Source organism: Onychomys torridus, chromosome 16, assembly GCF_903995425.1.
Source record: "Onychomys torridus chromosome 16, mOncTor1.1, whole genome shotgun sequence".
NCBI classification, from domain to species: domain Eukaryota; kingdom Metazoa; phylum Chordata; class Mammalia; order Rodentia; family Cricetidae; genus Onychomys; species Onychomys torridus.
In genome coordinates this window covers 65,143,681-65,264,759 of record NC_050458.1, presented here as the reverse complement: position 1 = coordinate 65,264,759, position 121,079 = coordinate 65,143,681, and the positions used below count along the sequence as shown (strand labels likewise).

At 47.7% G+C, this 121,079-nt stretch overlaps 4 protein-coding genes across 6 annotated transcripts; 1 reads left to right on the top strand and 3 right to left on the bottom strand.

Annotated features, from left to right (window-relative positions):
• Positions 1-12,003: 12,003 nt before the first annotated feature.
• Slc11a2 (solute carrier family 11 member 2) lies at positions 12,004-45,712 on the top strand. Of its 3 annotated transcripts, XR_004946772.1 has the most exons (18): positions 12,052-12,109; positions 21,534-21,605; positions 23,440-23,588; positions 24,083-24,208; positions 25,818-25,937; positions 28,293-28,399; positions 28,776-28,846; positions 28,950-29,017; positions 30,487-30,642; positions 31,162-31,320; positions 32,862-32,948; positions 33,723-33,842; positions 33,975-34,124; positions 35,285-35,358; positions 36,884-37,037; positions 38,229-38,282; positions 43,721-43,952; positions 45,146-45,207. XR_004946772.1 is itself a non-coding variant. In XM_036208158.1 (17 exons), exons 2-17 carry the CDS (start codon positions 21,572-21,574, stop codon positions 45,221-45,223), a joined length of 1,707 nt encoding a protein of 568 aa, XP_036064051.1. In that variant the 5' UTR covers positions 12,004-12,109; positions 21,534-21,571; the 3' UTR covers positions 45,224-45,712. The 3 variants fall into 3 exon arrangements, 2 of the variants coding, with proteins under 2 accessions (XP_036064051.1, XP_036064050.1); XM_036208158.1 differs by lacking the exon at positions 43,721-43,952 and having other exon boundaries at positions 12,004-12,109; positions 45,146-45,712; XM_036208157.1 differs by lacking the exons at positions 12,052-12,109; positions 43,721-43,952 and adding an exon at positions 12,138-12,584 and having other exon boundaries at positions 45,146-45,712.
• Positions 45,713-52,109: 6,397 nt separating this feature from the next.
• Positions 52,110-65,731, bottom strand: Higd1c (HIG1 hypoxia inducible domain family member 1C). The gene is made up of 4 exons (XM_036209108.1): positions 65,693-65,731; positions 64,966-65,064; positions 60,290-60,424; positions 52,110-52,197 (listed from the first exon to the last, which is right to left on the bottom strand). Exons 2-4 carry the CDS (start codon positions 65,054-65,056, stop codon positions 52,133-52,135), a joined length of 291 nt encoding a protein of 96 aa, XP_036065001.1. The 5' UTR covers positions 65,057-65,064; positions 65,693-65,731; the 3' UTR covers positions 52,110-52,132.
• Positions 65,732-82,866: 17,135 nt separating this feature from the next.
• Positions 82,867-88,914, bottom strand: Mettl7a (methyltransferase like 7A). Its single transcript, XM_036209107.1, has 2 exons — positions 88,321-88,914; positions 82,867-83,907 (listed from the first exon to the last, which is right to left on the bottom strand). Exons 1-2 carry the CDS (start codon positions 88,816-88,818, stop codon positions 83,671-83,673), a joined length of 735 nt encoding a protein of 244 aa, XP_036065000.1. The 5' UTR covers positions 88,819-88,914; the 3' UTR covers positions 82,867-83,670.
• A 10,210-nt stretch (positions 88,915-99,124) lies between these two features.
• Positions 99,125-116,614, bottom strand: Tmprss12 (transmembrane serine protease 12). Its single transcript, XM_036207632.1, has 5 exons — positions 116,593-116,614; positions 116,337-116,532; positions 112,355-112,623; positions 101,863-102,005; positions 99,125-99,616 (listed from the first exon to the last, which is right to left on the bottom strand). The coding sequence occupies exons 1-5, from the start codon at positions 116,612-116,614 to the stop codon at positions 99,365-99,367; spliced, it is 882 nt and encodes a 293-aa protein (XP_036063525.1). The 3' UTR covers positions 99,125-99,364.
• Positions 116,615-121,079: the final 4,465 nt, after the last annotated feature.

The window sequence follows — 121,079 nt, the reverse complement described above, 5'->3', positions numbered from 1 at the left end:
GCGTGCGGCGCCACCTCCCGGCAACGTCTTTCTAAACTAACCCTTTTCAGCATTAGGTACCTCCTCACTCAGAATCTCTGCCCATCCTTCTTGAGAAGACTCTGGAAGACCTCTGTTTCAGTCTGGATGACTCCTCCTCTACCTCCAGAGGTCAGCTTGTGTCCCAGGTACCCCTAGCAACTGGTTTTGGTTTGGGATTTGACTTCTGATCCAAGGGAGGCGGCAGACAGTCCTCTCAGGACTTGGACTGGAGCTGTGAAGTACTCCTTACCGTCTGTCCTGAAGAGGCGGCCTATGGCTGGCGGCCTCTGTCTCCTCCATCTAGGGAAGCTGCCTAAGAATGAAACCCTACTGGTCCCAAGCAGAGAGGAAGGCTACCAGTCAGGCAGGTGGAGAGTGGCTTAGGGACCTGTCAGAGCCCCAGATAAACCCTGCTCTGAGCTCACTGTGCTCTCCAGTTTCCCAATCTGGTAAGTGACTCAGTCCCTTCCCAGCACAACCAGTACAAACTGGGTTTCTACTGAGGACAGCCAAATCATAGATAAGCAGGAAGGAGATGGAGGCAGGAGAAGCCAGCCAGCTCCATAGGGAGAGCCTTGTAGCAGGGTTTTTTGGTCACCAGCCCCCAAATCATGACACTGAGACTTACTATAAATTATGAATGCTTAGCCTTAGCTTAGGCTTCTTTCTGGCTGCCTTTTTTAACTTAAATGAACCCATTTCTATTAATCTATGTGCTGCCCCGAGGCTCGTTTACGTCATCTACGTATCTACGTTCGTCTATCCTTGCTTTCCTGCTTCTTCTGTGTCTAGCAGGCTGCCCCCAGCTGGCTGCCTCCCCTTTTCTCTCTGACTAGCTATTGGCCGTTCAGCTTTTTATTAGACCAATCAGGTGCCTTAGGCAGGCAAGGTGAAACAGCAGCACATCTTTACAGATGTTCTACTCCACAACAGAATCCACCTTTAAAACCCAGACTCAGGCCTTACATGTTCTGTCGTGTGACTTACAGACACTGGTCCTTCCTTGTTTACTTGACATCTACAGCGTCTCGCAATCTTGTCTACATGGAACTTAATTTTAACAAGGTTATGGATGACAGGGCATAGGTCCTGGGGTTTTTACTTGTTTGTTTTCAGGCAGATTCTCTTATAGCCCATGGCTCAAACTCACCCTGTAGCTGAGGATGACCTTGAACTCCAGGTATTCCTGCTTCTACCTCCTAAGTGCTGGGATGGAGCCAGTTTTGTCGTTGTTGTTTTGGTTTGGTTTTTTGAGACAGGGTTTCTCTGTGTAGTTTTGCACCTTTCCTGGAACTCACTCTGTAGCCCAGGCTGGCCTTGAACTCACAGAGATCCGCCTGCCTCTGCCTCCCAAGTGCTGAGATTAAAGGCGTGTGCTACCACCGCACGACTTTGTTGTTTTTTGTTTGTTTGTTTGTTTTTTGAGAGAGCGAGAGAGCGAGAGTGAGAGTCTAGAACTCATTCTGCAGCCCAGGTTAACTTAGAATCCTTCTGCTCCACTCTCCCAGGTCTTGGAATTTCGAGTGTGCAGAATCACACCTAGCTCATGTATTTTTTATTCATTAAACTAAAGTTTATAGAAGTCAAGCCCTTTAAGGCGGGCGGTGATGGTATACACCTTCAAGAGGATCTCTGTGAGTTCAAGACCAGCCTGGTCTACAGAACAAGTTCCAAGACAGCCAGAGCTGTTACATAGAGAAACCCTGTCTCAGAAAACAAAAACAAAACAACAACAAGAGAAATTAAGCACTTTATTCAACATCATACTGCTAATAAATGACAAAGCAAGAACTCTAATGTGCTTCTCTTGATTCTGAGTCTGAGGCCTGAGGCCAGGGGTGAGTGCATATGCTCCAAAGGCTGAGGCAGGAGGATCCAGAGTTCAAGACCAACCTGTGCTGAACAGTGAGACTACGCCTCAAAAATCAGCACTGCAGCACACAGCACTGCACTGCACAGCACAGCACTGTGCCACACTGCACCATACAACACTGTACTGCACTGCACCAAGCACAGCACCACACAGCACTGCACCACTCCACACTGCACAGCACTGCACTACACCACACTGCACCATATAGCACCGCACTGCACAATGCCACACTGAACCATATAGCACTGTGCTGTACCACTGAACACAGCACCATACAGCACTGCACTGCACTGAACCACACAACACTGCACTACACTGAACCAAGCACAGTACCACACAGCACTGCACTGCACAGCAAAGCACTACACTGAACCACACAACACTGCATGAACTAAGCACAGTACCATACAGCACTGCACTACCCCATACAGCACTACACTGTCCCATACAGCACTGCACTGCCCCATACAGCACTACACTGCCCCATATAGCACTGCCCCATACAGCACTGCACTGCCCCATACAGCACTACACTGCCCCATACAGCACTGCACTGCACCATACAGCACTGCACTGCCCCATATAGCACTACACTGCACCATACAGCACTGCACCATACGGCACTGTACAGCATCACCAAGCACAGCACTGCACTGCACCACACTGCACCACACAGCACTGCACAGCATCACCAAGCACAGCACAGCCTTAATTGTCGGGGTTTGTCAGGTGTTTATTTTCCTTCTTAGTAGAAGAGTACGTCACGGCAGGCAGGACCTTGCTGTGCTGTGCTTAGGGCAGCTTCCCGGAGGTGGGTAGAAAACAGGCGGCGCCTTCAGACTGTTTTCAGATCTGCTTTCCCTCAGCAAGGAGCACGTGATTTGCTGAGAGAACAATGCCTCACATACTGCATGTGTGTTACTGTGATGTTCCCACCGTTCTGACGGATCCTCACAATAAGAAAGGTATTTTTAATCTACCCAGTTTATATACACCTGTAATGAACATAAGGCTCTACAGAACAAACCTTCCTGAGTGCTTGAGGCATTTTCTGATGTTGTCTTTCTATGAATGTATGTATTTAGTTAGTTAGTTTCGGGGTCAGACTGTTCTCCAAGTTGTCACCCTCTTGCCTCACTTTCCAAAGTATTATGGTTACATTGTATTTTCTACTTTACTCTGTTTTTCTTTTGTTTGTTTTGGTTTTTGGTAGTTGCAGAAAACCTTCTCAGAGCTTTGTGAATGCTAGGCAAGCTGCCTGTCAGTGAGCTATACCCCTAGGACTCCTACAATTGATATCACAACAAAATAATGCATTAGTGCATTCCTAGGCCATTGAGGTGGCTCAGCAGGTCAGAGTGCCTGCTATACAAGTCTCAGGACCTCGTTTGATCCCTGGATCCTGTGGTGGAAGGAGAGAACTGGCTCCCAGGAGTTCTCCTGTGACCTACACACTGTGGCATACACACATGTGCTGTGATGTGGCAATATGCACCTACATTCACATACACATAATAAATGCATAAATTTTTAAAGAGCAAAATAATTAATAAAATAATTTTTTAATTTTAGTCCAAGCTAAAATTTGATGTCATAACTATTGAGTACAATTGATATGCTAAGCATATTATAAGGTACAATGGATAGCATGTAATGTACAATAATTTTTTTTATTTTATTGTTTTTTGAGACAGGGTTTCTCTGTGTAGCACTGGCTGTCCTGGAACTCACTATCTAACTAAACTAGGCTGGCTTTGAACTCACAGAGATCCACCTGCTTCTGCTGGCCAAGTTCTGTAAAATAATAATCTTCATGATACTCACAATATAGTAGGAAAAAAAAACAACAAAAACCAGAGACAACAGCAGGGCCTCAGCCTGAGGAGAGCCAGATGTGTTCAGAAAACAGGAAGTGTGGAACTCAACTTGAATGAAGATTTGCATGATGGGCATGGGAGAGAAGGTTGATGCTATGCAGTGGGGAATCTGGAGATGATGTGGTAGTGCATGCCCATAATTCCAGCACTTAGGAGTCTGAGGCAGGAGGATTACAGATTTGAAGACAGCCTGAGCTAAACAGTGAGACCCTGTCCAAAAAAAAAAAAAAAAAAAAAAAGTGTAACCCTCCCCCCTCGCCAGTGCACACACATTTTCAGGAAATGTGAGCTCACATCTCTTCCTTCTCTCAGTAAGCTATTCGGGAACCACTAAGTCTTTCCAAATGGGTAAGGGGGAAAAGCTGATCAAAGGGACTTTCAGTCATTAAGAGCAGTGTCCTGGTTCGCTTTTGTCAGCTTGACACAAGTTAGAGTTATCTGGGGAGAGAGATCTCGGTTGACCAAACGCCTCCATCGGATGGCCTGTAGGCAAGTCTGTAAGGCATTTTCTTGATTAATGATTGATGGGGAAGGGCCATTGAACAAGCCGCGAGGAACAAGCCAGTAAATAGCACTTCTCCATGGCCTCTGCATCAGCTCCTGCTTCAAGTTCCTGCCCTGACTTCCCTTGGTGCTCGAGTGTGACCTGAGAGTTATAAATAAACCCTTTATGAAATAAACCCTTTCCCCTCCAAGTTTGTTTGGGCGTGGTGTTCATCACAGCAATTGAAACTCTAAGGCAAGCAGTGAAGGCTTAGCAAGAAGGGAACGATGGGAATGGAAAAGGAAACTGGTCTCGTTAGGACAGAGTATTAGTGGCTGGCATTATTTGATATGAAGGAGGAAGAGGACCTGGTGAGAACTTACAGGCTTGAGACTCAGAGGCAGGAGAACTGGGGAAATGCTAAGAACCGGCCGGTGTGTGCACAGTGGATCATCTGGGACGTGTCAGTGTGGATGGCAGCTGGAGGTCTGGGGAGAAAAGGATTGCAAACGGGCTATTGCATCTCCTGGAAAGAAGCCGCAGCAGCGTGGCGTTCTGGAGCCATCACCACAGATGTGAAGGGGAGCTGTGGTTAGGAAGGGAGCCTCAGCATCTTCCCCAAGGATGCAGCAGTACGCAGAGCAGAGGGCTGGTGTGGAGAGAGGTGTGCTGATATTTGCAGAATTGGTCCATGGCCAGTGTTGGGGGGCAGGCAGGACACAGTACTCGGTTCTAGGACAGTTTTCTGCAGGTGCTGGGGTCATGGAAGGATGCTCTGCAGTAGGAGTGTCTAAGAGACATGAGACCCTAAGAGTAAGGACTTATCCCAGTGAACCGTGGCCAGAACAAGAATGTTCCAGCATAGAAACCACACTGGAGTATCTGAAAACTAAAAATATCCCCATGAGGTATCCACTCCCTACAGATGGAGAAATGAAACAAACTAGCCATGGTGGCATAAGCATGCCACTCTAGCACTTGGAAGGTGAAGGTTGGAGGATCACCAGTTCAAGGCCAGCCTCAGCTATGTCAGGCATTCAAGACCAACCTTGGCTACATGAGAACCTATCTCATAGAAAGCAAAGAAGCACATGTAAGAAACAGAGTGACTTGGAATTCAGCTCAGTCTTATCTTAAGATGTTGTTCTTTCTACAGCTTCAACCTTTACCTGGAAGGTCTCTAGGGCTGGTGTAGATACTGTGGAAATCAGAAGAGGGCTATGAGTCAAGCCTAAAGAATGCCTCCATGTGAGGAGCAGATGAGAAGTAGCAAAGAAGTAGGGAGAGGGGGGCAGACAGTGGCACAGGATGGTGGCAGCCAGGGGGGCAGACAGTGGCACAGGATGGTGGCAGCTGGGGGGGCAGACAGTGGCACAGGATGGTGGCAGCTGGGGGGGAGACAGCCAGAGGCACAGGATGGTGGCAGCCAGGGGGGCAGCCAGAGAGCACAGGATGGTGGCAGCTGGGGGGGGGCATCCAGAGAGCACAGGATGGTGGCAGCTGGGGGGGAGGGGACAGACAGAGAGCACAGGATGGTGGCAGCTGGGGGGGCAGCCAGAGAGCACAGGATGGTGGCAGCTGGGGGAGGGGGCAGCCAGAGAGCACAGGATGGTGGCAGCCAGGGGGGCAGCCAGAGAGCACAGGATGGTGGCAGCTGGGGGGGCAGCCAGAGAGCACAGGATGGTGGCAGCTGGGGGGGCAGCCAGAGAGCACAGGATGGTGGCAGCTGGGGGAGGGGACAGCCAGAGAGCACAGGATGGTGGCAGCTGGGGGCGGGGACAGCCAGAGAGCACAGGATGGTGGCAGCTGGGGGAGGGGGCAGCCAGAGAGCACAGGATGGTGGCAGCTGGGGGAGGGGGCAGCCAGAGAGCACAGGATGGTGGCAGCTGGGGGGGGGGGAGACAGCCAGAGAGCACAGGATGGTGGCAGCTGGGGGAGGCAGCCAGAGAGCACAGGATGGTGGCAGCCGGGGGAGGCAGGCAGAGGGGCAGGATGGTGGCAGCTGGGGGAACAGGAAGAAGAGGAATACTTCACCATCTTGGATGCACACATGGCAGAAGTCGGAGTTCTGCTGTAGATGGACTCAACGATCTCATTTCAGAGAGTGACTTCCCGAGTGTCACAAAGAGTGGAACAGCAGATGAAGAGTGAGTGTAGGTCACTGTTCCAGCTAATGCTGACCTTGAGTCACTGGAAGAAGTCATAGACCATGCCCGCAGGAAGCTTATTGGGAAGAAAACTCGGGATTGGTAATGAGGGAAGGGAAGGAAGTAAGACTGGGCAGGAGCAGCTGAACTGCGTAGGACCATTCCCACTGGACACAGGCTGTGAGGAATGGGGTGGGACCAGACACCCGGAGGCCACCTGCCAGCAGCACTGGAACCACCGTGAGCTAGAATAGTAAGTCCATCATGGCTGTGTGTGCTGGCACACAGCTTCAATCCCAGCACTCAGAAGGCAGAAGGTCAGCAGGTGGATCTCCATGAGCTGGAGGCTAGCCTGGTCTATAAAGTGAGTTTCTACACAATGATTTCCACACCCTATCTGGAAAAAAAACAACAACAACAAAGTCCTATAGCCAGGATTGTGGCTTATGCCCTTAATCCAGCACACAGTAGGCTGAGGAAGGAGGGTCGGTCACAAGGCCAACTTGGACCACATGGCAAGTTCAGGGTCAGCCTGGGCTACAGGAGAACTTGTTTCATCTCTTTCCTAAAATGTTCTTCGTTCTCAAAGGGAGTCAGAGCTCTGGTGTTGGCATTTTTCATAGGAATAGCTAGCAGCATCTGGGGAAGAATGTTTTTGGCATAGATAAAAACCTAACTTTCGAAGTAAGTACATAAATAGTCATATACTATCATTCCTTATTGCCTAACAGTTATAACATGCTTTACATGTTAGAAAACATCTATCTATCTATCTATCTATCTATCTATCTATCTATCATCTATCTATCTATCTATCTATCTATCTATAAAACACTCAAAGGACACCCCCTGTATACCTGGTCTTTGCTAGCTCGAGCCATACAAAGATAAGACACCCCCTTCCCCTCTGCCAGAGTCTCATTACGTAGCCCTGGCTAGCCAGGAACTCCCCGAGATCTGCCTGCCTCTGCCTCCCAAGGACTGAGATCAAGGTGTGTGACACCTCATGTAGCTCAATCTTCTCTATTGAAAGCTCACTTTATTGGGAGAAAAAGCACAAAACCAATAATCAATGGTGGCCTGAGCTTCTGTTGTCACTAATGTGTGTGTAGCTTTCCTCCTGTGCTGGGAGCATAGTAGGTTCTCAGGAAATGTATATAACATGAGTTAAGTTGTTAAGCAGAATGAGAAGTGCTTAGAAGTCCTGCATGGCTTGGTCCTGGAAACCTGACAGGTGCCACAAGGGAACAAAGAACAGACACAGACACAGCTGGATTGAGTGGGAAATCTGACAGAGACCACCAGCTGTGCAGCAGTCCAGAACCTCAGCTTGCTTATTACCTAAGCAGGGGAGGGAAGGCGAGGTTAGCTGGCTAGGTGGGAGGTTTCCGCAGGGGAACAGTCTCTGGCTGTAAGCCTCAAGAGTTTTCTGTACATTCAGTCAACAGTCCCACAGGGACCAGAGGGAGCTTTGCCAGTTCCCGTGGGTTTGAGGCATTGGGGTCCTTGTCAATAGTACACATTCCCTCTCACTGTACACTCACCCTGGGCTCCTCTGCTCCCCTTGCTCAGGCAGTAAATGGAATGTAAGAGTAATTAATGTTGCCAGCCCAGCGGCTGCCTAGAGAAGTCAGAGGACAAGCACAGAGCTGCTTTTGTTTGTTTGTTCTGTTTCAAGACAGGCTTTCTCTGTGTAGCCCTGGCTGTCCTGGATCTCACTCTGTAGACCAGGTTGGTCTCTAACTCATCGAGTTCCACCTGCCTCTGCCTCTCTAGCACTGGGATTAAAGGCGTGCACCACCACTGCCCCAGCTTAGAGTTGATTTTGTGTGTGTGTGGTGGGGGGAGGGTGTTTGTATAGTTTTAGCGCCTTTCCTGGATCTCGCTCTGTAGACCAGGTTGACCTCGAACTCACAGAGATCCGCTTTGCTTTGCCTCTGAGTGCTGGGATTAAAGGCATGCGCCGCCGCTGCCACCACCCAGTTTAGGGTTGCTTTTTTAATGTGTATATGACTATTGTATTTGGGTGTATAGTGTGCATGTGTGGAGGTCAGAGACAATACTGGGGAGTTTGTTCTCTGCTTCTGCCTTTATATGAGTTCCTAGGCTCAAACTCAGGTCATCCAGCTTTCACTGCAGACACTTCCTGCTGAGCTGTTATCTCTTTGGCCCCATGGGTATTTTGAGGAACCCTGAAGAATAATTTTCCAGGTAAAGATGGTCAATGGCTGTAGTAGCTAATTTTAGGAAGTCGTAGAGAAAACAAAAGCATGAAAAAACAAAACAAAACAACACTTGGAGTGTGTGGATGGAAAACTTAGAAAGGACCCCTTAAATAAAAGGTACATGCAATAAGTTTCACACTGGGCTGGAGAGACTGCTCTTCCAGAGGACCCAGGCTCAGTTTCCAGTGCACACACACAGTGAGCAATTCCAGGGAGTCAGGAGTCCTCTGCAGGCACTGTACCCAGACTTAGACACACGTGTATACACCTAATAAACAGAAATGTTTAGGGATTTTTACACATTATACACATGATTAAAAATAAAGCCTTTTTTAAAAAAAAATCCATATTAAGAGTAGTGGCGGGTGGTGTAGTGGTGGTGGCCGTTTTGGTGACAGCACACGCCTTTAATCCCAGCACTCAAGAGGCAGAGGCAGGCGGATCTCTATGATCTCAAGACCAGCCTGGTCTACAGAGCAGGTTCCAGGACAGCCAGGGCTACACAGAAACCCTGACTCTTGGGGGATGGGGGAGCCGTATTAACAAATGCTCCCCATAGCTACTGCCATCTGTGCAGAAAGTGTTACTCTGTTGTCATGTGACCTACTTGGTGATGTCTTTGAGCTAGACTTTAATGGAAGAGTGTGTGTACTCAGCATACAAGACAGAGCGTGTGTACTCAGCATACAAGACAGAGCCGGCACTGAGTGAGGGCTGCCAGATCTAAAGGAGTGATGTTTGAAATCTCGCTTTGCTGGCTAACTATGTGTCTTTTAGGCAAATTACTTAACCCTCGTAAATTACTGATTAATCTTCCAACTGAAGATAATAGTTCCTGCCTCATGATTTTGTGAGGATTGATGGATGCTTGTCAAGTGTGAAACACAGTGTATATAGAAAAGAATTCAGGTAGTGTGTTGGAAGAAAAGCCTGAAGATGGTTCCATAAAACCCATTACTGCTTTCATGACTTTTCTGTTTTGGTTTGGTTTGGTTGTTTTTTCCAAGACAGGGTTTTTCTGTGTAGCCCTGGCTGTGCTCTGTAGACCAGGCTAGCTCAAATTCAGAGATCCATCCGTCTCTACCTCTTCTGGGATTAAAGGCACGCACCACCATGACCTGCACAATTTTTATTTTAGTGCATGTGTGGATGTGGATGTGGTGAATGTGCATGCGTGTGTGTGTGTGTGTGTGTGTTTGTTTGTGTGTGTGTAAATCGATGGGACCCAGAGCCCCACACATGGTGGGGAGCACTCTACCATTCAGCCATGTCCTGAGCCACATTTCTCCTTTCAAAAACCATAAATTCAGATCTTTTCCCTGCCAGATTTGAGTTAATGGATGGGTACTTCCATTTATGAGGAGGACAGCTTGTCCCCGGCTTAATCTTCGGAGGCAACTTTGCCTTGGGGAACTGTCTGATAGCAAGTAGGATTGGGAGCAGATCGCATGGTAAGATCGGTTGAGTGAGCCCAGCACCGGGGGCCGGTGCTGCTCAGAAAATCCCTGGTTCCCAGCATTGCCATGCTTCACCGTGCAGCCTTGCTTGGTAATTTGAGCCAACGGCGTTTCTTTCCATTTATTCTCCCCCTCATTCCTCAAGCCCCCTCCTTCACACGGAGAACTTCTTGCCTTAGATTTCTGTTTTGCTGCCTCAGGCCTTTTTTCTTTTTCCATCAGGTACTAAGTTCTGCCTCCTGATCACTGATTGACCAGCTCATGCCCTCGGCTCCTTCAGATCCAGAGAAATAGACCAGGCGGCATTTCCACCTATACTTTGAGACGCCTCATAATTGCATCAGTATCGCACGTACTATGTGGAAAATACATGCGGACTGTCAGGCTTTGGGTTAATTGGTTTTACCTCCCGTCCCAGAGGGGCAGAGTCCCAGTCCCCGAACCAGCTTGACTCCCAGGGGAGGGAGTGGTGGCCAGAGGAAAGCAGTTCCCTCCACCCACCCATTTCAGCCACCAGCACCCAGTGCCTCCAGGTCCCGCCCTTCGGAATGGCACAGAAAAGAAATCTCAGAAGAAAACTTGAACTCAATTAATATTATTAATAACTAGGAGTGGCAGAAATACAACGCTTCCCTTTCATGGCCGGTCAAAGATGAAATTTGATTATGCTTTGGAGGGTGCGGTTTGAAGTTTTTCCTCAGTCTTGACCTACCTCAAGTCTCGTTTCTAACCAAGGGAGGCGCACTAGTCCGCATATATAGAGGCTGCGCGGCTCCGGGCTTAGTCAAACCAGTTCGGCACCATGGGGAAGAGGCAGCCGAGCGCAGCAGCCGCTGCTCCCAACTGTGAGCTAAGTAAGTGGGCAGAGTGGCAGGGACGCACCCCTGGAAGCTGGCACAAACAGCCCCGACCCTTTTCTTTTTCTAGAGGCAACGGAGGGTCCCAGAGGAAAGGTGCTGGGCTAGAGGGCACTGGTCCGGAACTCACGTGTGCGTTTTCTCTTCTTTCAGGAGACCACTCTGTACGGAAGGAGCAGCCCTTGCCAGGGTGTGGAAGTCTGGCTTTTTCCTTTTGTCCCGAGTTTGCTTTTTGTTGTTATCATATTTTTTAAATCTCCTCTGTGTGTGTGTGTGTGTGCGTGTGTGTGTGTGTGTGTGTGTGTGCTTTCTTCCTATCTCCGTTCTTACATTTCTCCCCGCAGTTTCTACATGAAGAACACAGCGCTGTCGTCTCTACTGCTGTAGCCAGTCGGGGAAATCGGGGGTGGGGGGTGCGGTTTGGTAGCTCTTAAGAACTTCGTGGGGAGTGGGGGGACTTGTCAGGCCATTTATTCTCCCCTCTTCGTCGTCTACAGAGAAGGACGCTGAGGTGTGAGGCTGGGGATGGAGCGGGACTGCTCTGGGGCAGGCAGGACAGAGTGTGGGGAGAAGACACAGCTAGGTGGGATGGAGAAAAACTCGCTGAGAGGCTGGGAAGGAGGGCGACTGATGCGGCCGAACTGGCTCCGCTGGTCCAAGTTTCGCGGTTCCTCCCAGACGTGGGGTGTTCCTGGCCCGAGAAGCCAGAAGAAAAGGGACTGCCGTGGTGCCTTATTATCGGTGGTAGCTGTATCTCGAGGTCATCATCTCTTAGGAGGAAACAGGCTTGTCGTTACCTAAAAAAGAGATGGCGGGAACTATGACAAAAATTTATAGGTCTCTAACATTCCCGGGCTAGGAGTCGCCAACCTCAGGAACGCGGTAGGTTTGAAGTGCACGGCTGGAACCGGGCCACGCCTCCGGCTCGACCCCGCCCCCGCCAGGCCCCGCCCCATCAGACCCCGCCCCCGCGCCCAGCATGGGTGGGCGGAGCCTCCGCTCCCAGTCCGCCCGCCACGCAGTCCGGCAGCTGCAGGAGTCCAGCCAATCAGGAAGTGGGGCTCCCGCCCTGCCAGCCAATCGCGGGAGGGCAGGAGGTTGACCCGCTGGGTGCTGGCTTCTGGGATATGGAGGCACCGGCGCGGCGTGTCAGGTGGTGGGCGAGCCGGTAAGCCGAGGTGCTGGCGGGGTCAGGGGTTACAGCGTTCTGCATTGTGCGAGCGGGCGGGCTAGCGGGCGGGAGCCCGGGATCCCGAGGAGACGCGGAGGGCTCCGGCGTCGGCACAGGCGCTGGCGGTCAGGGGCCTCGGCCTTGCCCGGCGACCTGGGACGTCAGACCACCGCCCCTCCCCGGGCCGGCCGGCCCGGACGCGTCCCGAGTCAGGGGTGCGCAGACCGGGCGCGATGCGGAGGGGCAGGCCCGTGACGCAGTCTCCTCCGGCAGCCCCGGGGTCCGCCTGCCCGGCGCGGCCTCCCGCAGCTCAGCACCCTCTCAGCCCAGCGGCCGCCCGGGCTGCGCTGTCGGCCCGAAGGCCTCAGGCGGCGGGGTTGAGTGCAGCCGGGGTCCTCGCGCCTTCCAGGCCTCTTGCAGGGACACCTTGCACGCGATGGATGCGCCCCTTCTCCGCGGCTTCCTAGGCCCGGTACTTTCAAAAGTCACTTTATGTGTCTGCTTTGGATTCTTTGTCCGCGTCGGTTCTCTGGTGCAGCACTTCGTGGGTACAGCAGACTGTTTGGAAGGGCATCCTCAGGACAGAAGCTGACTTTCCTCTGTGTACTATGGAGACACTCCGTTGTCCTTTGCTTTACAACGATGCGATTTAAGGCATCAAAAGCAAACATATGGAGGGAGAGCTGGCCAGGGCCGATGGGCTTCTAGGAGCTTCTGTGTGACCCGTGGAGAAGCCACGGGAGGCTGTCCGCCATGGCATCTCCATCACTTCTTGTCTGTGTTAATGTTTTGTTCAGGCTGCTTAGGCGTTCTTGTGTTCCACACACTTAGGGTGGGGTTGATGGCGGGATCTTCCAGGTTGTTGGTGTTAGATAAATGAAAAGCGCTTAGGCCAGTCCCCTGCCACCAGGTGTTTTTCTTACTGCCTGCTGGCTCCTGCTGTTACCCAAGGCTTTGACCTTCTCAGGAGTCTTTGCTCGGAATCCTTTGGGCTGTTGCCAGATTCCCCAGGCCAGTGTTTTCCAGCCATATTATTAGTCTGAAAGTGCAGTAATTACAGGCGAAGACAGGCGCTGTGCAGAGGGTTTCTTCTTAATCCTCGTCTTTTCTCTCCGAAACTAGATCTTGCTATATATGCTAACTGCTCTGGAACTTGATATGTAGACCAGGTCGGATCCTTCTGCCTCTGTGCAGAGATCTGTCACAAGCATTTACCACTCAGGCTTGGCTTCTGCTTAGTTTATTAAATGAGGTTGGAAAATAACGTTTTAGGCTAGTTTCTGCAGTAGCTGTGTTAGTAAATGTAACCTTGAGATTTCACTGGTGTTTTTTGCTACAACCTTCGTTCTAAGTCTTGCTTGGATTAAGAGTCTATTTTGGACACGCACCTAAAAGGCGGTGACTGCAGCACACTTTGTTTCTCGTGTTTCCGGAAGGCCCGTGGGGCTCAGAAGGGGAATTCCCGAGCATCCTGGCAGTACCTGTTGTGAAGGAATAGGGAAGCTGGATGTGACTCCGAGATTCCGCTCTGAGGAAAGCTGTGGTTCCTCGGGTTCCTCGGCAGAGCTGGTGGGCAGCTCTGGTTCAGTAGTGACTCAGTGAAAATTGTATTCACAAAGTAGGATCTTCTTTTTTTTTTTTTTCTGTTTGACTTGGTGCCATCTTGTCAGTCAGAGGCCATCGTTTTCTGCTGTGCCAGTACATCTGTGTATGAGCCTTCAATCCCTCTTAATTCCTGTTGGTGTGGTTGGGAGACCCCAGGAGTTCAAAAAAAGTCTTTCTCAGTGGCTTAGCAACATTGTTTGGAGCCCATCACTAAATGAGAAACTGTTTATGGAAAAGCACAGTTTAGCCCGGCAATGGTGGCGCTTGCCTTTAATCCCAGCACTCGGGAGGCAGAGCCAGGTGGATCTCTGTGAGTTCGAGGCCAGCCTGGTCTGTAGCTCGAGATCCAGGACAGGCACCAAAACTACACAGAGAAACCCTGTCTGGGAAAAAAACTAAACAAAAAAGAAACAACCCGGTTGGAGGCAGTGCAGGTGACGTAAGTTTCCTTGCTACTTGCTCATCTGTATTGAAACAGTTCCAACACTTCTTTAGGTTGTCATGTGTTCAAATTCATATGTAATGAGAGGAGAAGGCTACAAGTTAATTATTAAAATATTATCAGGTTCCAAAGTGCAGAAGGAAGCATCCAAGGCTGAGGAATCTTTTACATGTTTGTCTGACTTGACACATGATTTTTCTTCTAAGAACAGGTCAGTCAGAGTTGAAGGTAATGCCTGTTAGGGTAAATGGGCTAGATGTGCTCTAACACATTTTCTGGAGGAAAACTATATAAGTAAGTGGAGAAAAAAAAAAAAAAGACTTGGGCAAAGTGTTTTTGGGTGATGGGAGGTAGGTGATATGCTTTTGATAGATTTCTTCCTTTTTCTTCCCTAAGAGAGGGCCTTTGAAGTTGTTCACAGGATGGAGGTGTCAGGCCAGGTGACCAGATTGTACAGCAGAAACACTGCTGTAAAGCTGTGGTTAGAAGGAAGTTTACAGGAAGCTTACCCAGTCAGAGTTGGAAGAACAAAGGCCATAGAGGAGGGCAGAGTAAACCGTGTGTGGTCTAGTCAGCAATCAGGAGGGTGAACTCTGCGAGCAGAGGAAAGGAAGTCATGGGTGTGTACCCGGCCTGCCCCCCCCCATGAGTGTGTACCCAGCCTGCCCCCCCCATGAGTGTGTGCCCGGCCTGCCCCCCCCATGAGTGTGTGCCCGGCCTGCCCCCCCCCATGAGTGTGTACCCAGCCTGCCCCCCCACCCATGAGTGTGTGCCCGGCCTGCCCTCCCCCCCATGAGTGTGTGCCCGGCCTGCCCTCCCACTGTCCTTTCTTTTTTTTCTTTAAAGATTTGTTTTGTTATTTTTAATTATTTGTGTGTCTGTGCATCCCGCCATGTGATTATGCCTGTGTCTGGGGGGGGGGGGGGTATGTGCACATGAGAGGTGTCAGATCTCCAGGAGTTGGAGTTACAGTGTGAGCCATCTGACGCAGTTGCTAGGAACTGAACTTAGTTTTTCTGGAAGAGCAATGGGTGCTCTTAACCCCTAAGCCATCTCTTCAGCCTCAGGCCCTTGTTTCTTAGTCAGGGTTGACAAATAATGCTTTTGTCTAACAGATCAGTGCTTGACAGCTGGGCCCCATCTTCCTTTTCTTCTTATCTTTGCTGACACCCAAGCAGGCAGTTCCATTATCGGCTGTGTTCCACTCCCAGGTCTCTCTCCTCTCCTCTCCTCCCTCCTCTCCATCCCTCCCTTGTGTGTGTGTGTGTGTGTGTGTGTGTGTGTGTGTGTGTGTCCAGACAGGATCTGGCTGTCTTAGGCAGCTTGGAACTCTTAGCTTCTTGCTTCAGCGTTTTGAAAGCTGGACTTACAGGCAGGCGTCAGTCACTTGCTAGGGTTTCTTGCCTTTGTTGGTTGGAGGCAGAGTCTTTCTGTGTAGTCCTGTAGGTTTCTCTGTAAGTCTCAAAGAGAACTGAAAAGTCAAACTCAGGTGAGAGGCGGCATGCTGGTGTTAAGTTGAGATTGTAGTTCTTGGGTAAGACAAGGAGGAGAGATGATTACTGTGGCATTCAAAGTTGGCAAAGTACTGTCTCAGCTAGCGTCTCAATGGCCATTGTGTCAAAGAGAGCTGGCCCTGATTCAGGTATAGTGACTTTGTGTAATAGGAGCACTGGTTATACTTTATGAGTGGGGTGTGTTGTGTGGAATTAAAGGCATTATGTAGAACCCAGGTCCATAGGATGGATTATAGTTTTAAGGTCATTTTTTGTTTGTTTATTTGTTTTTTTTTCAAGACAGGGCTTCTTTGTGTAGCCCTGGCTGGCCTTGAACTCACAGAGATCCGCCTGCTTCTGCCTCCCGAATGCTGAGACTAAAGGTGTGCGCCACCACCACCCAGCAAGATTTGGAATCGTTATGTTCTCATTTGTTGGTCCTACTCACCTTTCTGAGATAGACTCTTACTAAGCAGCTTAAGGTTGACCTTGAACTTGTGACTCACTTGCCTCAGCCACCAAACGCTGTGGTTACTGGCCGTTATTCTCTTCTGAGTGTTTGAAAGCCAGGGAGGCATCTTGATCAGTGCCAGGCTGTTTGATCTTCAGAGCCCTCAAGGTAGAAATAGAACTGTCCTCCACAGGTGCACACGTGCACACTCCCATCACACACACACAAATAAATAAATGTACAAGGGGGTTTTTAAACACTTGCATGCCATTTCTGGATTTTTATTACTTCATATTTTGTACGTTGTGACTGGGGAGGTGGGGACATTTAGACTGTATACAGACAACCCTCCCTTCTCTCCCCAGTATAGGGATAGATGATAAAACTTTCTTCTCTGTACTTTAAAATTAATGAGATGGCTAGGAATGCCTTTACTTCCTTTTAGGGACAAATACAAGAAACCACTGTTTTAAACTCAAGCCATTTTTCAACATAAGGAAAAAATGGTTTGTTAGAGTTGTACATGTATTTAGTATTTCATACTTTATTTTGTTTATTTTTTAATGATCCATCTCCCCCCCCCCCCCCCCCCCAGGGTTTCTCTGTAGCTTTGGAGCCTGTCCTGGACTAGCTCTGTAGCCCAGGTTGGCCTTGAACTCACAGAGATTCGCCTGCCTCTGCCTCCCTCCTGAGTACTGGGATTACAGGCGTGCGCCACCACCGCTGGCTAATGATTTATTTTTAAGTGAATTGGTGTTCTTCCTCCATGTATGTCATGTCTGTGTGACGGTGTTGGATCCCCTGGACTTGGAGTTACAGACAGTTGTGAGCTGCTATCTGGGTTCTGGGAATTGAACGTGGGTTCTCTGGAAGAGCAGCAGTGTTGAGCTATCTCTCCAGCCCTTTTATTTTAAGCCTGGGACATTACTATGTGGCCCTAGCTGACCTGGAACTTGCTGGGTCAATCAGGTGGCCTTAAACCTGTTGTCCTCCTGCCTCTGCCTCCTGAATGCTCCTGACTGTGATTTTTTTTTTTTTTTTTTTTTTTTTTTAAAGATGGTTTCTCTGTGTAGCTTTGTGTCTTTCCTAGAACTCACTTGGTAGCCCAGGCTGGCCTTGAATTCACGGAGATCCGCCCGCCTCTGCCTCCCGAGTGCTGGGATTAAAGGCGTGTGCCACCACTGCCCGGCAAGTGTGTGATTTTTAAGGTAATTGAATTTTCTTCTTAAAGAAGCAGAAGAATTGTAAGGAGAACACCAGGGAGTAGAAGTTCTCACCTCCTCAGAAGACAAACCAGTGCTAAGCAGTGGGTGCTGAGGGGTACTCGCTAGAATTAGGAAATGGCTCTCTGGAAAGGGCCTTCTGTTCCTTGTATTTGAGGGGGAATCAGCGTTTCACCGTTTGAACCACTGTGTGGACACGAAGACAAAGGAGGAGTAAGTTGAGCTTTAGGCTGTCTGTCGTGCCTGCCCTGTAGACAGCGCAGAGCCGATTATCCACTCAGACTTCTGTTGGATTGTTTGGCAGAATGTCCTCAGTGAGCAGAACTGAAAGGCTCTGATAGACCATGGAAGCTTTACATTTGAGAAAATTAAGTAGGGCCTGGCGTTGTATGTCGCTGGAGCACCTGGGTTTGAGCCTCACTACAGTAATACAACAATAATACAGTACCTGGTGAAGCGGTTTTATTTCCAAAAAAGTTGTAAGTGAGCTCAGTACTCACTTCCATCTGACCTTCTTGCTTTCCTACTGCCTGCCTCTCCCTCCCTCTGCTCTTTCTGGCCTGGCATTTGCTATGTAGCTGAGGCTGGTTTTGAACTCATGATGTTCCTGCTTCCACTTTCCAAGTACTAGACTATAGGTGTGAACCACCAAACCTGGCCCCCAACTGCCTTTTCTTTCTTTCCCTAAATTCTCTTCTTAAACATATTTATTTACTTACTTACTTACTTACTTACTTATTTATTTATTGTGCGTGTGCGTGTGCGTGTGTGTGTGTGTGTGCGTGCGTGCGTGTGTGTGTGTGTGTGTGTGTGTGTGTGTGTGTGTGAGAGAGAGAGAGAGAGAGAGAGAGAGAGAGAGGAGAATATGGAAACTTGTAGGAGTCAGTTTTTCCACTGCCGTGTAGCTCCTAAGGATGGAATGCAGAATGCAGGTAGCCTTGGTGGCAGGCAAGCACCTTCATCATCTGAGCCACCTCAGCAGCCCTCAACCAGCTACCTTTTCTTTTCTTTTTTTCTTTTTGAGACAAAATTTCTCTGTGTAGCACTGGCTATCCTGGCTGTCCTGGAACTCGCTCTGTAGACCAGGCTGGCCTTGAACTCAGCGACCAACCTGCCTCTGTGCTGGGATTAAAGGCGTGTGCCACCACCGCCTGGTTAACATATTAGTTCTTTATGTGCATTTTTTTGTTTGTTTGTTTGTTTGTTTTGCCTGTATGTATGAGGATGTTGGATCCCCTGGAACTGGAGTTACAGAGAGTTAGGAGTTACCATGTGGGAGCTGGGAATTGAACCCAGGTCCTTTGGAAGAACAGCTGGTCTATTAACCACTGAGCCATCTCTCCAGCCCCTGCCTGTGTCCTAAGGCTGCATCTTCCCCTTGATGCAGTGAGATGACTGACCAGGGAGTGAAATGGTCCCGGAGGGCAAGGTTCATCTCCGGGGGCACCAAGTGCCTCTCCCTCTCCACCCTCTGCTCTAGCGCATCCTGCAGGCCTCGTGATGGGACGACGGCACTGTCTAGTGTGCCTAAGACAGGAAAGACCAGGGCCTGTGTTTTGTCGGCTTTCTGTCTTAGAATGCTGCTAATAACTTCTGAACTCTAACCCTGCTGGGTTGGGGAGCTGAGGTGCAATCAGTGTCTCAAGTTCCAGGTCAGCACAGCCTCAGTGTAAAACCCTGCGTGTGTGTGTGTGGTTGGCACATTGAGTGTGGGGGGGTCAGAAGACAGCTTGTAGGGGTGGAGAGTTGATCTTTCACCATGTGGATTCTGGGGGATTGAACTCGGGTCATCAGGCTTGGCAGCAAGCACCTTTACCCACTGAGCCATCTCGATGGCCTACTTTCCTTTTTTTTGGGGGGGGGCGGCGGTTTCAAGACACGGTTTCTCTGTGTGGTTTTGGTGCCTGTCCTGGAACGCACTCTGTAGCCCAGGCTGGCCTCAAACTCACAGAGATCTGCCTGTCTCTGCCTCCCGAGTGCTGAGATAAAGGTGGTGTGCCACCACCACCTGGCTTACTTTCCTTTTTAAATATAACGTTTTTTTTTTTGTTTTTTTTTTTGTTTTTTTTTTCCTGAGGACTAAACCCAGGGCCTTGTGCTTGCTAGGCAAGCACTCTATCACTGAGCTAAATCCCCAGCCCCTAAATATAACTTTTTAAAACCTGTTTTGGGTATTAAAAATCTCTTTCAAGTATATTCCATGCAGTGAATATTCTTAAACAGGATATCAGCCCTCATTACGGAAGCAATCTGATTTAGTCAGCATGGGTGACAGTTCTCAGAACTGATTAGAGAATACGGAAGGACTCCTCATAACCCATGACCCAAAGCTCACTAAGGCACTATGTGAAGTTTGCTGGTTCCTCGTGGTCCAAGTTCCTTTTCTTGTGAGAGCTCAGTGCTTGATGTGGTTTGTAGTTTCTTCTTGTGGGTAGGATGACTGGGTGTCTTGCCTTATTCACATAGACGAAGTTAAAAGGCCACCAAGCCACACTGTGATTGGAGCCCAGGGGAGTGGTCAGATGCATGACTGCCCTGGGGTGGAAGAGGCTGGATTGATGAGCGCCAATGGGTCTATGGGCCGGCCAGAGGGATGGCGCTAGATGTCTGCTGCAGGAAAGTGCTTGACCCTGCTGACTGTTGAGGGAAAGATGGTGCTTCTTAAATTAACCAGTGATGGTGTGTTTTATACCCAGAAGACGGGTGAAACCCAGAGCCCCCTTTTGGGTCTAGATGATGGGATTCATTCAATAAGGTAGAATGTGTTGGTTCATAAAGAATACCCAAAAAATAAGGTGGAGGGCTGTTGGGATAGGAGTGGTTACTGGATAAGAGGGAGAGGTTGCTTCAGCAGGGACGGAGGCTCCAGCCCTTTTCAGCAGGGTGAGCACTTTGGGGGCTTATGGGAGGAGGTGTCAGTGGTAACTTTCTCTCTCGCTGTATATTTGGAATCAACTGAGATAACAATTACGAGAAAGAAGGTCCAAAATGGAAAAGTTCAGCCTTTTTAGGGCTGTGAGTTGGCTCTTGGAAAGTAAAGGCACCTGTTGTCAAGCCTAAAGACCCGAGTTCGATCCAGGGTCCCACAGAGTGGAAGAAGGGAGCCAACTCTTGCAAGTTGTGTGGCACCCATGCCCAACCCCGGAAAAAATAAAATAAATGTTTAAAAAAGTTCTTTGTAGTGAGGCCAAGTCGCCAGTGTGCTGTGGATAGACTACCCTGTCAGCTCGATAATGCTCCCCCAGTCTCCAGCTGCACCTCGATATGGCGCTGGTACCCAGAGAAGCACTGCTTCCCAGGTGGGGCCAATCCTGCTGGTGCCTCAGTGTCCCGCAGTCCCCAGGGCAGGCCTTCCCCCCCCCCCCCCCCCAATTTTCAGAGCAAGACTGGAACTGCCTTTAGTTTTCCTTCTGGGGAATAGTGGCCCTCCACTTGAAAGCACCTTCCATGCCCTCCCAGAAAACTGAGTCGTGAGTTTAATTTGTTGGCTAGGCCAGAGAGTTCTAGATTCCTTTCCTTTATTTTCTGTTCATTTTTGTGGTTATATAGATGATGATCTTGATTTCCCTATCCTTCCTCCATCTTCCAAATTTTGTTACTATAAACCCTTTTGTTCCTTAAAAAATTGTGAATTTTGAAGGAGATTATTCTGGTGTTAGATATTTGGCTTAATATTGAGGTATTTTGGGCTAATATTGGGTTGATATTGAGGCAAAGATTTGTTGATTGGCAGCTTGTTAGTGCAGATTTGATGGGAGCTGGGTGTGGTGGTGCATATCTTTAATCTCAGCAGAGGCAGGCAGATCTCTGTGAGTTCGAGGCCAGCTTGTCTACAAAGCAAATTCCAAGACAGCCAGGACTACGCAGGGAAACCCTGTCTCAAAAATTCAAAACAACAACCAAAACCAAACGGATTTGTTGTCTGGTTCATCTGCTATGCATACACAGGGACCAACATGAGTTTGGAGCCAAGTGTGGTTCTGGTGTTCTCTGGAGCCCAGCACTGAGGTGTGTGCACACACGCAGGCTCCCTGAGGCTGCCTAGCTCCCAGTCTCGCCCTCTTCCTCAGCTTTTATTGTTTTTGTTAATGCCTCTTAATCCTGTTCTGAAAGCTGTAATTGTTCCTTTCCTACCAGGGTTCAGCCATACAGTTGTGAAGTGTTAGTTCTGTTCTTGCTAATTCTTCACCTTTCTTTTCTCTTACAGAATCCTATTCTAAGAACACAGACACTCAGGTATCTACCATGGTGTTGGATCCTGAAGAAAAGACGCTAGATGGTAACTTACAGCTCATGTCTTTGTCTACACGGGCTTGAGCTTTAGTCAGTGGCAGGCTGTCGCTCTTGTCTGTCCTAAGAAGTACAGCCAGCAGTCTCATCTGGGGGTAGGCTGTGAATGAAATAACTAGCTAGTTTGGTTTCTAGAGCAGTGATGCTTGCAAGGACAGCGTCATTCCCAGGCTGGGCAGTGACCCAGTGTGCTCACTGCATCTGCCAGTGTTTCAGATGTGTATGCAGCAGACAACACGGCTTGTCTGAATCTGAGCTCCCGCGCTAGATTGCCCACACCTTTCTGCGTAGTGAAGATGGTGGGGACCAGCTTCCTAGAAAGAAAAATCAGAGCTCTGATCTGTGTAGTTGGTTGTAGGGATTTAAGGGAAAGAGAAGAACGTTTTTGTGGTTCACCCTAGCCGTGTGATGTCTGCAGCTCAGGACTTTGTATGCTTCAGGTGGACTAGTTCTCTTCTGCCAGGCCCCCCTGCATTCAAGATGAACTCTAAAATGCAGACTTCGTGGAAGCATGCTCTCAGGCTGCTGTGCGCTGTGCTGTCACAAGGGTGCCGGCACTGTGACCACCGGCCTCCAGTCCTGCGGGAGACCTTAGGACTCCTGCTTCCTGCTTATGTCCTAGTGCCATCTGCTCTGTGGGGCTGATAGAGCTATGGGATGATGGGATGGGGGTGTCTGAGTTGATGACGAACTCACGTTCTTTTAGATTAGGATCCTGAGTTACTTTAGTGGGGCTAGCTAGTTCATCAAGGTTGAGTCGTAGGTATGAATTGTTTGTTTGTTTGAAGGCAAAGTCTTGTTAAATTGTAGCCCAGGCTTACCTCAGACTTGTGATCCTTTTGATTTAGCCTTTAAAGCATGTCAGTGTTCATAAGAAAAAATGAAGTAATTCTAAAAATTATCAAGTTGGGGGGGGTGCTAGAGAGATGGCTCAGAGGTTAAGAGCTCTGGTTGCTCTACCAGAGGACCCGGGTTCAGTTTCCAGCACCCACATGGCAGCTCACACCTCCACAGTTCCAGGGGATGTGACACCCTCACGCCAAAGCACATGAAGTAAATCAAGTGGGTGTAGAGATGTAGGATGAGGTAACTACGATATCAGTGTCGAAGCTGGTCCAGGGAGCACACGGGATTGGGAGGAGGCAGGGCATGGGTCTGAGGAGTGAAGGGGATAAGTAGGGGCCAGGGATGAGTATAAAATATTAGGTTAAACTGATCCAAGATGGAGAGAGTGATTGGAGGCTTTTGAGTTGCTTTTTCTGTCCTTTGAGATAGGGTCTGGCTGTGTAGCCCAGGCTGACCTGGAAATCTCAATCTTCCCTCCTTAGTTTCCAAGAGTTAGGGTTGTACCACTGTCAGCTTGTGCATTTATTACCCTGTAAAACTATTTAATTTATTGGGCTATGGATGTAACTCAGTTATAGAGAGCTTGCCTAGCGTGCATGGAGCCCTGGGTCCAGTCCTCAGCACTACATAAAACCAGGTATGGTGGTGTGTGACTGTATCCCAGCACTGGGGAAGTGGATGCAGAAGGATCAAGTTCAGAGTCATCCTTGGCACAAACCAGCCCAGGCTACATGAGACCTGCCTCTAAATAAGTATTTATGTGTACACATATGTACATTTATTTTTAAAATGTAGATTAAATAAACTGTTTAGGATAAAGCCAGGCTGGTCTCTTGTGCGTGCAGGTGTAAGATAAATTAATTTTGGGTCTAAAGCTGTTGCTCAGCCATGAAGGAGCATGTACTGGGCAAGGGCTAGTTCTCCACCAAGGGGAGAGCTTTGATTGCTCATTAGTGGACTTTGTTATGTTAACACAGATGGTGCTTCTGGAGACCATGGAGACTCTGCCAGTCTTAGTACCATCAACCCTGCCTACAGTAACTCCTCCCTCCCACAGTCCACTGGGGACTCAGAGGAGCCGTTCACCACCTACTTTGATGAGAAGATCCCCATTCCTGAGGAGGAGGTTAGTGATGGTTCCTTGTAGGGGGATCCTGTGTCCTGGGGAGAGCCTTTGAGGGAAAGATCTCCAGCCACCACCTCTCGCTCAACAATCTCAAGTCTCATGTTGGCAGCCAGTCTCTGCCATCATCAGGATGAATAAGCCTCTGTGGAAAGGTGCTAAGTGGTGCCAGTGAGCATTTTTTAACTTTTGGAAGTATGGGTTTTGTGTGTTGTCCTTTTTCAAATGTGGTTCCAGTGTGGGTAGTGGGTGAGCACAAAGGTGCTGTGTTAACTTTAGTTTAGAACGAGTTGTGATGGAGAGCAGGTAAAGGAAGGGCTGTCACTGAGAGAAGTGGCCACCTTGTTGGTAATGTAGATGAGCTGGATGTGGACTGTGGGCATGTGCACTGCCCCTGATCCTGTGCAGCTGGTGGTACTCCTTGACACGTGACAAAACAGCGGGGACATTCATTCGAACGGGTGATACTCAGGCTGCTCTTCCTCTCTCTTCTACAGTACTCTTGTTTTAGCTTTCGGAAACTCTGGGCATTCACGGGACCTGGCTTTCTTATGAGCATTGCCTACCTGGATCCAGGAAACATCGAATCTGATTTGCAGTCTGGAGCAGTGGCTGGATTTAAGGTGAGCATCCAGTTTGACCCCACCTGAGTAACCAGTTTTCATTATTGTTGTCGTCACTGTCATTGTTGTGGCTGAGGATAGACTTTTGAGCACGCATTACACTCTGACAGCTTCTTCCTGCTCTCGGAGAGTAGACTCAGGCTGTACCAGAAGGCAGACGCTTGAACAGCACGGTTTGAACAGCGCATGTCTGCTTACGTGTAGGTCCTTATATACTAGCAGCAAGTTGTGAGAACCACAGAAAAGGGCATGGCTTAGAGTGCTGAAAATTCCAAAGTTAGGCATGTCATAAATAACAAAATATACACAGATAATAATCTATTGCTGTCCGGGAACTTACTATGTAGACTAGGCTGTCCTCTGCCTTCCAAGTGCTAGAATTAAAGGTGTACACCACCATGCCCGACTGAGATAATAATCTGTTTTATAATTTACTATCCCAGGATATATGAAGATCTACCGCATAAAGGTTAAAATGTACCCCATCCTCTGCACGCACACAGTTCACGGTGGAGCTGTTCTCAATTGAGAGAAATAAAAGCAAATGTAAGATGTGATGTTAACTCCTAATCATATACAGTTAGCTGTTGTGTGTGCTGTACTTCTGTGTTAGCAACCGGTGCTCTTGTGAGCTCATGTTGTGATTGCTTACAGTGCTGTGTGGCTGGTCACTTCTGGTTGGGCAGTTTTTCTCGAAGTGATGGACTTCAGTAAATCATGGCTCTTGGTTATCATGTAGTTTCCACCACGTGTATTATTATTCATCCAGTCGCTTCTTGGCCTTTCAGCTAAGAGCGAGTGTAAAGTAGGTATCACTTAGCTATGTTATTGGTGTGGCTTCTGATAAGCAGGCCGCTGAAGTGTTCTGTGGAAACTTTTGATTGCATGGCTGAGGAGTCTGGGGGCTGGTGCCTCTACCCTCCTGTCTTGTTACTTTTCTAACGCTGTGACAGAACACTGTGTCAAGACTACTTACGACTTTTCACCGGGCTTATAGTTTTAGAGGGTTTAAAAATCTATGATGGTAGAGCAAAGGGGTGGGCAGCAGGAGCAGTGAGAACACATCTCGATCCCCAGACAGGAAACAGAGAGGACACTGGGAATGGCAGGAGGTCCTTGACACACCTCTACCACGTAGGAGCCCAGGATCATTCTCATTCAGACTGCCACGCCTCCCTCACCATCCCAGCATGCAGTCTCCATCGGCAGTGACACTTGCATGGGAAGTCCTTGTGTGGTCTCCTCTTCTGGTTCCTTTTGTTTTTCAAGACAGGGTTTCTCTGTGTAGCCCTGGCTGTCCTGAAACTCACTCTGTAGACCAGGCTGGCCTTGAACTCACAGAGATTCACCTTCCTCTGCCTCCTGAGTGCTGGGACTAAAGGTGTGTGACACCTCTGATCTTGTTTTAGCCACGTTCATTTCCTCAGAAGAAACAATAGATGAGAAACAGGATCAGAAAGATACCAGTTGCCTAGTGGGGCTTATGTAGAAGCTGATGCAGAGCATGGAACTGTATCCCTGACCTGGCTTTGTCCTGGCTGAACTGTTTCCCAAACAACCAGGCAAAAGGCCCTTGAGCTGCCTAATGTTGGGGTGTTGTCCTCTGTAGTTGCTCTGGGTGCTTCTGCTGGCTACCATCGTGGGGCTGCTGCTCCAGCGCCTGGCAGCTCGACTCGGCGTGGTCACCGGCTTGCATCTTGCTGAAGTGTGTCACCGTCAGTATCCCAAGGTGAGTAGCGTGCTGTCGTCCTGCTTGTCTGTTACCTGCAGGAATCTGTGGGTCTGGTATTAGGTGCTAGCTCCAGTCTGGATTGAGCCAGTGGAGAGGTGGGGTCAGTGTCCCTAAAACTAGAGGTACCAGGGGGATTGATGGTACTGCCTCTTCTGCTGTCAGCCCCGTCCTCCTTCAGAGTCTAACACGGGTCCTGTCAGCCATGTCCAGAGTCTAACACGGGTCCTGTCAGCCCCATCCTCCTTCAGAGTCTAACACGGGTCCTGTCAGCCCCGTCCTCCTTCAGAGTCTAACACGGTCCTGTCAGCCCCGTCCTCCTTCAGAGTCTAACACGGGTCCTGTCAGCCATGTCCAGAGTCTAACACGGGTCCTGTCAGCCTCGTCCTCCTTCAGAGTCTAACACGGTCCTGTCAGCCACGTCCAGAGTCTAACACGGGTCTCACTTTTTTGTTGCTATTTTGACATACCCTCATGTAGCCCAGGCTAACGTTGAACTCTGTATTTGGCCAGAGGTGGCCTTGAGTGCTAGCCATGGTGTTTCTAGCTCTCAGGTCCGAGAATGACAGGCAGACACGGGTTTCCTTAGAGGGTCTGCATGAGTCAGCACTTACCAGTCACCTTATTTTGTTTGATGTCACCGTCACTCTGAAGATGGTTTTACAAAGTCTATGTGGTCGGACCTTTGGATTTGCTGATCGTCTTTAGCTCACTGTGTCCCTAGAGCTTCCGTCTAAGTATCTTACCTTAATCTTCTAAGTATTCTTACTGGCCCCTGATGTGGGAATGACCTTTGTTGGAAGACTTTCTGCAGGGGGTGCTGAGGACAAAACTCAGGCCTTCACATGTGCTTGACAGGTACCTTAGAGAGTGAACCACTTCTGTCTTGGCTAAAAACCATTTTTAAGTAGTTTCATTTGTAGTTGTGAAGCAGGCCTCCCTTGGGTGTGCCCCAAATGTTTAGTCTCATTTCTGACTGTGAACATAGAGGTTTTGTGTTGTTTTTCTTTTCTCTTCTCATAGGCTGGTTGGTCAGTGCTCCCCCTCTCCCTCCCCCCTCCCCTCCCCCTCTCCTCTTCTCCCTCCCCTTCCCCTCCCCCCCTCTCCACTTCCCTCTCCCCCTCTCCCTCTCCCCCTCTCTCCCCTTTCTCTTCCCCCCCCTCCTAGGATGGTCTTGAACTCTTGGTCATCCTGCTGGAGTTCCTGAGTACAGGTGTTGTAGGCGTGTGCCACCACGTGTGGTAGATAGAAATGATTTTCCGACTTCTGAGAAAGTGTTGTTGCTTTATAACTTCCTTAGTGTCTTCCTCTTGTGCACACTAGTGCCTGTGTGTGACACAAGCTTTTTGGATAGTGCGTGTCTGGAGGCAGTAAGCCAGCATGAACTACATTTGTTTTCTACTCCTCTGTTGGTCTAGATTTAGTTTCCCGGTTTACTCTATTTCATCTGTGCTCAGCTAGTTTACCATGAACACTTTTAAAAAAGAGAGGTTTATTTTTAGCTTTTAGAATCATGTGTATGTGTTTGGACATGTGCATGTGAATGCTTTGGGCCCCCGGAACTGGACTTGCAGGAGCTGTGAGCTGCCTGACATGGTGCTGGGAGTTGAGATCCAGTCTTGTGTCTTCTGCAAGAGCGATGTGTACTTTTAGCCCTGAGCCATCTTTCTAGCCCCTTACCCCAAATACTTTTGCATATATCTTTTTTCTTTGCATATTATTATCCGCTGTCCTGGAACTCACTCTGTAGACCAGGTTGGCCTCGAACTCACAGAGATCTGCCTGCCTCTGCCTCCCGAGTGCTGGGATTAAAGGAGTGTGCCACCACCTCCTGGCTGATAGAGGTTTTCTTTTTTTTTTCTTTTAAAGATTTGTTTATTTATTATGTATACAGAAGAGGGAGCCAGATCTCACCACAGATGGTTGTGAGCCACCATGTGGGTGCTGGGAATTGAACTCAGGACCTCTGGAAGAGCAGCCAGTGCTCTTAACCTCTGAGCCGTCTCTCCAGGCCGAGGTTTTCTTAATTGCTCATTTCTTATTCTCTTTTACTCCCATTTTGACCATATCTATATATTTATTTTCCCCTGAAACGTTTTGGTTGTTTCAGGTAAGAGTGTAAGTGGGAAGTAACGACCAGGAATCCCATCCTTCTCAAGGATCGAGGAGGACAAAGAGAGCCGGGTTGCCACCTCACCTTGGTTCACAGTCTCCCACAGGAAGCACACTTTCCTACGCTGTGTGGGGCTGAGGCCTGGTGTTTCTCTCGAGTCTGGGGACTTACGTAAGGCTGTCTTGTTCTGTGCCCCAATCAGAATTCCAAACGAATGATAAGAACCACTATTTGCTTTGTAGGTCCCTCGGATCATCCTGTGGCTGATGGTGGAGTTGGCTATCATCGGTTCTGATATGCAGGAAGTCATTGGCTCTGCCATCGCCATCAATCTCCTCTCTGTAGGAAGGTAGGGACTTCCCTCTAAACGTTGTCAGTATTGAGCCGGATTCAAAGACAGGGTGAACATGAAAAGCAGCTCATTTTCAGCATTCGAGATTCAGCTGTCCAGAGTCCCTACATCTTCCTGCCCATGATGTGCACACTTGTATTTCAATGGACAGTTACTCCTTACCTCACTGCATCCGACCCATGCTTGTCAGCTGTGTCCTCCCGTGTGATGCAGTGAGCTCCAGGGAGGGTGTCACTGATGGCCTTTAATTGAGCTGCTTCCCTGCCCCCGCCGCTGTTGCTCCAGGACCTAGCTTTCCTGGGTTCTGTGTCGGACCAGATGTGAAGAAGGTGTCTTCATAGTCTTTAATTTCTATTTCTTATCTCTAACCTAGGGTTCCCCTGTGGGGTGGAGTTCTCATCACCATCGCTGATACTTTTGTATTTCTCTTTTTGGACAAATATGGTAAGGACAGTGGAACTGATGGGTGGATCAGAGCCACTGGCTTCAGGCACGTGGCTGTGGGGAAGTCGGTCTCCTCTGGGCTCACTGCTGCGTTTCCCCGTAGGCTTGCGGAAGCTGGAAGCATTTTTTGGGTTTCTCATCACTATTATGGCCCTCACATTTGGATATGAGGCAAGTGCTACAGGCTATTGGTTAACTATTTAAAACAAAGTCTCATTGTTTTGTTTGTAATCTTTTATTATAAAAAGCAACAATAATTCCACAATTGTCTAATTGTATTGAATCCACAAAAAGACAGTGTACTTCTGGGCTGCTTTTGAAGGAATGTAGTCTACGGCAAGGACTCGTGTGCAGGAAGGCCTATAGAGATTTTCTTTGGGGCCAACAATGACTAGACCTTTCAGGGCCAACATTGTGTCCCACACTGACCCTGACAGCAGAGTGGCTTTGGAACAGGACAGACAGGAGGGCTGTTGGCAACTGCTAACTCAGAGCTGGAATTCATTAACTGCAGCCAGATTAAACCAGCTGATGGTGGCTTTGACCATGTGTGGTGGGGCATGCCTGAAATCCTGGCTACTAGATAGAGGCAGGCCAGTCTCTGTGAGTATGAGTCCAGCTTACTCTACCTAGAGAGTTCCAGGCCAGCCAGGGCTATAGAGTAAGTAATAGGTGATTGATTAGTTTCCTGGCTTGTGCCTTGCCCATTGCTGGGGATCAATACCATTATTTGCACCTTTTTATGTCCAGTTGTTATAAACTGGTTTCTACTTACAGACCTGCCTAAACATTAAAAAGATTATCTAGTCTATGAGCAGAGTTTTCAGGCTGCCCCAAGGCTTGCAGGAGAAATCCTGAGCCAGGAGGAAGTCTGGGTGAGCGGTGCTGAGGAATGGCCCACTCCTTGCACACGGGTGGCAAGCAGAGGTGGTTCTTAGATGAGCAGGTGGACAGCAGCGTGAGGAGCGTGGGTTCAAGGATTGAACTGTTCTTAGATCTGTATCAGCAGCTAATGACACAAATAACAGCAAGGCCTTTAGCAGGTGTGTTTCCTCAGAGCACTGTGTTCTCTGCATATCTGTATTGTACATTTTAAGTATAATGTCAGATATTCAGAATATATAGTCCTGCATCCTCTGACCCCTGGCAACAAGCCCTGGTATTAGTTATCTTAGGTAATTGTAACCAAATACTGGAGGAGAGTAACAGGAAGGTGAGAGACTACCTAGCTAGGGATTCTGCTCGGTCTGGTCCGCAGTTCCCTGGGCAGAATACCCTGGCGGCAGGAGATGTGTGGGAGACTACCTCAGTGCAAACAGAAGTACAGAGGTGCAGGACATGGTAAGGGCCAGGAGGACTTGTCCTCATTGGTCTGGTTCTTCCAGGGAGGCTCCGCCTGCCAAAGTTCCCACCACATCCCCAATAGTACAGCCATAATGGGGCTTGGGTCCAGTCCTGCGCCTGTGGCAGACAGCTCACATTCAGACTACAGCAGCCCTTGTTCCCACTGGTTAGGCACGTGCTTGTTGATGATTCCATGTTCCTGTTCCAGGCGGTTGTTGGAGGGTGAAGGAGTGAAGGAGCCAGTGTCTCCTCTTCCATGTTGCAGCAGAGACTAACAGCTGTTCTGTTGTGTGCAGTATGTTACAGTGAAGCCCAGCCAGAGCCAAGTGCTCAGGGGCATGTTCGTGCCGTCCTGTTCGGGCTGCAGCACTCCGCAGATTGAGCAGGCTGTGGGCATCGTGGGAGCTGTCATCATGCCACACAACATGTACCTGCATTCTGCCTTAGTCAAGGTGAGCAGTGCCCTTGTGTATCGCTTGTGGGAGTTTTTCCTCTAAGTACAGGGATGCAGACGCAGTCTGTGACTAGAGCTCTGCAGGAGCACAGTATTTCTAAGGCTGACTGGTCTGTATTTATCACCAAAGAGACCAAGAAAAGTGACCCTCAAAATTCCAGGCTGGTGTTCTTCCTGAAAGGTCTGGAAGTCTTGAGGTCCGGAGGGAAGGAGGGCAGGAGGGCTTTACTGGTGAGTCAGGCGATCCTTTGCTGAGATAGTTCAGACACTTGACATTAGTCCAGTAGCCTTAGGGCTGAGATTAGTCTGTGGGAACTCTGGAGTCACCTGGCTGCTAGCTTCCCCATTTGGGGCTTGTGCAGTGTTGGCAAAGGCTGTAGAGTTCTAGCTTAGTGAGCTAAGATCTCATGTCTCATCTGGTCAGTTGTTTGCCTCTTAATCTTTCGCTGACTCGGAAGTTCTGAGTTGTTACAAAGAAACAGCACTGGTGGGAAACTGGCGGCTCTGTCACCTCTAGTCTAGACAGGTCAACCGGGCGGATAAGCGGGAAGTGCGAGAAGCCAACAAGTACTTCTTCATTGAGTCCTGCATTGCACTGTTTGTCTCCTTCATCATCAATGTCTTCGTCGTCTCCGTCTTTGCTGAGGCATTTTTTGGGAAAACCAATGACCAGGTGGTGAGTAAGCCAGGTGAACTGCACGCTGGGACGGGACAGAAAAGGGCACCAACCTGGAACCCAGGGCAACAGGCCTGAGGCCAGTCTGTGGTGTGGGGCTGAGGAAGCCTGTTCCTGCCCCTTCAGGGGCGGCTGGGAAGAGCTGGCCTTGGGCTTACAGTGGCCACAGGCTGCCATCGCTGTAACCGTCTTGTTCAATTAGAAACACAGCCAATTGCAGAGTTAAAAGCCACGAGGTCAGAGGAGAGCTGAGGGCTGAAAACCTTACCCTTCACTGCTGCTGCTGTCTTTCCTCTCTGCAAAAGGCCTACTTCCTGTGTCCTGTCTTTTATATAGACTTTCTGTCCTGCCTTCTCATTGGTTGTAAACCCAGCCACATGACCTCCTCATCACTGCCTGTCTGTACAGACCTCCAGGTCTTCTATGGTTGGTATTGAGATTAAAAGCGTGTGTCTCCATGCTGGCTGTATCCTTGAACACACAGAGATCTGCCTGGCTCTGCCTCCCAAGTGCTGGGATTAAAGGCGTGCACCACCACCGCCCAGCTTCTGCTATAGCTTGCTCTGACCCCAAGGCAACTTTATTAACATACAGATAAAATCACATTTCAGTACAAATAAAGTATCACCATACATAGCGGTGGCATCTTGGCTGTCTGGCTGTCGTTCTTTCTGTTCCCTTTTTATTAACCAGCAGACTGCTGTCTGCTAGACTGGATGGCTGTGCTGAGGACAGGTTAGGGGGGGGTCAGCAGAGAGGAAGGACTCTGACAGGGTGAGACTTGGCTCTTTTTGAATTCTGTCTCATTTTGTTTGGTTGGTTTTTTTCTTTGAGGTGTTTTGTTTATTGTGGAATGCTTCAAGATACCAGGGTTGAACCCAGGACCTTAAGCACGATCATGGAGCTGCTGGCCCACATTCCTATCTAGTTTTGGTCATTTGTATCCTCAGGACTTCTTGACCCCAATTCTGCTGTGGCCAAGGCCTCTGATTGCATATGTCCTCTCACTTATGGAGCCTCTGTTTTGTTTTGTTTTGGGTTTTGGTTTTGAAAAAGGGTCTCATTGGAGGCTTGAAACTCACTCTGTAGACTAGGCTGGTTTGGAACTCACAGAGATCCACCTGCCTCTGCCTCCCAAGCACTGGGATTAAAGGCGTGCATCACCAAACCCAGCATTTCTTTTCACTTTTTTGGACAAGTTCAGCCTGTGCGGCCTAGTCTGGCCTCAGGTTTGGGATTCTTGTAGCTCAGCTCCTTGACGGCCTCTGTGGAAGTCCTCTTAGAGTCTCCCCGTATTTGCACTTACAATGCTCCAGCGTTTGCTATTGCCCTGCAGACTGTCCAGCAAACATTCTGAGGCTGGAGGGCATGAGAGGCCTGAGGGAGGGTTGCAGGTAGAGGAACACTAGCTGCCGTCCACGTGGCAGCCCTAGAGGTCTGCCTCTGCTTATCCATGCAGAGGAATTTGGTGAGACAAATAGGGGGTTCTTGTCTGGTTCTCGTTTCTAAAACTATTATTCTTAAACTGCTTTGGTCTTCAGGTTAATGTCTGTAGAAATAACAGCAGCCCCCATACTGACCTCTTCCCTAATGACAACTCAACTCTGGCTGTGGACATCTACAAAGGGGTAAGTGAGCACACGGGAGTGTTTGCAGACCTCTGCCTTTGTGAGTTCATTTCATCTGAGCACAACTCCTGAGTGCCCTTTATTTCTGATGCCCATATGCCAGGTACACATGTAGGGTTCTGTGGTAGTGTGGTGTGGGGGTGGGAGATGAGCTGATGGGCTGCACAGGTACACATTTGGGGTTCTGGGGGTGGGAGATGAGCTGATGGGCTGCACAGGTACACATTTGGGGTTCTGGGGGTGGGAGATGAGCTGATGGGCTGCACAGGTACACATTTGGGGTTCTGGGGGGTGGAAGATGGGCTGATGGGCTGCACAGCAGCAATTCCTAAACTCATGAGGACACTGAAGTTCTGGGGCTTTGACCACAACGACAGAAGTGAATTAGTGAGACGTGCTTTCTTTCCTAGGCCCTCTTGGGCCCTTCATGCTGGTTTTGTTGTGACCCCCAAGAACAATATGTACTACACTGAGTTCCCCACACGGTTCACTGTCTGCTCCCCTTCCTCCGTTTCTCAGAAAAGTGAATTAGGGAGTACCCTTTGGGAAGGGTAGGGATCTGCCTCAGGCTTAGGGTTTAAGGTAGAGGTCAGAGGTGAGGGAGCACAGAGGAAGGATGCAGGGCGTCCAGTGAGTGAGATCCAGAGCCGAGTCTCACTTCTGTGCAGTGTCCAGCATGGTACTTGGTGTGTTTCATGAGGAGAGGAAGGTGCTGCAGAGGGCTGCTTTCTGGGTGTTTTCTAAGCACTGATGAGCCCCTCTCTCTCTGTCCAGGGTGTTGTGCTTGGATGTTACTTCGGGCCTGCAGCACTCTACATCTGGGCAGTGGGGATCCTGGCTGCAGGGCAGAGCTCCACCATGACAGGAACCTATTCTGGCCAGTTTGTCATGGAGGTATGTGCTGGGGTCGACTTCAGGGATGGCACAGCCCCTGAGTGTCTAACGCTGTGCATCTGCAGCTTCCCCAGCTTCCCAGCATTTCTCTCCTGTCACACACCCTCATCCAGCCCCCGCGCTTTCTCCCAGGGATTCCTGAATCTCAGATGGTCACGCTTTGCCCGAGTGATTCTGACACGCTCTATTGCCATCATCCCCACGCTGCTTGTTGCTGTCTTCCAAGATGTAGAGCATCTGACGGGGATGAATGACTTCCTGAATGTTCTGCAGAGCTTACAGGTGAGCAGGGAGCTGGGGAGCCCAGGCTGCACTTAACCAGCCTTCAGTCTAGCCTGGGGACCAGGCCTCTTGTGGGAGGCTGGTACTAGGGGTGGGTGAGAGGGGAGAAGGAATGGAAATTCATTAATGGAAATTATGAGCTCTGCTTAACATAGAAAACACAAATTAGAGGCCCCCAAGATGGCTCAGTGGATAAAGTGCTTGCCATGAGGTGCACAAGTGTAAAGACCTAAATCTGATCCCCTGCAGACAGTGGAAGGGAAGAACTGTCTCCAGAAGTTGTCCTTTGATCTCCATATTCACCATACCACAGACATGTCTGTCTGTCCTCTCTCTCCTAGTCTCTGTCTCTCTCACACAGATAAGTAAGTAACTTTGTGATACATAAAAATCCACAACATTGTAGCTCATTAACGAAGCAAGGGTAAATCTTTAAATCAATTCTCAGAACACCACTAATTCTAGGGAGACAAGTCACATCTAATATGTTTATTTATTTAAGATTGTGTATTTCAGTGTTTTGCCTTTGTGTATGTATGAGCACTATGTGTGTGCCTGGAACCTGAAGAGTTCAGAAGATGGCGTCAGATTCCCCCAGAGCTAAAGTTACATATAGTTGTGAGCTGCCATGTGGATGCTGGGAATTGAACCTGGGTCCTATGCAAGAACAGCAAACCAAGTGTTCTTAACCACTGAGCCATCTCTCTAGCCCCCAGTGTGTTGTCTTTTTGTGTTTAAACAAAGGTACTTAGGATCATGATTAGTGCTGGGTTAAATAGTGTTTGGCAGAGGCAAGGTGTTAGGGCAACTGTTACCCACAGTGTAGGGGAGATGGGATTTATGATTCCTCTTTGTGAGCCGTGCTGGTGTCCGCGGTGCTACAGTAACCACATGGACTCTAGGAAGCGGGAGCCTCAGTTAAAGAGTAGCTTCCACGATTGATGTGGAGGGAGAGAGCGTGCCAGAGCCAGGCCACTGCCAATAAGCAGCATTCCCCCAAAGTGTCTGCTTAGTTCTTGCCCTGACTTCCCTTGGTGATAGAGTATGACCTGGAAGTAGAACCAGATAACCCCTCCAAACCCCTCCCCAAGTTGCTTTAATCCTAGTGTTTTATGACAGCTCCAGAGATAACCCACAGAACTCCATCTCATTTTTTCCAGCTTCCCTTTGCGCTCATACCCATCCTCACGTTGACAAGCCTGCGGCCAGTAATGCATGAGTTTTCCAATGGGATGTGAGTAACGTGTTGTCATCATTCTCCAGAAGGACACGGGAGGGGGGTACCCAGCGGCCAGTCAGAAACCTCTTCTCTGGGAGGGCTGTGTGTTTCCAGAGCAATTTCTAGCTGCTGCTGCTTTGGCTTTAGAGAAACTGGTAAGCATGAATTATGAGACAGGAGGAGAAACACTTTAGACCCTCGACCTCTTGCTCTTCCCCGCAGCCACTGAGGTTTGCATGCTGTGTTTTATTACCCAAGAGAGGCACACGCTAATAACACCTCTGTGCACACCTTGAAGGGGTCTGTGGGTGTGCTCTAGTTTCCTCTCGCTGCCTTGACGGACACTGTGCCCACGAACATCCAAGGGGCCGAGAGGTTTACCATTCTAGAAGTCAAGGCAGGCTCAGACACTAGTCACGTCACAGCCACTGAACTCAGACACTGGCCACGTCACAGCCACTGAACTCAGACACTAGTCACGTCGTCACAACCACTGTCAAGGGCAAAGGGAATCAACAGATCCCTTTTTCCATGTTTGCCCTAAGCCAGCTTGCTGCTTTGTGTACTGTTCAGGACACACTGGTTGGGTAATGGTACCACCCTGAGTGGGCTGGTTGTTCCCACCTCATCCCCTGCAGATGTACCCACAAGCCAGCCTGATGTAGATAATTTCCCATTAAGACTCCCTTCCCAAGTGGTTCTGGGCTGTGTCAAGTTGGCAGTTAAAACTAATTAGTACAGGTGTCATGTGACTTGTTAGGTTTCAGGGATCTCTAATTGTCACCACTCTAGAGGCAGTGGGACCTGGGAGGGTGGAGCTGATAAATGAGGCAGACTAAAGTCTCACGCAGTAGCCAGCTTTATTCGGAGCATCAGACAGTTTATATTTTGAGGGTTGAGATAGTCACACATGTAAAGTTCTCATGAGTTGAAGCTGTATACACGAGGACAAGCAGCGTGTGGCAAAAACATGTGTTTCCATAGAGGGATAGAAAGGAGAGTTTAAACATTTAGTTGAATGACAGCAGCCAGCGATAATGAGTGATTGGAAGTAAATTCGCTCCTACCCACTGCACCTGGGAGGAGCGTGAGACCATTCTAAGAACAGAAACTGGTGATAAGACTCTTGTCTTGTTTGCTCTCAGAATTCTCCTCACACGACTCCACCCTGGACCATGTTCTGATGGCTAATGAAATGACTCTGCATTTCTGGGGCCTGCTTATCTCTGGGGTCTTCAATGCTGGATTTTTGTTGTGCCAGAGAGATGGGTCAGTGGATAACATGCTTGCCACACAGTGTGAGCTCCATCCCTGGAACTCAGAAAGGATGAGGGAGAAAAAGAACTCCACAGAAGTGGTCCTGTGACCTTCACATGCATGCTGTGCCTGTGCCCACACATGTACATGTCATATGCACACATGATAATAGACAGTTAAATACTGGGTTCTGTTTATCACTGATTTACCACACGAGACACACCCTTCTTTTCGGTCTGTGCCCAGTGCACCGTTGCCCTCTCATGCTCCCCTTCTTTCACAGAGGCTGGAGGATCGCTGGCGGAGTCTTGGTCCTTCTCGTCTGCTCCATCAACATGTACTTTGTAGTGGTTTATGTCCAGGAACTAGGGCACGTGGCACTGTATGTGGTGGCTGCCGTGGTTAGCGTGGCTTATCTGTGCTTTGTGTTCTACTTGGTGAGTCCAGTGTGGAGGGAGTGGGGTGCTGGCATCGGGGATGGTGTAGGTGGGGCTAACTGTTCTCTAGAATGAATGTTCCCCAAGCAGCCTACTGAGGCAGTTCATATGGCAGTGTCAAATCAGCTGTTTCTGAGATTCTATTTTGTTGTTGTGGTTTTGGTTTGGGAGATTAAACACAAGACTCATATGCTGCCAAGCAAGCATTCTAATGTGCTCTGTTCTCAACCAGACGCTTGTATTTTTGAATCATCCAACTTTTTAAAGGGTTTTTTTTGGGGGGAGGGGGAAAGGGTTGTTTCTTGAGACAGGGTTTCTCTGTGTAATAGCCTTGGCTGTCCTGGATCTCACTCTGTAGCCCAGGCTGGCCTTGGACTCACAGAGATCTGCCTGCCTCTGCCTCCCGAGTGCTGGGGTTAAAGGCATGCACCACCATATGCCTGGCTTATTTTAGTTTTTAATGCCTAGTATTTTTCTATTCCTGTTGATTTTATAAGGATCCAACATTTAATTCCTGAAGAGAATGTTCCTGTGCTTGAGAAATAGGTGGCTCTGTGGTTGCACAGCAAGTGTAAGAGAAGGACCTGAGTTCAAATCCCCAGGCCCCCTTTTCAGAGCTGGGCATGGTTGTGTGGGCCTGCAACCCCAGCCCTGGAGGAAGGGAGGCAGCAACAGGAGATTGCTGACCCTGCTAGCCTAGCTACAGATCAGCAGGAGACCCTGAGGCCTGCTAGCCTAGCTACAGATCAGCAGGAGCCCCTGAGGCCTGCTAGCCTAGCTACAGGTCAGCAGGAGACCCTGAGGCCTGCTAGCCTAGCTACAGATCAGCAGGAGACCCTGAGGCCTGCTAGCCTAGCTACAGATCAGCAGGAGACCCTGAGGCCTGCTAGCCTAGCTACAGATCAGCAGGAGACCCTGAGGCCTGCTAGCTTAGCTACAGATCAGCAGGGGAGTTCCTACTCAGTGAAACAAGTCAGAATCACAAAGTACTAGGAACAGAGAGAGCCCCGTTTTGAAAAGCCTTGGAGGGGAAACTCCAGGATATTTTGAAGCAGAAGAGAGCCTGACTTGGTCAGCCCTTGGTGAGAAGAGTGGACAGAGCTGGATGTTTGGGGCAGGAAGCAGATGTGTCCCTGCATAACATGGATGTGCCAGGAGGTGGCCGAGTGACAGCCGTGTTCTCTCTTCCAGGGTTGGCAGTGTTTGATTGCATTGGGCCTGTCTTTCCTGGACTGTGGGCACACGGTAAGCATCTCTAAGGCCCTGCTGAGCGAAGACACCAACGGCGGCACTACTAAGTAAACACTGGGTCAGTCTGTCTGTCTTTGCAGGGAGCCATCAGAGCCAGTGTGTTTCTATGGTTTACTGTGTGAACATAGCCACAAGTATGTGCTGTTGCACAGACTGCATTAGGACTCAACTGTTAGTTGGGAAACACTTTGTTTTGTGTATGTTTTGAGGTCTTTGTTTTGTTTTTATGAGACAGGATCTTGGTATGAAACGCTAGGTAGCCCAAAACTCACTCTATAGCCCAGGCTGCCGTCAGACTTACGGCAATCCTGTCTCAACCTCCTGAGTGCTGGGATTATAGGCGTGTACTACCATGCCTGGCTTTTCTCAGGTGTGCTGACAAGATGATTATTTTTGGCAGGGATGGGTATCACCCCGTAGCATTAGGCAGTCCCTGGGAAAAGTGACACTTGAGCCGTTGTAAACACTAAGTCCCTCAGTAGCTGTCCAAGGGCCAATAGTACTCTATCATTTTGAGAGCAAATTCTCTATCTGAATGTTAACCAGACTCTCTGTTCTTAAAACTGTGAATTAGGGATATAGTAAACTGCAATTATAGTTTTCATTAGGTGAATTAAGGGTATAGTAGCTCTGGGTCTGCAAATTTTATCAAAAGATAATGGATGTTGAAAGATGGAAAATACTTTTATGCTCCCTTTCAAATTATTTTAATTATGAAAAACCCAACTAGAGTGATGCCATCCATTTGAACTACAAAATTAGAGACAGCTACCTTCTTTGAGTTCAGAATGTGTTTGTTTGTTTGTTTGTTTGCTTGCTTTCTGAGATGGGTCTCTGTGTAGCCCTGGCAGTCCTGAAACTCACTCTAAGCTGGCCTTGAACTCAGAGATCTGCCTGCCTCTGCCTCCCACATGCTGGGACTAAAAGTGTGTGCCGCCACCACCCTCTAAGTTCATGATTTTTTATTTCTACTGTTAATTTCTCAGTGGAAACTAAGAATGGCAGGAGGCATCAAAGGTGGATGTGGACAGATGGTCCACCTGCAGGGAGTTGCTCAGCACTTCCAGGTTTTCCTTACAATGAAGCTTAGCCCTGACGTTAGTGGCTTTCATGTTACTACCAAGGGTTCCTGATAGTGTTTAATCTTTGAGTACGCACAATCATAACATCTTTGCCTTCCTCTTATAAGAGAGAGGTGTTAGCAGAAGAGGGTAGCCTTCATGAGCTGACGTTCTCATGAGACACTGGACTCGGAGTGGGTCAGAGAGCTAACTGTACTATTCCGCAAGTCACCCTTCACCAAGTCATGTCTCTGACACACCAGTTTCACATCCAGGAAGACTCACAAGGCACTCGGGAGCTCTGGCTAACCTTTGCTAAGTCAGTAGGTGTCACTGTGGTTGTGAAGTTCCCTCCCTGCAAGATGGGACTAGTTCCCTCAGAGAGAAAGCCTCTGAGACCAGATGGTGAAGCTCTGGAGCCAGCCTCAGCATGGGACTACTGCTCACGCTCACCTGAGCCACTGTGACCCTCACCGGAGCCGCCTCGGGATTCTGTCAAACCCTGTCTGTTCGGGGGTCGTGTGTGGTCATTGTCTTCTTGGTGACAGCGGGGATGAGAGTGGCTTTGAAGGACATCCTCGTCTTTGAAGCCTTCTTCTAGCAAGCTGGCTGACAGATGACGTTGGCTTGTCAGCCCGAGTGGCATTATTACTAGCATGTTACACACAGTCAAACCTCAACACGGACACATTTGTTGTGAGGCATAAACAATTCGGTAAATTGCTGTTGTACTCACCCTACCTTGGCCTTAGCCCCTCAGCTAATACAAAATCACAGGTGACAGGTCCCTATAGCAGTGGTTCTCAACCTGTGGGTCAAGACCCCTCTGGCAAGCCTCCATCTCCAAAAATATTTGCATTACAATTCATAACAATAGTAAAATGACAGTTATGAAGTAGCAATGACAATAACTTTATGTTGGGGTCATCACAACATGAAGAGCTGTATTAAAGGGTCACAGCATCAGGAAGGGTGAGAACCACTGCCCTACAGGGTCCTTCTCACCCCGTACCTTGTACCGCCATTGTGCCTGAGGCTGACCTGAGTGGTGCCTGAAGATCTGGAGATGAACTTGGAAACTGTGTGCTGTAGTATGGGAAGGCCAGACTGATGGCAACAGAACTTCCTACAAAGATGCTGTCGCAACGTTTACATTTGTCCCTCAGGGCAGGGTGTATTCAGAGTCACCAATATTGGTAGTCCAGCCCAAAGCTGCTAGGGATGGACCACTGGTGTGTGCTAGGCAAGGCCTCTGCTGCGCATCTTACTTCCCTGCCCTAGAATTCTGCCATGTTACGCTTGTTTACAGTGATGGAAGGTTTCACCATAGTTCGATGTTCTTTTCTAATTCCATGGCTATACTATTTTACAAAGTCGTTTGATTATCACTGAAAAGGTATACTTCTAACAGTACTCTGTCCAGGAAGCAGTGTGTAAAAATGTCTAGTCTCCATGCCAGTGTGCTTCTGGCCGTGTGTTTGTGAGCCGTCTGTACTTTCTCTGATTGGTCCTTGTTCTCATGTGACATGAAGTAGCTGCTGCTCCAGTGCACTGGAGGCTGACAGGCTGGAGCATGGTTATGGCTAGCTCAGGAGGTCCTGCCAGGGCTTAGGAAGTAGCTGCAACTAGGCTTTTAGTGACCTTGAACAGCTTGTAAACTTGATTTGTAATTAAAAGAAAAGAAAAAGAAAAAGAGAAAAACTTCCCTTTTTCCTGTCTTGTTTCCTGGCTGTTTTTTAAACCTTAAAAACACTTGACTAATAGGGTCCCAACAGCTTTGGTACAGAATACAGACGCGTCATCACCATCAAGAATGACACACCAAGTACCCACAGCATCGCTGCTGGTCTCCCTAAGGGACAGAGTCCCCAGAAGGCTTGGTAGTCATAGACACCAAGATTCTGATTTCACCTTAGGGGCCAAGAGATGGCCTCAGAGGTATGCATGCTGCCAAGCTTCACAACTGGAGTTCGGTGCCTGAGACCCACACGGTGGAAGGAGAGAACCAACTCTTGAAAGTTGTCTCTGACATGTGCTCTGTGGCACTGGAATACTCACCCCACATAAGTACACAACAAATAACAAATGAAAATTAATTTCAGTTTGCCACTTAGTGAAATACTTTTGTTGTGGTTAAGGCCACCTAACTACCATTTTTGCAAGGTGCAGCTTTCCCCACCCTCCTCTACTCTAAGCTGAGTGTTTGCCTGTCTGTAGTCTTGTCTTCCCACATAGGAAGGATTTACAGTATGTACTTTACAGTATGTAAAAGTTTAACAAGAGAAGCCAGAGTCACTTAGCTTAAAGCCAGATGCACATTTTGGCAGACCTGATGTCAATGCAGATCCTGATCCTGGCCCTGCTGCCGTTTATAAATGGAGGTGAAACTCGGGTATGATGGGCCAGCAGCATTACCACCAGGCACACGGTGGGGAACATGTCCTTATTTAACCATCCCAAGACTGGCAGGTGAACTTCATGGTTCCTCCTTGTGCTGGCTTCCGGGCCCTGCCTTAGGGTGTGTCAGATGTCCCCAAGGGGTTGTCTGTGCCGACTATTCACTGAACTCCCCTTAATTTTGGTTTAATTTCAGAACTAATGAAGAATGCAGAGCATTTTCCAGAACCTCATGTTAGCCTTCCCTGTTACCTCGTGTGTTTACAAGTGGCACAGTCATTGAAACTGAGTGATATCCTGAAAGTCCTCAAAGCAGTGGGCTGCAGAGGTGGTTCAGTGGTTAAGAGCGGGTGCTGCTCTTCCAGAGGACCTAAGTTCAGTCCCCAGCACCCATGCCAGGTGGTTCACAGCCGCTTGTAACTCCAGCTTCAGGGGCTCCAATGCTCTTTTCTGGCTTTTATAGGTACCTGCATGCCACTTGCTCTCGCTCTCTCCCCCTCTTCCCTCCCTCTTCCCTTCCTCTCTCAGTTCTTAGAACATGATGCTCACCCCCTGTACTGAGAGGCAACTGAACAGCCTAAAAGCCAGAGGACTGGTGTTCCGTCACCAACCACCACATGTAACACACAGCATGCCCTTCAGGCTGTAGGAAGACTCCAAACATTTCTCCAGCGTCGCCAGGAACTCCAAGATAGCAAAACATTTCAATCGGGTGTAGTGACACACACTTGTAATCTCAACGCTTGAGAGGCATGCTGGAGGCTGGCAGATAGAAGGCCAGCCAGTTCACACAGCTAGTTCAAGGTCAGAGTGGGCTACACAGAGAAACCTGTCTCAGCACTTACCAGTGGCTTAGAGAACAGACAGGGTCCTATGTGACAGTAGCTAAGAACCAATAACACACTGATGTCTCACCCTGCACCCCAGACTACCTTAACCTATTGTAATACTTAGCCACATTTCTCAGTGTCTCAGAACTAGAGAACAAAATTCTCTAAGTTTCCTAGGTGATAATACTCTGATGTCACGCAGTGAGGAAGCCCACCATCTTTGCTCACTTGAGAGAGGTTTCCATGAATTATCAATGAGTCTGGCCATCATTATTAGTTCTCAAGCCTGGGTGTCAGACCTGCAAGTGAAATGTCAGTGTCTTCCTAGCACACTGGCTTGGGAACGCTTGATCCAGGGAACCCATTTGGTCTATGCTGTCTTCATACAGCCACACAACATTCTGTGAGGCGACATGGGACGATGTGTAATGTGTTCCAAATAAGCTTTCTGGAGACTTGATGAGGTATCTTATTAGTGTGCTTGACATCTCTAGATACAGCATGTTTCCATCTTACACACACGGAAGATAAGGTCCAGAAGGTATACACAGATCTTGTATGGTGGTGCATGACCAATCCTAGCCTTATGAGGCAGGGGGATCACTGCAAATTCCAGCCAGAGCTGCAGAATAAGACCCTGCTTCAAAACTTAAACAAGGGGTTGGGATTTAGCTCAGTGGTGTAGCACTTGCCTCAGTTCTGAAAACAAAACTGAAAAGGATACATTGGAAGGGCTAAAACTAGGCCTTGACTCCCCACCCCACTTCAGTGCCCTTTTTACTACGTCATATGGGTGGGTGTCATTCATATAGATTTATAGTCTGCTCTCTACATTCACACATAGGCTGTTGGTACCAAGAGCAACAGTATTACTAACATACTAAGGACCAATGTGAAAGTCAAGTCATTGTCCCAAATTGTATCACTGGACAGATAAAGAAGTACAATTTCTTTACCAGGTATGGCAGAGTACACCTTTAGTCCCAGTACTTGGGACGTAGAGGTAGGCAGATCTCTGAGCTCAAGGCCAGCTTGATTTATATAGCAAGTTGCAGGCTGTCCAGGGTTACTTAGTGAGACCCTATCTCATGGGGGGGGGAGGGGGAACGCAGATCCCAGCAATCCATTTTCATTTGGTTTACAGGAATGGGGTCTGGAAATACGTTTTTAGAACAGCTGAGGATGGGGCTTGGTGATAAGCACCTGTGATCCCAGGACCTAGGAGGTGGGAGCTGCTATCAAGATCATCCTCAGCCCCATCGTATTTTTGAAGCTGGCCTGATCTATACGAATCCTGCTTTAAAACCTCAAAAAGTACACGACATGAAGACAGCTGAGATTCCTGATCCAGTCTGACAAACACTGGGGACTCACAGGTTACCCTCTGTCAGCACACTTACTTTTGTTCTTTTAATGCGGGGGTGGGGGGGGGGAGGTTCTCAGGTGTCAAAGGATCATAGGACCAGAAGTAAGGGCTCAGAGTTTAGATCATGTGAGAGCTGATTTCCAGTACACAGTGCTAAGACACAAAAGCGCTCTGTGCTTGGTCATATCATCCTGAAGTTGAATCCTGAGGCTCTGTCACAAGATAGTCGGTACATCTGGCACCGTCTCCATCTTTAACTCTTTCAGCTCCGCTGTTAAATATTAGAAACTTCCCAGGCAGCTACAGAGCACATGCAAGTGAAACTTTCCCCTGTCCGTGGGTTTAAGCATGCTTTCCCTGACATTCTGGGCTCCGCCCTTTCTCTGCCTCCTGGCTGCTTGGCTGCTGTGTGGCCGATCTCCACGCTGGCTTAACTCATGCAGCTCCGATTCTCCATCTTTCTCTTGCTCTGGGCAGCTTGTCTGCCCTAGACCTTTTCTTTTAAATTCTAATAAATGGTTCTTGGTGGGCTGGGGACAGTTAAAAGGACCCAGGTTCAGTTCCAAATATCCACGTGGTGGCTCACAGCCACCCGTAGCTCCAGTTCCAGGGAATCCAATGCCTTCTGACCTCTGTGGACACCAGACACACATGCATACTATATACATGAAGGTAAATGTACATAAAATAAAAAAATTTTCCTTGAGTTTAAAACAAACAAAAAACAATCTCATATACACATAAGCCATTTTGTTGTTGTTTTCGAGACAGGGTTTCTCTGTGTAGTTTTGGTGCCTGTCTTGAATCTCACTCTGTAGACCAGGCTGGCCTCGAACTCACAGAGATCCACCTGGTTCTGCCTCCTGAGTGCTGGGATTAAAGGCGTGCGCTACCTTCGCCTGACTTTTTTTTTTTTTTTTTAATTTTATATGTGCATTGGTGTTTTGCCTGCATGTATGTCTGTATGAGGGTGTTGGATCCCCTGGAACTTACAGTGTGAGCTGCCATGTGGGTGCTGGGAATTGAACCCAGATTCTCTGGAAGAGCAGACAGTGCTTTTAACCACTGAGCTATATCTCCAGCCCCGCCATTTTCTATTCTGAAATAAAATACAGAAGTACCGAGAAAAGGGACCAAAATAATATGTTAGTTTACCATGTCACTCCTGAAAGTCACAGTAATTCTCTCATGTTTTGCCCTCAGCACCACCTGGGATTGACGGCTCAGCCTGAACTCTATCTTCTGAATGTCGTGGACGCCGACTCGCTTGTGTCCAGATGACGAACAGCCTGAGGGACTTTGAGAACCCGCTCCCTCAGCCCTTTTGTGCCAAATGTTTGTTAACAAATCTCTGTTAGTTCAGAGGTGACTGTTCAAATGTTTTGAACAAAGGCAAAGATTTCCTCATGGCATCAGAGGTAAAAGCGAACAGCTATGTATGGGTCAGAGACCCCCCCTCGCCTCCAACAGTCATACAGTGAGTTTACGTCAGTGAGGGGTTAGCAACGGGCCTGTGGCAGTCCTGTATTCCCACAGGCTTGTGTCTGCACTTCTGGGATTTAAAAATGTATGAATATGTATTTATGTGAACCCGAACGTGCCAGTTTGGGTAAGATTTTAAGGTTATAAAGATTGATAGATTTTTAAAAAATGTTGTTCGGGTGAATTAAGTATTTGTTTTATCAGGATCATAAGTGAGAAAGGGAATGGGTCTTTTTAACATTGAACTTTGTAAATTAACTATCCTTTAAAGTGCTGTTTACTACACTGGTTATTTTAGTTCATTGTCTTCCACCAGATTATCTCTTGGGTAGCTACTAACACAAGCACACTGCTTAAAGTGTGTGTGTGTGTGTGTGTGTGTGTGTGTGTGTGTGTGTGTGTGTGCGCGCGCACTCGTGTGCCTGTGCAGTCATGCACATGCCTCCGTGTGTGTCCAAGTCCATGCATATGTGTGTGTGCACTCATGTGTGCCTGTACATGTTGACACTTGTGCAGGCCACATGTTGATATCAGGTGTTTCCTCAGTCTCTGCCTTACTTTTTGAGACTGTCTCTTTTCAAACATGGAGCTCACTGGTTGGCTACGCTGACTGGCCAGTGAGTTTGGGGATCCTCCTGCTCCTGTGCCTCGGTCTGGGGTTACACATTTGCTGCTACACGTGGATTTTACACAGTGCTGGGGACCCAAACTCAGGTCTTCTTGGACAGCAGGGGCTTCACCAACTGAAATGTCTCCCCAGTCCCTGGCACACAACTTTAATGAGAACCTCTCTTCCGTCTGTTCCCATGTTGATTGTATTTGTTACCATTGTTTTTCTAGAGTCTGTGTCTGTCCACGCCGTCCTGTCTGTCCACAGTGTCCTCTGTCCAGGGTGTCCTCTCTGTCCAGGGTGTCCTTTCAGTCCACTTGAGGCTCTGACACTCGGCATTCCATAGCTAGATCCTAACTGTTTCTGAGGTCACTCTTATTGATACTGTTGGGTGTCCTGGGCATTCTTAAGCATTTCAGGTGTGTGTAGCAAGTGGTATGAGACTTGTACTAGGTGGGAACCAGATGATCAGTCCACATATCCCCACTGCCTGCCTGTGTTCAGGTTGTAGATTTTTTTAAAAATTCCAATTGCTAAACAGAAATTCTTCTCCTTAAACTTTTTATAATAAAGTTTATATTGCATAACTAAAAACTTTTGTCTAGGGTACTGCTCACTTGTAGAGCTCTTGCCTACCTTAGGCAAGGTCTCTGTTATGATCCCCAGCAGTTCATACAAACACACATACTTTTATTGTAACAGTCTTTTTTTTTCTTTGAGTTTGTTTATATGGTGTATTACATTGACAGATTTTCGTATGTTGAACCATCCTTGCATCCCTGGGATGAAGCCTACTTGATCATGATGGATAATTTTTTTGATGTGTTCTTGGATTTGGTTTGCCAGTATGTTGTTGAGTATTTTTGCATCAATGTTCATGAGGGAAACTGGTCTGTAATTTTCTTTCTTTGTTGCATCTTTGTGTGGTTTGAGTATCAGGGTAACTGTAGCCTCATAAAAAGAGTAATGTTTCTTCTGTTGCTAGTGTGGAACAATTTGAAAAGTATTGGAATTAGCTCTTCTTTGAAAATCTGGTAGAACTGGGCACTGAAACCTGGTCCTGGGCTTTTTTTTGGTTGGGAGACTTTTTTTTTTTTTTTTTTTTTTTTTTTTTTAGATTTACTTATTTACTATGTATACAGAAAAGGGTGCCAGATATCATTACAGATGGTTGTGAGCTACCATGTGGTTGCTGGGAATTGAACTCAGGACCTCCAGAAGAGCAGTTGGTGCTTTTAACCTCTGAGCCATCTCTCCAGCCCGGTTGGGAGACTTTTAATTACTGTTTCTATTTCCTTAGGGGATATTGGCCTATTTAAATAGTTTATCTGGTCTTGATTTAACTTTGGTATGTGGTACCTATCCAGAAAATTGTCCATTTCTTTCAGATTTTCTAATTTTGTGGAATACAGGTTTTGGGTTTTTTGTTTGTTTGTTTGTTTTTGGTTTTTTCGAGACAGGGTTTCTCTGTGTAGCTTTTGGAGCTATCCAGGAACTCACTGTGCAGACCAGGCTGGCCTCGAACTCACAGAGATCCACCTGGCTCGCGCGCCCCCCCCCCCCCCCCCCAGTTCCGGGACTAAAGGCGAGCACCACCACCGCCCAGCGGAGTCTAGGTTTTTGAAGTATGATCTGATGATTCTCTGGATTTCCTTGTTGTCTGTTGTTATGTCTCCCTTTTCATTTCTGATTTTGTTAATTTGGATGTTCTCTCTCTTTCTGCCTTTTGGTTAATTTGGATAAGGGCTTGTCTATCTTGTTGATTTTTTTTTTTTTTTCCAAAAAACCAACTCTTTGTTTCATTGATTCTTTGTATTGTTTTGTTTCTATTACATTGATTTCAGCTCTCAATTTGTTTATCTCCTGATGTCTGTTTCTCCTGGGTGAGTTTGTTTCTTTTTGTTCTAGAGCTGTCAACTGTGCTGTTAAGTCATTAGTGTGAGAATCCTCCAACTTCTTTATGTGTGCACTTAGTGCTATGAATTTTCCTCTTAGCACTGCTTTCATGGTGTCCCATAAGTTTGGGTATGTTGTACTTTCATTTTCATTGAATTCTAGGAAGTCTTTAATTTATTACTTTATTTCTTCCTTGACCCATTGGTGATTTAGGTGAGCATTATTCAGTTTCTATGAGATTGTAGGCTTTCTATAATTGTTGTTGTTGTTGAAGTCTATCTAACTTTAAGGCATGGTGGTCTGATAAAATACAGGAGGTTATTCCAATTTTTTTTTTATATCTAATGAGATTTGCTTTGTGACCAAGCATGTGGTCAGTTTTTGAGAAGGGTCCATGGGGTGCTGAGAAGAAGGTATATCTTTTTGTGTTAGGATGGAATGTTCTGTAGATATCTAAGTCCATTTGAGTCACAACATCTGTTAGGTCCTTTATTTCTCTGTTAAGTTTCAGTCTGGTAGATCTGTCCATTGATGAGAGTGGTGTGTTGAAATCTCCCACTACTAATGAGTGGGGCTTGATGTGTGATTTAAGCTTTAGTAATGTTTCTTTTACAAATGTGGTGCCTTTGTATTTAGAGCACAAATGTTCATAATTGAGACCTCATCTTGGTGGATTTTCCCTGTGATAAATATGTATTGTCCTTCCCAATCTCTTTCGATTGATTTTAGTTTGAAGTCTACTTTATTAGATATTAGGATAGCTACACCAGCTTGCTTCTTAAGTCCATTTGATTGGAAAGCCTTTCCCCAGCCTTTTACTCTGAGGTAGTGTCTGTTTTTGAAGTTTAAGTGTGTTTCTTGTATGCATCAGAAGGATGGATCCTGTTTTCTTATCCATTCTGTTAGCCTGTGTCTTTTTATAGGTGAGTTGAGAACTATTGATATTGATGGATATTAATGACCAGTGATTGTTAATTCCTGTGTGTGTGTGTGTGTGTGTGTGTGTGTGTGTGTGTGTGTGTGTATGTGTGCGCGCGCGCGCATGTGTGCATGCACGTTCCCAGATATGCCTAGCTTGGACACCCTCTAAGTACCAGGGAGTTGTGTTTTTTTTTTTCCTTTTTCTCCCTTCCTTTCTTTCTTTTTTTCTTGTTCTGTCTTTTGAGACAGGGTTTCTCTGTGTAGCCCTGGCTGTCCAGGAACTCACTCTGTAGACCAGGCTGGCCTCAGACTTGGAGAGCCTCCTGATCTGCCTGCCTCTGCCTCCCAAGTGCTGCATTAAATGTGTGCACCTGACATGCCAGGGAGTTTTCTAAACTTTACACTTCCTTCACTTTCCCTTCAGGACCTTTTTTATTTTCACAGTCTCACTTTGTAGCTCTGGCTGGCCTGGAGCTTTCTATGTAGACCAGGCTAGCCTTGAACTTAAAGAATTCCACTTGCCTTAGCCCCCCAAGTGCTGGAATTAAAGTGTGTGCCATTATGCCTAGCCATAGGTCTCTCAAGACTCAAGAGAACAACCATACAACCTAAGTCACAGTTCTTCTGATTTTTGTTGTTGTTGTTGTTGATGTTTGAGACAGGGTTTCTCTGTAGCTTTGGAGGCTGTCCTGAACTTTGTAGACCAGGCTGGCCTCGAACTCACAGAGATCCACCTGCCTCTGCCTCTTGAGTGCTGGGATTAAAAGTGTGTGCCACCACTGCCCGGCGGTTGTGAGCCAAGCCACCATGTGGGTGCTGGGAATTGAACTCAGGACCTCCGGAAGAGCAGTCGGTGCTCTTAACCTCTGAGCCATCTCTCCAGCCCTCTGATTTTAAAATTGAGACAAAATCAAAACCAGTATTTTCACTTCGGTAATTAAAGTTTCTGTGTTTTGTACACACAGATTGCTTTCCTAGATGAACTAGTTTCTTGTCTACCAGCCCCTTCCCTCCAGTTCTCTTTCTCAATACTTCTTCCATGGAGATAACGTTGGAGAAGAAAGGTTAAGGATGGGCCTGTCCTGTTGTGCAATTCATAAGAAGGTGAGGAAGATGAGCAGAGGTCAAGAACTCTGAGGAATTTTGTTGCTCTTTTCTGTGCTTTGTGTACTAGTAGGAGCAGAGTGGAGTTGGCACAAGTTCACACGTATCACCCAAGGCCACACCACTCTGTCAGCAGAAAATGTAAGACACATTAAACCTGCTGGAAGACTGACGTTAAAGAGTGAGCCTTGGATAAGCTTTCTGTCGTGAAGAGCATGTAGGAGCTAGAGATGTGATACACTAGGTAGACTCATGACTGGTGTGCGTGAAGCCCAGGATTCAACCCAGCACTGAAAAAAAATAAAGAAATAAAAATGGGAAAAACCCCAGGTTTGGTGGTGAGCACCAGCAATCCTGGCACCCTGGAAACAGAGGCAGGAGCATCAGAAGTTCCGGCTCATCCTTGCCTTCGTATCAAGTTTAAAATCCTGGGTTTGTTTGTTGTTTGTTTTTAAAGCTGAGGAGTTAGTTTAGTACTTACTGCTCCTGGATGGAGTTCCCAGCCCCCACACGTGGCTAACAACCATCCCTACCCTCCAGTTCCAGGGGTTCCAACACCATCTTTGCAACTCCTCAGGCACCAGGCATGCATGTTGTGCACAGATATACATGTAGGCAAAACATACACACACATACACACCTAAAAAAATTAAATTAAAATAATTTTAAATGAGGGTGCTAGCAAGATAGCTCAGTAGGTAAAGACACATGCCACCATCCTGGGGACCTAAGTTCCATCCTGGGGACCTACAAGGTAGAAGGAGAAAACCAACTCTCTCAAATTGTCCTCTAATCTCTACACGCAGGCCATAGCTCCTGCGCATGCACACAAACAAATAAATGAAAGTATAACTTTCAAAATAACAAAACCACATAAAACATTTAGCGGAACATGGTGATCTGTGCCTGTAGCCTCAGATCATAGGAAGCTGAACCAGGAAAATCTCGAATCCCATCCTGAGACCTTGTCTCGAAACACAAGGGACTAGAGAGATCATTCAGTGACTGCTCCCAGCACCCCCAGGGTGGCTCACAGTCATCTGGAACTCCAGTCCCAGGGAATCCAATGTCCTCTTCACTTCCTAGGGCACTGCACACACGTGGTGCACACACATATATGTAGGCAAAACACCTAGACACAAAATAAATTTAAAAAAACAAATGAACCAGTAACATTTCATCACTTTCCTACTACATGGTAACAAATCTGGGTTTTTGTATGTAGTGGCATTGTGGAGTAGTATGAATCTGTTTTGTTATAATAAATACCTGAGAACAGGGTACTTTCTCAGAGAAGAGGTTATAGGTTGCCATCATGCCCCAATTTTTTAAAAGCTATTTCCTGCCTAAAGATTTATTTTTGTGTGTATGAGTATTTGCCTGCATGTATGACTGTGCACCATAAGCATGCCTGGTGCAGGTGGTTGTGAGCTACTATGTGGGTATTAGAAACAAGCCCTGGTCACTTGCAAGAGCATCCACCATTCCATTTCTTTCTTTCGTTTGTTTGTTTCTTTGTTTGGTTTTTTTGTTTTTTCGAGACAGGGTTTCTCTGTGTAGCTTTGCACCTTTCCTGGAACTCGCTTTGGAGACCAGGCTGGCCTCAAACTCACAGAGATCCACCTGGCTCTGCTTCCCAAGTGTTGGGATTACAGGTGTGCGCCACCACTGCCCGGCCCCCACCCCATTTCTACAGTTACTTACTTGCTTGTGTGGGTGCACACATGTGGGGGTCAGAGGATGACCTTGGGAGCGGATTCTCTTCCTCCACTATTTGGGTTGTAGGGATCAAACTGAGGTCGTCAGGCTTGGCAGCAAGCCCCTTTTCTCCCTGAGCCGTCTTGCCTCCCCAACAACCCTTTTCTAAGAAAACACACTTTCATTGCCTGCTGGGTGTATAGTCATTACATTTATAGTAAGAACCCGGTTAGAAGTCTGTCAGTGCGTTGTTGATGCAGATACAGGTACCGCCTACACACACAAGGTCCGGAGCTCCAACTGTTAGTTCTGCAAGGGGGCTTGAGTGAGAAAAGACATCAGCAGGGATGATTCTCGGTTAACTGCCTGTGGGTTCAGAAAGAACGTGTTAAAAACACTAAGACATGAGCACAGACTTTATGAGGATTCTGCGAGGCATTCTGCAATGTGGTTTTCTTCCTTGCTTCCAGCTTCTGGCTTTATTTTTTGGGTACATTGAAGAACCGAGGTCTGATGTAATCCTTATACATAGAATAGAGAACACCTGGAACAGAAAGACACCTCACATCAGTAGTGTCCATGAGACACAAACACTGACACTTTCCCACATGCTTTTCTGAAACTGGCACACGATTGCAAAACAGAAGGCAGACACCTCCCAGGAAGCTTTGGTTCATGCAGAGGCTGCAGAATCAAACAGCATTTACATTGTGTAAGTCAGTATTGACACAGGTGTGCATGTGCACACATAAAGTAAACTCAAAAATGCAAGCTCTGTACATTTTTTTTATTTAAAAACCACTATTATTATGAACTTAGGCTGTCACAACACCATCCTCATGTTAGCATTTTTATTTTGTTTGTTTTTTGAGACAAGCTTTCTCTATGTAGCTCTAGCTGTCCAGGTACTCACTATATAGACCAGGCTGACTTTAAACTACAGAGATTCTCTGGCCTCTGCCTCCTGAGTGCTAGAGTTAAAGGTGTGGGTCACCATGCCTACCTAAGTTCAGGCTAGCTGAACTTGATGACATATGCCAGCAGTCCTAGCTTTTGGTAGGCAGAGGCAGGAGGATCAGTTCAGGGTGGTCTTTGGCTGCATGGTGGTTGGAGGCCAGCCTAAGGCACATGGAATCCTGTCTAAAAAAAAAAAAAAAAAAAAAAAAGAAGGAAATCTTGGGAAATACCAGGCAAGTTTGCTCAGATACAGGCATCCTAATTCACCAGTCACATAGTATCTGCCTGTGCTCAGCAGACCAAACAAAGAACAGGCAACTGGGTAGAGCCTGCTTGGGATTACAGTGGGGAATCAGCTGTGAGGAGCTGATGCTGGCTGTGGCTTCCACCAGGTCCTCGGGCTGTTGAGGGAGAGAAGCACACAGGTGAATAGGCTCAGAGGGAGAGGGGGTCCTTCTGTGAATCCTTGGCATGTTGGTAAGTCTCCACATCCAAAAGCAAGGGGCATCAGAAGACTCAACTGTGTTCTCCTTGCCATCCTATCTCCCCGTCAAGGCCTCGATCGGGTACCTGGTTATCTAAATCTTTCACTTCCCCCAAGACTGGCCACTGTTGCCTTCCTAGGGTGCACAGCGGATGCAGGCTCTGTGAATTCTTCCTGTAGATCCATGTGATAGTAAACTGAGGCAGCAGCTGCAAAAATCTTAGAGTGAAATAAAAATAACCAGAATTGATGCATAGAATTCAAGCCAAAATGTTTGCTTTTTAGCTGAGATCACTGCAACTGAAATGGCATCCTCAGAGCTGGAGATGTGGCTAAGAATGTTTGCCTAGTGTGCACAGTGCCCTGGGTTTGATGCCCCCACCACATAAACCGGGCACAGCGGCACACACTTGTAATCCCAGCATTCAGACGGCAGAGGCAGGAATGTCCGAAGTTTAGTCATCCTTGGCTACACGGGGTTTGAGGCCAGCACTGGATGGTGAGTTCTGTGCTCTCTTGTTTTGTCTTGCTAGGGATGATCCTTGCTCTCCCCAGTCATCTAAATGTTGGTATTCCCTGAAGTCACGGTCTCTTATCGTACCAGCTCACTGACACCTGTTGCTTCACTGGTGAGCCGGCTACTTCTCTAAGTGAGATCCAAGTGTGGCGTCCTTATCTCTGCACAACACGGCAACTCCATACACTAACAGCAGCCCCCACACTTTCTATTAGATTTAATTTTTGTTTGTGTGTGTGTGAGCGTGAGCGTGCTTGTGCCACAGCGTGCGTGTGGAGGTCAGAAGCGCCTCCATGTCTGTTGTTACCCTGTGTCGGGCTGGCCGGCTGGCCAACCAGCTGCCTGAGGTTCTCTCCAGCCTGTCTCACCATAGGCTCCGCGGTTACAGATGTGCACGTCGTACGCACCCAGCTTCATGTGAGTTCTGGGAGTCTGAACTCGGTTCTCACGCTTGTGTAGCAAGCACGTTACTAGCCAGCCACCCCCATGTCTCGCCAAGCTTTTAAATTGTGTGTAAAGAAATACATTGAATATGCCCTCAACCTGTGGTTTTTTGTTTTTTTTGTTTTTTTTTTTTTTGAGACAAGGTTTTGATATGCAACCCAGACTCAGACTGACCTCAAACTGGTAGCCTCCTGCCTCAGAGTTTCCAGTGCTGGTATTACAGACATGTGCATTTATTTGTAAACTATAAATTTAATATAAGCAGTTCACACATTAGCAAAGCATTGTTAGTTTTTGTTTAACCTGGCTTCCTTTTGAGACAGGATCTGGCTCTCTTACCCAGTGTGGCCTCTGATTCCTGGACTCAGGTGGAAGGACAGGTGGGACCTCCCACATCTGGCTGTTTTATTTCCAAGACACAGTATTTTCTCCCCACACCCCTAAAGACCTCCTTATACATAGGATGTGAGTTCTGTAATTCAAAGGGTTTGTTGGGGGTCTCACATAGCCCAGGCCGACCTTGAACATTGGATAAGCCTGCCTATACCTACTTTGTGCTAGGATTACAGGCATGTGCCACTATGTATGGCTTTTATGCCATGTGTGGTCTGAAGCCCACAACATTCTCGCCTAGCACCTACCAACGGGGCTGTACCTAGTCATGGAGACATTTTGAATAGGGATTTCAGTTAGTATATTGTGAGACCAACGGTTTAACTCTAAAGTGATTGCTCTGTGACTCTGGACAAAAACAAACAAACAAACTCCACATTTCCTAAGCCTCAGGTTCCCAGTCTGTACAATGAGGTAACAGTGCCTGTCTTAGAGAGTAGATTTGATGGGTCGTTGTATAATAAACACTGCCTGGTCCTTGTCCCAGGAATGGTACTAGCTTCTAAAAAGCTTCTGACTGCCGGGAAAATAACAGTGTGTGTTATTGATAAGCCTCTTGGGTCACACCAGAGGCTTATGCGGATGAGAACACAGCTGGCATGGGGGGTCAGAGCAGCTCCGTGGGGGCCGTGCCCTTAACTCAGGGAACCTGACACTTGAGCTCCAGGCTTGGGTGAGGACTGAATTGTATCTGGTGGACTCTGAAGAGGTGTGTTTCAGATTAAAGCATTAACAACAGAAGGACAGGTAAGGGAAATGTGGGCTAGTTACACAAGAGAGAGGTCTTTTCCAGCCAAAAGAATGAAGTCCTGTTGTTTGCAGGAAATAAATGCAGCTGGAGATGATCAGACTGAGCAGGTTGTGGCAGCCGCTCATTTCTGGTTCTTAGATTCTATATAAACCGCGTGTGTGTGTGTGTGTGTGTGTGTGTGTGTGTGTGTGTGTGTGTGTGTGTGTGTATATGCGCGCGCGCTTGTGTGCACACACACACACACAGAGGAAAGCAGAAGGAGATCTTCCAGGGGAACCACGAGGACCAAGGGGAGCTAAGAGGGCAGAGAAGAACGTGCTCCACATACAGTATGCACCTGTATGAAAGCTTGAAGATGCACGGAGGTAATGATGCATAAGTAGGGGGCTGGCGGTGGGGTAAGCGCTCACTGTCACTGTTCTGTCTGCTCAAGACTCGCTGTCTCCTCAGCCTTGACCTTTGTTCTTCATTCTCTGTATGAGGGAGGGACAGATCATTTCTTGTACAAGCCAGGAACTTGGGAATCATTTGTTTATTGTGTGTGTGGAGATCAGAGAACACTGGATTCTCTCTTTGCACCGCATGCATCTCAAAAATGGAACTCAAGTTGTCTTTACCTGCTAGCCGTCTGGCCTGCTTGGGAATCACCATTGATTCCTCTTATTTTTCCCCAGCCACTCACTTGGTAACTACACGTTACAGCTTCAGTTTTACAGAAGCCTGGTTTCCTGCTCCAGGATGCTCTGTCTTCTACCAAATAAACTATATGGGGATGTGTTGGGAAACATCCCTGGAGTCCCCAAAGCCTTTGATGAAGGCATTCATTCCCACAGTCCCTCTAGAGAGGTAGTGACTTGGTTTACCGTTTTGGTAAAGGCAGGCAGTTAGGATGGCATCCACATGGTCCTTTACCACAGTGGTTCTTGCAGGCTGGGGGACCAATGTGGGGGTTCTGACAGGAGCTGCCAAGACAGCTCCACGGGTGAGGGCATCTGCCTCACGAACCCGATGACCTCAGAAAGCATGAAAGGTGGACCGAGAACCACGTCACAGAGTTGACCTTCACATGTGTGCCCTGGGTCACGCATGCCGTACATGCATACATGTACATACATATACACATCACACACAGCAATGCTAAACTGTAATGGAATCCTGAAGGTTGCTGAGCATACGTATATTCCAATGACACATTCCAGAATTAGAGAATAACAGTTGGGGCAGGAAACAGCAGGCTGTGTTAAGACAGACCCTCTGTAAAACATACTGCTCTCTGCCAATCCTTATGAGTGGCACTTACCGGTAATTCTGCCAGAGCCAGAGTCTGTCCCCTTACACCCAGTATTTCACCCGCCCCAAGTGACGCCATTATCTTCTCTTTGTACACAGGTACATAGATGTGCATGTGCACACATGTGTTCTGTGTATTTGTACACATATGTACATATGTGTGTGTTACATATGTGTGTTGGGGGAACATGTGCAGTATCTTCCCCTAAGGCCAGAGCTCCTTGCTGTGAGCTTGAAGTTCAAGCCTTTCCTGCTTCTGTGACGTCCCGCTTTCAGTTCTAGGGCCACTGTGACCAGGGTCTCCACCATGGCCAGGGTCCCCACCATAACCAGGACCCACATGTAACCAGGGCCCCCACATCTCTGTGGCTCAGCCGGTGCTGGTCGCTGTTTGGACTGCTGCTAATCACGACATCAAGCAAGCACCCCTGCCTTTGCCAATCAGATGCTCCCAGTGGCAGATCGCTCGGTCCCTACTGAACCCAGGGAGGCCAGCAGCAGCTCACGGCAGCATTCTCAGAATAAAAGTGCTATCAGAACTTGTGAAAGGCGCCAGGGCTGCTTGTACACAGGCATCTCCTCCCCTGGCAAAGTGGGCGGATGTTCTCAGGGAGCCAGGCCAGTCTCTGGTAGTCTGTCTCCCTCACACTGGCTGCCTGCCTCTGTGGCAGTTTCTCAGCCTCAGTGCTGGTGCTGGTTGAGGCTAGATTGTGTTTGCTCTAGGGTGCCCTGTACACCACAGGCTATTGGCAGCACCCTGCAAGGCCAGTAGAATTTTCTTCTGCCTTCCACTCCCAACAGGACAAACGAAAATGTCCCCATACGTTACCAGATCAGATTTTCCTGAGGGAACAAACTGCCTGTCACTTCCTAAAAGCCCATGCGGGCAGCCAAGCCTCTGGAGACTCTTTCTATCTAAACCGTGACATCTGGTAACAAGAGGACCAAACAGTGAGCACGCGGAGGACTTAGTATTTGTCACGCCACCATGGAGCGGCTGGATGCAGACGCAAGTGTAAGGACACACAAGGTGGACAGAAGGGCTGTGGAACCAGAGTCCTCTCAGTGGAAGCTTCTCAGAGACCAAGTGCCCACTGAACTGTGAAAAGAACTGTGTTGGCAACCCTAGAGACACGAGGACTGGCACCTAAGAGATCGTTCTGAAGAGGCGGAACAGCTGACCTGGGGGGGGTGGCAACGAGGGGGGCTTTCGTGTCTCGATGACCATGATGGTGGGTAAGATTCATTCGAAGTCCTCACCTGAGCCTGGCCAGAACGGCTCTGGAACTAAGCTGTGTCTGTTGAAGCGGAGTTTGCAAGCGATGACAGCTAGTGCCCGCCCGTGTGGCTTGGGTGGATGGTCTGCTAACAACGGAGGCGGGTCTGGAGGTGGGGAACTGTGATAATGTGGGCAATCACAACTATCAAATCTTCGGGTTTGGGACCCACAAAGAGAGGAACTGAAGCAGGAACTGTGGTGTGGAGGCCTCAGTGACCAGCGCCTCTCACCAGGAGAGGCAGCTGCAGCTGGGGTGGAGGGGCTCATTATTTCAGCAAGCAAAGCCCAGCTGGAGAGGAGAGCCAGAAAGAGGCAGGGAGCTTGTCTGCATGGCTTCGTGAACTGGAACCTTTGCTGCCGCAAAGGCACGCACTAGATTAGCTACTCGTGGGCAGGATGCTCACGGTCAGGACTGTGATGCAGAGTAATGTCTTTAATGTGCCCCTCTAAGCCGTCCTGTGTGGGGTTAGTGGACTCTGATGCCATCTTGGTACACTTCTCCAGTGTGAGAAGTTTAGGGGCCTCTTGGGGTTCTGCCAGGTTTCATTGGAGATTTAGTTACAATTGCTTGGGTGAAATAGCCTTGCCTGCAGAGACTTTGGTGTAGTTCCTATTGTGTTATAAAGTTCACCACTGAACTGGTCACTTAAGCATAGTCTGCTGAGCCAGGCATGGAACACACACATAATACCCATATCAGGAGGCTTGAAGCAGGAAGATTTTAAGCTCCACACAGCCTGGGCTACTTCCTAAGTTCTAGCCTGGGCTAAAAGCAAAAGGTTTTGGTACCACTTATGTATTATGTAAGCTCCTCAGGTCCATAGGAAATATATAATGTCCATAGAAAAAAAGGACCAGTATATAAGGTCCATAGGAAAACAGCCAACCAGAACCACTGTAGGAATCTAGTCTGTCATGTGTATTCCAGCTCATGTTGGTAAGTTCTGAGTTGTCCTTGCATATCCAATCATGAGGATTGTTATTTTGAGTCTGGTCAGCCTCAACTACCTAGAGATACTCTGTCTCAAGTAAACAAACCTCAGACATGTAGGCCAGGCATGGTGGTACACAGCTGAGATCCCAGCACTCGTGAGGAAGCATCAGGACCCTGAAGGCCAGCTGGGCTACACAGTGAGCTCACCACCCCCCCAAATGGGCAGTGTGAGGAGGTTTGATGTCAACTTGACGCAAGCCAGTCACCAGACAGGAGGGATCTCAATTAGAAAAATGCCTCTGAAAGATCAGGCTGTAGGCAAGCCCCTAGGTCATTTTCTTAGTGATTGGGGAGGCCCAGTCATGGTGGGTGGGGCCATCCCTGGGCTGGTGGCCTCGGGTTCTATAAGAAAGCAGGCTGAGCAGGCCATGGGAAATAATCCAGTAAGCAGCACCTTCCATGGCCTCTACATCAGTTCCTGCCTCCAGGTTCCTGCCCTGTGTGAGTTCCTGTCCTGACTTCCTTCAGTGATGAACTAAGATATAGAAGTGTAAGTCAAACAAACCCTTTCCTCCCCAGCTTGCCCTTTGGTCACGATGTTGCAGCGCAGCCATAGGAACCCTAAGACATGGTCCTAACTTTTCCACATTGGGCAAAGCTTCATACTTCTTGGGATGGAAGTAAAAAGGCTGTTTAGATCTTTGGCCTCTAAAAAGCCTCCTCCCAAGTAAAGTGCAAGTGACTATATCTGCTGGCCAGATAGGCTGGGGAATGCGACCAGAGCTGTGACCGGAACTGTGACGTGTGGCGGCAGAGCCAGCGTCTGCCTCTGGAGCAGCACTTCTCAACCTGTAGGTCACAACTCTGGGGGGGGGGGGTGTCACATATCAGATATCAGTTATATTATGATTCATAACAGTCACAAAATGACAGATATGAAGTAGCAGTAAAAATAATGTTATGGCTGGGGGTCACCACAGCATGAGGAGCTGTATTAGAGGGTCGCAGATTCAGGAAGGTTGAAAATCACAGCCATACACTGTTACACAGAGAATCCCTGTCCCCAAAAAACTCAAAAAGAAGGGGAAAAAGATGCCCACCCCCTCTTTAAGTCTGAAATTTTCGTTGGGTTCTACAGGTGAAAATCTAAGAATTAAGATGCCTCATCCCTACTAGTTTGCTTTCTTAATGATTTGTTTTTATTTTACGTGTATGAGTGAATACCTGAATGTATGGTAGGTAGTGCACACTGTGTATGCTGATACCTGAAGAAGCTAGAGAAGGTGTCCAGAACTCTCAGAGTTAGGAATGGTTATGAGCTCTGATATGGGTGCTGGGAACTGAACCGAGTCCTCTGCAAGAACAGCCAAGGCTCTTATCTGTTTCATTCTTCTAGTTCCAAGATGAATCTTTTTATCTCCACCCTCATGGTGTCTGCATCCAATATTTATCTTCTACCAAGGATGAACAGAATAAGGACAAACACACACACACACACACACACACACACACACACACACACACACACACTGCACGCACGCACTGCACGCACGCCTGTGGAGAGCAGCCAGCCCGAAGCAACCTCACCTAGGGTCACAGCTCCCACAGCACATCCTTGAGCGGCAACCCGCACGTGGATGAGACGAAGGGACATCTTCTCGTCTCTTCTGGACTTTAACTTGTAGAGACCGTAGGACAGCACAGCCACAAAGCCGGCCACCCCTGTGGATTTAAAACATGAGCTGGATAAACAGGAGGCAAGAATTCTAAGGTTTCTACCCCCAGTCCCTGCCTCCAGTCCCTGCCCCCAGTCCCTGCCTCCAGTCCCTGCCTCTAGTTCCTGTCTCCAGCTCCTGTCCCCAGTCCCTGTCTCCAGTCCCTGACTCCAGTCTCTGCCTCCAGTCCCTGTCTCCAGTCCCTGTCTCCAGTCCCTGCCTCCAGTCCCTGCCCCCAGTCCCTGCCTCGACTTTTCTTCATAGCAGACTGTAAGGTGAAATAAACCAAATAAATCCTTTCTTCCCTGTGTTGATTTTGGTCATGGTGTCTTATTTGTATACGTTTATGCACCACATGTGTTCAGTGCCCACAGAAGCCAGAAAATGGCATTGGATACCTAGGGCCGTGGTTGCAGCCAGTGCTCTTAACCGCTGAGCCTCTCTCCAGCCTCTAGACATGGTGTTTCATCATAGCAATAGAAACTTCACTGAACAATAAACATACTGGAAAATATATTTTTAAAAATTTACTTAGAAAGTGTGTGTGTGTGTGTGTGTGTGTGTGTGTGTGTGAGAGAGAGAGAGAGAGAGAGAGAGAGAGAGAGAGAGAGAGATATTGAGATTGAATTTGAGTATTTGGGAATCAGTTTTCATATTTCCTCTTGCTAATGTACTGCAAATCCCAGGCTAGCTAGGCTCTTCTCCACCTCCCATTTCACAATAGGCACTTTCTTCCTCTACTTTATGTTTTTTTAAGCTCAAGAGAAATTTTATTAGAGTTTAAAATAAATCTAAGGCTGTAAATTTCTGCTAGCCTCCAGGGTCACCAGGCATGCCCGTGCTATAGAAACACACATACCTGTGGAAACACCCATACATATAAAAAAATTAAAAAATAAATCTCAAAAAAAAAAGGTTTAAGTAAAAAATCTTCTTAAAAACATATGCTGTTCTATTTTGGGGTTCTCTGGTTATCCCGCTGATTTATGTATCTCTCTATCAGCAGCCACAGTGTCTGGGTTACCTGAGCGAGGAGGCGAAGTGCCTCCTTCCACTTTATCTTAAACAAACAAAATCCTCAGAACAGAACATGGTGCACACACTTGTAGTCCCAGCCCCCGGGAGGTTGAGTAGACAGATCAAGGAGTTAGAGACCAGCCTGAGCAAGACAGGGAGATCACCTCAAAAAAATCAAAGACAAAAGGCCCAAAGTCTCCGTGGTAGAGAATTCCCTATCGTGAGCAAGGCCTCCAGACTGCTCTCAAGCACTGAGAAAGAAACACTGTTTAGCTGTTGGAGAATTCATGACTTCCATATACTATGTCTTAGGATAAGCATGTCTTGTATGTGCATGTGTGCGTGTGTATAGGTATACAAGCAACTGTGTACACAACATACAGTGGGCCAGAGGACACTCTAAGGGTGCCATTCCTCACAGCACGTTCACCCTGGCCTAGAACTCACTGGCCAGTGAGTCCTAGAGATCTGCCTGGCTCTTCCGCCCAGTGCTGGGATTACAAGTGTGTATCTCCATGTCCCTGGCCTTTTTATATGGGTTCTAGAGGTCAAATTCAGGTCCACATGCTTCAGGGCAAGCACTGTGGCCACAAAAACCTTGTTGGCATTGTAAAAGGAATTATATTAAACCTATGAATCTGTTTGGGGAGACCTGACCTCTTTACTACATTACTATATATATTATTAATTACTAATCAATGAACATAGTACTATGTTAACATATTAATAGTACTATTCTTACTATATTAAGCTATATATTTATTATATACATTACTAATTACATATATTACTAATTACTGATTATGTATATATATTACTAATTACTAATCCATAGATATTATAGGTGGTCTATTTATTCAGGTCTTTTGTGATTTATTTCATCATAATTTTTGCAATTGTCAACATATGTGTGTTGTTTATATCTAAGTATTTATTTTATTTATAATGCCTGTAAATAGACATCCCCCATAAACTGCAGGTCTGTGTGTTTGCTCATAGTGTACAGCATGTAGCGAATTCTTTTTTTTTTTTTTTTTTTGGTTTTTTGAGGCAGGGTTTCTCTGTGTAGCTTTGCGCCTTTCGTGGAACTTGCTTTGGAGACCAGGCTGGCCTCGAACTCACAGAGATCCGCCTGCCTCTGCCTCCCAAGTGCTGGGGTTAAAGGTGTGGGCTGCCACTGCCCAGCCACGAATTCTTATGGGACAAGAAGTTCTGGTGATCTGTGTTGGCCCAGGAGATTCTAGGGATAGGTGATAACTGTATCCTTCATGGTCTATTTGGTAAAGTGAAGACAGAGCCAGGGTAAATGATCACAGTGCTGTGTGCTTTAAAGGCCTGTTAGTAAGTCGGCTGAGTGAAATGACTCATGTACAAGATGTTAAACAGCAAAAGGCAAGCCAATAAGATAAGGATGACAGGAGCTTGCGAGATGGCTTGCGGGTCACAGCACGTGCTGTTTGAGCCTGATAACCTGAGCTCAATCTCTGCATCCCACTCAAAGGAGGAAGAAAGCTGAATTGTCTTCTGACATCATACATGCCCCTCAAAATCATCTCTCTCTCTCTTTCTCTCTCTCTCTCTCTCTCTCTCTCTCTCTCTCTCTCTCTCACACACACACACACACACACACACACACACACACAAACATATACATATGCATATTCACATGCACAGGCACACACACAAATAAGATTTTTTAACTCCCTGGATGGTGGTGGCACACCACCATCTGCCTTTAATTCCGGGCAGAGGGAGTCAGATTGCTGAGTTTGAGGCCAGCCTGGTCTATAGAGGGAGTTCTAGGACAGCCAGGGCTATACAGAGAAACCCTGTCTCGAAAAAAAAAAAAAAAAAAGAAAGATTTTTTTTTAACTTTAAATATATAAATATAATTATTTGAATTTAAAAAATATATAATGATCTTAAACTGTTCATGCTTTCTCATCTAGAAATTTTACTTTTGGAATATATTCCAAGAAAATAAGCAAAAGTACAGACTATGACTAAAAATGTTCATGACTGTACCATGCCTGAGATAATACTAAAAACCCTAAATAGCCTGAACAGAAGGAAAACTGTATACCTACAAACTGCTGTAAGAAGAGATCTCTGTGAGTTGGAGTCCAGCCTGGTCTATATAGGGGGTCCCAGGTCAGTCAAGGCTACCTAGAGAAATCCTGTCTCAAAAACAAACAAGAAGAATCATGGATTGATTTTCATTTATCTCACATTGCTCTGGATTGAATCCCAGGACCTAGGCATTCAAGGCAAGCACCCTAGTTCTGGGTCCCATTCCAATAAGTCATATCTGTAATGATGGAAGTGACTTCAGATAATCAATAGAGGTACTTTGTAAATTACCTGTATGACACAGTCCATCCTGTGGCAGAATATCCTGTAAGTATTATTAGAATACAAAAGCTAAGTGAACCCTCAACATACATGCAAACTTATCCTTATTTGTTTTCTAGCAAAAACCTGAGTCTCTCCCCTGGCTCAAGCCCAGGTCTGTCCTCACTAAAAGGTTCTGGCCTTTGGGAGATGAGAGTCCACGCCTTTGCTGTTTCTCAGTGTCTCTGGTCTGCAGGTAATTGAGTTTAGCTAGGGACCCTTTCATCTTCTGCATTAGTCACGCTGTTTCTCCGGAACACTAATTTAATGTACAACAGGCACAGTGGTTAATCTGTTCTTTACTGGGTCTGTTCAAATGGCATCGAGGGGTTTGTTTTTCCTTCTGTTGTTTTCCTCTTTGGAGGTAGGGTCTTACGTGGCTCACGCTGTCCTTGAGCTTAGTCTGTAGTGATGATGACCTTGAACTTCAAACCTTCCTGCGTTCTCCTCCCTAAGGAGACCTGAACCTAGCACTGTGCAGAAGCTAGGCCAGCTCTACCGACTGAGCTACATCCCAGCCCCCTGATGATAATAAAAGGAAAATCTGTAACAGCAGACACTAAGACTTACAAGTGATGCCCAGAACAGACAGACAGACAGGCTGTCCTGTTCCAGACTGTTCCAGCTGCCCCTCAGGAGGCTAAACTGCTGCTCCAGTCCTCAGTAGGAAACGTGTGAGTCTGTTCAGTGAAATCTATTGGAGTCAGTGTAAACTAATAATTTTATATAGATCTCTAGGGGCTGGCAAGATGGCCCAGCAGACAAAGGTGCTTGCCGCAAAGGCTGATGACCTAGGTTTGATCCCTGGAACCCACATAGTGGAAGAAGAGGACCGATTCCCAGAAGTCGTCTGACTTCCACATGTATGCTGTGGTATGTAATACCCACTACCACCAAAATAAATAAATGTAAAAACATTTATCATGTAGTCCTTTGATGAAGTCTGTAAAACTGAATAAAGGGTAGCGGAAATCCACGGGTGTCTGAACTACAAAGAATCTCTCAAGCTCAACCTGTGCTGCTCCGAGGGCAGGCTTCGGAGAGCCAGAGAATGAATGCATGGACGGGGAGTGTCACCCTCAGAGATTCTGAGTTCTTTTTCATCATGGTTTTCCTGCAACCATCCAGGCATGTACTTACCCACAGGGATGAAGGGGGCGTCTCTTGATTTCCTGAGGAGACGGGACAGCTGGCCTTCATCCTCAGCTGCTGACCACTCATCTGAAGACATGCTTCTCTCTACGGACAACAGGGGATCTGTGTGGTTGCCGCCTTCATTTGGAGAACCTGTTTTCTCCCGATAACCTGCTAGGAGCCTGTCTGCGTAACTGAAGTGGGCGGCTGTCCACTCTCCTCTGCAGAATCCCAAATGTCAGGGGGAGTGTTAAACATATGTGGAGAGAGAAACTGGCAGTCAGAGTCCCTGAGTACAACACCTCAATCCCTATCCTGTCCCCTTTCCCAGGACGACATCCGCAGTCACCTGGGAGCTCAGGACTTCTCCCCAGAACCACAGGCTCTCTCTCACAGTGATGGCATCAACACAGGCAAAAATAGTCTTCTGGTGTCCATGGGATGGGAGACTACCACTCTGCAGGGTATGTCGAGCCTCATACAATTGTTCCGATAGCTACTGGGCACCCCTGGCACCAGGCCAGGCCACGAGAAGTGGTTGACTTCATCTGCCAGGGTTTAATGAAGACTCACAAAGACAACTCACAACAGACCGAGTGGTGCTCCAGTCTGGTGTCTGGAGGCCCACCTATACATGTGCAAACGCACATAGTGCATGGTAGTCAAACACAGTGGCTCCATCTGATGGAGGAGATGCCAACAGAAAAATTAAGCCCAGTAAGAGGCACCATACCTTGTGTGTGCTGGAACACAGTGCCACCGCTTGCTGACTGTCTCCTGCTGGCCTGTGAGCAGCACAGGTGTAGGCTGTCACAGAGCTCTGTGATTGCCAGCTAACTGATGATCACAGGAAAGCTGGGAGACAGCCCTGAGGGAGTGGCCAGCTGGTATTGGCTGAGGTCTCCCAGCCTCCTGCTGAAGACCACAGCAGCGCCTTGCCATGAGTGTTAGAAGATTGTATGTTTTAAGATTTATTTATTATGTATTCAGCGTTCTGTTTGTATGTATGTCTGCACACCAGAAGAGGGCATCAGATCTCATTACAGATGGTTGTGAGCCACCATGTGGTTGCTGGGAATTGAACTCAGGACCTCTGGAAGAGCAGCCAGTGCTCTTCACCTCTGACCATCTCTCCAGGCCAGATTGTATGTTTTGTTTGCTTTTTTTTGTGATAGGGTCTCACGCTACAGCCCTGCCTGTCCTGGAACTCACAATATAGACCAGGCTGGCCTCGAACTCAGAATCTGCCTGCCTCTGCCTCCCAGATGCTGGGATTAAAGTTGTGTGCCACCATACCCATCTAGAGAAACTGACTGTTTAGGGGCTCCTGGGGCCTGTGTGACTCTTAGAAATCCCTCCCCAGGATGGAAGTGGGGAAAGTGCAGGATTACTGTTCGGGAAACGCCATCCAAGGCCAAGATCCAACTCATAGTTTAGGAATCCGGCACAACTCTGACACTGGGCTGCATGGAGGACACAAGTAAATAAAAACAAAAGACCACTTAACACAGCACAGCTGGGGCTTGTAGCGAAGACGCGGGGTGCTTGCCTCGCATACGTGGAGCCCTAGGTAAAATGCCAAGTATAAAATAAGTACTAACAGAAACATGAACGATATACCAATGTCTTCCCATAGCCAATAGACAGCAGATGAGGGCGAAGGCCAATTATCCTGACTTCTCAAGGGTTCTAGACGTCCCTTTGTTTCAGTACAGAGGCACACCTGCAGGAGACTCCACACCTGCAGCCTGCACAGATACTCAAGTCCACGAACATCCCTTAAAAAGGACCACACGTGACTGCCCCTTGGCCAATCCAAAGGTGGGGTGGGCAGCGGCGAAGGCGCAGAGAGCCGGCCAGAGGGGGACTGGCAGCTAGGCTGTGCGCTGGCCCCGTTGTGCCCTGGCACTCTTGAGTCCGGCAATCTCCCCATCTTGCGGGCACCTGGCTCCGGCTCCGGCTCCTGGCGCTTTCCTTACACGTTTTAACGTCTGTCCTCTTGCTCTCTCCTCTTCTCCTCTGTAAGCTGCAGACTGATTCCCCTCTCCACGCTTTTCGGGTGCGTCTGGGGCGATCTCTTGCATAACTGTAATACAATAGAAGAAATTCACATTTTGTCAGCTATCTAGCAAAAACAACAACAACAAAAGTTTACACTTTTTTATTGCGTTTATTTGCCCTTCGGGAACACACCTATAGAGGTCAGAGGACAACCTGTGGGAATCGGGTCCACTTCCACCACCACGTGGATCCCAGGACTCGAACTCAGACCATTAGGCTTGGCAGCAAGCACTTTACCAGCTGTGCCAGCCCACCAAAAATGTTTTTTTCAAATGTGTGTAGGTTTTTGTTTGATCTAGGATCCAGTCAGGATCCCATGTTGCTTGTCTTGTAGCTTGAGTCCTCTTGATCTGGAAGGAGGCCTTAACGGACTGACTTTCCTGCTCTGGTTAACTTTTCCTTTACACCGCTGGGGATCACACCCGTGGCCTAGGGCATGCAAGGCAAATACTGCTCCTCCCAACCATCCCCAGCCTCCAAGCTGGTGCCTTTGCAGGATTAGAACATGGTTTTCGATGTTTCCTCATTAGGCTGAGACCATGCATTTCAGGCAGACCTCTGCCCGTGTGGTGTTGTGTGATGCCAAGAGACACCACCTGAAAACAATCTGCCCTCTCTTCGGGGCTGTGTTCTTAGATGGTTACTGACTGGCTGGGGATTGGGGGGGGGGGGCTCACCTGTAACTTTTGCCAATCTCTGTAGTGTAAATAGGCCAATTCCAAGCTAGTGTCTGTCATCATGTAACTTGAAGTAGAGAAGTGTTTCTCCTCTGCTGGTCTTGAGGCAGGGTAGAAAGACTGGAAAGCAGAAAGGGACCTCACCCTGGGGCCACAGCCTCTCGACAGCTGAGAATCTAGAGGCCCGGAACCCTTAACACAGCTTGCTATGAGGATCGTCCACAGAGAGGCACTACTCAATTTCTACAGAGGCATTTTCAAGTGAGAATGTTAAACATCTGCGGAGCACAAGTAACTGATTGTGTAAGACTCCGAGCGTGGCCTTGTCCTTTCCCCACGTGTAAACCAGACGTCTTCCTGGAATCGCAAGCAAAACTCTAAGTTTTATTTAGTTATTTTTTTAAGTTTTTTGGTTTTTTGAGACAGGGTTTCTCTCTAGCTTTGGAGCCTGTCCTGGAACTCGATTTTTAGACCAGGCTGGCCTCGAACTCACAGAGATCCACCTGCCTCTGCCTCCCGAGTGCTGGGATTACAGGCGTGCGCCGCCACCGCCCGGCTCTAAGTTTTATTTATAATAGAAACTTCCTGTACTCTAAGCTCCTCTGGAGCACTTGCAACTCCAGGGCCCACGGAGGATGTGCGTGGCTACCATAAGCTACGTGAGTGGGACTCCTCGGGGGAGCCCTGTCCACACACACAGGCGTGACTTATTCTTTCCCTATGTGCCTCTCAGTTAACTTCCGGCTTTAAATCTCTGTTAGAAATCTCTTTAATAAACGCCAGCTCTGCTTCATCCTGGATCATAATAAAGTTCTTTTCGGGGCAAATTTAATGACTTGGAGTGGAGGTCCCCAAAGCATGAAGGGGCCGCACAGCACGGCCTGTGTCTTCTGACACACGGCTGCTTTGACCATGACGATTAAGCCTGCCAGCTTCTCCACTGAAACGTTACTATTTTTCCCTTTGTAATGAAGAAGTTAATGATGTTATATAAGCGTCCTGATGTTTATTATACCTTAACCCATTAATTTCAGTACTTACTAGTAATGGTTGCCTGGATCAGTTAAGTCTTACGTTTTCAGAATGGTGATCCCCACACCCCACCCGGACCTCAGCCAACATTCTTTTGGGTTACTAGTTGAGATTTCTTTCCTTCCTTTAGTTTTTTGAGACCATCCCGGGTAACTCAGGCAGGCCTGGAACTTGACAAGTTGTTGATGATCTTGAACTCTGTTCAGTGACACTGTGAAGAGAATTTTGGTAGACAACCTAATGTTTAGTGAACAACCAGGTCAAATTCACAGGTTTTTGATGTGTAAAACTTTATAAATGGGACAATTCCATCAATAGGAAAAGTGGAGCTGGGCAGTGGTGGTGCACTCGGGAGGCAGAGGCAGGTGGAGCTCTGTGAGTTCGAGGCCAGCCTGGTCTAAAAAGCGAGTTCCAGGACAGGCGCAAAGCTACAGAGAAACCCTGTCTCGGGGAAAAAAAGAAAAAAAAAAAAAAAAAAAGGCAAAATGTAGCCAGAACCTGTCTAGATGTGTCGTGCACGATCCGGACAGATGTGCTCAGCTAACACACCACTGACTGCCGGGGGCTCCGGCTCTACTAACGGAGTGTAGAGACTTAAAAGAAGAGCCATGATGGTCTAGTCCCTAGTACACACGCGCACACACTCTCTCTCACACACTCTGACACTCACTGTCACACACTCACACACACTCACACACTCACACACTCTCTCTCACACACTCTCTCACACACACACACTCTCTCACACTCTCTCTCACACACACTCACACACTCTCTCACACACTCTCTCACACACTCTCTCTCTCACACTCTCTCACACACTCTCACACACTCTCTCACACACACACTCTCTCACACACACACTCTCTCACACACTCTCTCTCACACACACACTCTCACACACACACTCTCTCACACTCTCTCACACACACACACTCACACACACTCTCTCACACACACACTCTCACACACACTCTCTCACACACACACTCTCTCACACACTCTCTCTCACACACACACTCACACACACTCTCACACACTCTCTCTCACACACACACACACACTCTCTCACACTCTCTCACACACTCTCTCTCACACACACTCTCTCACACACACTCTCTCACACACACTCTCTCACACACTCTCTCACACACACTCTCACACACACACTCACACACACTCACACACACTCTCTCACACTCTCTCACACACACTCTCTCACACACACTCTCTCACACACACACACTCTCTCACACACACTCACACACACTCTCTCACACACACTCTCTCACACACTCTCTCTCTCTCACACTCTCTCACACACTCTCTCTCTCTCACACTCTCTCACACTCTCTCACACACTCTCACACACTCTCACACACACTCTCTCTCACACTCTCTCACACACTCTCTCTCACACACACACTCACACACTCTCTCACACTCTCTCACACACACTCTCTCACACACTCACACACACACACTCACACACACTCTCACACTCTCTCACACACACTCTCACACACTCTCACACACACACTCTCTCACACTCTCTCACACACACTCTCTCACACACACTCTCTCACACACACACACTCTCTCACACACACTCACACACACTCTCTCACACACACTCTCTCACACACTCTCTCTCACACTCTCTCACACACTCTCACACACTCTCACACACACTCTCTCACACACACACTCTCACACACACACTCTCTCACACACTCTCTCTCACACTCTCTCTCACACACACACTCACACACTCTCTCACACTCTCACACACACTCTCACACACACACTCTCTCACACTCTCTCACACACTCTCTCTCACACACACACTCACACACTCTCTCACACTCTCTCACACACTCTCTCTCACACACACACTCACACACTCTCTCACACTCTCTCACACACACTCTCTCTCACACACTCACACACACACACTCACACACACTCTCACACACTCTCTCACACACTCACACACACACACTCACACACACTCTCACACTCTCTCTCACACACTCTCTCACACACACTCTCACACACTCTCACACTCTCTCACACACACACACCAACAAAACCAAACCAGTGGCGGCCAACAGGGAAGGGTTGGGAGGGAGAAGTGAAAGTGGAGGCTTCTGGGAGGAAGGGGTGGGCTGCGGGGTCTGGTGGGAGGGAAGGGATCCCTGGAGGGGCAGCCGCCTAAGAAAGGAGGCAGGCTCCGCCATAGCCTTGCAGGCCCTAGCCGGGCAGGGGATGCAAGTCAGGTCCAGTCCTGCTGTGCCTCTCGCCTCTCTGGGAAAGGAATGTGGGAAAGGAATGTGACAGGTGACTGCAGCTTCGGTCTCTAAGCACTGGAAGTATAGCTGAGAGGAAACAGGAAGCAAGGGTTGGGGTCATTTGTACAAAGGTCAATGGTGACTGCCACAGGGACATTTGTTAAGACAAGTGCCCCATGAGCAAAAAGCCTGGCGTGAAGCCACAGGTGAGTCAGCTGACCAGGCACATGCCTATGACCTCAGCGCTTAGCAGGGCCAGGCTGGGCCAGAGACAGCTCAGCGGCTAAGAGCCCATGTTCCTCCTGCGGAACCTGAGTTCTGTTCCCAGCACCTGCTTTATCCTAGAATGTTCACTGTGGACCCCCTCATGGACCACACACACACACACACACACACACACACACACACACACGGCCAATAGTGACTGTAAGAATGATAATTGGCGCTGGTTACCTTGAGGAAAGGTCACACCCACGACAAACCCCAGTATCAATACCAGAGCTTTATTAGGAGGAAGAGGGGTTGGGGGAACAAGAGAATCAGGCCTGGGAAGGAGCATGTGCAGGGGTGGGGGGGGATGGGGGGGGAAGAGAGAACAGAACAGAGTGAGAGGGTGGGGTCTGAGTCACAACTCTTTAAGGTGCAGATGGGCCTGTGGAGCTACTCCACGCATGCGCAGATTGTGTGACCGCTGTGCATACATAATCACCAGTGCACACAGATGACGTAAGAGACATGTGCGGTCAGTCATGCAGCTAGAGCGTAGCAGAATTCCATACGCCTGTACTGTGTGCACTTGGGAGGTAGAGGCAGGTAGAACTATGAGTTCAAAGCCAGCCTAGTCCACATAGTAAGTTTCAGGCCAGCCAGGGCTACACAGGGAGACCTGGTCTCATAAATAAATGTTTTTAAAGATAAAGAAGGAAGGGGGTGAGGAAGGGAGGGAGGGAGGGAGGGAGGAGGGGAGCTGAGAGAGAAGATGCATCGGCTTACAGGAGTGGTCAGCACCCAGGGGTTACATCGAAACTCCAGAAAGGCTTTTTAGAGCTGGTTTATGGAGTGTTGGAGAGAGCTAACAGTAATGGACGAGGAGACGGTGACAGTGAGCGGATCCCCGTGATGCTGCGTCTCGGGGGACAGTGACAGTGAGCGGATCCCCGTGATGCTGCGTCTCGGGGGACAGTGACAGTGAGCGGATCCCCGTGATGCTGCGTCTAGGGGGACAGTGACAGTGAGTGGATCCCCGTGATGCTGCGTCTAGGGGCACAGTGAGATCCCCGTGATGCTGCGTCTCGGGGGACAGTGACAGTGAGTGGATCCCCGTGATGCTGCGTCTAGGGGCACAGTGACAGTGAGTGGATTCCCATGCTGCTGTGCCTGGGGGACAGTGACAGTGAGTGGATTCCCATGCTGCTGTTCCTGGGGGACAGTGACAGTGAGTGGATTCCCATGCTGCTGTTCCTGGGGGACAGTGACAGTGAGTGGATTTCCATGCTGCTGTGCCTGGGGGGACAGTGACAGTGAGTGGATTCCCATGCTGCACCTGGGGGATATTGGTGAAATTATTAAGGCCACTCCACGTAGTTAAAAGGGAGGTTTATTTTGTGGGGTAACTTACAAATGAAGGGGTAGGTTGCAGGGTCTGGCAAAGGTATAGCGCAGTCAGGCGGTGTTCTCTGGAGAACTCTGCTCGGTCTACCTCCAGCATCCAGTGTCCAGCGTCCCCGAACCAAGAGAGCGACCTCCTCTTGATCCTCGGTCTTCCGCTCCCTCCTCTGCCCCACCTTGTGGGCGTGATCATTACTGAAGCCTCAATGGGGGTTGGAACTTCCAGGCCAATGCTGGGATGGCTACCCACTACAGGGGGACAGTGACAGTGAGTGGATTACCATGCTGCTGCATCTGTGGGGACAGTGACAGTGGATTCCCATGCTGCACCTGGGGGACAGTGACAGTGAGTGGATTCCCATGGTGCACCTGGGGGGACAGTGACAGTGAGTGGATTCCCATGCTGCTGTTCCTGGGGGGGCAGTGACAGTGAGTGGATTCCCATGCTGCTGTTCCTGGGGGGACAGTGACAGTGAGTAGATTCCCATGCTGCTGCATCTGTGGGAACAGGAGCTGATAGAGGTGGTTCCCCAGGCAGACTGGTGGGTGGAGAGATTTCCGGGTTGAGAACAGGCTTAGTGGGAAAGATAAAAGAGAAGCCTGAGGAAAGGGGAATTCTGAGTTGAATGTTTTACATGTGGCATTGGAGGGGGTGACACGGTGCTCACACAGATGCTTGGCTGTGTTTTCCTTCTGAAATGGTGTGTTTATTGTATGGAGATTGTTTTGTATTGTCTTGAGGCACTGGGGATCCAATCCAGGCTTCTGGCACACTAGACAAGCACAGTGTTGTGAAGGAGCATTTCTGCCCTGCAGGGATATTTTTTATATGATTCTTTGTGTAGGGATGTTTTGCATGCATTTGGTGTGCGTGCAGTCCCATGGAGGCCAACAGAGGGCGTCAGGGCCCCTGGAACTGGAGTTACAGATGGTTGTGAGCTGCCACATGGGTGGGAGCTGGGGACTGGACCTGGGTCCTCTGGAAGCACAGACAGCTCTCTTAAGTGCTGAGCCATCTTTCCAGCCCCTTGGTGGTGGTGATTTAAAGGGAAGACCTACATTTTCTTCTCAGAGTTTCAAGGTTATATAGATAACCTTCTCCATAAAGTTAAGGACTGGACCCAGTTTTTACCATTTTAGCATAATTATTACCTTTTCCCGAATCTTGTCATCCATGTGTGAATTTGTCAAATGTTTTTTTCCCAGGAGTCTAGAATACTCTAAATCTTCCCTGGAGTATGAAAAGATAAAGACAGCATAGAAAAAAAAATGTGGACTGACAGTTTACCAATCAGTGTATCTATCAATCTTTTTTTTTTTTTTTTTTTGAGGCAGGGTCTTCCTAGATAGCCCTGGCTGTCCTGAAACTCACTGTGTAGACCAGGATAGCCTCCAAATCATAGAAAGCCCCTGCTTCTGCTTCCCACACGCCGGGATTAACGGCCTGTGATGATGCCTAGCATCTCACCAGTTTATTAGTAATTGCTTTAGCTGACATTTCCTCCCACTACACCACTTAGGGCCTCAAGGCTACAGCACTCAAATTGTTTTGGAGAGTCTGTCGCTGGGACTAGAGAGTTGGCTCAGTGCTTAAGAGCACTTGTTGCTCTTGGAGAGGACTCAAATTCAATTCCCAGCACCCACATGGAAGCTTACAATGATCCATAACTCCAGGGCCAGGGGATCCAATGCCCTCTTCTGACCTCCACAGGCACCAGGGGGACATGTAGGCACACAGACGCAGGCAAAACACTCAAGCATGAGGAATATTTCTAAAAACACATGAATGCTACATACTGTACCGGTGGGTTGAATGCCAGACTACCACACAAAGATCCAGAACTGCTTTCTTTCAATGAAAAATAAAAAGCATATTTAAGAAGAAAATAAAATGCTCTGTTAATAAAAGCCTGAACCTTCAGAAAACATTGTGTTGTATAACTGTTTGGATTCCTAAGCTGCATTTATAGAAGAAAACCGTCTCTCTCTTGTAGAAAGAGCTGCATAATCTCTCTTCTCACGCGTGCCTGAGGAGCGGCGCTGTGGCCACAGTGAGCAGGGAGCCAACAGTTCTAGAGTTTAGAGAGAGCTCTGGGCACTGTCTCGCCTCCCTCTCATGTCCTTTCATGGGGATGGGAAGGTTCTCTTTTACTAAGTCAATAAAATACTAGAAAGGGCTTGGCCATGGTGCACCTTTAATCCCAGCACTCGAGAGGCAGAGGCAGGCTGATCTCTGTGGGTTCGAGGCCAGCCTGGGCTACAGAGGGAGTTCCAGGAAAGGCTCCAAAGTTACACACAGAGACCTTGTCTTGGAAAATAATAAGATACCAGTAAGAGGCAGCAATTGGATGTGGGTTCAGGTGTTGGTCTCCCCATCCCCTGCACCCACAAAGCTGGGGAAAGTGTTTAAGCATCTGTTGACGGACGGCCCTAAATGCCGAGATAAGCAGCTTAAATTCAATTTCACGATGGATGAGTAGGTATCTTCATAATCTGAACAGCCCCGTGAAACTTATGTAAGAGCCTTGGCTCAGCCAGATGACCTGAGCTCCGTCCCCAGGCCCCACAAGGTGGCAGGATAGAGCCATGTCCTCTGACCTCCACATGAACTATAAGAGAAAGACAGTGGGTTGATTCAGGCCAGCGAGGGCTCGTCTTAAAAAACAATAACAAGGAAATAACTAAATGAAACTGTTCGCGGAACTGATGTGTGGGGAGACACTGGTGTGAGCACGTGAGCGTGGCCGGCTCTCCACAGCGTCTGTGAAGTGAGAGCAGGAGATTGGCTTGGGTCAGAGACTGGTGTCTGATGTCATTTGTCCGTCTCCCAAGGCCTTGTTTGCTGAGTTGCTTCTTCCTTGTCCGCCGGATTCGGGGACTTTATAAAAACCGAATGTCTGCTGCCCCCACGGCCTGCCCAGCTGCTGAACACCAGTTGTTAAAATGGAGTCGTCATCTTTAAACTTCCCAAGGAACGCTTTACATAATCGGTTTCTCCAACCCGAGTCTCCGTCATCTGATAGTTTTGTTTTCTCTTCCTTTTTCACAAAAAGAGCCCGCCCCAGCAGCCTTGCTGTCCTGGAACCCCACCAGTGCTCCCTGCAGAGCCCCGATCTGCCGCTGGTCTCTGCACCCTGTGGCCGCCTTCCCACCTGCTGCTAGTGCTTGAGTCTCACGCCCCGGGGCCGATGCTCAGCCCTTCTGGGTTGTCTGGCTTCCCGTGTCTTGTCATAGTTTCTCTCCAGCCACAAAGCAAATGGCACCATGCGATATTTCACCCGACAGTTTTGGGGGCGCCTGGCTGCTTTCTTATTTCCTCTAGCAAACAAGACAAGTGGGTTGCTGTGGAGGCTTGCTGCCAGGGCCAGGTTTGCTGGAGCCCCTGTACTTGTCTATGGACAGGAGTGCACAGCTCACTGCACAATGCCCCAGGAGTGCTGGCCACCCCACCTGCCTCCCACAGGGTGTCTGGCGGCTTAAATTTTGACGTTCTGTGTTGGTCTTCGTTTCTGTTGCTGCAACCAAAAACCATGATCAAGAAGCGAGCTGGGAGGAGAGGGTTTATTCGGCTCACACTACCACACTGCTGTTCATCACTGACGAAAGTCGGGACAGGAACTCACACAGGGCAGGAACCTGGAGGCAGGAGCTGATGCAGAGGCCATGGAGGGGTGCTGCTTACTGGTTTGCTTTCCCTGGCTTGCTCAGCCTGCTTTTTAAATAGAACCTGGGACCAGCAGCCCAGAGATGGCACCACCCACATGCACTGCCCCCCCCCCCCCCATTGATGACTAAATGAGAAAATGTCTTACCGCTGGATCTCAGGGAGGCCTTTGCTCAGCTGAGGCTCCTTCCTCTCTGATGACTCCAGCTTGTGTCAAGTTGACACACAAACCAGCCCGTATACTGGGGTTGTACTGGAGGTTTTAGGGTAAAAGTCCTGGGTCCAGGAATCCAAAAGCACTAAGCTGGGCCATCCAAGCAGCCCGGGTGAAGAGCAGAGAAAGATTTTACTGTGTGGGCACATCAGAAGTACAGGGAAGGGGTTCAGTGACCCCAGGTCTCTTTTCCAATGGACTGACATGATTTAAAGAGAGAAAGAATGGGGCTGGAGAGGTGGCCCAGAGGTTAAGAACAATAGCTGCTCTTCCAGAGGCCCCAGGTTTGGTTCCCGGCACACATACGGTGTCTCACAACCTCCTGTAACTTCACCTCCAGGGAGTCTGGGCACCATCTTCTGGGCTCCTTGGGAACCATACATGCATGTGCTATACCGTATGTGCAGGCAAAACACCCATGCACATAATTAAGAAAAATTAAAAATAAATAGAAGAGGAGTAGGGGCAGGGACGTAGAAGCGGTCAAGGTGTGGCCCCGTGGAGCCTTGTGTCTGTTCATTTCTGTATGGTGATCGTGACCCTCGCTGCCTGGGGTCGGGACGGGGAGCTGGTTCTCTGGGAGCTCACTCATGCACCAGAGACGGTTGCCCTCCTCTGGCCCAGAAGGCTCTGCTGCCCTGTCATCCAAGGTGACTGCAGGTCTCAGAAGAGCAGAAGGCACTGCGCTAGGACCTGGACCAGGGATGACGTGTGAGAAATCGTCCTGACACAGGAGGGTGGTTCACAACTTAACAGCAGAATAAGGGCTAAAGGGATGGAGAGGCACAGATAAGTAGGTCTGCCTTCGAGTCAGAGAAATCGTGAAATTGTTAAAGTGTGGCATAGAGAGAGGGACTTTAAGTTTTCAGGCAGAGAGAGTACTGATATGTATCCCCAGGCTAGCCTCAAAGTGGCCATTCTTCTCCCTCTGCTTCCTGAGCATGGCTGTGATTCCAGGCACATGCCACCAAGCCCGGCCTAAAGGCACTTTAAAATGGAAGTCTGTACTGTCAGCTGTTAAAGGCATGGATGAAGGAGTCTGTCACTGAGGGGATGGACATCAGTGCCCTGTGCTTCTTAAGGACCGGGAAGGTGCAGTCGGACAGACTCGTGGGGTTTTTGTTTGCTTTTTAGGCAGAGTCTTGCTCTACAGTCCAGCCTAGCTTTAAATGTGTAGGGAGCCGCCATTCTAAGATGGCGCCGACTTCCTGACAGCTTTGCTGTAAACAACTCCATATTTGGCTATGCTTGCTGGGCTGCGCGCCTCGAGGCTTGCGCATGCGCGTATATGGTAAATCGGCCTTATGTCCTCAGCCTATCCCGTGGCTCCCCGTGCTTGCATTCTGGCGGGATCCAATCACAGATTGACCCATTCGTTTGGTTCCCCATATAAGCAGCTGCCTTTTGGTTCTTGGGGCCCCTCACCTCCCACTCTCCCTCAATCAAGAGGCGCTCCAATAAAGTGTGATCTGAGAAGAATCCTCGAATGGTGGTCGTTCTTCCTCGCTGGTCGAGGAGCTCGCCGCATAAATGTCCACTGTACCCTGAACCGGCCTCAGGCCTGCCATCTTTCTTCATCCTCCCCAGTTCTAAAGTTCCCGACTGTGCCACCGTACTGAGCCGGGCTTTCTTGTTCGTTTGTTTTATTCCTAGGAATGATACATTTTAACCAGTAATTTTGGAGTTTATATACACATCCCAATATAATTCTCCAGTCTCTCAAACAGTGTCCTTTAGAGGAAAAATACTATTTTGCTTAGTCACCGTTACTATTATTTTGAAGCTGATTGAGGAATTGGGTGCAGTGACCTGTCTTGATCCTTGGCTTTTGGTCACCATGACCTCTGCCTGTTCTCTGGCACCGGGTGGAGCCACTAGGGAATCCCTATGATTCTTTAACGCAGCCTGAGTTGGGTTTTAAAGTTGAGATTTAAAGTGACCAGCCCGTTCTTGCTTTTGTTGACATTAGCATTCCACTGCATTCTCTGATGCTTTGACTGACAAACAGGAATTTAATCTCCGCTAAGTACTGTGCTTTTCCAAGCAACACCGAGAGAAGGAGCTTGCTCTGGGGCCAAGACTACAAAAGGCACAATTACACAATGTGTGTCTCCCGTGCAACGCTGAGGACACAGAACGTCAGAGAACTGGGAATAAACCGAAGACATTGAATGTTTGCAGGGATGGGAGTCGGGGTGGTCCACCAAAATACTTCTGGGGCTCATGGCCCCACACTCTTAAGAGGCCGATGGAAGTGGCTGTGAACACTGAGCTGCCCTTCCCTCGGGCTCTGGTGCTGTCCCCTGCTCATCTGTTTTGTTTTGAGACAGGGGCCCCACTATGTATCCCTGGCTGGCCATATTGCATCTGCCCCCCCTCCCAGTGCCAGGACTACAGGGGGTACCACTATGCCTGATGACTTGGCTTTCTTGTTTATCTGTGTGTGGGCACGCACTTGCTGTGGTGCATGCGTAGAGGTCAGAGGACAGCTTTTGGGAGTCGGCTCTCTCCTTCCACCATGGATTCTGGGGATTGACTCATGTTGTCAGGCATGGCAGCGAGCGCCTTTGCCCACTCCGACATCTTGCCTGGTTTGCCGTCACTTGCTTGCACCTGAAGCTCTTTCTTTCAGTCAGCTGTAGCCTGAGCAGCTCATGTAGCTGAAATACTCTCCATCCATTCCTTGGAATTCAGCTCAAAGAAGCCCTGCTCTTCCCTGGGTAGATGGGCTAGCATTTTCTGGCATCTGTTCATTGTCTTAGAAATGGCTGGAGAGACAACTGCCCCATCGCTTATTCAAGAGAGGAACACACAGTAGGTACTCAGTGCTAAGCAACAGTTACATAAGAAGTAAGCCAGGGGTATATGCCTTAGTCCCTAGGCCTAGGGTTCAACTCCCAGCACCACAAGAAAAAAATAGCAAAGTATGTGTGTATGTATGTGTGTGTGCATGTCTGTCTGTGTGTGCACATGTGCATGGCCCTGGGCATGGCGAGTCAGACCTGTGTGTGTGTGTGTGTGCATAGCACTGGTCATGGTGAGGCAGACCTGTGCTCTCAACACTCAGGCAGTTTCAGCAAGAAGGTGGAGAGTTCCAGGCCAGCCTATGCTACATAATAAGACCCTGTCTCAAGCAGGACCTCAGCGTTTATTCAGTGTGTTATTACTTCATTGTTATGTTTGTTTTTGTTTTTGTTTTTGTTTTTTTGAGAAAGGAAAACTCACTCTGTAGACTAGGCCTCAAACTCAGATCTGCTTCCCAAGTGCTGAGATTAAAGGTATGCAGCACCATACCTGGCATTTCACTGTTTTTTGTCATAGCCCTTTAGGTAGATTGTGGTGGTCTTGTGTTCCCCAAAATATTGTGCATGCTAATAAACTTATCTGGGGTCACAGAACAGAACAGCCACAATATTAAACATAGAGGGTAGCACACGCCTTTAATCCTAGCATTCCAGAGGCAGAGATCTACCCGGATCTCTGTGTGTTCAAGGATACAGCCAAGCATGGGTGACCCTTTAGCCTTTAGCCCCAGAAAGTGAGCCTTTAATCCCAGGGAGTGATAGTATAAAGCAGAAAGGTATATAAGGCATGAAGACCAGAAACTAGAAGCTTTTGGCTGGTTAAGCATTCGGGCTTTTGAGCAGCACAGTTCAGCTGAGAGGCATCCAGACTGAGGAAACAGGATCAGCTGAGGAACTGTTGAGGTGAGGTGGCTGTGGGTTGTTCTGCTTCTCTGATCTTCCGGCATTCACCCCACTACCTGGTGGCCTCGGGTTTGATTTTGTTAGTAAGTACCTTTAAGATTCGTGCTATAGCAGATGATCTCCCCATTTACTGATGAAGGAAGTAAGACTCAGAGGCAAGCAGATCATAGAACCCGTCTCCAAAAAAAAAAGGTAGTTTGCTCAAGATCAAAGTCAACACGGAACATGGTAGGGTTGAAAACTCTAACTCCATCTTCCTATCATCCCAGAGGAGGCTCAGAATTAAACTGAGATAACAGAGATGAAGAATTCAGGCTTTTCTTGAAATGGAAGGAGCCTACATAAGGAAACGCCGACCTGGGCTGGAGACGGCTCAGTTGTGCAAGAGTGGGATCTGAGTTTTCATTTCCAGCATCCACGTAAAGCACCGGGCATGGCTGTGGCACACTTTAACCGTGGGACTGAGATGGAGCAGTGCAAAGCTGGTGCCCATGGAAGCCAGAAAAGGGCATCAGAGCCTTGCAGTTGGAGTTCCATGTGGGTGCTGGGACCCAAATCCAGGTTCTCTGGAAGAGCAGCAAGTGCTCTTAACCGCTGAGCCATCTCTCCAGTCCCGTTCAGAGTGGTTTTATTTTATTTTATTTTTTATTTATTTTTAAAGTTTTATTTATTTATTATGTATACAGCATGTGTCCCTGCATGACCAGAAGAGGGCACCAGATCTCATTACAGAAGGTTGTGAGCCACCATGTGGTTGCTGGGAATTGAACTCAGGACCTCTGGAAGAGCAGTCGGTGCTCTTAACCTCTGAGCCATCTCTCCAGCCCTCAGAGTGGTTTTAAATGTGTTTTCAAATGAGGAGAAATCTGTAATATGTAGACGTGGGTGTCAAGCAGGTTGTGCGGTTTTGGGGCTTCTGAAACCGTCTCTGTAGCAGGTGGCAACTGTAATAAACTTCTGTATTTATTTCTCTAGCCCTAGTACTTTCTAGCAGAAGTGAGGCTGTTTGTCATGCTGTTCAGACAAGGATTTAGTTAGTTCTCTGCACTAAGCTGTTATCTTCTGTGGTAGTTTGGATGTAACTGCCCCCCATAATCTCTTAGGGAGTGGCACTATTGGGATGTGGCTTTGTTGAAGTGGGTATGGCCTTGCTGGAGGAAGTGCATCACTTTGGGGGTGGGCTTTGAGGATTCCTATGCTCAGGATACTGCCCAGCGTCTCAGTTGACTTCCTGTTGCCTGCAAGATGTAGGACTCTCAGCTACTGCTCCAGTATCACATCTGCCTGCATGCTGCCATGCTCCCCATCATGATAATGGACTGAACCTCTGGAACTGTAAGGGAGCCACCCCAGTTAAATGATTTCTTTAGAAGTGTTGCTGTGGTCATGGTGTCTCTTCACAGCAACAGAAACCCTAAGACACAGTCCAATGTGATGAGTACACTTTGTGAGGTATACCTGTGCCTTTGCAAACCTCTCAGTCACCAGACCAGCATAGTAAAATGTATGGGTAAAGGAAGGTCTGCCCTTTAGGAGAGAAGGTAGTTCACCTTCCAGAGCTGAAGAGGGAGGCATCTGAGCCCCAACACCTGGCTTTGTGTTGAAGAGGCAGAGCCATTCACAAACGGGATCCTTGGACTTAAACTTTTCAAAACTCATTCTGGATGGCTGTGGTACACACAGCTTTGATCAGCACACGGGAGGCAGGTGGCTCTTTGTGAGTTTGAGGCCAGCTAGTGACCCATAGTGAGACCCTGTATCAAAACAAAAGCCCCAACACAAAATTCTTATTCTAGGACAGGGCCTGGTTCAACGGTATAGCCTTGCCTAGCATGCCCACAGTCCTGGGTTCAATCTCCAACAAAACACCACAACCAAAAAAAAAAAAAAAAAAACAAATCATAACCATACACCCACACCTCACTCTAACTCTTCCAAAATGGCTAACATCTACTAGCTGTGTATGGTCATTTGAATGCTAAATGTCCCTGCAGGCTTGTGGGCCTGAGTACTTGGTCCCCAGCCAGTGGGCTGCTTGGGAAGGCTGTGGAACCTTCAGCAGCCTTGCTGAGGACATGAGTCACTTGGGATATCAGTTTGGTTCCAGTTCTATCCGCTCCTGACCGTCATACAATGTGCCCAGCCCACTCACACTCCTGCCAAGGATGTCTTCGCCTCCTAAGACTGTATCCTTTCAAACTGTAAGCCAGGATAACCCCTCCCCTTCAGTCAACACTGGGCAGAGATCTGGTCACAGCATCAAGGACCATCCCTCATACATTGTACATCATACCTGGCTGCAGAAAAACACATCTGTGGTTCAGATGCCTTAATGTCCACGGGGATGTTTCCCTCTCAGAGACATTAAGACACAAACGAAGCCAAGCCAACAAGTGCAGAGACTATTTATTTCCATCTTAAATGAATATGAATTTATTGACTGATTTGATATTCAAAATAGGACTTCTGCAAAATCATCTCAGAAAATATACATTTGTTTAGACACATACAAACTATAGCTGAAACCCTCGAATGGGCACACACAGACTCACTCTCCGTACACAAGGATGTCCATGGTTTTCTTTCAGGATCAGTGGACTTTTATTTTCTCTAGGGGAGGGGAGGAGTTTGGTTTGTTGAGATTTTCTCTGTGTAGCCTTGGCAATCCTAGAACTCCCTCTGTAGACCAGGCTGGCCTCGAGCTTAGACATCTGTCAACATCTAAACACCCCCAACCCCACCCCTCACCCAGTGCTGGGACTAAAGGCATGTGCCACCATGCCTAGCTCAGGATTATTTGGTTAGAATAATCCCCAAAGGCCTTGCCAACTACACTCACGGATTGTTTTTGGAGTCCTCCACATAGTGTACCCAGTTTCCCTAACTGCAGTGAGTCCTTTCCCTGCCTAATTTATTATGTCAGCCAAGTACATGCTAGATGAGGTAAGAAAGGAAGTTGACCCATGCATCCCAACCATCGTGTGCAGTTCTGGGGGGGGGCACTGGTGCAATCAGGTGCACTTATAAAAACTGAGTGTAGTGTGGCGGGATTCGGTGAAACCCTGAACCAAAAGACAAAGCAGCTGGCCAGAGCACACAGGGCAGCCAGTGGGTTCAGATTTCATTTTCCGGGGGTTGGGGTAGGGTGAGGTGAGGTGAGATTTTTCTGTGTTAGTCACACGTGGATTTTCACTTAGCTGGTATTTATTTATTCAGTTTGCAAGCTGTTAGTTTCCCCTTGCTTCATTATCAAAGCCCATGAAAGACCACAGGTCCCTTTGAAGCGGAGTTCAAAGCCGCTTTGATTTGGTTTTGATTTGGTGGGAGACACTACAGAAAATAGTTAAACAGAAACGTGTGAGGATGAGTCGGACGTCACCTCTCCTAGTTAGAATTTTACGTCTAAAACTGGAGCCTTGAACTGCTGCAGCCGTTCAGGTCTGCCCTGCCACCCCGACTATTTCACGGCGTACCCGTAGACATGGGGCCGCAGCAGAGTCCAGGACATGGGAGCCTGGATATGCTGCAGCTTGAGCTTGGAGAAGCTGGCCTGCTCCAGCGTCTTCCAGCTCTCTCTTGTTAGCTTGCAGCCATCAAACAGAAGGTACCAGACAGGATCCAGAACCTGTTGCCAGAAGTAATTCCAGGTGGACCGCTCATCTGCCACGTGCTCCAGGAAGTAAAAAGCCCCTCCCTGAGGGGAAAAACACACACACAAACACATTTTAAAGACACTGGTTTTGGGAAAACGGCTTTATAAGATGCGTGAAGCTTCAGATTTCAGTGGCCTGAGGCCAACTCTAAGAAGACAGGTAAATTAGAATGGAGTAAGGCATTATCTGGGTAATGTAGTTTGAATTTCGGTCACATTTTATATTGTGCTAGCTGAGCATGATAGCCCATGCCTGGAATCTCCACACCAGGGAGGCTAAGGCAGGATGATCTGAAATGAGACCCTGTCTTCAAACACAGCCTTTTAAACGGGGCTACCAATCTAAGCAACAGACAAGCATTTCTGTGGTCGTAGAGAGTTCATAATCACTGTGACCAAAGCACTTAGTGTGGTCTACCCTTACCACACTCGTTCCTTCTACAGGGTTATTGTAGCAGAACAAACCTATAATCACCCAGCACTCAAGAAGCTGGGGCAGGGGGATTGCTGCAAGCTTGAGGCCAACCTGGGTTACTAGAGTTAGTTCAGGGCCAGCCTGGGCTACATAGACACCAGCTCAGACAACATAACCAGTGTTACTAAGTTTTATTATCACCACTGTTTCTGTTTTATTTTTGAGACAGGGTCTCACTGCAACTTGACTGACCTTAAACTCACAGCGATCCACCTGCTTCTGCCTTCCGAGTGCTGGGATTAAAGGCGTGCGCCACCACCGCCCGGCTCAATAAGTGTGTCTTGATATGAGTGCTCGTGTATATGTATGTGAGTGCACATGTGTAGGACTTGTGTGGAGGTCAGAGGTCAACTTCCCGTATGTCACTTCTCAGGGACAGGCCCCACTCTTTTTTTTTTAAATTTTTATCTTTTTCAGAGCTGAGGACCGAACCCAGGGCCTTGCACAGGGCCTAGCAAGCGCTCTACCACAGAGCTAAATCCCCAACCCCTTGGCCCCACTTTTAAGACAGGATCTCTCACTGGCTGGAACTCACCAAGCTGGCTAGGCTGACTGGCCAGTGGACCTCAGAGATCTGCGGGTCTCTGACTCCCGTTCTGGGATTAGCATGTGGGTGTGTGAAAGTGTACACACACACACACACACACACACACACACACACACACACACGGACAACAGTCGTTAAACTGAGGCAATCTTTCTCCAAAAGAAAAGAGAGAGAGACTCCCAGAGTCTACACAAAAATCATGCCTGGGTTTTCTGTAGTTTTGGTATTTGTTGTTACTTCTTTACAGCTTTGCTTTTTTGTTGTTGGGTTTCGGTGTTTCCAGGTTCTGACTCCAGCTCTCAGGTACAAATGCTTCATGGCCGAATTAATCCCCAGCCCCCCTTTTGTTCAAAATGTTCATCACATTAGTCTGAGTGTGAAAACACAAGTGTGTGTGTGTGTGTACACATGTGTGTTTTCTCCTTCACCATGAGGCTGGACTGCAGGTGCCTTTGATGGCTGAGCGACCTCACCACCCACCTCAGCTTTTCATTGTTGCCGCTCCTTGGTGCACATCGCCCAGGTTGGTCTTGAACTCGCTACGGTAGCAAACTCACCATGGAGCTAGCTGGTCTTGAATTCCCAGTCCCGCCTCCACCTCCCTAGTGCTGGCCTTACGGGTGTGTCCTACCATACCTGGCCTCTCCTCCTATCCTTTTTAAAAAAACCTTTCTTTTAATTCACTACCAAAATGTTCCCAGGCACTGGCTGCAAACTTCTGGAAACACCAGAGCTGTAGGAGGGTAGGAACCTGCAGGGGGCATTTCATAGGCTGAACTGTGTTGTTTAAAGATTGCGTTGTGTCATTAATAATGCAAATGACACCCAGGGCAGCATTTCAGCCTTAGGTTTTGTACAGCCAGTGATGGGAAGCGGTATTGCCCTGAGTAGTACCTGCACTTTGATTGCCATCTGCAGCCCACACAGGTCATGCCGATGCTACTGCACATTACTAAGCAGCCTAGAAACCCATCTCCCTTTCCTTGGCCTCTTTCTCAAGCTACTCTGGGCCTGGCTACCCAAGGGCAGAGTTCCAGATAGAATTCAGGGTTTAGAGATGTGGTTACCCTAAATTACACAAATGAGTTCAAGTAAAATATATGTTTAGGAATAGAAAACCAAATTTCCTAATAAAAATGAAAAAGAAAAACCTGTCATCTCCTCAGGCTAGGGCAGGAGACAGGAGGAAAAAGCAGAGAAACCGGCTTGGATCCCACTGTGAATAAGCCAGAGCTTAGCAGGATGGGGCGGGGCAAGCTCTGCATGGGTGGTGAGATTCGGAAATCTGTGCAGGATCGAAGCTGAGAGGGCTGGGGACGCGTGAGGCTGCTGGGGAGGATTTATGTGTGGAAGGAGAGCCGAGGAAGAGACAGGCCCTCAGTGTCTGGGGACAGCAAAAGAGTAAATGCTGTAAGTCGGGAAGATGGGCGGCAGTGTTCTCACTGAAGAACTAGACCTGGGCAGGGCATGGTGGTGCACAGCTTTAATCCAGCACTCAGGAGGCAGGGGCAGGTGCATCTCTGTGAGTTTGAGGCCAGCCTGGTCTACTTAGAGTTTCAGGCTAGCCTACCACTATTCAGTGAGAATGAGACCTGGTTTCAAAAAGGTAAACTCACTTCTGTGTAACTTGGATGCATTTCTTAACCTCTTTTCCAAAACAAGGATCCTAAGTATCTGCTTCAGAGGATTATGGTTAGGGTAAACTGAGGCTGTCATAATGCCCGGGCTCTATCCAGCAGCTGGTGAGCTGGTAACCATAGAAACTAAGGAAAACAACCGAGGTCACGTCTGCCTTGCACCAAGGAGGCATGATCAGCAAGGGTGTGCGCCATCAGGCCTGGCTACGCATCTTTACCTGCTGGTTTGATATCCACCTGTCCTTGCACCGGAGAGACCATGCTGAGCCTCCAAGACTGTCTCCCAGGGGATACAGGGGGGGGGGGGGGGGGAGTACAGAACATCCCTACAGGTTCCAAACTGAATGAGCTGGAATGTTCGGCTTGCCTCTTTTCATGTTCAGCTTTGTTCAAAACAAACCCATTTAATCTGATAATCACAAGTGTGAAGAATTTCTTGGACTTCTAGAAAGACATGACTCGACCATTGCTCTTGCCTGCACCTAGTCCCGTTCCCTGGAGGTAGTAGCATCTGTGACCATTTGCTCTAGCTTTTGCATGAACGTGTTAACATTACTTCTTGGGCATCCTTCTCTTTCCTACTCAGCCCAGATCACTCTTCTTGGAGTTTTTTTGTCTTTGGTTATATTTTTTTGATAAAAGTTTTTATTAGTTTTGGTTTTTTTGGTTTTTCAAGACAGGGTTTCTCTGTAGCTTTGGAGCCTGTCCTGGACTAGCTCTGTAGACCAGGCTGGCCTCGAACTCACAGAGATCCACCTGCCTCTGCCTCCCGAGTGCTGGGATTACAGGCGTGCGCCACCACCGCCCGGTTAATTTGGTTTTTTTTTTTTTGGATACAGAGTTTGACAATATAGTTCATGCTGGCCTTGAGCCTGCGGCAGAGTGAGGCTTGCCTGCCCATCTCTCTCAGCCTCTGAGACACAGAACCGTTGCTGGGTTTATGTGTGTGCACCACCCAGCTCTTAAACTTATTAATAAACTACAGAGTTCCTGACTATGTCACAATTTCCCATCCACAGACAGGTTTTTTTCTGGTTTCCACTAACGCTCCTTTAACGACTGTCCTTGAGATGGACAAGGTTTTGCACACGTATAGCTGTAGATACATTTCCAATAGATAATTAATATTCACTTGACATTTTGATATTAAAACGTGCCTTCAAAAACCTTCCCGTGTGAGGGGACCATTCCCAGACCCACTCCAGTATCCGGACTCTAAGTCTCTGACTGTCATAGGTAAATGGTCTAGTGTAATTGATAGTTGTTTCTCATATAACGGCTATTTTAATTTACATTCCTGTTCCTGCCTGGAAGCTCATCTTTCATTTACTCTGATCAGTTTTAAGAAACACAGTCATTGTCCTTAGTGACTTGTCAATTGCTGTTTTGTTTTTTGAGAGTGGGTCTCAATGTGTAGCCCTGGCTGGCCTGGACCTCACTCTGTAGACCAGGCTGGCCTTGAACTCACAGAGATCATCCTGCCTCTGCCTCCCAGGTGCTGGCATTTGTAATGTTTTTTAACTCGTGGGGCATGAACCCTTCAGCCTTCCTGGGAGTTACTGTTACCAAGTTTGGCATCTGAGCTGTCCACATGCTCTTCCCGCTGCAGCAGTTTCGAATTTTATAAATTCTGATTTGTCAGCCCTTACCTTTGTCGTCCTCGGCCACACATTTTCTTTAAAAAAAAAAAAAAAAATCCTTCTCTGATAGTTTGCCTTTTAGTTTAGAATCCACCCGAAAATGATAGGACCCCCCTGGCTCATGAGAGCGGCTACTAGACCTCATCTGTTACTCACCGGCCTCAGCACTCGGCACACCTCGCGCAGAATCTTCTCCTGGTTCTTTACCGAGCACAGCACCAGGGTGCAGACCACCACGTCCATAGAGCCATCAGCCACCTGGTGCATGTTCTCCCCGGCCGCCACCACGAAGCGCTCGAACTGCAGCTGCCGGTTCTCTGAGACACTCTTGAACAAGAACTTCTCGAAGTTGGGGTTCGGGTCGACACAGGTCACTCTGCACCCGGGGGGATAGAACTTGAAGTTGGCCCCGGTGCCGCAGCCCAGCTCCAGCAGAGACAGCTTCCCCGAGGGGCCTGCGAACTCCTGCAGGTTGCTGAAGAGTTCTTTCTTCCTGCTCGCCATCCGCTCATTGTAGATCACCGAGAACCGCGACAGAAAGTAGGGAAACCACAGTTTGCATATCCAGTTCCACACGCCTATAAGGTTCAGCAGATACATGGGAAGCGCCAGGATGCTGATGACCAGCCGGAGGACCACGATGGAGAGCGTCATCGTGGCGAATGGTGGAGAAAGGGCCGCTGCCCCAAGCAGTCCCCTTGAGAAGCAGGGCGCAGGCTCCGGGCGGAGCTCCAGAGCCAATCAGGGAGGAGGGAGGTGCCCACTGAGCCGAAAAGCAAAACCCTAAACTCCCACCCCAGTCCAGCCCTCGGGTGGAAATTGGCTCAGCAGGGCGTGCTGCCGCCCAGGACTCTGCCCCGCATCTCCTTAGCAAGGCTGCAGCCTTAACTTCCGATCTGGTCCTGCCTGGCCTTGTTTGGGTCTCCAGGCTGCGGCAAGTTTCCTGCTGCGGTTTGTTATGAGCAGTGTGTCCTTTCACCCCACCTGCACAGCCTCCCACCCCAGTCCTGACTGACAAGAGTCCCTGCGTGGGTTAGGGCACCAGGGGAATGGCTGCGGGGACCCCTCTACCAACACTGACACCCTTCCCTCTCCTCTCCCCACTGAACCCCTCCCACGTCCTTTTTTTTAATAAGGAACTGAAAGGGAACCTCACCTAGCCTCAGTCAACAATTCCCCGAATTCCCTTGTAAACGGAGACTTTTGCAAGTTACTAATTAATCAGAAGGCCCCCTGCTAAGTCACTGTTTGGACCCGCCTATCATTTAAAGAGCAACTGTCAATATTCACCTTCATTAGACTTGGTTATTATGTAACAGCCAATTCAGAGTAGACTAATGCTCAGAGTATTCGCATTTGGAGCCTGGTGGGTTTTATAAAATAGTTACAAGGCACCTGTCTGGTGGTTTGGGTTTGGTTTTGGTTTTGGTTTTTGCCAAACACAGGGTCTCACTCCTTAGCCCAAGCTAGCCTTGAATTCTTGATCATACTTTGATCCCTTAAGTGTTGGGATCGCAGGCCTCTGTCACAAAGCCCAAGCTGCACGGACTTCTCGAATTATTTTTTTGAGTCATAAATTCACAAGAAGAGAAATTGCTACTAAACCCTTTGCTTCCATTTCTTCTGTGTGTTCTGACAGCTCTTAATGAAACCAAGTGAACTGTGCAAACAATTCTAAGTGAAACGTGGAGCTTTTGATGTGTGAATGACAATAGCCATAGGCCCAAATAGATTTGTGAAGCTACTGTACTCACACACTTCTGCAAGTTAGATCAAGAATGTTACTCCACTGGTTTCCAAATGAAATGGACCTGAGGCAGAGCCCCAGTATCTGACAGTTCACAAGGCAGCGTCAGCATCCAGAGGAGGAAAAACATAAGCACGATGCAGGCTGGTTGAGCGGGTTGTCTTTTTCATCCTCCTTTTATTGGGTGGTGGAGGTGGGTGGTACTAAGGATTGAGCCCAGGGTCTCACACATGCCAGGGAAGTACTCTGTCACTGACCCCTAATCCAGGGAGGGATGTGTGTGGATGTTCAAAAGTCTACTCACATTTATATACCCTACACAAACGTTACAGATACAACAGCAGGACCTGATGGCACACCCCTTTATCCCAGCACTGAAGTCTGTGAGACCAGTGATTGACAGTGACACAGGAGCACCCCCTGCCCCCATGTAGACTAGAGAGACTGTCTCAAGAACAACCACTAAACAAAACTATTATAACAACTATTCCATATGCGTGTGTGCACATGTGTGTGCTGGAGCAGATGCCGTCTTTTTTTGTTTAATTTTAAATTTTTATTGATTTGGTTTTTCAAGAGGATTTCTCTGTGTAGCTCTGGCTGTCCTGGCATTTACTCTGTAGCCCAGGCTGGCCTGGGATTCAGAGATCCACCTGCCTCTGCCCTGCAAGTGCTGGAATTAAAGGCGTGTGCCATCACCACTGCCCGGCTTTACGTATGTGTGTGTATGTGTGTGTATGTACGTGTGTTCACGCGTGTGTGCACATATCAAGCACCCATGCAGAAGGGCAAGTTTCAGCAGTGGGTTCCCCTTCCGCCTTGCTGAGGGAGGGCCTCTCATGTCTGCAGCTGCGCTGAACCCCAGGCCAGCTGGCCCACAGCTTCTAGACAGTTCTGCTTTTGCCTTACATGTCACTGTAGGAGTGCTGGCACTGGGGCTGCATACCACCCTGTCCACCCAGGTCACCGGGTGCACTTTTACAAGCTGAACCAGCCACACTTTTTTAAAAAAGCCCTTTTATTGCTTCTCTATGCGTCATAGCCTACATTTGTTCATCTCATCACTTGGTAAATGATTGGATTATTTCCAATTTGGAGCTATGAAAAATTAAACTATTATGAGGCTGGGCTTGGTGGTGCCACCTTTAAGCCCTGCAGAGGCAGACAGATCTTGAGTTCAAGGCCAGTCTGGTCTACATAATGAGTTTCATGCCTGCCAAGGATACACAGTGAGAGACCCTGTCTAAAACAACAAAAGCCCTTTTTCTACGTGTGTGTGTGTGTGTGTGTGTGTGTGTTTGCCTTTGAGTGCACACTAACACATACCACAACTGTGACTGTTTTCTACTGCTGTGATAAAGCATTTAATTGGGCTCACAGTTTCAGAGGGGTAGCGTCCATGCTGGCTGAATGAGAGCCTGGTGAGAGGGAGGCTTCACCGCAGCAGGAACAGCTGAGAATTCACATCTCAAACCACAAGCGTGAGACAGAGAGCCCCCTGAAATGGTGGGAATGTTCTGAAACCTCAGGGCCCACTGCTAGTGACATACTTCCTTCAGTGAGGCCACACCTCTTTCCCCCCCCCCCAGCATGGGCTCACTAGGTAGCCTTGGCTGCCCTGGAATTCAGTAGATTACACTGGATCTGCCTACTTCCGCCTCCTGCGTGCTGAGATGAAAGGTGTAAGGTTGCAACTTCTAATCCTCCCTAAAGAGACAGCAAATGGGAACCCAGCGTTCAAACACCGGAGACACAGTGCTTGTGTGAAGGTCAGGGGACAACTTTCAGGAGTCAGGACTCTGGGCTCTCAGGACGGGCAGCAAGTGCCTTTATCTGCCAAGCCATCTTGCTGTTGAACCCCTAAGTGTATTGTTTTGTTTTTGAGACAGGGTCTCATGTAGCCCAGGCTGATCTCGGGCTTCATTATGTAGCTAAGGATGAGCTTGGATTCCATGTTCCTGCCTCCACCCCTGAGTGACTGGGTTGCAGACACTGTCACCATGCTTGCTAGCTTTACACAGAGTGGGTGTCAAACCCAGCAGGCAAGTGCTCTCCCAACTGAGCTACAGATTTTTAGATAGATTTCAGCAAGGGGGTGGATGTGGAGGGAGTTTATTAATAGAAAAAGGCTCAAGAAAAGAACAAGGTGGGTCCAAGGAGAACCAAACTTAAGTGTCTTAGAGGTTGCCACTTAGACTGAATGCCACCTTTCAAGGGTTGCTAAGAAACTCTATTTGTTTTTTTTTCTTTTTTCTTCCTTTTCCTCTTTTTGTAGATGACTCTGGGGTGTCATGGAAAGAAACCTTAGCTACTTTTTATTGCTGTGATAAGACACCATGACCAGAGCCACTCATAGAAGGAAGAATTTATTAGGGTTTATTTATTTACAGTTCCAGAGGGTAAGTCCATCATTGTGACATAGAGCATGGAGGCAGACATGGTGCTGGAGCAGTAGCCGAGAGCTCGGATCCGCTCCACAAGCACAAGGCAGAGCAGGGGAGGAGTGCTAACTGATAATGGTGTGGAATTTTGAAACCTCAAAGACACAGTGACACACCTCCTCCAACAAGGCTACACCTCCTAATCCTTCCCAAACTGTTCCACCAAATGGGGAACATATAAACCTATGGGGACCATCCCATTCCATTCTCACCACATAACATGATAAGATAAAACCACAGAAGAAGCCTGGTGGTAGTACTGGCTTGCACCTTTAATCCTAGAACTCAGGAGGCAGAAGCAGGCAGATCTCTGTGAGTTCAAGGCCAGCCTGTCTCAAAAAAACAAAAAACAAAACAACAACAACAACAACAACAACAAAAACAAAAACAAAAAACCAAAAGACCCAAACAAACAAAAAACTAACAGGAGGAGCTAGAGATGTTGGTGACTAAGTTTTGTCTTGTTTTGTTTTGAGAAGTGGGAAGGAAGTATAACTGTGTAGCCCTGGCTGTCCTGGAACTTACACCAGTCTGGCCTCAAACACAAATAGATCCATCCCTGCCTCCCAGTGCTGGGATTAAAGGTGTGTGCCACCACAACTGGCTGGTAGCTAAATCTTTAAAAGCCAATGAATAAATAAAACCATGAGTCAAAAGAGTTGTACAAAGGGCTTAAGGCAAAGGCTGGGTTGGGATTTTTTTGTTTTATTTTTCACTAAAAATCAAGTTTCTTGTGAGAGTCCTATAAATTGCATTTTATAGCTGGGAAAGGGGGAAAAGCCATATGCACAAATCTTAAGCATGATTCATTGCTATTTTGATACTTTAAAAAAAAAACTTTACATTTTTATTTATATGTATTTGTTTGTGTGAATGTTATATAATACATGTGTGGGTGCCCGAGGAATCCAGAAGAGGGTATCAGATCCTCTGAGATGGAGTTACAGGTGGCTGTGAGCCATCAAGTGTGGGAGTTGGCACTCTGCTTCCACTGTGGGAAAAGGGATTGGACTTGGGTTGTCCAGCTTGTGAAACACTCACTGAGCCATCCCACCAGCGTCCACCTCACTTTTTTTTTTTTTTTTGAGACAGTTTCTCTGTGTAGCCCTGCTTGTCCTGGATCTCACTCTGTAGACCAGGCTGGCCTCAAACTCACGAAGATCCACCTGCCTCTGCCTCCTCAGTGCTGGGATTAAAGGTGTGCGCCACCACCGCCTGGCTCCCACCTCACTTTTTGAAAGGGGGTTTCTCACTAGCCTTGGCCACTTAGGCCATGTTTTTGACTCATGAACCCCAAGGACCTGTCTCTTTCCACCTCCTGAGTGTTGGGGATTCAAGTACATCTTTGCCCAGGTTTTTTTCTTTTAGTTTTTATTTTAATGTGGTTTGGGGAATTAAACTCAGGTCCTCCAGCTACAAGACAAACACTTTCCCAACTGAGGTATTTTCCTATCCCTGTCTGAAGATAGTTTTTTAAAAGTTTTTTTGTTTGTTTGTTTGTTTTGTTTTAAGATTTTAAAAAAAAGCAAGTGCACATGAGTGTGCATGTTCCCAGGGAGGCCAGAAGGGAACATTAATCCTTCACCAACTAAGCTACCTCCATAGCCCCTCTCAATACTTTTTTTGAGTTCTTGTTTTGAAGATGGTTTTATATTTGTGTGTGTGTGTGTGTGTGTGTGTGTGTGTGTGTGTGTGTGTGCCTGTGGAGACAGAAGGAGGTGTTTGTTGGGTCTCCTGGCATCGCGTTGCAAGCATGAGCTGCCTGGTGTGGGTGAATAACTAAACTGCAGTTTTCTGAGGGAGCTGAGCCCTCTCTCCTGCTCTTCAAGATCCTTGCCTTTGACTCAAAAGTCATTTTCTTAGTTAGGGTTTCTATTACTGTGAAGAGACCTCATGACAGGCAGACATGGTGCTGGGAAAAAGCTGAGAGTTCTACATTTAGATCACAGGCAACAGGAACTGGACTATGTCCCTCACTGGGTGTAGCTTGAACATTATGAGATCTCAAAGCCCACCTCCACAGTAACACACACCCTCCAACAAAGCCGCACCTCTGAAGAGCACCACTCCCAGAACCAACACAGTTACTAATGAACATGTTGCTTAGTTTCCAGATTTGGGGGAAGTGTCTGGTTTTCCTTCCAGTACTGTGTTCTGGTTCATTCATTGTAGGGAATCTGCTTGATATTAATATTCATGATGCCTTAGATGTGTGTGTGATACACCATGTAGTAAGAGCCCTGTGGAGTTGGAAAAAACCCTTGTGTCTGTTCTTCGGGAGCCCTACACTCTGCCATATCCACTGTCAAGAGTGAGATATTCAAGTCCCCTGTTACAGGAGGATGCAGTGACAGGGGACTCAGCTGGCATCGGGAGGCCCCGGCTGGGTCCCCAGCACTGCCAACAGGAGTAACACAGCAGAAGTGAGGCCGGGTGACAGGCCCTCTCCTTCCAGCTGCTAACACATGCTTTGGATAAATACTTACGTCATCTTGGTAATTTGGTTCCTTTGTCACTAAATAAGGACTGTGTCACCTGGGACAGGTCAAACTCCACACACTTTTGGTTAAATTTACCTGATATGTTAAAGCTAAGGTATATAGTTGTATGTAGGTGGCTTGCTTGCTTTCTTTTTCTTTTCTTTCTTTCTTTGTTTTTCTTTTTGAGACAGGGTTTCTCTGTGCAGCCCTGGCTGTCATGGGACTCCCTCTATAGACCAGGCTGGCCTTGAACTCAGAGCTCCATCTACCTCTGCCTCCCAAGTGCTGGGGTTAAAGGTATGTGCGTCATCACTGCCCAGCCAGTTTGCTTTCATTTTTAATCCATGCGGCTACTCTCTGCTTTTGGGTGAAGAATGTATTCCATTTATGGTTAAGGTAGTGTCTTCGTTAGGGTTCTATTGCTATGAAGAGACACCATGACCAGGGCAACTCTTATAAAGGAAAGTATTTAATTGGGGCTGGCTTGTGTTTCAGAGGTTTAGTCCATTGGCATCATGAGGGGGAAGCATGGTGACATGCAGGCAGGCATGGTGCTGGAGAAGGAGCCTAGAGCCTACATTTGGATCAGCAGGTAGAGAGAGTGAGCTATGGTTGATATATTGTGCATTCCAATAAACTTATCTGGGGGTCAGAGAACAGAACAGCCATAATATTAAACTTAGAGATTAGGCAGTGGTAGCACATGCCTTTAATCCTAGCATTCCAGTGGCAGAGATCTGTCTGTGAGTTCTGTGATACAAGGATACAGCCAAGCATGGTGACTCAAGCCTTTAATCCCAGGGAGTGATGGTAGAAAGCAGGAAGGTATATAAGGCATGAGGACCAGGAACTAGGGCTGGTTAAGCTATTAGTTCAGCTGAGATCCATTTGGATAAGAACTCAGAGACTTCCAGTCTGAGGAAACAGGATCAGCTGAGGAACTGGCGTGGTGAGGTAGCTGTGGCTTGTTTTGCTCCTCTGATCTTCCAGCATTCACCCCAATACCTGGCTCCAGGTTTGTTTTTATTAATAAGACCCGTTAAGATTCGTGCTAGAGTGAGCCACTGGGCTTGGCTTGAGCATCTGAAACCTCAAAGGGACAGACTTCCTCCAACAAGAACATACCTATTCTAACAGGCTACGTGTCCTAATCCTTTCAATAATGCCACTCTCTGTGAGCCTGTGGGGTCACATTCAGACCAACCAGGTATATATATATATGTTTTTTGAGACAGGGTTTCTCTGTGTAGCTTTGTGCCTTTCCTGGAACTCGCTTTGTAGACCAGGCTGACCTCGAACTCACAGAGATCCGCCTGCCTCTGCCTCCCAAGTGCTGGGATTAAAGGTATGCGCCACCACTGCCCAGCAATTTTTTAAGACTTATTTTTAATTGTAATTGTGTGTGTGTGTGTGTGTGTGTGTGTGTGTGTGAGAGAGAGAGAGAGAGAGAGAGAGAGAGAGAGAGAGAGAGAGAGAAAGGAAAGTGGCCTACAGAGGCATCAGATCTTCGTGAGGAGTTAAGGTGGTTGTGAAGCATCTGACAGGAACGTTGGGAACTCCATTCGGGTCCTCTGCACGAGCAGTATGTACTCTTAACCACTTAGCCCATCTCTCGGCCCACTGCCGCCCTGCATTGGCTGTTTCCTGATTCACCCCTTTTTCTGTCTTCTTGAGTGATTTGACACATTCACCCTGGCAGGAGAGAGACTCTGTAGTGACGGCATGTACCCTCCCTCTGGCTGTTCAAACAATGGGCCCCACAGAATTGTAGTTTCTCGTGTTAGGTAGGGCAAAGCTGAAACTCTGGTCCTGTGAGGGAAGCCCTTGTCTCCCACAGAGAGACTGCACATGGTGCTGTCAACTGCTTGGCCACTGTGCAGGATGGGCTGGGCCACATCTTCATGGGGACTGTGTAGTTATGTATATGTCTTGCTCTATTGAAACCCAAAGCTGATGTCAGGACCCTGGAGATGGACTTCAGCGTCCTGGACCTCTCTCTTTATTTGTTCCTCTTCCTGGTGTGGCCCCACTGAATACATTTCCTCTACTTTTCACGATGACACCCCTTTAACAGCCTGTAGTGAACAGCCTCGCTTAGGAGGGCTGCCAGGCCCAGGCCTTAACACTGAAAATTCCATTAACAGTTTGCTTTGATTCTTTACTCTGGATTCTTCTCTAGGTTTTAGACTGATAAAATTACATTTTATTTGGGTGTGTGTGTGTGTGTAGAGTATGGGCATGAGTGCCAGGGTACATATGGAGAGGTCAGAGGACAACTGTGGGAATCTGTTGTCTCCTTCCCCATGTGGGGCCTAGGGATCATAGTCAGGTTGTCATAGTCTTGGCAGCAAGCACATTTACCTGCTGAGCCATCTCACTGGATCTCTGCTAACAGATTTTTGTTAGGAAAGCCATGATGTGCAGTTGGGCAGTATTGGCGCACACCTTTAAACCCAGCACTTGGGAGGCAGAGGCAGGTTGATCTCTGTGAGTTCGAGGCCAGCCTGGTCTACAGAGTGAGTTCCAGGACAGCCAGGGCTACATAGAGAAACCCTGTCTCAAAAACCAACCAAATAAACAAACAAACAAACCGTGATGTGCACACAAAGCATTTTATAGCTATAAATTCTAACTTGATAGCTTTATATACAAAAACCACTGTATTTTCAATCCCTGCCTCCACTCATATGTTAGGTCACTAATATGACAATTTATATCTAAGATATGATGTCTGGTGACCCAGCAGTTAGAAGGTTGAGGCAGGAGGGTCAGTTCAAGGCTAGCCTGGGCTATATAAGGCCCTGTCTCAATAATAGCAACACATTGTAACCCATTATTGTAGATAATTGACCCTAGTCACTTATTTTTGAGATAAGGTTTTACTATATAGCCAGACAGGTTTTATATTCCTCCTGCCTCAGCTTCTCAAGTGCTGGGTTATAGGAATGGGCTACCATGTCCAGCTGCAGCAGTTTTACCCCAATTGAAGTTGATTCATGTGTGGTCGCTGTGAAATTACAGGATCTTGAATTTGTCTATGTACTTATCTTTTCTAGTGAGTTTATACATCCATGTAATTTGTATACTAAGCATTCTTCCTAGGCTTGAATTGCTTATAGCATGTCTCATAAGACAAGGATGGTGGTGAGCTCACTCAGCTGGTGTTCATTTGGAAAGGTCTATATTTTGTCTTTTCTTCTTTCTCCCCACCTACCCCTCCTTCCACCTTCCCCTCTCGCTTCTCCCCTCTCCTCCTCCTACTGACCGCCCTCCAGGCCTGTTGTTCGAAAGCTCAGCTTTGCTGGGTCTAGGGATGCTTGTGTTGTTATGGCTTGGTATTCTTCTCCAAGGTTTTCAAAGTGCTCCATCATTCTTTCCTTCAAGATGGCTGCTGAGGAACATGCTCATAGTCTAACAGAGAATTTTTCCCCTTCTATTTTTTTTAAGCTTTTTCTTTGACTTTAGACAATTTCATTACGTCTTGGTGTCCTTTAGGTTCAACTTTTTGGGGACCTATGGGCTTCATGAATCTGGACAGCCATTTTACTTCCCAAGTTTGGGAGATATTTAGTCATTTGTTTAAATAGCCTCTGTGTGTGTGTGTGTGTGTGTGTGTGTGTGCGTGCGCACGCGCGCGTGCGCGCACCTGTGTATATAGAAAGAGAATCTGAGAACAGGATGTTAGTATGAAGGAATGAAAGTAATTATCCTATGGGTAATTATGGTACTATTTTTTCTAATGATTGTATAATTGAAAAGCTTTCAGAAAAGCTGGCATAAAATAATTAAAATAAATGGACAGATAGGATTTCATGGTAGCCATCCTAGATAGGGCTATGGAAATTTTTCTTTCTATTTCTACGTAGTTTATAAATATTTAACTAGGGACAGTAGCTCATACCTGTAGTCCTTGAACTCTGGAGGCTGAGGCAGGAGAATCTTAAACTTGAGGCTAGCCTGGGCTACATAATGAACTCTCATCTCAAAATACATACAAAATGATTTTTAGAAGTCTGTACTTCATGACTACCTTGCCTTCACCCTGTCTGCTCCAGGCTGTCATGAGGGAGCAGATCTGCTTAACATCTCTCCTCATCTTCACATCTGCCTCAACCCAGGCCGGAAACAGCAGAGCCAAGTGACTCAATGGACTCCCTCTCTGCCACCATACCCAAATGGATAAGGAAGTCAAATAAAACCCAACTTAAAATGCCTTTTGATTAGTTTAACAAAAACCTCTCAGTTAAAGTATGAACTGTTTATTGGTATTTATACAGATTAAGTACACCGTGAACTGCTATTTTATACAAACTCTAAGAGTGTCCCAAACACAGAATTATAATTAAACAGCAAAACAATCAGCTTTAAAGGAGGCACGTGATTTGGCGCCAAAATTCACAACTGTCTCTGTCACAATCCTTTTTGTTCGAAAAACAGTGTTGACATGAGAACCCTAACGTGAGCCATGAAGAAGGATCTTCTTGTGTAGAACACAGCAGGGAAGGAGGACAGTGGCAGCCTTCAGCGGCTCTTTATGTTATTCCTAGAAGGGTCATACAGCCTAAGGCCAGGAGGACCTGGCCCAGCACGGTGTCCTTATTAAACACTGGCTTAGCACTTCCCTGTGAGAAATAATCTGTGAGCCACTGCTGGAAGAAGGCCGGGTTGCTGTAGACACCGGGAAAATGTTTGCGCCCACAGCCATGGCCGTAGCTGGTAATTCCCATCACAAAGTATCTTTTGTGTTCTGGTAGATAGCACATGAGTGGTCCACCGCTGTCCCCCTGTTAAAAATCCGAGATGGGTTTATAGTTTCTTACGCTGAGACAACTTAGTCACAACTACACCTGCTTCTGTGAATAACCTTCCTGTCCTACTCAAGGACAACACAGGCATCCTGGTTTTCTTTCAGGCAGTAGCTCACCACACTTCTTATCAGGAGAAGCACAGGGAAGGAGTACAGAGAGCTGGGGGCCCAGTTTCCAACATGGAAAGACAAACAGCCAGGAAAGAAAAGGCAAGAAGGAAATCAGATTTCATAAAAAGTGGAAACTTGTGGTCCAAATAATATCCTTCACAAAAACAGCTGGATGTAGGGGTTGCATGCCTTTAATCCCAGCACTCAGGAGGTAGAAGCAGGCAGATCTCTGAGTTCTAGGCCAACCAAAGCTACACAGTGAGATCCTGTCTCAAAAACAAGCAAAAAACGACACATGAGAAATATAGGTCAGAAATATCATTCAGTAACACTGCCTAACATGCACAAAGCCCTGGGTTTGATCCAGCACAAAGCAACAATGACCAGACAAAGTGGCAACAAGGGACAGAGGGACGTGCATTCAGAATCAGTGACGAGGATGCTTGCTGCCTGGCTGAGTACAGAGGAGAAGCCCAGCCAGCTGAGCTGCTTCCTGACTGCAGACACAAGGGGACCAGGTGTCCCCTTGGCTGGGAGCCAAAACAGTCTTCCTTCAGTGGCCTCAGATACTGTGTGGATGCAACGGGACAAGCAACCAGTCAGTGCTAATGTGTTCTCCATCTGGGCAAACCCCGGGAACGTGACCGTGGAAGAGCTAGTCACGGAAGACCACGTGTTGACCCATTCCAGAGATGGCAGGATGCTAGCTAGCCCTACAGATTCGCATCTGTCTGTGTGTAGATGGTGGGTGTGTAGATGTGGCCGAGTGGGAGGATAAGTTTGCTTTTATTTTTTGTATGTGTGTGTATGTGTGTGCCCGTGTGTGTAAGCACGTGTGTGTGGAGGTCAGAGGTCAATGTCAGGTGTTTTCTTGGAATGCCATGGCAAACGTATGAATGTCGGAAGAGGACTTGAGCTTGGTCTCCCCAGCCTGAGGTAGGGTCCTGTTTTACTGCTGCCTGAAAGGTCTACAGGCCTCTGGGGACCTCCCCCGGCTCTGTTTCCCATCTCCTTGTAGGAGCACTGGAGTTACCGGCATGTACCATGTCCTGCTGTTTTTGTGGGTTCAGAGGATCTGACCTCTGACCCTTCTCTTGCACAGCAAACACTTCACTGAGCCGTGTCTCCAGCCCTGCCACATGATTCTTAACGGGAAGGTTTCTTTTAGTGATGGCATAAAAGTATAAAAGTCCTAAAGTTGGACTGGAGGTGATGGTTGCCCACTTCTAAAAAAAAAAAAAAAAATCTGCTGGGCAGTGGTGGCGCACACCTTTAATCCCAGCACTCGGGAGGCAGAGGCAGGAGGATCTCTGTGAGTTTGAGGCCAGCCTGATCTACCAAGTGAGTTCCAGGAAAGGCGCAAAGCTACACAGAGAAACCCTGTCTTGAGAAACCCCCCCCAAAAAAAAAAAGAAAAAGGAGACTGGAGAGAGGTCTCAGTGGTTAAGAGCACTGTCTGCTCTTCCCTTCCAGAGGACCAGGGTTCAATTCCCAGCACCCACATGGCAGCTCATAACCATCTGTAACTCTAGTTGCAGGGAATCTAATGCCCTCTTCTGGCCGCCTCAGGCACTAAGGACACACATACACACACACACACACACACACACACACACACACACACACACACACACACACACACACACACACACACACACACACACACACACACACACACACACACACACACACACACACACACACACACACACACACACACACACACACATACACACACACATACACACACACACGCACACACACACACACACACACACACACACACACACACACACACACACACACGCACACACATACACACACATACACACACACACACACACACACACACACACCATTCAGGCAAGACACTGAGACACATAAGACAAAATTTTAAAGCAATGAGGAGGATCAGGAAGATGACAGATTCAAGGCAGATTTTGCCTGTGTTTGAGCCTGATAGAGATAAGAACCAGGAAATCTGATTCAAGTTTTGGATTGTTGAAGTAGGAGAAAAAGAAAAGAATTTTGCTTCAGCCTGACAATTAAGGCCTCTGTTCAGGTACCTCCAGGCTTTAGAAGACCTCTCAGAGGGTAAGTGTTTGGTCTTACCCTGCATGTGTCGAAGGTCCCGTTTTCGTGACCTGCGCAGAACGAAGTGTTAGGAATCACTCCTCCGTAGCTCTGCTCAGAGTTGCAGCTCTCTCGAGAGATGAAGTGCACTCTCGCCTCTTGCAGGGTGCTGGTAGGACTGCCTGTCAGCAGCAGGATGGACAGAGCTCTCTAAGTTATGTCTTCATAATTGCAAGCATTTTTACAGTGATCTAAATGTTGGCATGTAGTCCAAGTGTGGTGACTCACACATGTAATTTTTAGCACTCTGGAGGCTGAGGCAGGAGGATTACTGTTGGCTCAAGGCTAGTCTGGGCCACAGACTGAGAGTTGGACTCAAAAAAATAAATAAAAACAGCAGCCAGTGGTGTGTAGCTCACTTGGTAGTCTTGCCAAGCAGGCACAAAGCCTGGGTTTGATCCCCAACATTGCGTAAGCCATGAGTGGTGATATATGCCTGTGATCCCAGCATGTAGGAGGGAGAAGCAGGATCATAAGTTCAAAGTCATCTTCAGCTACAGTGAGTTTAAGACCAGCCTGGGCTACAGGAGATCTTGTCTTAGAAAATAAGATGTGAAAAAGTAAAGTATGAGCCTTAATGAGACCTCACTGGTTTCCTCACTAAAGGAACGGGGTGAACAGGTACATAAAAGGTTCTCTCTGTGTCACTGAGTCAAGATCTGTTTCCCCAGTGCCCTGGGTGCTCACAGCCACTCCTCTGCTTTGTCTAAGGTTTGCCCACCTGAGGCCTTTCATTACATAAATGGAGCTGTAGACTATACTGCACTTTTTTCTCTAGCTTATTTCATTTAGGATAATGTTGATTTATGGCCAATATTCCATCCCTTTGTGTAGTTTAAAAACATTACATTACCTGAAATTACTAAAAAAATAAATAAGGTTGGCGAGATGGCTCGGGGGTTAAGAACACTTCCTGCTCTTGCAGAACACCTGAGTTTGATTCCCATGCCCATTTTAGGTGGCTCCCAAGCTCCTGTAATGCCAGCTCTGGGAACTTGACACTCTCTTTTGGTCTCTGGGACACTGCACACATGTGCACACACCCACTACGTGTTAACAGAGGCTTTTCTCTGTCCTGCCCTATCCCAAAGCCGTTTCCAAATAATCATTAATTAGAAATGTTTGGATGATGGCTCAGGCTTATTACTAGATGGCTTTTACATTTAAATTAACCAATTTCTACCAATCTATTTATTGCTCCGTGGTCCATGGCTTACTGGTTCTCTGGTATCTTGTTTCTAAGACAGCTGGCTCACATCTGCTCAACTCTGCCCTTCTTCATCTCTGTCTTCAGTTTGATTGTACCTGCCTAACCTTATTCTGCCTGGCTATTGGCCAAAACAGCTTTATTTATCAACCAATGAGAGCAACACATATTCACAGCGTACAGAAAGACCATCCCACAGCAACCATAGACACACACACGCACACACACAATTAAAAATAAGATAAATGAATGCTGGATACTGTGGCACATACTTTAATCCTGGTACTCAGGAGGCAGAGGCAGGCAGACCTCTGTAAGTTGCAAGCCAGCCTGGTCTGCATGGTAAGTTCCAGAACAGCCAGGGCTATGTAGAGAGACCTTGTCTCAAAACAACAATAAAATAAAATAAAAATAATAAAAAGCTGGGCATGGTCGTGCATGCCCTTAAAAAAAGGGGGGGGGGAATAAATGCTGGTTATAGTGGCACATAATCCCAGCATTTGGGAGGCAGAAGCAGGCAGATCTGAGTTCAAGGCTTGTGTGGTTGACAGAGAAAGTTCTGGAACTATTCTGTGAGACTCTGTCTCAAAACCCAAATAAAATCAATGGCCATATTGTGTTTGGTTGACTTAGTCCTGAGTTGTTGAACCTCTGGTGTCTCCATCTTCTTCCTAGTCTAGAGTTGCTATAAATGTTTATGGACGGGTTCTTGTGTCGACGCCCACACTCATCCCCTTTTAGTGAACGTGCTGAAATTGGATCACGGTGTTCCAAAGCAGCACCCCACTGCACAGTCCTGGCCCCGGTGCAGCAGGACCCCAGCTTCTTCCGCCCTCCTTGGTGTTTATTTTCCAGCATTTCGCTATTATCAAGCCATGTGTGGCGCTGAATTAACTTTATTTACATATTCATTGTTTTGTAGTGGTAGGGAGCTAGTCCAGGACATGCTCTCTCACTGAGATACATTCCCAACCCCTGACTTTTACATTTAAATTCTCTTCATTTTTGCTAGTACTGAAACATATTTGTATATATTGGTCTCATACCTGGTCATTTTACTGAAACTTTAAACTTTTAAGTGATTTTTATTTTTTATGTGTATGAATTTTTGCCTACATGTATATATGTATACCATGTTCATGTACTACCAAAGGAGGCCAAAAGAATTAGAGTTACAGCTGTGAGCCTCACCCAGGAACTAAAACTCCAGGAACCAAACCCAGGTGGCCTAATGAGCTGAGAAAAGAACCTACAAATGCCTGGGTTCCATTTGTTTGGTTCTTTGAGACAGGGTCTCTTGCTTTCCACTCTGGCCTGGTGTGTAGCCAAGGATAATCTTGAGCTTCTGATCCTGCTGGTTCTACCTCTCCAGCACTAGGCCCAGCCTGCATCCTCACACACAGTTTATTCAGGGCTAGTGTTTGGACCCTGGGCTTTGTGAGCCACATCCCATACTGTGCCGATGGGTTAGAGGCTGCCTTAGTGTATACAATTAAATAACCTGTGGCCTTATTGTTGAAAAGTACTCATTCGGTGGATTGTACAGCACATCATTATTCACGGGCATTTAGTTGTTTCTGGTTTGGGGTTTGTTAATGATACTGTGATGAGAATTCCTGGGCAGTTTCTTATCTGATAGATGCCTAACAGTAGCTGTGTTCCACATGGTAGGTACATGTTACAATTTTAAAGAAACTGACAAAGCTAGATGTGATGGCACACTTCTGTAATCCCAGTACATGAGAAGCTGAGGCAGGGGGATCACTGTGAGTTTGAAGTCAGTCTGGTCTGGGAGATTCTTATTTCACAAACAAGAAGAAACTGCTTACATACTTCCACCATTTTACATCCCCCACCTCGCCTCAGCATCATGGAAGTGTCCAGTTTCTCCAGATCCTTCCCAGGACTTGATATTACCCATCTATTTTTTTTTTTAAAGATGTATTTATTTATTTATTATGTACTCAATGTTCTGCCTGCAGGCCAGAAGAGGGCACCAGATCTTATTACAGATAGTTGTGAGCCACCATGTGGGTGCTGGGAATTGAACTCAGGACCTCTGGAAGAGCAGCCAGTGCTCTTAGTCACTGAGATATCTCTCTAGTCTGTTACTGTCCATCTTTTGGGCCGAGACTAGATGTGTGGTGACTTCTCAGTGTGGTATCAGTGACGTCAACATCTTTCCACTTAGTATTGGCCACCTGTGCACCTACTTTGATGAGGTATTTTTTCAAATTGTCAGTGAATTCACAATTCATTCAGTACTGAGTTATACAAATTTGGGGCTTTTGTTTTGTTTTTCAAGATAGGGTTTCTCTATGTAGTCCTGGTTGTCCTGGAACTCACCCTGTAGACCAGGCTGGCCTCGAACTCAGAGATCTGCCTGCCTCTGCCTCCCAAGTACTGAGATTAAAGGCATGTGCCACCACTGCCTGGATCAGTTATACGAAAGTTCTTTATAGCTCTCACAGGATTTCTGTATCAAATGTTTTTCTCTCTTAGTTGAAAGCTTATCTTTTCCATTCTCTTAGATGTGTCTTTTGAAGAGCATGTATTTTAAGGGCTTATTTTTATGTGTATGGATGTTTGCCTCTGTGTATGTATGAATGTGCACACATGTGCCTGGTGCCTGTGAAGGTCAGAAGAGGGATAGTGGATCCCCTGGGACTCCATCGTGAATCAACATGTGAGTTCTGGGAACTGAAGCAGGTCCTTTGCAAGATGGACTCCCTAATCATCTAAGAGCGCGCATTTTAAATTTTGACACTTGTTTTCACATTTACTCTGAAAACCATAAAAAGCAAAAGCCAGTCAGGACTGGGCGGTGCACACACCCGTCTGGTGGCCAGAGTAGGAACTGGGTGTCATACTTTACGCTCTCTGCTTCCCCCCACTGAGACTCACACAGCACTGTGGTTAGAGGCATCTGGGGGGTGTGGGTGCTGGGAGCTGAACTCACTCCGGTCCTCATGCTTGAAGAGCAAACACTGTTAGTACTCTTTCCCACAGGGCCATCTTCCCAGCCCCAGAGTTATTTTTCCTAAGTGTTCTTTCATTTCCTCTCCTCCACTCTTCTTAAAATTTATTTATTTTTATTAAAGATTTATTTATTTATTATGTGTACAGTGTTCTGTCTGCACATATCCCTGCAGGCCAGAAGAGGGCACCAGATCTCATTACAGATGGCTGTGAGCCACCATGTGGTTGCTGGGAATTGAACTCAGGACTTTTGGAAGAGCAGCCAGTGCTCTTAACCTCTGAGCCATCTCTCCAGCCTTTTTAAAGACAAGAACTCAGATAGCTCGGGCTGGTCCCAAACTGTGCAACTGTGACTGGCCTTGGGCTCCTATCTTCCTGTCTTCATGCTGAGTGCTGGATGACAGGTGTGGGTCACACCCAGTTTTCATCCAGTCTTCCTCCCCTCAGCCTCTTCCATGTCCTTCGGTTCTGCACACCTCAGATCCTTCAGTCGTTTCTTCCACCTCACACCTTCCTTCTTCAGTTGTGCGTGACTCCGTGCTCATCCAGTGAGCACCAAATACAGTAGTTATAGTTTTCATTTTTAAAGATTTTATTTGGCTGTCTTTGAAGCATGCCTGGTCATTTAATCACCTATTAAATTATAGCTTTTTTTAATCCTTCAAAGAACTAAAATATGTTTACAGGATGTTCTCTATCTAAATATTGATAATATATGAAGTCCTCGGAGATTGACTCTGTTATCTACTATTGCTACTGGTTCCCTATAAACAGTGTTTGTTTATGTATTTGGTGATCTGTTTCTCCAACCCTCCCTCCCTCCTCCTGTGAATCAAACTGTGGGACCGTGCATGCTAGCACTCTGCTGCTGAACTACATCCTCTGCTCCTTTTCTTTATATTTTTTGGGGGAAGGCATGGAAATTATTTAGTATGAAATTTTTATGGCAATCATTTGTTTTGTGTGTGCATGTGTGTGTCACAGCACACACATCAGGGTCAGAGACAACTGTGAGAGTCAGTCATGACCAGTGCCTTTACCAGAAGCCATCTGACCAGCTTATTAATTAGGTTATTTTCATGTATCATAATCACATCATAGCGGTCTATACTGTGACACATCATATATGTGTGTAATATGTTCGATCGTATTCACCCGGTCACCCTGTTTTGTCTCTTTTCCCCACATCCCTTCCCAATTCTCCCACATCCGCCTTATGTGTCTTTCTCTTGTGACCTGAGCAGCGGTTGGTGCTGCTTCCATGGGCCCTGACCAGCGGCTACACCACCAAAGTGTCTTCCTCCCTCAGCTCCGGCATTGTGTTCTCCAGGGTTCCTTCTCATCTCTTGGATCTTTCCTGGTGACTGCGATATCTGAACTCTTTAAGGCCTTTTTCTGATGTCCCTCACTCTTGGCACCTGGCTTCCCTAAGGTTTAATGATTTAAAAAAACAAAATTCATTTTCATTAACCTCTGTAAAGAATGCTTTGAAGCCTTAGATAAAGTTGACTTTTTGTTTTGTTTTTTGTTTTTTGAGATAGGGTTTCTCTGTGTAGTTTTGGAGCCTGTCCTGATTTCGCTCTGTAGCTCAGGTTGGCCTCAAACTCACAGAGATCACCTGCCTCTGCCTCCCAAGTGCTGGGATTAAAGGTGGGCGCTACCACCACCCGGCTAAAGTTGAAATTCTTATAAATATGACTTGCACAAGGCCTAGGGACAGACAGCACCATGCTGCTTAAGTTCTCTCAGCTGGCATCTATGTCTTAGAAGTTCTGTGATTCAGACTGCAAATTCAGGGGAGTGGTAGTCATCATACACAGTTCTGAAGAAATGTCCACCTCCTCATCCCACTTGGCAGGTTTTCTAACTATTTCAGGGTTTGGAATACAAATAGATAATTCTTTGATTACATTCGACTCATTTCCCAACGATTGTAGTGGCTTTGTAGCCAAAGCATGTTGCAAATCATATATAAGGCAGAGGACCACACAGGGTGCTCTTTATGTCCTCTCCTGCCAAGATTACATGCAACCAAAATACATCACTGTATGTGCATGTGCACGTGTGTGCTTACATATGGAGTCAGTCTTCTCCTCCAATGAGTGGACCCCAGGGATCAGACTCAGGCTGTCAGGCCTGGGGGCAGACACCATTTCACACTGAACCATCCTGCTGCCCCACAGATGAAGTTACAGTGAGCCTCTGTGTGCACAGTGCTGTGGTACTGCCTTTCTCCACTTCTCTCAGTCTTGTTTGGTTTTGGTTTTGGTTTTTTGAGACAGGGTTTCTCTGTGTAGCCTTGACTGTCCTGAAACTCACTCTATAGACCAGGCTGGTCTTGAACTCACAGAGATCCACCTGGCTCTGCCTCCCGAGTGTTGGGATTGAAGGCGTGTGCCACTGCCCGTCTCTTGTTTAGTTTTTAGTACAGGGTTGCACTCTGCTGCTGAGTTCTATGGCACAAGCTGTAACCTCAACAACAGGATGCTGAGTTAGGAGGACTGAGCACTGGCCGGCTTGGGCCATCACTGTAGAGAAACCTTCCCTCTTAGGTTCTGTGTATTTACAGTTGCTGCTGCTTCGGGTGGATTGAACCTTTTACCATGGCACAATATTCCTCAGAATTCTGGTAATTTTATTTTATCTGCTCTACTTTATAATATTAATGAAGTCATTCCTGCTTGCTCTTCCATTCTAGATTTATTTTATTTTTATTATTATTTTACATGTATGGGTGTTTTGCCTGCATATATGTCTGTGCACCATGTGCATACAGTGCCCATGGAGGCCAGAGAAGCCATCAGATTCCTCAGGAACCGGCATTACAGACAGTTGTGAGCCACCATATGGGTGCTGGGACTTGAACCTGTGTCCTCTGAAAGACCAACCAGGGCTCTTAACCACTGGGCCATGTCCCTTGGCCCCAGATTTTTTTTTAAGTTACTGCTGTCATGTGCCTTTCCCATCATCTCTCACACAGCCATATAATTTCCAGGGCTACAAGATGAGCACTGGTCATTACAGAGTGTCTCTGAGGATAAGTTTTCTCCTGCAACATGGTGGACTACAGGTGTGCCAAAACAGCCCAAAGGACACCGTTACAGGGAGCACACACAGGCCAAGGACTGCGTGTAATGATGCTTCCAAGCTTCTTGTCATATCTGAAGTGGGCTGTGGCTGTGGCAACTCCATGTTGTTATGAATCATGGGCTCCAGCTTTACGGGCATCTCTCTTCCATCATTTGGGCTCTTTGCTTTCCCCAAGGTCCATAAAACCACTGGAATCAGTGCCTATTAGGTGTCAAACACTCTCAGATTAGCATCACCTCTGTGCTTGGCTCCTCCCTTGCACTCCATGCTCTTTCCTTAAGCTCTCTTGTTATTGTGGGCTGGGGTATGAGCATGCCACAGTGCAGGTGGGGGTCAGAGGGCAGCCTTATGGAATCAGTTCTCTCCTTAATCTCAGGTCATCAAGGTGGCTTGGAATGTACTTGTACCCACTGGAGCCATCTTGCCTGTCCTGTATGCTCCATTCCTGCCCTATGGATCCTTCCTGTTGGGTGGTCCTCAATGGGAAGGCTCAGGTGTGTTTGTGGTATGCCGTGTTGGTCCACCAGTTTTATCTGAACTGTCTGGTGCCTTGCAGATCATGAAGCTATGTGGCTCTGTGATAGGTCATACAGTACAGAGGGGACATGGTAAGACGGGAAGACAAATGGTATGGGCTTGGTTAGCTGAAGGAGCAGTTAGCTGTGTGACTCAGGGTGTGAATGTGACCTCCTCAAGCTTCACCATGTGACAGTACATTTCAGAGTATTGCTGAGTTAGTACATAGACGGTGCATGTAACTTACTCTGTAGACCAGGCTGGCCTCAAACTCACAGAGATCCTCCTGCTTCTGCCTTCTGAGTGCTGGGATTAAAGGTGTGTGCCACCGTGGCCCGGCTGCAACTACTCATATTATTGCTTTATAATAACTGTCAACAATTCATTTGGATGACCACGTTCTTTTTTGGTTAATTTTTTTTTTTTTTGTTTTTGAAAAGGGGACTCTATGCAGCCCTGGCTGTTTTGGGACTTGGTAAGTAGACCAGTCTGGCCTTGAACTCACAGAGATCCATATGCTTCTGTCCTTCAAGTGCTGGAGTTCAAAATGTATGCCTACAGGCCAATGCCCATGCTCTTTGGGTTAGAACAGGACAAGTCAGGAATTTAGGACTGTGGCTCTGCTGTGCATGCTCTTTTCCTGTATTGTATTGCTTCCCTCATCTCCCTTCGACAGTGCTCAAGAAAAACAGTAATTTACAAAGTCTTTCCTGAAATTATCTCTTTACTGTCTAAATAACCACAAATAAAAACCAGATATGGTGGTACACATCTGTACAGGTCCAAGATCATCTCATTTTGGTGACTGTTTCTGAGACAGGGTCTCACTAAGAACGTGGCTGTCCTGGAACTTGCTATGTAGTCCAGGGTGGCCTTGAACTCTCAGAGATCCAACTGCCTTTGTTTTCCAATTGCTGGGATTAAAGGCATTTGCCACCACCACCCAGCCTCAAAGTCATTTTTGACAATAGGGTGAATTCAAGGCCAATCTGGGCTACATGAGACCCTGTCTTTAAAAAAATAAAAAATAAATTAAAATTAAAAAAAAACAAAAACAAAAACAAAAAAAAAAACATACTTGCTGGACCCATGAGCAATGGAAAACAAATCTCAGTGCTTGATCTCATATGCTCCAAACTGGTCTGTGACGCTCTCAAGAACAGATCAGGGTGCTAGTTAAAGCCTGAATAAGGCTTCAGAATCACAAAGACCTCAATATGAGTCCTAGCTGATGCTTTTTTAAGGAGCATGGATGGAGTGGCAGGGGAGAATGGGGGCAGGGAGGTGTTGGTTGAGACAGGAAGGATTTCATGTAGCCTAGGCTGGCCCCGAGTTCATTCCACTTATAGCTGAGGAGGACCTGGAACTCCTGACTCCTGGGATACACAAGGAGGCCACTGTTTGTAAAGTCTTAGTTCTTAACACCCGAGGTATTTGTGCTGGTTCTATCAATGTGACACAAACCTAACCCACCTGGGGAGGAGAACTCCCAGTTAAAGAGCTCCCTGCATCAGCTGGTCTGTGGGCAAGACTGTGGGTATTTTCTGGATTACTGATTGTTGTGGGAGGGCCTGCCCACTGGGGATGGTGCCACCGTTCAGCACTGGCCCTGAGTGGGGTAAGAAAGCAAACTGAAATAGATATGGTGGTTCATTCACACCTTTAATCCCAGCAGTTGGGAGGTAGCGGCAGGTGGATTTCTGTGAGTTCAAAGCCAGCCTGGTCTACATAGAGAGTTCCAGGACAGCCAGGGCTCTGTAGAGAGAGACCTTGCCTCAAACAATCAATCAAACAAAAGCAGGCTGAGGAAACCATGGGCACAGGCCAGTGAGCAGCCTTCCTTCATGGCTGCTGCCTGCCTGACCCCCTCCATTAACAGACTGTGATGGGAACCTGGACGCCGAATTAACCCTTTCCTCCCCACACTGCTTTGGTCGTGGGGCTTATCACAGCATTAGGAACTGAACTAGTACACTTTACTCTCCTGTTCTGCCAGACAGAATGGCAGCAGCATTCCAAAGGTTACTGAGGGAGCAGGAACCCGAGAACTGACATGCTCGTTCGGGAAGCCTGCTGCTCTTACAAAAACAGCTGTTCTGTTCTTCCTGTCCAGTCTATGGATCAACAGCTAGTGAGAGAGACATGACCTCCTGCCTAACCCTGCATAGGGCATTACATGAAAAGGAAAGCAAACAGTCAGTCCTGGGAGCCCCAAACTTCTGGTTTAAAGTGGGCTTTTCTGTGCCAGGTCTCTCATCAACTCTGAGTCCTGGGCTGCAGAAACGCCAGACTGTCACAAATGTCTACAGTTGAAGTATCTTTGGTGTTGATGACCAGGGTTCCTATATACTTCTGCTTATGCAAGGAAACTTCTCTCACCCATAAGGAAGAAAAAAACAAGGTAAAAATGTTCTTTTTCATGGTTTATGAACTCAACTTTTTAGCTTTTGGGTAGAAAGGTAAAAATAAATAAATACATAAAATGGAGTGAATGAAACTTAATAATAGACTGCTTGCCTAGCATGTGCAAAGCACTGAATTTGATCCCTAGCACAACAGTCAACTAATCAATCAATAGCTTGAAAGAAATATACACAAGGATATTAATGTGTAAAAAGATTCCCTCCCTCTGCCAATAATCAGGAGGGTGTATATCAGTTGAATTCAGACTATAATTACCTTCTTCTTTGGTTCTTCCCCAGCCACTTATAAAACACGTTGTGTTTTGGTCCAGTTTTTGGAGAATACCAAAAGGTAGACAAATAGGCTGAATATAGTCATTATACCTCACGGGTCTCCTTAAACGGAACAGTGCGATATCATTTACGAAAGTCTCCAGAATGAAGTCTGGTTGGATGATGATTGCTACTACTCGTATATTCTTGATGCGGGAACGGCGCCGGGAGAGATCATTGATTCCGACCACTGCTCGCCACTTGAGAGGATCACTGCAAGGAAGCAGACATTCTTATTACACACAGGCTCACTTAAACTCTTTTTCTTGATTTTCCACAAGATTTTGGGTTTTTTATATTGAACTGACAACAAAGTTTTAAGCGTTTTTCCATGTGACATGAAGTGTAAAATAAAAACCCAAGGCCTGGTGGTGGTGGCGCACGCCTTTAATCCCAGTACTTGGGAGGCAGAGGCAGGTGGATTTCTGTGAGTTCGAGGCCAGCCTGGTCTACAAAGCAAGATCCAGGAAAGGCGCAAAGCTACACAGAGAAACCCTGTCTCGAAAAACCAAAAAAATAAGAAAAGTTTTAAAAAGCCCAAATGGCATGATACAGCAGAGAGGAGGAGGTTGAGTGGGACAAGAAACTCAGATTCCAGACCACGAGGACCACGTGGCTGCAGGACAGTGTCCCTCACTAGCAGGCAGAAGCCTGAGTTACTCGACATATAGTTTTGAGACAGCTAGCTGTTTGGAAAGAAAATAAAATGAAATCCCTGAAACACAAAGCACCAAAGTAAACCCCAAATGTAGAACTCTCTTCAGAGTTGCTGTCTTCAAGAGACAGGGAAGTGCTAGATGTGGGATTTGCCTCCAAGTAACTGGAAAACAAGTTTAGCTCTACACAGTCCAGGCTCAGCATGCATAAGGCACGGGGTGGGGTGGGGGGCAGGAGAGGGCACAGGCATGAATATGTTATATACATATATGAAACGTCATCATGAAGTTATGTATAATTCATACATGCCAATAAAAATCATTAAAAGATGAGGTATAAGTTTAAAACTTGAAGCTGTGTGATAAGGACATGGAAAAATATTTCCTCTACTTTTATACTTTTTTAAAGATTATTTATTTCTATTTTATGTGTTACAGATGTTTTCCTGTATATATGTTTGGCACCACATATGTGCCTGATGCCCAAGAATGCCAGAAAAGGCTGGGTGGTGGGAGGCAGAAGTAGGCAGATCTCTGAGTTCAAGGCCAGCCTGGAATACAAGTTCCAGGACAGCCAGGGCTATATAGGGAAACCCTGTCTCAAAAAAAAAAAAAAAAAAAAATGCCAGAAGAGGGAACAAGATTCCCTGAAATTGGGGGTTACAGACAGGTGTGAGCTGCCATGTGGGTGCTAGGAATCAAACCCAGGTCCTCTGGAAGAGCACAGTGCTTTTAACCACTGAGCCATCTCTCAAAACCCTAATTCTGAAAAATACACTAGAATAAAACATTTGGGATCTTAGCATTAGAACTGAGAAAATTAAACCAAAAGAAAACAGGTGAAAATATAATGCTGACAGAAGAAAGGTTTGTTTGGATTTTGAGACAGAGTTTGACCATGTTTATTAGTTACTTTGTCTCACTGCTGGAATAAAACACTCCAATACAAGCAGCATAGTGCAGAAGGGCTTATTCTGGCTCACAGTCCTAGGGCACAGTCCATCATGGCAGGAAGGCAGGCTTCAGATACACGGAAGCAGAGGGTGCTGAACACTAGTGGTCTAGCTCCCAGTCTCCTTTTTATTCAGTCTTAAGAAAGAAATAACGCCTCCCTCAGTTAGGGTGGATCCCACCTCAATCTACTCTAGATAGTCTTTCACAGGCATGCTGAGAGATATGAAATTATGCCCTAATTATAAAAGAAAATAATTAGATAAATGAGAAATGAGAGGAAACTAAATCCTAATGGTCTGCTGTGGAATAATCCTTCTGCATACTGTGAATATGTACTACTCTTTTTGGTTAATAAAGAAGCTGATTGGCCTATAGCAAGGCAGGATAAAGTTAAGCAGGAGGATGCTGGGATGAGGAAGGGTGGAGTCAGAAGAGAGGCACACCATACTAAGGAAAGGTAGCAAGCCACGTGGCAAAGAATTGATAAGAAATATGGATTAAGTGTAAGAATTAGCTAGGAACAAGCCTGAGCTATCAGCTGAGCATTTGTGATTAATAGTGAGTCTCCATGTTGGTTATTTGGGAGGTGGCCACAGCACAGGAAAACCCCACCTACATTGGTCATTTCTGCCAGAGTAAGAGCCAGTATCAGAGGGAAAGCCCTGTGGTTCTGCCCTGTGATGAACACCACTACTGCCCACCACACAGGCTCTTTTCACGTACATGGCTGGAGATGGCAGCTCAGAACTGGAGCGCTCACCTGGCATGTGTAAGGCCTTAGGTGCAGCCCACAGTGCCAGTAAACAACAGCCGCTCTCTCCCTCTGCTAGCAGTACATATATGTGTGTATATATGTATGTATGTATGTATGTATATATGTATGTGTGTGTATATATATATATATATATATATATATATATATATATGATTATATGTGATATACCTATATGCTTGTACAAGGAAAGGTGACCTGCCCACTTTGTCCTCTAGGTGCCCTGATCCGATCAATACATGCCCCAGACCCCTTATCCACAGCTGTCAGACAGGGGTGAATCCTTGACCAGAGGATGGCTCATTAGTAATCTGAGGAACTATTGTTTCACCTAGAATGAAAAGCTATGATGTGCTAATCAGATAATTCATCATACAAGTTGATGAGAAAGCTACCTAGCAATAGGAGCTAAAAATGAAAGATTAGTATAGAAAATGAGGGCTGTAAAGGATCATAGAAAAACTGGTGTTATGAATTAATTTAGTAGAATGAGGGAAAAGGGCAGGAAAAATAAAAATAAAACAGCAGCACCATTGTGTTCCTCCACCTCCAGCTCACCAGTGTCTTGGAATCGATGCCTCTGGGCTAGAGAGGTGGCTTAGGGGGTTAAGAGTGTTTCTTCTCTTGCAGGGGGCCTGGGTTCTGCTTCCAGCATCCTCATGCTGGCTCACAACCATCTATAATTCCAGTTCCAAGGGATCAGATGCCCTCTCTGGCCTCCTTGGACACCAGGGACACACAATAAAACATGTATGATGCAAAAACATAAATGCACACAAAACACTTATAGACATAAAAATGTTTTAGGAGAAGAAAAGAGACACTCTCTTTTCTTTTTCTTTTCTTTTTTTTTCCCTAAGACAGGATTTCTCTGTGTAGCTTTGCGCCTTTCCTGGATCTCACTCTGTAGACCAGGCTGGCCTTGAACTCACAGAGATCCTCCTGCCTCTGCCTCCTGAGTGCTGGGATTACAGGCGTGCACCACCACCGCCCGGCAAAGGAAGTCTGTCATAATTGTCCTATACCCTAGGGTCACTAGGATGTTAGTGACTTAGAAGTTACTGGATTGGTCATGGAATTAGCCTTTGAAATTACATTTGGGTCACAGAAATCATATGAAAATAGGATGTTATGACTCAGTGCAAATGAGACCCAAGAGTCTCTTTCAGAGTTCAAATAATAAAGATTAACTCTGTGTTTTTATGCAACCCATGAACAAATATGTTTTTATGCAAACACACATATAATTATATGTATGGTTCTACAGGACTGCAGCAACAGGCATTACGTATTTTCCACCTATGTATGGTTGCTTTCATACTAAGTAATGTAACTATACGGCCTGCAAACCCTATGAAGTATCCACAGAAAACGTTGCCAATATGTGATTTAAAGAATTCGTTCCAACAAATGCAGTGTCATATATATAAGGAATTATTTAAAGCTACTTGTAGACATGATGCTTAGTTAAAGTCCCATGATACTCTACCATTCCAAACTATTCCCTATGGGAAGGAAATGGGAGGCATAGTCTGAGTACATACCTAGATTCTTTAGTGCAGTGGGCAGCTGTGAGGACCCACTTGTCTCTCACTAAGGCACCACCACATACATGCACAAGTAAATCGCCATCTTGAATCTGCAGGCTAACTAGCCATGGCCACGCACCAACAGCAGCCTGTGTGCCTCCTATGATCCGAGACCCTTCCAATGCACCCCTAAGTGGTGCTATTCCACAATCTAAAAACAAAGCAATACATTATTTGGAATAAACACTCACATTTTGTGTTACTTCCTAACCTGAATACAATAGCACAATCATTTTTCTCTTTAGACACTGATAAAGCAAGCCAAATTTGAGGCAAGCTGAAGTTTTCAATAGCAAATGAATTAAGACAAACATGCCATACTTGACTACTTAGGAATTCACAAAATCAACATAATTTATTAATAATTCTATTGCCCAAGAACATAAAAATAAGTTTCTCTGGCCAAATACCATGTTCTTTCCTTTGTGAAACAGTGCTCAAGAGCCTAAGACCCAGGCAGCAGGGTAGTATATACTTGTTTTTTTCTGTTTTGTTTTGGAGACAGGGTTTCTCTGTGTAGCCCTGGCTGTCTTGGAACTCCCTTTGTAGACCAGGCTGGCCTCCAACTCAGAGATCCACCTGGCTCTGCCTCCCAAGTGCTGGGATTAAAGGTGTGGGCCACGACTGCCCAGGGTTGGTAAAAACTTGTAATCCCAGCATTCAAGAGTATCAGACAGGAAGACTGGACTACATAGTGAGATGTGTGTGCTTAGTGGCTTGGGATATATAGCTCAATGGGTAAGGGTGTGTAGGTCGCATGTGTATAAACTAACTCGTGGTTCAATCTGTGGCATAAAACAAAAGCTGCAGTTGATTAAGAGGTACAAGCTATGCACGTCTTGCCAGCGAACCTGTTGAGTAAATCTCAACTGCATTCTGAAAAGGTCACCGAGCAGGCCCCCTTTGAGCCTGTTTATAAAATGGTCATCACTGACATCGCTACCAAGGGTCTGGGAGCAGCTGAGTTCCGTATCTTTGGGGTGAGGCGGTGAGGACAAGTGGCAAGCCTGCTGAGGCAGCCAGGGCTGCCCATGACCAGATACTGCCCTTCGCGAAGAGCTGTTCGACTCCCGGAGTCCGGGCCTCGGGCCCTCGCGTGGTGGCCTGTCCCTGGTCCGAGGCCTGTCCCTGGTCCGAGGCCTGTCCCTGGGCCGTGGCCTGTCCCTGGGCCGTGGCCTGTCCCTGCGCCGTGGTCTGTCCCTGCGCCGTGGCCTGTCCCTGGTCCGAGTCCTGACCCTGCGCCGTGGCCTGTCCCTGGGCCGTGGCCTGTCCCTGGGCGGTGGTCTGTCCCTGGGCGGTGGTCTGTCCCTGCGCTGTGGCCTGTCCCTGGTCCGTGGCCTGTCCCTGGTCCGAGTCCTGACCCTGCGCCGTGGTCTGTCCCTGGGCCGTGGCCTGTCCCTGGGCCGTGGCCTGTCCCTGGGCCGTGGCCTGTCCCTGGGCCGTGGCCTGTCCCTGGGCCGTGGCCTGTCCCTGGTCCGTGGCCTGACCCTGGTCCGAGGCCTGTCCCTGGGCCGTGGTCTGTCCCTGGGCCGTGGCCTGTCCCTGCGCCGTGGCCTGTCCCTGGGCCGTGGCCTGTCCCTGGTCCGAGGCCTGTCCCTGGTCCGAGTCCTGTCCCTGCGCCGTGGCCTGACCCTGCGCCGTGGCCTGTCCCTGGGCCGTGGTCTGACCCTGCACCAGGACGGGGCCGTCCCTGCGGGACAGCGAGTGGAGCTCGGAGCAGACGAGGGCGCCGCCCAGGCACAGCAGCGCAGCCATCAGCACCCACGACCCCATGGCGCCCGCAGGCCCAAGATGGCGGCGGCGCCCGAGGCTCAGGCGCGTGCGCGCAGTGCGCGGTGCATGCCGGTCATGCGTTGAGCTGGGGAAGGAGGGCGGAGCAGAGCGTGCAGGGGTTGGGGCTGCAGACGACGAAGGGGCGTGTGCGGAGCGGTCGTCTCGGGATGGAGAGGCAGGGGCACGAAGGGGACGGGAGGCCTGGCCATGTGCCCGGCGGGGGCGCAGAGCTCTGGCAGACCCCGGGGTTGGGGGTAGAGGCGTGGGGGGAGGCGCGGCGGGTAAAGGCTCTGCCCTGGCGAGCATGCCCGCCGGACCCGGAGGGAAGGGACCCGCTACAGAAGGGGTCCTCCTCTCTCAGCCCCCTCTCATGCTCACAGTAATAGGTCAGAACTGAATTATTAAAAAACTTGGGTGGGAAGGTTGCCTACATAGGAGGAATATTCGTCTTATGTGGGAGTATTTCAAATCGACGTTAAAATGGCAGTGAGTCGCTGGGCGGTGGCGGTGGTGCACGCCTGTAATCCCAGCACTCGGGAGGCAGAGGCAGGCGGATCTCTGAGAGTTCCATGAAAGGTGCAAAGCTACACAGAGAAACCCTGTCTCGAATAACTAAACAAAACCAAAAAACAAACCAACCTCTGGCGGAAAGGATCAAGTTAACCGAACAAGGATTTTTCTCTCTACTTGACTACCGTTTCACTTGGGGCATGGGTCAGGTAGTGCTAGAAATGTGTTTTGTTTTTTCCTCATTCTGCCCCCCAAGGTCGAGACAAGAGTCTCATTCAGCTTAGGCTGGCCATAAACTCCTGATCCTCCTGCCTCAGCCTTCTGAGGGCTAGTGGTACGAAGGTACATAAATCAGGAAGCTGCTACAGTTTTCCTACATTGTAAAAGAAACTAGAAAACAGGAATTGGTATTGGAAAATGTGTGGGTGACAGCTTGGGAGTCCCAAACCTGGGGAGGGAGACTCGTAGGTTCTTGTGGTCTTTCCTGTGGCAGGGTCACACTTCATGGGAAGATGAAGCAAGAGATGCACAGGCACAAGGACCTGAACCCACATAACAAAGCTGGGTGTGCCGGCACATGCCTGGAATCCCAGCACCAAGCCTAGCCCAGGGCTCCAGGCCAGTGAGAGAGCCTGGCTCAGAAAGCAGGCTAATCACTGGAGATTGACTCCTAGCCCCTGCATGGATGTGCACACATGTGCGTCTACACGTGTGTGCACCTACATGAACATTCCCCCATATACACAATCAGGAGAACATCGAGAGAGAGTCACCAAGAACAATCTCACAGGGAGAGACACTCGTGTCCTAAGAGGGCGGGGCTCCTTGGGAACAGTCAAGGGGAAGTCTGGTCTACTTCGTGTGCCGTGGGGCTGGCCTGTGGTGGTAGTGTGTTCCCCAATATATCATGCATCCTAATAAATTTATCTGGGGTCAGAGAACAGAACAGCCACTAGACAGACATAGAGGCCAGAAAATGGTGGCACTCACACCTTTAATCCTGTCACTTGGGAGGCAGAGATCCATCTGTGTCTCTGTGAGTTCAAAGCCACACTGGAAACAGCCAGGAATGGTGACAAGAGCCGTTAATCCCAGGAAGTAAGGGCAGAGAGCAGAAAGGTATATAAGGTATATAACCAGGAACTAGAGCTGGTTAAGCTTTTAGGCTTCTAGCAGCAGTTCAGCTAAGACTCATTCAGATGAGGACTCAGAGGCTTCCAGTCTGAGGAAACAGGGTCAGCTGAGGAACTGGCAAGGTGAGGAAGCTGTGGCTTGTTCTGCTTCTCTGATCTTCCAGCATTCACCCCAATACCTGGCTCCCGGGTTTGTTTTTATTTATAAGACTCTAACAATTCGTGCTACACTGGCCCTTGTCTGTGTGGGACAGCGGCTGCTCACTGCCCTAAGTACTTCCCTTTGCTGATTCTGGCTCTCGGGATGAAGCTCAGCAAGCCATTCTGAGTCAAACTTCGTGTGTGTGTGTGTGTGTGTGTGTGTGTGTGTGTGTGTGTAAGCCTTCACTGGTTGGGGCCAGCAGTGTGACTCAGTGACTCAGCAGGTGAGGGTGTTTGCTGAACGAACCTGAAACCCCAGAGTAGGTAGGAAGGAGCCAACTCTAGCCACAGAGTTGTCCTCTGACCTCTCCACAGAGCAAGAAATTGAATTAAAAGGTACCACAGGCCCTTGGACTCAGCTCTATGCAATCAGGGTCCAGTGGTTAAAGTGTGGGAATTCTGTTTGTCTTTGACCTTTGGCCTCTACCATTCAGTTAGTGTCAGGTAGCCACAAGCAAGAACTGTTTGTGTAGCCTCTCAGTGTTGGTGACATTGGAATGCTGGCACAAGTGACCATTCTGTTGGCTTTGAGACTGGGCTCAAGCTAACAATCCCCCTGCTTCAGTCTCCCAAGCACTGGGATTGCAGGTGTTTACCACCATTTACTCATACCATCAATGACGATAAACCATCTTATAGCATTTGTGTGTTTGGCTTTTTTGAGACGGGTCTCACTATGTAGCTCTGGCTGTCCTGGAACTTGCTATGTAGCCTGGGCTGGCCTCAAACTCACAGAAATACACCTGCCTCTGCCTCAAGTATTGGGATTAAAGGCGTGAGTCCCCACACATGTCTCTTGTGGCAGTTGTTAACTGTCCCCCATTGCTGGGTGTGGCTTTTCCTGGTTGCTCTGATCCCATTGGTGATCTTACCCCGTGTGGGGTGTGGGGAGGGGGTGGGAAACAGATGCCAAAAGTGCTTTTCATCTGCCAGCTTTAAGCACTGAGAGGTGTGGAAGACAGACCCTAGGCCGGAGCAGGTTCTTAGATTCCAGAGTACATAAAGTCTCAGGAGAAAGCCCCTTCTCCTTGAACTTGGCAGGCATCCTCTGTCCCTCTGCCACTTGCTCCTTTCCTTTGAC

Coding starts and splice junctions, on each gene's coding strand:
- Slc11a2 (XM_036208158.1), top strand. CDS start 21,572: ATGGTGTTGGATCCTGAAGAAAAGACGCTAGATG. Junction 25,938..28,292: donor GTCACCGTCAGTATCCCAAG/GTGAGTAGCGTG, acceptor TTTGCTTTGTAG/GTCCCTCGGATCATCCTGTG. Junction 34,125..35,284: donor ATGTTCTGCAGAGCTTACAG/GTGAGCAGGGAG, acceptor CATTTTTTCCAG/CTTCCCTTTGCGCTCATACC.
- Higd1c (XM_036209108.1), bottom strand. CDS start 65,056: ATGTCTTCAGATGAGTGGTCAGCAGCTGAGGATGAAGGCCAGCTGTCC. Junction 60,425..64,965: donor CGCCCCCTTCATCCCTGTGG/GTAAGTACATGC, acceptor TTAAATCCACAG/GGGTGGCCGGCTTTGTGGCT. Junction 52,198..60,289: donor TGTGGGAGCTGTGACCCTAG/GTGAGGTTGCTT, acceptor TTTCTGTTCCAG/GTGTTCTCTATTCTATGTAT.
- Mettl7a (XM_036209107.1), bottom strand. CDS start 88,818: ATGACGCTCTCCATCGTGGTCCTCCGGCTGGTCATCAGCATCCTGGCG. Junction 83,908..88,320: donor TGTGCCGAGTGCTGAGGCCG/GTGAGTAACAGA, acceptor TTTTCCCCTCAG/GGAGGGGCTTTTTACTTCCT.
- Tmprss12 (XM_036207632.1), bottom strand. CDS start 116,614: ATGATTGTGCTATTGTATTCAG. Junction 112,624..116,336: donor CACTGCACTAAAGAATCTAG/GTATGTACTCAG, acceptor GCTTCCTTGCAG/TGATCCTCTCAAGTGGCGAG. Junction 99,617..101,862: donor GGACCTTCGACACATGCAGG/GTAAGACCAAAC, acceptor GATTTTTAACAG/GGGGACAGCGGTGGACCACT.